Source organism: Prinia subflava, chromosome 6 (genome assembly GCF_021018805.1).
Source record: "Prinia subflava isolate CZ2003 ecotype Zambia chromosome 6, Cam_Psub_1.2, whole genome shotgun sequence".
Taxonomy (NCBI): domain Eukaryota; kingdom Metazoa; phylum Chordata; class Aves; order Passeriformes; family Cisticolidae; genus Prinia; species Prinia subflava.
Window position 1 is genome coordinate 17,770,113 of NC_086252.1, and position 106,685 is coordinate 17,876,797.

The following is a 106,685-nucleotide window of genomic DNA, read 5'->3' on the forward strand; positions in this document are numbered from 1 at the left end:
TATTAATAATGAACAACAGCAGCATCCAAAAGACAGGCTCAAATGGCTGTTCTGTCACCAAAGGGAGAAAGATTATCCAAACTGCTGGCAATGTGCAATGGCTGTTCTGGGTTTGGTAATAGGCTTGATGTTATATTCAAATAGCTGTCATCTACATAAATATTAATTATAACTAGCAAGCTGGCTGGTCAGCCTTCAAGCTTTTTATTGATGACTTTTAAATTAGCTAAAATAATTGAATTTATCTTACTGAAGAAGAGGTAGAAATCTGCCTTGCTGTTTTCCAAGGAATAAATGTTCCATTGAAAATACTGTGAACTCCAAATCTGCTTGGTAAGGCAGCCCTTGGCCACTTCCCTGCCTGCCCCACAAACTTTCAGCAATTACACATTAAAAGCTAAATTAAATTCTGCACATGACAAGGCTTCCACAAATGCTGTTTTCCTGCTGTCAAGGGGATCTGTACCAGGAAGACACTAACTGTGATAAGATGCTACCCCTGTTCATCAGGTAGCATCTCACCATGTCTTCACTTTTACTGCTTCCCATTAATACAGGACAGCTTTAATTTATGGTGGGTTGTTTTTTTTTTCCTTCACACAACATATTTACTAGCTAGGAACTTGTTTTTACAGTTATGTATAAATCTTTTAAAATGTCAGTGATTAATTTTAAAATCTCATTTATCACTATATGATTAGTGAATTAGTTAAGGTTTGAAGAATAAATGTCAAGTAATTAGAAGCAATTTTGTACCAGACTCTCAGACAAGGTGATGGATCACAGAAAAGCCACTGGAACTGGGCCACTGGTCCCATGGTGCCCAGCACCCAGAGCAAGACAGCAAAATGAGAGGAGCCAAAATCAAAAAAACCCTAAACAGTAGAAACCAACCCCAAACGCCAGTGGTGATATTTTACATGAATAATGAAGCTGTAGTAACTGACTGCAGTTTCTAAACAACTTTGAGGCAAGATGAGGCAAGAAACCTCTGAAGGACAATGAGAAGGCCAGAAAATAGCATGTTACACATGTATTTCTCCTCTGGAGCCTTTATCCTTTAGGGACACTTTGTGAATACACCCGCAAATATTCCTACCAGTGGCAAATACAATAGCACCTTTGCTGCACAGTGTGAAGCTAGCAAGGCAGTTTTGCAAGGGGGGGGGAGGCTTTTGGAGGGCTAAGGATCCAGGGGAACAAACCACCAAGCTCATCCTTGCTGCCATTCAAAGCGAGGCCGTGCACACCGGGGTTCCCTTTTGTTCTCCCCCCTGCGGAAGGGCAAACCTGTGAGCTGGGCTGTCCGGGAAGGAGCAGCCCCTGGGGCCGAGCGGGGCCGGCTGGGAGCGCTGTGCGGCCTGGGATCGGTGTGCGGGCTGGGATCGGTGTGCGGGCTGGGATCGGTGTGCGGGCTGGGAGCGCTGTGCGGGCTGGGAGAGCTGTGCGGGCTGGGAGAGCTGTGCGGGCTGGGATCGGTGTGCGGGCTGGGAGAGCTGTGCGGGCTGGGGGCGCTGTGCGGGCTGGGGGCGCTGTGCGGGCTGGGAGCGCTGTGCCGCCTGCCCCGGGCATCCGCATGTCCCCCTTCGCTCCCCGTGCGCGGTGCTCGCTGGTGCTCGTGGTGGGCGCTGGTGCTCGGGGAGCTCCGCTCTTTTCTAATGAAATTCCCGGAGTTGTAGTTAAGTCATTGTTATCGCTCGTGTATAAGATGTGCTGGCTTGATAAGGCATTACGTAATTTTAAGATAATGTTGTTATTAAAGAGAAATCTCCATGAGGATCTCAGGTCCATTCAAAAGCAGGATGTGGCGGCAGGGCCCTTCGCCTGGTGAATTTCGGGCTGATGTTTTTTTCTGCTTTGCACCTTTGACTTGTTCCCGCTGTGCTGAGGCTGTGAGCCCTTGTGAAGCCGGAGCTGCCATGGGAAGGGGGTACAGATGGGGACGGGCACACTCCGTGCTTGTCCCAAAGCCCTTCCCAAAGCTGCTGCTGTTCCCTGAAGGCTGCTGGAGCCAGGCCCGAAACATCCTCCTAGGCCAAGCAAAAATTGTAATCAGAAATAACGATTGAGCTCCGAAAACTGATCAGCTACTGTTCCAGGCACAGTAAAATACAGTACCTAACTGTGAGATGCCCACCACGCCTCCCTAGGTTTTAACTGCTGTAATAGCAAAGGCATTATTAGACAATTGAAATGACTGATCAAATCACTCAGGCTGATCTTGACTCTAGTATTGATACTGCCTATTACAAAAAACAGTTTTACACTCTGAACAGGAAAGCATTTTTAATGTAAACATGCAGTTGAATAGTTAGCAAAAAAAAAAAAAAAAAAAAAAAAAAAAAAAAAAAAGTTTGGGTGTAGTGAAAGAGTAAAAGCTGGCCATTTAATTGAAGGAAGTTGGAATGAAAGCTTGGGATTTAATTCCAGGAAATGTAAGGGGGAAAAAATACCTGAAGATCCAACTCATTTCCAAAAAGCTATGGAAAACACTCTGTGCACACAAAGGTCAAATCATGTAGGCAGAACTGCAAAGATTTTTTGCACTGCTTTTTTTTCCAAACCAGTTTTCATCTATTTTAACCTTCTTTTAACCCTGCAATTAAAATATTATTTGTTGGTAGTCCATCAGCTCAGTAAACGTTTGCACTTTATACATGCAAAATGAAAATATTTTGTGAAATCAGGTCCATCAGGTTGAATTTATTTGGGAAGGAATAAAAAGAAGGAAACAATCACTCTTGCATTTATTTTTTAAACTCTGCACACTAAGTGAGGTATATAAACAAAAACAACTGTGTTTTGAAATATATGGCAGATTAACAAATACCATGTTTTTGTCTTAAATAATATTTAGATATATTGAAAACTCCCCATGGTGTTTTCCCTTGGAAAAGATTAGGCAGAATGTCGCACATGAAAACCTGAGTGCAGCTGACCGCACAAACCACCTGTTTTTCAGACAGGCCTTTATGCTTTAGTTGCCTTGTGGAAGGAAGGGTGTTTTATTCACTTGCTGACCCTGAGCTGCATTCACAGAACCGAAACCATCAATTGCAGCCTATGTCCGTGCTTTTCCTCCCCCAGGCTCTTCTCTGCCGAAGCCTTGCCTCGCAGGCAGGCTTCCCGCTGTACTCCCGCCCCGCGGTCCGCAGGAGCGGCTGGGACAGGCTCCATGGGCTCCGTGAGAGCCCCTGCAGGGCCGGCTTGCCCCGCCTGAGCTCTGCGGAGCCTCTGCTGAGGGTGCTGCGTTCGCACAGCTCTGGCTCTGGATTAAACTTGCGTGGGCTGTGAGCGGCCGGATTTGAATTCTCAGCGCGCACAGCCCGCACCTGAGAGCAGCGCCAAGGCTGCGGCAGGGGAAGCGCGGATCGCCGGGAGACGGCGGGCCGGTCACCGCTCCTTGGCCGGGGCTGCCCAGCCTCGCCAGCCCCGCGGTGAGCGAGTGTCCGCTCCCAGGGGAATCGCGGGCGAGTGACACCGCGGGCTGCGTCGCCCTTTCGGTTAAGCGCTTTCAGGGCTGGAATTTACAGTCCTGGACAGCGAAAAACGGTGACAGCTGGGCTGGGTGAAATTTCTCGCACTGAAATATTTTGACGGGAGATCTGTGTGTTGGCTCTCTTCATGCTTGCTGGTGTATAAGTAGAGATTTTCACCTCGCTTTACAGAGTCACGTTTTTCACAGCACCGTTGGCTCTTCTGCCGGACCAGGCAGGCGCAGCCTTGTCAGGGCCGAGGAGGCACGGGCCGGGGGAGCGCTGTTTTCCCGGGGCGCCCCTCGGAGGCGGCGGTGCCCGGGACGGCGGCGGCGGTGCCCGGGGAGGGCCGGGCGCGGGCTCCCCGCGGGCCGTCCCGCCGGGACGCGCCTCCCTTTGTGCCCGGCGGCGGCGCGGCCGCGTTGCCATGGGAACGGTCCCGGCGGCCGCGGCGGGCGGGGGCGGGCCGTGCGCGGCGCAAGATGGCTCCCCGAGGCGGCGGGACGCGGCGTGAGCGCCGGGCGGGGGGCGGGCGCGGGCTGCCCCCGGTGCCGCGCGTCCCCGGCCGCCCTCCCCCGGCCCGGCCCTCCCCACCCCTTCCCCTTCCCGCCCCCTCCCCTTCCCTGCGGGCCGCGCCCGCCCCGCCCCGCGGCAGCAAGTGGCAGCGGCCGCCGGTGCCGCGGGGCGCGCTGACAGCCCCGCGCCCAACTTGTGTTTCAGGCGCGCCCCGCCGCTGATGCGAGAGCTGCCGCCGCGCCAATGCCAGCGCCGCGCCGCCCGGCCAGCCCCCGCCGCCCCCCGGGCCCGCCCCGCCGCCGCCGCGATGGCTCTGACCTTGTTCGGTGAGTGAAGCGCCGCCGCCTCGGCCCGCCGGGCGCGGGGCCGCCGCCCCCATTGTCTGCGCCGCGGCAGCGCCTGGGCGTGGGCGCCGCCCGCAGGGCCGGGCCCGGGGCCGCGGGAACGGCGCCCGGCGGGGCAGCCCCGCTGCCCGCCCGGAGGGGCTCGGCTGCGGCGGGCGGGGGAAAGTTGGGGAGCCCCGGGGAGCCCCGGCAGCCGAGGGCTGCGCGGGGGGGACCCCCGGGAGCGCCGGGGCACACGGGGCGCCGCTGCCCGCGGTCAGTCCGGGAAGGGCTTTGGGAGCGCTGCTCTGGCCGTGCTTCACAGCCTGGGACGGCGTGCTGGGAACCGGCTTGAGAAAACTCCAGTTTAAACTGTTGAACGTGTGCGTTCCGCTAAGTAACGTTATCAAACTAGGCTTGCTTATGCTTGACATGCGCAATTTCACAGCGGGCAAACAAACAAAAAGGCTTCAAACTGTGTCTGGAAACATTAGGGAAATGAAGCAGTTCAAAAGAAAACAGAAATTAATGTGACTGAGGTCAGTACAGAGGTAACAGGATAATCGGGATACTCGTTATTGAAAAAAGCTCGTGCGCCATAACTGATTCCTAGTGACTAGAGGATGCGAAGTGTGTTCATTGTGTGGATTTTATTTCATATGTAAACAAATGGCTTGCTTTCATTCATCTCCTGATTCTTGGACTGGTACAATTTCTTAAAAGACTAAAACAAATTTTGGGGGTTTTCTTAAAAATTGCCACCTGCTATATTATTCTGCATATTGAGCCCCATCTAAGAAGTTTAGCACATGTTGCAGGATAGCTCTCTGCAAATAAAATCTATGCTGTACTGGATTTAGCTACAGTGCTGTCTCCCATATTTATATTGCCTCTTCGAGTTTGTTATGATGTAAAATGTTCACAGGTCACAGTAAACTGTCTCTGGCATTACATGCCTGATCTTGTCACTGAGCTCCCAGGACTTCAGGAGGTGCAGGTAGGGGGGCCCTGCAGGTTGTCGGATGTAGAGTGAGGATCAAACTCTTCAGCTGAGAAGGGAAAGTGAACACAGAGATCAAATGGCAGATTGGATGGTTTAAAACAACCGTCGTGTATGTTACATTGTATCATTTTGAGTTAAATTGTTAGAAAATATATAGTTTGTTACACTGGCACTGGAGATAAATATTGTAGATTTCCCTAACAGAAAAAAAAAATAGGCTGAAATATACACATTCTCTATCCTGAGTGCCAATATAATCTTTGTCTGCAAAAATTGAGAATATTTTAATTTTAACCTTTCAAGAAAGTGGCATTCCTATATCCTATATCCCTTTTTTCTTAACTTACGTGATTCTTTTCCAATTTGCATGTGTTTGATCAATTGCATGACATATTCCGTTAATACAAATTTGTCTTACAAAGTGACTTGGTGGTTCTGTGTGTTGTCACATCTGTTGTTATAGTAAATGTCATTGATACATGTAAAAAATAACGAGTCAAGAAGAGACAGAGTGGGGTGCTCTGCTGTGTCTGTCTGGTTTTTAAACATTATCTTGCTGAGGGTAAAACCTCAGGATTGCACCCTTTTAAGAAAACAAAAACTGACAATAAAACAATGCAACAAATATGGTTCATATGCATCAACAAACGAACGTGGTGCCTTTCACAAATGTAAAAGCTTTACAGTATGTCTTAAACTATGAGTGCAAGAGTGTGAGTTGTGTAAATGCAGAAATGTATGTGAGTGCAATGTTTGCAGATGTGGTTGTTTTTAATTTATGGTTGAGCTAGCACAGCTTTCTGTGTTGCTGTGAGTCCTCTGGGCTGAGGTAGCTTGCCATACTTTGTCTCAGCACATAACAAAGACAGACTACAACATGTTTCCTTTAAGCTTCAGGAACAGTGTTCAGCCTTTATTTTAAATGTTGGCTGCTGGTGGATAGCTGCATTTTCAGTTAGTGCACTGAAGCTGACCCATAGTAAATCATTAAAAATATAACCCACAAAAGAGAGGGGTTTTGTTTATTTCAACATAACCCCCTACCAAAGCAATATTAGCAAATCTGAGAAAAGGCAAAATAAATGTCTGAATTAATATATCTGTTTTAAGGCATTAAGGAGCTGTAACTGTACTATTTTAAATTCACATCTTTCTGATACATACTAGTAAAATTGTCCTGAGCAAACAGGTCTCAGGGGAGTGGTTTCTTTGGTTCTGCTCACTCACATAAATTCTAGGCTCAGTATTGCATTTGTATTTTCCCTAGCCCATAATGATGTTTCACACTGAACCAAATTTCACCATTCTCAGGCTGCTTCTAATAAGTTGTGCTCCAGAAGCATGTAAAATTTGAGATAAATTGCCATGTCAAATTTGGTGGGGGAGAAAATTCCCCGAATGTCTTAGGTTCCTTTCAATCAGTGTGTACTTATGTGAGCACAGCAAGGGAGAGGACAGAGTTGGGAAATGTCATAATGTGCTTTCTCCACACTCTTGGGAGTGTTTTATGGTTTTTTAGGTGCATAGTCCAAAGACTCTGCTAGGAGGGGCCAGGTCCAGAGACCAGGCTGACGTTGTTGCAGAGCCTGGATTAGCAGGGACATGCACTTCCCAGGCGCTTGAGTCAGGTCCTGTTGGAGTTTGCCCTTTGCCATTGTCCTCAGAACATTGCCACAGGTGCACTGTCTGCAGTTTGCACCTTGGAGGTGGCAGCTTGAGACTCCTGGGAAAGTTTGTTGTGAAAAAAGTTTCTAGCACTAACAATGTATTAACAGCATTTTTCTAGAGAAAACCACATAAAGCCTAAGGGGTTCCGGATTTGCCCCTTTTCAGTTATAGCTCATTGGCAAGATTATGGTGCAACAATAAACTACAAAGGAGGAAAACATTAAGACTCTTCCCTTTATCAGTTTTAGTTGTTTTGAAATTCTTTTCTTCATCTTGTCATTGTCTCTCACTCATGACTTTCCAAGATCTGTGCTGACAGCTGGCTGTGTGGAAGATATATAGGGGGCTGCCCGTGTTCTCCTGGTGCAGTGGTACAGATGATGAGTCTGTTTGTGATGTGGGTTTTGGGAAAGAGAAGTTCAGCTGCTCCACAGATGGGAAGAGGCAGAGCAGCCCCTCTTGGAATTAGTCAGCAGTGGGAGAGCCTGGAAGCTGATAGCTGAAAACGTACCTCTGTTACCTCAATCACACTGGCTACTTCAGGCAAACTGGGTGTCATCCCAGCAGGGTTCATGGTTACTCAGAGTTAACACTCACAGACACATGCTGTGATTTTGGCCTGTTCAGGGCCAGAACTTGGGCTCCAAGATCCTTCTGGGATCCAACTCAGGATATCCAGGGACTGTGTGATAAAGTTACAGCGGCAGAAATAGCCTGTTGTAATTATAGGTGGTCACCCATACGTGCTGTACTTCTTCATGGTACCAGCCAAAGTAGGGTTTTGCTGGTACATTCAGTTTGTGTTCCAGGGGCCAAACACTTGAAATGCAACTTTGACCTAACACTGGAAAGCAGGTCCTGTGCAAGGACTGCATCAGCAAAAGACTGGAAGACAGTAACTTTCTCTGAGAAATAGAAAAAAACAACTGTCTGACCCTTTTGTTTGTTGCAAGTAATAGATGCAATAGGTTTGACATCTGTGTGAATTGCTTATTAAGAGCTGGTGGGGATTTTAAAAACATCTTAGTCCACACAAAGTGCGCATTTTCACGTGCAGTGTGTGTAAATGTCTGGAACTTGACCAGATGTCCAGTTCTGGTGCTGTTTTCCCTCCTACAGCACAGTCGTGTTGCCTTACAGGAGGCTGTGGTGATTACAGCCTCCTTTTTCTCTCTGTTTCTTGCTGCCTGCTGCAGCAGCTGCAGTGGTGTACAAGCTGTGTCCCTCTCTGCCATCTCAGCACAGTCTGGTGGCTGCACACCCAGCGGTCGGGAAGCTGGGCTGAAGCCACTTGCCTGGTGTAGCAGAGAGGTGGCTCAGGGGTACCACCAGTCCTGCTGTGCTGAATCCCTGCGGGGTAGCAGCTTCCCACTGACAGGAAGAGCAATCAGTCACATTTCTAAGGCTAGACTTCCGAAAGCCATCTGTTAATACCCTAAAATGTGAGATTGCACAGCGACACGGCTGAGGTGCACACTGTCATTCCACTTGGATGACTCAACTATTGGAAAGATAACAAACAATGTAGAGGGAAAAGGAGGGGAAGTATTAAGTTATCCCACTGTTTGCTTGTGTCTTTAAATATCCTGAAAAATGTTTAAAGAAAGTCAACATTGTACTTTGAAAGAAAAATAGTTTTGTTATGTTTAATGTTTGCGAGTTGTCTTTGTCTTTTATGAATTCCCTCCCTGTTCATTTATTTGCTCATCAACTCTCTTGCGTGAACAAAGGAAGACATTTCAAAAGAGCCAGGAGAGATCTTCATGGACATATTTGTCATTAGTTATTCATGCTCTTGGCTTCTTGCTCACGGCCTGCCACTGGATGAAAACTCATCCCTTAGTATTGGTGGTTAAGAAATGAGAAGCAAAGCAATTCTCTTTTAATCTTCAAAGTGCTTGCACTCTGATGAGTGGCTACAGATGAATGGGATTAGAGACAGAGCTGTAGTCAGCATGACAGATATGGTTTTATAAGGAGATGATGAACAAGGGCAGTTTTTAGAGAAATTTTAGAGAAATTTTGGAGAAATCTCTCATTTTAGAGAAATCTTTAGGGAAAATATCAGAATAAAAGAAAAACAAGAAATACACTGCTACAGGCAGAAAGGGCAGGGACAAAGAAGCCAATGATACCTCCATTTCAGGTATCCATGTGTTTCTGAAAGAGCATGTAAACAGTAATTTGCTCACTTAACAGAATTACTTCCCTGGCTGTGAGCTCTGATGTCATACTATCCAAAATTAATTTTCTATGACTATTTACTACTATGGGTATGAAGTGAACCTTTTGAAGTAAGTTCTTCCATAGTTGAGATACTAATTAACAAATTACTGTTTCAAGATCTATGCATCTGTGATTGCTGTTCTTCATGCAAACTGTGCTTACTGACTCATGGCTGTTCAAAAGGCAGGATATACTTATGTTGGTTCAAGCACATATTTTCTAATGTGTCAGTCTTAAAGAGAGAAAATTTTCTTGAAGTAAATGTTTTCTTTTCCTGGGAAAGGGCATTGAGTTTTAGAGTGCTTGGTTAGCACAGGTACAGAGAAAGTAAGTGTTCCTCTAAAAATGGCTCACAACAAGTAATAGTGCAGATTCTCTGCAGAATAGGAAATACTCAGAAATTAATCTGCTTATTTCTTGTCTTGTGTGCAGAGCCTTCTAAGAACAGGAAATAAACAGATCACCTACAATTCAAGTTCTTCTCTATATTTGTGTATGTGGCCCTGAGCTATGCTTAAAACTTGTGCTACCTGTGATTGCAAAGTTTACTGACAGAGCCCCTCAACTGAAGAGAGTCCAATTGTACCAGAAAGGTGTTCTCTGAATATGTTCCTTAACTGAAGTAGGTAATGGAAGCTTGTTCATGGAATTGGGACATTTACAGTAGGGCTTTTGACACTACAGGGAACATACACATAGAATGACAGGAATGGTACCTATCATGGATGCTTCTAGGAAAAAAAAAAAAAAAAGTAACTTTGAAAACTGTTTGAAGAGCATAAAGTGAGCAACAAAGTGAATACATATCCCATGTGGCACTGCCTGTGCTAGGTCTTTTTCACCAGGAAAGCAGTGAATTCAAAGTGATCTTTTTAACCTGGTTGCAGCAGATACTCTGGAAGTGGTTTGCCCATGCTTCAAGTACTTGGGTTTCATTCAATACTGACTGAGACCAAGCTAATTTTAGAGGACATTTAAGCAATTCAACATCTAGTCACAATGAGAACTACAAATAGCCTAATTAGCTGAAACAATTTAGAGATATTAGTACAATGTTTACTTTTGGGGTTTTATTAACATTTAAAAATGAAGGTGGTTTGTTAAAAATTGAAACCACTTTAGGAAGATGCTAGACCTTCCAGCTCCCCTTCATGCATCTGGAAGGAAAAGTGTCCAAGTGCTGAGAGTCGTAAGAATATTTTCTCCTAGGTGCTGTGCTAACCTTTCATGATTTATAGAACCCAATGAAACAAATAAGGACAGCAGGCTTGAAAAGGTTTTGCCAGCAATGCAGTCAAAAGAAAAACCTGTATAGGATCTATTAACTAGTAAATTGGTATAAATTGATCAAAATACCACAGAAGTAACACTAACAGTATAGACAAGGATGAAAAAATTTGAGTCATGGCTTCTCAGCTTAGTGCTTAGAAGTGTGCTTCACACGGTGGCTAGTATAAAATTGCATTTCCTTTCAGTTGTGAGTATTGTATAAGAACCTAAAGAAATCAGAATTTGGAGGACTGTTGCTGAAACTGGAAAGGACATGTCCAGTTGTGTGCTCAGGTAATGAATTAAGGGGAGATTTTTTAATTTTCTCCAAGGAGATTCCCTTATGCTATCATCAGCTCAGGCATATCATTGAACTATTGCATCCCTTTCCTCCTTGACACCTGCAGATCCACTGAGAATGGAGATGGTCTGTGTAACACAGACTGTCATCTGGTGATGTTGAAGTGAAAGACTCTGAATGTGAGGATCTAGAAAGCTTTCCTGGTGTACACTTCACATTGGCCAAGGGCTGATGTTTCAGGTGTAAATGTGGGGTTTCTTCTGTTTGTTTTGGACTCAGCTGATGTTTTTTGCTTTGTCAGTTTTTGGGGACTTTGTTCTCTCACCAATTCTCTCTGAGAGGTCTAAACTTTTAGGTTTTTTCAGGTGTACAAGAAGCTTTCCATTGACAGAAAGCAAAGCTCAGTGTCAAGAAAAGATTGTGTTTACTCACAGTGGCAATACTACAGTCATAATTTAAATACTGCTCTAATCAGTAAACTCAAAGTTCAAGCCTTTTGGAAGACTATACTATTTTTGTTGAATAAAGGCAGGTTAATTAGGATCCCCTAGGGGTGCAGACATAGGTAACTGCTCTGTGCAGTCTAAACTGAATGAGCATTGTTGGACAATTCTGTTTTTTCTGAACATGAGGTGATCCACAGCTCAGGCTACTGAGCTGCTCCACCCTGTGGACAGAGATTGTACAGTTCTGCACACAAATGTCTTCACAATGAAAGAAAACAGACCTGAGACCTTGCCCAAGGGCACTTTCATGCAGTTATTAGCAGAAGATGAGCTGCTTCCTCCTCTCTCATAAAATCATAAACTGGCTTGGTTATTCTTTCACTGTCATGGATTGTATGTGGCTTGTATACCTTCACAAATGGTGGCAGAAAATTAAAAACCCTCTAGGATGTTGCTTTTTTGAGTCTGTGTTGAAACAAGGAAAAGTGCCATTAAAGGTCCCTGAAATATTTGACCTTCTAAAGTATTTAACAATATAGCTAGGGCTTGGTAACTGCATGACATCTGAGCCTCGAGCAGCCTCGCTGGCCATGCCCAGGAAGATGCTGGGAAGAGGAGCTGCAGTTCTCCATGCTGTTCTGAGGGTTTGGCTGTGTGTGGAGTGAGTGATTGGTCATTGATTCTAGTCAGGGGAAGGGAGAAGGTTGCTCACACCCAGCTGGGATGCCAATAGCACAGCTGTGTGTGCAGCAGCCTCTTGAATGTGTAAGAATTGGTTGATATTTGACATTTACAGCACTCTGAATGAAAAAGGTATATAAAATGAAAATGATATATATGAAGTGATTTCAAAGTTACTGGAAATTGTGCTCATAAATTCTATTTATTCCTCTGTGAGTCTAATTTCCATTATATATTTTGATACGTTCATGCTTGAATTTATTTTCATGACTTTATTAGCTGTTCCATGATAAGCATCATAGAAGGCTGGTCATGTCAGGGCTGATTTACTTTTGGTTAAGATTTTGTTAATGCTTATAGGATGTGATAAAGTGGTCTTTTTTTCATGTGACTGAATCTTAGCCCCTTGGGAGAATGCATTAGGAAAACTGCATTGTCTGGTTGCAGACCTCTGAAGAAGTTGCAGGTCTCTCTCGGTTCTGTAAGGAAGCCCACTGTCACATCCAGCTTTGGTGCAGGTGCCTGCATCTGGCTCTGCTGAAAACATCTCGTGGTTGGCTCTGGATACTCAGAGTGGTGGTTTCCTCTCTGCTGCAGTCCTCCATGTCCTTCCTGCTTCCTTTGTTGCAAGAGCAGTCTTGCCATTAAAGAAGCTGAAATAATAATAATACATATTTTCTGATCCTGATCAGAAACTGAATGTCCCAGGACAGCTTGCTTGTGTGAAATTTCACTCCAAACATCAAGGTAAAACTCTGCTTCCTAAATACTAGAATTGTTTTGTTGCCCACTGCACTGTGGTGTGCTAGCACAGCTACAGAACCACAGTTGCAACCATTTAAATTACATAGCAAGTACAATAGAGCATCATAGAATCACAGAGGGGTTTCAGCTGGAAGGGACCTTGAAGGTTGTCTGATTCCTGCACCCCTTGCCATGGGCAGGGACACCTTCCACTGGAGCAGAGCCCTGTCCAACCCAGCCTTGAACACGTTCAGAGGTGGGGCAGCCATGGCTTCTCTGGGCAGCCTGTGCCAGTGCCTCAGCACCCTCACGGTAAAGTATTTTATGGAGGAAAGTTTTAGAGAACTGCTGCAGCAATGGATAAGAAGAGACTAAATTACTTCTTGTGCGGTATAAATAGGGGATTGTGGAAAAAGGAGAACAGTTCTGAAAAACAAACTCAGTGCCTTACTGCAGTACCAGCCCATTCCTTTTGCTCACATTGGCAGGGTACAAATCAATCTCCTCGATGCTGAATTAGTATGTGATACACATTCAGTCCAGAGCAGACTACAGACTGTAAAAGTTGCTGATAATTATTTGGTACCAGTCTTCTAGTGTTTTTCAGCTGTGTTTTATGGTTTCCATGTGAATCTGGACACAATGTTTCAGTGCAATCCTGGATCATTTTTCATTAAAAAAAAACAGCCCACAAAAAACCTCAAACAGGTTGTACTTCTTCCTCACCTCTCTGTTACAGTCAGAATGTGCATACATGTGTTCATCCTTCCAATAAAGGAAGCATGATTTTGACACAGCAATTAATTCTACTCATTTCCTTTTCAGGTTTTTTTTTTAAGAGGTATATTTATAAATGAGACTTAACAAATGCTGAGAAAAATCTTCAGTGGTTTAATAGAAACAGAGGGAGAGGAAAGTTGTCACAGCATTCGTTTCCAGTGGTGAGCTCATGTGCCTTTAGCTGTGCTGTTGCGTTATTGAGGTGCTTAGGTGCTCCTGGCTGACCCGTGTATGTGCCCAGTGCCACATCAGGACAAAGCAAGCTGTGGTCACAGTCCCCTCCCAGCACCCTTGTGTGCTCCTCCTCAGGGCCAGAGCAGCAAGCACAGCAGGAACTCAGTGGAGCATCTCATGTTCCTTAGATTTTATTGAAACTGTACTATGTAAGAAGATACACCCAATCCACCTCCAACTGCACTAGACCAAAGATGATAATTTAGTCTTGACTTGCTCCTTTGCAGGCTCAGAATTAGCAGGAGCTGAACTGGAGCCCTGTGTCCCAGTTGTCCCAAAGCATGGTGAGCCCCAGGGTGGGACAGAGCATGCTGCACTCCTGGGACAGAAATCCAAGCAGCCTCTGAGATGAGTGAGCTGCAGACTGCTCTGTCAGAGGGAGAGCTCACTCTGGCTAATCCAGCTCGTTAACTTCTTTTCTCACTTAGTAGAAAGGTCCATGAGAAGCAGAAAAAGCTTTTTTATTGCTTTTTTGCGGGGTGCTGTTGATGCTGCTGTTAGTCATGACTTTTAAATGTAAAAAACTGGCATCTTCCTTCTCCCACTGCTGTGCAAGAGCAGCTGTGGAAGACAGGCAGGGCTTGCAGTGTCTCAGAGCTGTCTTAGCATTTGCCCTTCTTTCTGTACAGAAATCCTGTGTATCACAGTCTCTGACAATTGCTTGCAACATTCTGCCTTACAGCAGTTTTCACCAAGTTGTGTCAGGCCAGGACCATTTTTAAATTATAAAATGTATTTTTGATCTGTCATATCCTATCACTATCCTTGTGGCTGTCTCTGTGTGTTTTTTCTGTGCTGTCAATTGCCATGATAGGGTTCTTTTTACAAAGTCAAAGTGAGGCTGAAGACACCAAAAAAGCTGTTATCCAGAGAGACAGTGCTGGCTGGGGGAATACCTTGTTAGCAAGACTTGGGAATAGAGATACTGATCTTTCTTCGGTGAACTCATCTACAAGGGCCTCTGCTTCTTTCACCAGCTACTGTTCCTATTTTCTGTATAGATGTCTTATTATGTAGGACTAAGTCTGCTTTTCACTTGTGGACATTTCCATGGGATCGTAGTTCCAGTAAGGATGCACTGATATCCTACAAATGAAGCTAATAATCGTTGGAAGCCTGTTTGATGTAGTGCCATGATAACATGAGAGGTAATAACCCAAATTTCCATTACTTGTGGACCAGTTTTTCTTTCTTCTAATTAGTAGAAAAAAAGGAGAAAGAAAACAGTTTCAAAACAGAGACAAGAAAACCATCTGAGTTCATCTCCTGTAGGGGAAAAGAAACATGGAGTTACCTGAAAAAGGACCTAGAGGTTATCTCTGAGCATCGATCATATCAAGCTTTCCAGCTTTCTCCCATTCCTTCAGGGCAGTACCAAACCTCTGTTCAGCTCTCCTTCCAGCAGCCTGTTCCAAGCTCCCCTGGTCCACATTTCTCCTCCCAAACCCAGAAGGAACTGAGGACAAAGGGAAAGCCCATGCAGAAAATCCCTGCTAAAGCACCTCTGAGACCGTTTGGCTGTTCCAGTCCCACGGTGTGCTGGGTGGTGCAGGAGTGCACCCAGAGCACAGCTTCTCCAGCCCTGCCTCTCCTTTGTCTGGTTGCTGCCTAGTGCAGGACATGAGCCTGCCAAGGAGGAAAGTCATTATGAAAAGGATGGATGTAATGCTATAAACAGGGAGGGGCTATTGGGTGAAAGCTTTCACCATACTTCTTTGGCTGCAGTTAGAATAGTGAGCCATTGGCATTCCCAAAATGAAATGTGAAGTTTTCAGCTTTTCTAGCTGGAGCATCCTGTTTCATTGCTTTGGAGGCCTCTTGAATGTTTCATATGAGAACCAGAAGAGGTAAGGAGTGGTACATCTCTCAGACTGACGCTCAGGAGAAGCTCACAGCAAACAGAGAAAGCCTTTTGGAACAAAAGCTGAAATTCCAGTTTAAAAAAAAAGGCATCCTACCACATTGCTTCCACTTCCTGTCTCAGACTCTGCCAATAATTTTTTAGGACTTTCCTTCATGACACTGTAAAAAACAATCATGATCCTGGGCAGGGGTACTTAACTTGGCAGTTGCATCTGTTCTGAAAATAAGGACGTAAATACAAACCATGTTTTTGCCTGAGCAATGGTGTGTGTTATTGACAACTGTTTTAGAAAATGAAAAATCTGTTTGTAATAGGAATCATAATAAGTTTGTTATAACTTGATGGACTAAGAGTTTAAATGGGTCAAGTTTGAGGAAGGAGAAGCTACATCTATTTGACCATCTGATACAGTAGGAGAGTTGCTTTGGAACACGTGAGTCTGTCTTGATGCCAGCTATAACAGCAGTCAGAAATCAGATCTGCTCTTAATTTTCTCTGGAAGGCTCTGATTTTGGCCTGGGTTGCTAATGGGTGGTTTGGTTTGGGGTTTTTTTTATGCCAGGAGGGCTAATGAATGCTCAGCAGCTATCCTGGTCTGAAATGCAAGGGTGGACAAGTTCTCAGCGGGTTTTTACCAAGGGCTGGGGTGGCAGAGTCAGTCTTGTGCTCTTTTATTGAGGTTTAGTTTCTGGTAAAGCCACAATACTCTACTTAAAGATGTATTTTACACTAGGAAAGTGAACTTACATTCATTATGTTGGTGGTGTGTGTGGAAAAACAAATCAAAGCAGCCAAGCAAACAGTGATAAAGCATGTCTCCCCATTCAGCAAACTAGGCCATTATGCAGTGGAGGGAGGGGCTGTATTTCAAACGTGCTTGTCTTTTTTTAGGGTCTCTTCTCCTCAGCTTTGACTGGACAGACATTTTATTCAGGGGAGAAGATTCATTTACAGCTAGAAGACATTTTTACACCATATCATGTTATTCTTTTTCACCAGTAGGGTAACTGTTCCGAATATTTATGTAATCAAAGTCCAATCAATATTCCCTGTTAAATGTGTTAGAGAAATGAAGACAAAAAAGTATTTCTGTGAATGCCTTGAGGCCATGGCTATAGCAGTTGTCACTGGCTTGAAGTTATGGTAAAACTGATGTGTCCTTGTTAGTATTATCAGTGTTTGGAAGAAGTGAAGCAAGTGATGGGAAATGAGCTTTGTCTCTGTGCAGGCAGACTTTTAAAATAGGAGACAAAGAGGGATTTTCTTAAGAAAAAATAGGAAAGGAAATGTCAAAGGGTAAATGTTTCTCCTGTATTATCCCTTGCTGTGCTTGCAATGAGAGAGTATAAGAGCAATAACCTCCACAGATATTTCTCCAGCCTTCCATGCAAACTTCACTGGCCACCAAAATGTCTACAAAGAAAACCTGTCGGGGTTTAAAAACAAAGAAGTTTGATTGCAGTATTCAAGCTTGTGCAATCTAAAAGATAATGGCAAAAATTTCCTGTTAAATCTAAAAGAGGCAATTCATCCAATAAAGGCCTATTTCTGAAAATTTTGACCTTGCAAAATTAGTCTGCAATAAACCTTTCAAATAACACATAGGGAGGATGGGAAACTGCCAAACTTATTGATCCATCTCTTCAGGGCTGCAGTCACACACGGTCAGTTTTGTCACAATGAATTAAAAAAAAAAAAAAAGGGGGCTGTTTTTCTTTAAATAGATACATTAGAGGGGCATATTTGATTTTGGCAACATCTTCAGTTGGAAGTCGTTTACTGTGTAAATTAGACATTTCAGGATACACGTGGGGATATAAATCAGAGGGTTACAAGGCAGCCTTTGGCCTGAGTGTGGTTTTACCTGCAGCTGACCTGCAGAGCCATGTCAGGAAGCAATTCCCATTGTATGTGTCTTTTCTTAGAGAGCAAAGGAGGTGTTCCCAGTAATACTGAAAATCAGCAGCAGCCTGTTGTCTGGAGATTGAGATAGCCCCCTGGAAACAGAAGGCAACATTAAATTCTGTTTTTATTAAATGCCCACAAGGTGGCACTTTTCATCTTTTTACCTCTCTGAGAGCCATATTTTTATACTTTCAGCAACACTAAGAAATAATACTAGATGTTTTGAAACTTAGCTTAAACAGTAAGCTACCTGTGGTTTCACGGGGTATTTCCCCACCCCTCCACTAAACTACTGTCAAGAGAAAGAGAAAAACAACTGTGTTTTGCTTGTCACCATTGCATATGTGAAAATTTCACATTGAAATTTAATTTTTTCTGTAAAGAATTTAAAATATTTTTATTTCTCATCACATGCAGTCATATGTCAGTATTTTATCTGGCAAAGTGGAGGACAAATGAATACTTGCTTCCCTTGCTTTGGTTAAATGAAAATCTAGAAATTAATGATTTGCAGCCTGGTCTAATCACTTAGAGGATGAGTTCATTTCACTGCAGCAGTGCTTGTGATGAGCAAAATATTAGTTCTTAGAATTTCCCATCATTCATAAAGAGGCAATAATAGTAGACCTGCTCATAAAAGGCATTGAACTCTGGCTGTTTTCAGTGGGTCTCTCATTCAACCCCATTAGAAGCATCCCCAAAGAATTTATTATTGCCAGATCAGACATTTGTAGGAACAGGATGGCAGTGTGATCCGTTTTTTCTTTCCCCCTCAACACTAAAGTAATTATCAGAGCATGCCCTTCTTTAGGCCTCTTCATTTTTGCTGAGTGTGCTTTCTTGTCTCCCCCTTGGTCACATCAGAGAAATGCCATTAGCCCTTGTAGCTTTCTGGGGCACTGTTCACACTGACTTTCTCTTAATCATTTTTTCTCCAGTAATTATTAGAAACCTACTTGTACTTTTTTTGGAGTGGTAAAAGCAAAAGCATGAGAGGATGAAAGAGCAAATAAAAATAAGTGTTGTCCTATTAAAAATTCCTGGGCCCAGTGTGTGTGATCTGGTGCCATCTTATAATTGAAGGGGTGATTTCATTATCAGTGCCTGTTTTCAGTGGTTTGCATCTTTCCCTTAGATTGTATTTTACTCTTGTTTTCCTCCCACATGGGAATGCCTCTGAAAAAGAGAAGAAAATACACTGAACTGTATTCTTGCTTAGGTAACTTGAACATAATTTAATTTTAAAAGTCCAAAGCTGACCACGTGCATTTGAATTTATGGGCATCGAGAAGTGTAGCTACCTGTGCTAAAGGGCAAGGTAAAGGAGTAAAACTTTGTATGAGAAGAGTTGTCACTGGTGACTGTCACCTCTGCCCACACGCCTGGGCACATCCCTGTGGGTGGATGGCTTTAGTGATGGCTCGAGTGCCTTTCTTGAGTGCCAGCTTTCCCAGGGCTGGCCTGGGAGCTGCCTGCCTGTGACCTCTGCCTGCAAAGTGCCATCCCCTGCAGACAAACCACATAAGCTGGCAAAAGCTCCTTTTTGGACCCAGAGGCAGCTTGTGTCTGTGGTCAGACTGGGGCTTAGTTGGCATTTAGCAGCTGCCTGACTCCAGCTGCCCACCGTGATGGGTTGTGTCTGCAGCAGGATGGGCTCAGAGCAGGGGGTGCTCTGCTGGGAGGGTTAGCTGTGTGCTCACCACTGAGGTGCATGCTGAGCTCTAACACCTGCCAGCATGTGGAACTGGATGCCTGTTTGATGTCTTTTCCCTACCTGGAGAAGGTGGAGAAAATAGATGGTGGTTTATTTGGAGACTTTTGTACTGAAGCTCCTTACAGCGTTGGTGTCTTAGGAAGAGCCTTGATGTGTCTAAAAGTTTTCAAAGCGTTTTTCTTTTTCTTAATTCAAAGGGAATTGTGTGCCAAAGATAACATTAAAGCATCAAAGGCTCAATAACATTGTAGAAGTATCAGTCATCCTTGCTGAGTGACATACAGAAATGTGGTGCTTATTGCCTGGGGTGTTCTCAGCCCTGTGGGGATCTTCCCATAAACAAAGGAAATTCTGTGATGTCCCCGGTTGTGAAACCCTAAGTGTTTTCCACATGGCCCCAGGCCACATGTGCCATCAGGTTCTTGTCATTAATGTCTTTGTTTTAAGTCACTATTACAGCAACATTACATTTGGGTTAGCATTATTTATTCAGTGACTTCTAAACCCTAACTATTTTGGTAAAATAACAGTATAAGAGGTTTTGTTTAAGAGAAAAGGAATATTCCAAAAAGTTGCATGTCATATCTTTTAAAATGTGCTGTAGGCCCATGCAGGATATTTTGGTCAGAAATAGTTTGTTGCCCCTTTGCTTTGGAAAGGTAAAGGCAAGACAGGATTGAGCCAGAGGATCAGTTACATTTTTGTATTCATGTGAAGGACTTAAATGCTGGAAAAAGTATTTGTTTCTAAGAAGACATTTCTTGCCAGGTAAGAAAGCCTGACCACAGCTTTCTGTCTCATTTATTGACCCTGACTGAAGTGCAGCCCCCTGCAGCCTTTGACAGCAGTGTGTGGCACCCTGAAACCAGGGTGGGCCAGGTTGGTTTCCTCGTGTCATGGGCAGCAGCCACATGTGAACTTGCTCTTTGCATCAAGGTCCTGCTTTGCCCACCACCCCATTGCAGACTGTCATCTCACTTACTGCTCCTGGTGGCAGAGGGGTGGAAAGAGGCTTTGTGCACAGAAAGAGGCATCCTAAGGTCTTGTCTAGGAGCAATGAAGGATGTTTGGTGTGTGCCCCTTACTTCTTCAGTACACATCCTACAGGCAGGGGTGGCTTGGTGATTTCTCCACCCTGCTGCCCCTCTCCAGAAGCTGCCTGGCATCATCTCCCCCTCCTGCTGCCAGCTACACAGGGACTTCTGCAAAACACTTCCAGTGCTGCTGCAGCCAAGGATCAGCTTCTCCTATTTACCCTGAAACCATGGAGTTGTAGCCCATCTGTTTTAGTGCTGCTGCCTAGGGCAGTGGCTGTATTCATCCTTCAATTAACTCAGTGCTGTTTGAGTTTTATTTTGGTTGGAGTGTGTAAAAGCCTTCACTGCTAGGGCCTGCTTGGCTGCTGCTGAAAACATTTTGTGATGGCTCAAGCTTAGTTTCTGAAATGCTGTTGGCACTTATACTCTGAAAAACAGAGATGAAATGACATTTTGTGTTCAACTGTGCTGTTTTTGTGGCTTGAGAATCTCACCAGCAAATAAGTTATGGCTTTGTTTCTCTAAGTCAAGTGATTTTTTAATGTGCATCCTTTGGGCATAGAGAAGGTGCTAATAAGGAAGATCTGGGGGCTGGAGATGAATTTTCTAGAAGTTGCTTTTCAGGCACAAAAAGGAATCTGTTTTATGGGTCAGCAAATGGCCACATCCACTGGGCTGGTTGTGAATCTCTCCAGGAATTAATTTTTGACACACTCTGCTGCCAAACAAAGCAAGATTAGCATCTTACAACACACGCTTTCTGGTTAGTGCCTAGCTGTAGTTTCTGGAAGAATGTTTATACTTTCTTGCATCTTTTCATATTTACACCATTCTTTGGTCTGAGACCAGTTCAGAGCATGAAATCAGATTTTTTTTTTCTCCTGATCATGTTGGTATTTGGTCCACATGGCCAAGAACTGGCTTCTTCCACAAAGTTCCCTATCGAGATTTCTCTCGATAACTCCGAGGGTCTAGCCAGCGGAGTAATGGCTTAATGAAATAGCAAGACGGCTTCCCAGGATATGCTTTGTAAAATAAAGGTTTTAATAACAGCAAAAATAACAAACATTACAAAATGAAAAGAGATAAGCCGAGCACAGTGTACCGAGCACAGTTACACAGGCTAGGGCACTCCCAAAAAGCCTCATGCACCCCCTATGCAGGCCCTTTAGTACTCGATGGTCTAGGTGGGATTATTTGGCCCCTTGCCCAATGAGATGGACTCTAGGCTTTTGAGGTGAACTTCCAAAGCCCTATCACTGTGTCTGTGCTAGTACTGAGCCAATTGCAACGAGCAGGCTATAGAAAATTCTAGCTTAACTTCCTTATATAGAAACACCTACTTGGGTACAGAAATGCACGACTACAGTTCCCCACCTGAGGCCTCACCTGTATTCAACAGAGATATTATCAAATTAAACCAAAGGTTGGGGTAAGAGCTTCTGTCTCAGCAGACAGATGATTATTTCCTCCCAGGCAGCATTAATCTCTGATGTTAGAGATGACCAAGGTGCAGGTGCTGCCATCCAGTAAAATAAAACTAAAGCTGAATTCTCTACAGGAAATCTCTCTGTAAGTCCTACATTGCTTTATGAGGTTACCATGCAGAGTTGAGCTGCTACTGCTCCTCTACCCTTGAACTGGCTGATCTCCAGTGGGGAGAGAAACAGCCATTTCAAGCAGAGGTAAACATTTTTATCCTTTCTTTAAAAGGAATACACAAAGACAAGCACTCTAAACAGTGTGAGGCAATGGTAACAGTTTTCATATCTGCAGTTAAAATGTACACTCTGAAAGTACTGCAGTTGTCCAAATTTATATAGTGAATAAAATAGGAGTGGGTAAGAAAGAAGCAAAATAATGTAAGGAGATGTGACATTGTAATGTCACAATTAGTCACGTTTGTGTTTATGGAAAATCTGAGATATTCTCCTTGTGTTTGTGTCTGCATATGAACTTCCAAATGGCTGTATGATTGTCTGTTGGCACCAGCCCATTTCTGTGGAAGTGAGTATTTCTGATAGTCAGTCTGTGCTTTTCAATTCCTAATTGCAGGTGAGTCATGCTCGAGATGCATAGTTTCCTTCTTTTTGATGAACTGGTGTGCTCAAAGGAGGGCATTCTGGACCCCGAGAGCAATGCACCTGCCCACTGTGACATTTCTGACTGTGGCCAGACACTGCCTTTTGGGCTCTTTCTGTCTCTGTTTTCTCTGCATTTAAGCAAACAGTAGGGAACCTTGGAGTAGAGATGGGAAGAGACAAGATGGCTTGAGAATGAGATGCTGAGCAGATGGAATGGGATGGATAGGTGAGTCCTAACAGGACGACATTGGGCAATAAACCAATGCTCAAGGATGAGGAGAGAGGTCTTGCATGCAGGTGGAGATTGCTAAGGCTGGGGGAAGGCGAAGTCCTGGAGAAGAGAGGGTTGTGAGTAAAGAAGATGATGGAAAGCAAGTGCTGAGTATCCAGAATTTCTCCTGTGATTAGAATATAAGGAAACCAAAGGTTTCAGGAAACATTGCACTTCTGAATGAAACAAAGTGATAAAGGATGATCCACTTGGATCATGTCATCCTCAGGATTCTACATATATGAACTGACGGCATTAGATATTGCTTGTACAAACTGCAAAGTATCTGTCAGCTTGAAACTGGTCTCAGTTTGAAATTGCAATTTATGTACTTGGACAGTGTCCCTGATCTAAAATGTCCTTGCTGTTGAGAGTGCCTTCATACTGGTAAAAATCTGACCAATGCTGGTAGGATCACATCTGGACAGAGCTGATAGCATCGGCTTGTGTATTTATGTTTTCTGCAATGCTCTAGGCCTTTGGAGAAGAGTAGCTTTAAGCTGAATTGCATCTCAGGGCAGAAAATGCAGTTAAGATAGAACCTGATGCACAGCTTGTAGAAAGTGATTTTATCCTGGAAACATTTAGCAGAGCTGAGTTACTGTGAAAAAAATCTGAGAACTGACAGCGTAGAGTTTATTGCGTTAATTAGAAAGTGCTGCAGCATTAGTGAGAAAATGTATTTTGGGTTCCACATTTTCTGTGAGTTTTTATCGTGCCTGTTAGAGGTTTTCAGCTGCCTAATTGGAGATGCCATACATGGAAGCCTGTACTATCTGAAAATCAAACACTATTCCTAATAATGAATTTCTAAATACTTTAGATGTTTTAAATGTGACCGCATCTGTTAACCTTTAAAAACAGGTAACTAACAGACAGGGCTGGTGTTTATGCTTACTCTAGTCCATCGTTGTGTAGTAGGATAGTTTTAGTAATAGAAACATTATTGCTCAGAAACAAACACTACAAACCCTCTGCTTCACTGTTTCATTGTGCTTGTGTTTTCTACTACACTTTTTAAAAAAAAATCACAATAGAAATGACCTTTTGTTTTTTCATTACCTCGTGTGGGATGGCTGGAGGGTATTCTCACACTGTAAAGGCAATAAAGCTCACCAACAGAATTTTTTTCTAACAAAATCCTTCTGCACAGCTGCATAACATAAATCATTCCTTCCCATTTCTGAATGTTAGATATTTCTTGTATGAAAGTAACTGCTGTTCTTGGCTAACTTTAACAAGGTTTGAGTTTTTTTGTTTGGCACAAATATTGTCATTTTTTAGTTTTATAACCATAGTGCCCTTAGCTGTAACAATTGCATGGCTTGAGTGTGATGAGTATAGGTTAGACTGCCAAGATGTTTGTATTTACATAACAGTCAGCTCATATTTTAAAAATATTGTGTGTGTTGTCCTTTACTTTTATTTGTGAATTAAACTCCATATTGCCAAAACTCAGAGAATATCAAAAGTAAATTCAGGTGGTGGGGTAGGAGTTGTCTTCTGGGACTAAAGCCATTATTTTTACTTTAAAAATTTGTCCCTTTTCCATGCGACATTGCATTGCTAAGGGATCATGTTACAATGCTTCTGGAAGGAATCAACTTGCACTGCCTTAATTAAAGGTATCAAAGTAGGAATGAATAACTCTGGCTGCATCTGTTGCTACTGATTTGCTTTTACTTCCACGGTGAAGCACGAGCTGCTGAAGGTCTCTGCAGATTCAAGGTGTTCTTGCTGATCTCCAGGACATGGTAGAGCATCTGCAGGACCTTCCAAAGATCAAACCCCATCACACTCAGGGGAATGGCAGTTTAACTGAATGCTGCCTTAATAACAAAGTCATAATGAATTGTATTTACAAAACCCACTGCCACCAAGGTGGTCTGCAAGGACTGCACCCTCTTCATGTGTAGAGCTAAAATATGGGGTAAAAATGGAACAAAATTACAGTGCAGTCAGGGCAGGGAGTGTTCTGGGAAGGTCTGGCAAAGTCTGTTCCAGTTAAACTGGAAAATATCTCTTTCCACTAAGCTCTGGTTTAGAGATTTTTGACATGACTATGTGTGAGGGATGGACTACAGCAAGCATCTGAAGAAGATATTGCTTACTCTAAGGGGAGGCAAGGCAAAATCTCAGCTTCAGGCTCACTTCTCTCAAGTGGAGAAGCCACTCAGGCTAAAATTCAAGCCACAAGTTCCTAGATTGCTTGATCTTTATGTAACCTTGTAATAAAAACTAGAAATTCCTATTTTGTTAGATGTATCAGGTTCCAGTTCCATTTTGTGAGATGTATCAGGTAGTTCCAGTGAGGCGATGATTGCAAACAGAACTCGGGCATGGATGCTGCAGTCAGAAGTGGCTTCAGAGAGCAGGGCTGGCTCTGTGGGTGGCTCAGCGTGTGACCCTGTGGTGTAATGAGGGTGGAATAATTCTCACCAGCTCCAAGGCAGATGAGCACAACATCTTGCTAAAAAGCCTTGGTGACATGTGGCATCAGAACTGAAGCTGGTCAGAGGAGCCAAACAGTGGATTGGAGTTGAAGTTTGCAGCATAGCCCTGAGCTCAAAATGTCACATCAGTTGTAAAACAAGTCATAAAGGTGACAGAACTTAGACATTAGGATTTTTTTTTTTTAATTTTTATTTGAGAATTAAAATCTTGGAGTAGAAATATATTGGTACTTTTAATATATACTCACTACTTCCAAAAAGAGCTTTTACTCAGTATGAAAATACCCCTTTCTTTTTCCAAAATATTTTGCCATCCTTGACTCTAATTTTATTTTAAGAGTTGTGAATTGCCATCCAGAAGGGTAAAAAGCTAATGGTAGGAATAAGTAGCATGGAAACTCATTTATTGGAATATAACTTGTGATTATAAAAATCTTACTGGCATAGTTGATAATGGAACTTAAAGATATATACATAGTAAAATAATATACATTCTCCTTCCTCCTCACAGTATGCTGGGTTCTGATCTGCATGTTTGCCATTCTTCATATTTGTTCCTGTAGTTTTTATTCTAACTGGATTAAGAAAATACCTTTTCACATTTTTAGTTTAAGTAAAAAGAGGGACATTTTAACAAGTTGTTCTATGATAGTAAAAAGTAAGTTTAGAACCTAGGTGCAATATTATTTCAATAATTCTGTAAGTGCTTCTGCAGGTTTTTTCTGTGTTAAAATGTTTCCTATGCAACATTAAGATTTTTTGTTTTCTTTCAGATACTGATGAATACAGACCACCTGTTTGGAAATCTTACTGTAAGTATCTCAGCATTTTGGGGTTTTTTCCAAGTCACAGCTGAAAAAGTTTCAGTTGGATGCTTTAAAAGATTAATTCCTCTTTTCATGAGAATGTGAGTTTAAGAAACATCAAAGGGGTTCACTTCTGTCTAGAGATAGATGCAGTTGAGCTACCACCAAGGACAAGTGAACATAGATTATTTAGTGGAGTAGATTCTCTGCCTCTTATTAACATGAATTGTCCCACTCCTGCTTGGTCTTGCTTGTCTGCCTAGACCAGGGCTTGCATAAACTCCATTCATGCCCTAAAGTTGGTATCCTTGCAAACTTCTAGGGCTTTTGTGATCTCATGCCTTGCATCACTAGAGCTGAGCTTGAACTGGTTAAGAAAACTCAAACCAAATTATTTTCTTCAGGAATTTGCTGCTGTAGTAAAACAAGAGCAATTGTTTGGCCTGGTGTGCCAAATGCCAAGCAGGTTTTTTGAAGTCCTTACAGGAAGGGCCTGTTTTGCCAGCAGGCTGCCTGTGCTCTGCAGCTCTTGGTGTGTGCATGGCCCAGGGGGAGCTGCCCTTGCAGGCTGCCCAGTCAGGGTGCAGGGCTGCAGCACAGGTGCCCTGAGATCAGAGTGCCACTCTCTTCACAACTTGCTGTTTTCATTTCAAAAAAACCAAACCCAAATCAAACCCACAAAAAAGTAAACAGTCATTTTTAAATGCAAAATAATTCCATGTAAAGGAATGACCTCTTATTTGGCTGTGCAAATGTAGGTTTAGGGACATCAAACAAGAACATGAGGAAAATGTAAAAGAGCATCGTAGCTTCCCACAGTGGCTCACCTATAAGTTCTAGTTCTTTGTAGATAGAAAAGCCAAGATGTGAGACATTTTATAACTCAGGGAAACCACAGCAAGAAAGAAGAGTCTTCTATGAAAAGCAGATTTTGAAAACAGAATGTTTGTGTGTATAACACACTAAACAGTTTAGGGATGTCAGACTTACATTTGCATTACTTTGGATATGTTCGGCTTGGTGTCTTCAGCCTGGATAAAGGGATTTGGGATTTGCCCAAGCAACATTTCACATTGTGAAAATGTTTGCTCTCTAAAGGTTGAGGAGATTTAGCACTTGAGAAAATGTAGTTACTTTAAAAGCTTTCCATTCTGCTCTGGGAAACTTTTTAATCAGAGGTGTGGAATGAAAGGCTAAGTGAAAACCATGGTTAGAAAGAGAGCAAGTGTAAGAGGGCAGATGTGATTATTTTTTTCAGCTCTGTACCTTCTGTGAACTCAGGGAACACTGCTTCCTTGTTCACTTTATTCCGTGCCATAATCTATAGCAGTGAGGTTGAACCTCTCTAATAGCAGATCTTCATTGGCAGAAGCTGAAAGCCTGGGCACGTGCAGATGTGTTTGCACCCACTTTCCAGCATGGTTTGCCTGCACCCACTGTCCTACAACATCATGGTTTGCCTGCCATGGTGAGCCTTCCCCTGGTTCAGAAGTAAGCTCTGAATCCAGGGGTTTCATTAGATTTCTGTCTCATGACAGACAAAGAGGAATGCGTTGTTTGACTTCCCTGGCAATAATTACAGCAAGGAAGCTGATGTTGAATAGTTTGAATTGCATATATCAGTTAGAGGAGGAGGGATAGGAATCTTGTTTTGTAACTTAGCTAGTCAGCCTGCTGTGTTTCTTACTGGAAGAGGAGAAAAGTATTGCCACTGGTGAAAAAGAATTTCCTTTCAGAAAATCTTTTCAGCCTGGCTTGAAGTAAGCTGGGAAATAGTTCTCAGTTTTCAGCCAGTTTCTGTGGAGCATGCTGGTTGTGGGTCTCCACTGCTTTTTTGTGAAATTCAGAAAAATATTAACTTGCTCTTTCATGTTACTTTTTTTCCTTTGAACTTGGCTCTGCAGTTCTCAGAATTAGATGTGGACAAGGTCGAGTGCCACCAAATACAGCTTTTACAATAGAAGTTAGGGAATCTATGTGCTGGCAATACAAGTGGTCATGCTATGCTAAAATGATAATTGTACTTTTATATACCAGTGTACTGTTCCTCATCACTTGCAAAACTCATTTTTGTATTACCAGCCCAGCATGGAAATGACTGATTTTAGTAGCAACAGGAAAAACCATTAGGTATTTTTATTTAGAACAAAGGAATGTTTATTTCCAGTTTCTTATCATTCAGTGATCATTGGGCATCTTGCCATTTTCTCCATTCCCATGTAGGTTGACACATAAATACAGAATTTGCCAGTGGAAAAGACTTGGGATCAAATGAGAATCGTAATGAAGTCAAATTGTATTGGTTAAATTAATGTATGGTCTTATTATCTAAAGAAGGTGACAGCACAGTGTGGACCTTGGTATTCCTACTAATGATTGAAACATAACTTAATTTTAAAAGATTGCAATTCCAAATGTGCATTTGCCATTTCTACTGTACTATTGAAATACTAACTTAGTGATGACAGCCTCGTTTTGAAGGTGACTTGCCAAACCAGATTCATTTGGCCTAGAAGTTGAAAGTCATTCCTTTGGGATTATACTAGAAAGTCTGCACATACTACTAGCATTAAATTTATATCTGGTTGCAACGATCTGTTCTGGCTTGATGAAGCTTATTTTAAAAATAGAGAAAAAGGAGGAGGGAAGATATAAATGTAAATGTATGTCATAATTTGGGCCTTAGCTGTTTACTACTCAACTCATTATGTCTTTAGATCTGCAAATACGAAGGCCATCAATCTCTTTCCTCAGAAGGGTCCTCACTGAGCAGTGGCAAAGGCAGAGGGTTATCACATATTAGTGCATATTAGTGCACAGTTCTGAGTGATTCTGGGAAAGCCTTCACATATTGCAGGTGACTGGGTGTGTGCCCAGCATTGTAGGTTTGGGCTCCATCTGCTTACTGAACAAAGTCTGACAGCAGCCTGATTTGACATATAATGAACTTTAATTTGTGTTTATCATGATTCTTTTTCTTATCTGTTTGTTGGAAACTTGTCTGATCTCACATAGTTATTCCGTATTACTTGATCAATTGTAAACAAAATCAATATCCCATTTTGGCTTGCAACATTCCCTTTTTCTGACCACTTATTAGTAAATTCCTATATCCTTGGTAACCTTGAGTTAAACTTTGCAGAAATTCTCCTTTATTTAAACCACCATGTCTAATGTTAAAATGCCTAACTTACACAATGATTCTGCATTAATTAGAATTTAACTTCTGCCTCCTCCCAGTGTATCAGTTGCAACAGGAAGCTCCCCATCCTAGAAGAATAACCTGCACTTGTGAGGTAGGTACCACACAGTTTGATACACTCTAGTAATTCTGTGTCTGTACTTAATTGTGTCCAGCCCAAAGAGGGGTTCTTTGGGATTCTTTGTGCTGAATTTAGATCACAAGCAGGATTATTTGACAGAATTAAACAGGCAGTTCTGTGTCGTTTTTTCAAAAGTCCAACTATGATTCTATGAAGTGGTCTGTCAATTTTCAAAATAAAATATAGAGATTTAACAGAAGTGAAATACTGCATTTAATGGAAGCACTTGTTTTCCTCTGTTAATCTGATATTTCTAAAAAAGTTATAGCTGTAGCTTACTGCACTTAAGCAAGATACAGCTATAGGAAAGAACAATACATGATTTTTACAAGAATTATAGCAAAAAGGTTTGTTTTGACAAGGATTTCTACTGTTAATGAGAGGTATCCAAGCAGAGGTATTCCAGTTTAAATTGTTTTGCAGATATCTTAGGTACATCAAATAAGGTTGGATGGAGATTTGAAGGAAAGATAGCTATAGAAGATAAGATCCAGGCTGTGAAAAAAATGGAAGTTTTTCCAGTTTTTTATTCCCATTGAAACATTATTAAGAAAGTTCTGTTCTATTCTGAGTATTCACTATGGTACATTTTTTCTTTACATTAATATACAAAATATCTGAAGTCTTGTAAAAGCTTCGTATTGCAATACAGGTTAACGATTCACAGTGCTCACCTGGATAGGATAAAGTATTTTATTCCTTGCCTCCAATGGATTGTGCTTGTTGTTGTAAAGTGCTGTTGGATAGTTGCTTTTTCCTTCCTCACCTCAGAAGTATTTCTACAAAAGGTGGGAGTGGTGCATGTGTGTGGTTATGTGTACACAGGCATATTGTAAAACCTTGAAGAGGTTTTTGGTAGCCCTCTGACACCTTGAGATGCTGACATCATGCCTGCACAATCACTGGAGCCTTTTATTTTCTGAGTCCTGCTATTGTTTATTCTCATAGTGACAGACTTACAGTGTAATGCTCATAAAGTTGCCTGACTTGTGGTGATGGGTGAAAATTTTTGTTTCTTCAGTTAATGCTTTGAGCATCTCATTTGTGAATGTTTTAATTCCCACAGTAGTAGAACCTTCATTTTTCTGTATATATTTTGATTTCTTTGAAAGAAAAAAAATAAAAACAACAAAGAAATGAATAAAAAAACCCCAAACCAAGCCATAATTGAAAGTACCAGCACAGTTAAGGAAACCATACAATGCTTAATATGACAATTGTAATTATTTTTGTAATTATTTGACTGCACAAAGTATATGTACTCTGTAGTCAGGGAGAAATTGTAAACTGATAAAAGAGTCTGGGATATTCAGTAAGATATGTTGGCATTATATCCCAGGCTGGTTTGGCTGCAGAGAAGGGCTTGGGGGTCCTTTGTGCTAGGTGGTAAGAGCTCACAAGCTAATCTCATACTAAGTTTTTCTTCATAGTATTTCTTAGAATGATCTTAGCTGATCCAGTCAAGCAGAGACATAAATATGTATTCAGTGTCTGAAAATTGAAACTTTTTCCTGCCTCTGAGGTGATGAAAATTGTTCAGCTACTGATCAGATACAAATTGTCCTCTTTTTAGGATAGAACAAGAAACTTGCCAGCCAAATATAAAAGCATCTGTCTAAGTCTTCAAATACAAATCTCACTATTACAACTTTCTCATCCTCATTTTCACTGAATTTAAATTCTGTTCATCAGAAAATTTTATTACCTCTAATAGAGATAGTAAATTAAAAAGTTGGGCTGATTTACATAGTAAATTAAAAAGTTGAACTGGTTTACAAAGGAAAACTTGCTATGGGTGAGTGGTGGCCTCTAGCCTGTTACAGTCAATGGGGGATTTGCAAAAGTATCACAAACAATCAAAACACTGCTAGATCCTGTCACCAGAGAAAGAAATGCAACACATTCGTGTCTGTAATGTCATATTTCTATGAATTTATTCTAAAACAAGATTATGACATATGACAAACTTTAAGTAAGTGTAGAACTATCCCTGTGTCAGAATGAACAAAAAAATGAGACATGTTTTAAAATGTTTTAAAATGTTTTAAAATGTTTTAAAATGTTTTAAAATGTTTTAAAATGTTTTAAAATAGCTTCCTGAACTCTGCACAGTAAACCTGTGTCTGCACCATGGACATTGTTGTAGAAACTGAGAAATAAAAGCTGCAAATTTAGAAACTAGTGAGAATAGAAGTAAACACAAAACTATGAAAGAATCAGTCAGGTATTTAGATGCAGAACAGAGCATATTAAATACACATTTTAGCATTGAAGAATTAGTTTATTAAAAAATAGTTCTTGGAAGCTAACTTTTAACTAATAAAGGTAAAATTGAAGAAGTACATTATCAGTGTGCATTTTCCTACTTCTGCATTAATTCTTTATATTCTTCAGATAACAGTTTTTCATTATAAGTGTCAAACAATTTATGCAGCTGAGCTTATTTGAAGTGAAAATATATTCAGCGAGCAGTAACTTGTTAACCTTTCTCTCTGGTCTCAGCCTCTCCTGCTTGTGTTGAGCTTTGTGATCTGTTCTTTCTCAGCTGGGTTTCTATTAGCAGCCATGCATGAGTCAGTGGGGAGCAGAATCTTTTCCTAAGTGGTTGAATTATTCAGCTGTATAAACAAATTCATAAATATTAGGAAGAGAATCTTGGTCCTGAGAACACCAATGAGGTCAGTGGGAATGAACAAAATGTAATTTGGTGAGGTATTAGCACATAAATTGCTCTTCTTGCCCTATTGTAATGCACTTGTTGACAAAAGCAGGGGTGATGATTAGGGGAAAAAGCACTTGTTAGAGAATAATTGGAAATCACACCATAAAAAACCCTCAACCCTTTACTTCATGTGCAAAGGCACACATTGTACAAGTGCTGATACTGAGAGCTGCATTCTGCTGAATGACCTACTTAACTTGAAATGGTTCTCAAATAAAAAGAATTCAAGTTTCTGCACTGCTACACCAGTTTCATATCAGAGCAACACACAGATCAGTGGAGAGACGCTGAAGTAAAAAGAGCATTGCATTCATTTGGGATTTTTATTGTGAAGGTGCAGCAGAGCCGAGTCTTTTAATACTCCCTGAGGTTAAAGTTGATGATTCCATAACATTCTAAGGTTATTTGACTTCTACATGAGGCTTGCATGCAAATTATAATATTATTTGTCCAATTAATACTGTATTTCTTACATGAAATTCATATTTGTCGTGTATATAATCTTATATACATGTGTGCATGCATAGGCATATTTAGGGCAGCCTTGACTGATACATGAAAGCATTCCATGAGCAATTTAAAGTGACTATATGAAAAAAAGGAAAGAATGGAGATAATTGAAATCACTGGCTTTTTCTGTCCTTTTAGGAGGCTTCATCCTAATTCAGTGCTAACATTTAACAAGCCTGTTAAACAGCAGCTCTGTGTAGTATTGTAAAAATAGTCAAGACAGACAGAATGAATGGGCATATATAATAAACATCCTTGTTAGAGCTGTTTGTAAAGGAGGCTTTATCTGCATGATATTTGACTTTTTAAATTTCATGATCGCTAAGTTCTTTTCCAAAGGAATGTCTACTGTAAGGTGCCTTCCAAATCTGTCTGATTTGTCTCTTTATAAATCTGGCTTCAGTGCCTTCACACCTCAGTTTGAAAAAATGATAAATTAGGCAATGGTAGATATCTTGTTGATCTTTGTGTTCCTTGATCATAGGGAGGAAACCTTGATTTTTTCCCGTGGCCTCTCCATTAGTGGTATACAGATAAACACATGGAAAACAAATATTTTTGCTAATGCTTTTATTTCCACCCCCCTTTTTTTTAAGTTAGAAGCAATTTTTAAAACCTTGCCAAGCAAACAGCAATAGGAAAATTTTCCCATAAGTAAAAATCCTGAGAAGTAATATGACAGTGTTTGGCTGATCTTTGCTGGATACAAAGGAAAAGTAACACCTGTGGCTGCCCATACTCACACTCAGCAATGCCTTGATCCAAAAATACTGCCAAATCAGGAAAAAATTCTGCAGAGGCTAATGACATTGTCTTTTCCACTATGAGCTTTAGCTAATAGGACCGATTTCTTGCTATCATCTTATTTTAAAATGTATTTCCTTTCTTAGGTCATTTTAGTTCCAGTTTTGGTTTTGTCTCCTTAACTTATGGATGGCAGACTGTGAAAGTTAGACTAATGAAGCTTCTGAACTGAACTGTTTTGCTTTCAGTGCTCATGTGCAAAGGGAGGATACGTGGGTGCCTGTCATTGTCATTTGTAGAAATAATTTTGTAGAATACAGTCTGGCAGGAACTTTTTAGAGTCCAAGGAAACACAAAAGACCAAGAAAGCTGCACTGGTTCCAGTGCAGTTAAGGATAAGAATAAACACTGTGTCTAAGTTGCAAGGGGCACAGTTGGTGTAACAACACCTGTCAGAAGCTTTGTAGAAAGCTTGAGAACAGTGTTTACTCTCTTGCATGGTAAATTTGGCATACAGGGAGTCTGTGTGGCTTTCTCACACACACTGCACTGTGGATGTAACCCACAGTCATTCTGAGTGAATTGGAAGGCCCTGCTGAGATCTGATGGAATTTTCTTAGTGTCTTAATGTATGTCAATACAGATGTCAAACCCTCCTAATATTATCATAAATGTAAAAAGTGATGAAAAAACCTCCAAAACACAAATAAACAGGCAATAAAGCTCAGTGACTTGAGGTTCCAGCTGCACTGAGTCTTATGCAAGCAGTAAGTGTTGCACATCAATATTTATACTGAAGTTATTGCAAGTTGGTAAAACTGATCAGTAGAGACAGTGTTAACAGAAGTGGTTATTTTCCTTTTTAACTCACCATCCACCAAAATTAACTGCAAGCCTAGCTACAAATGTCTGGAACTCCTGTGGAGTTTTTTTTTCAGATGTTTTGTTCCAGTCATTTGCCCGTTCACATTTTCAAGTGTTTGCAGCCTATACTATTAATTTTCTCAGGATTTGCAAGTACTCTGAAGATGCCCTGTCAAGTTACTAATGCATTGCTGAAAAAGAAAGGTTTTGCTCATATAAATTTTTGAGGCCTGTCTGATGAATTCAGTGAGATAAATATAAAATCTCACTAGACAGACAAAATCTTATTCATGACAGGATTCTTCTTTTAACAACTGCCCTAAACTAGTGTCTTGGCTTAAGGCTAGTTTAGAATTTTTACAAGTTTCTATAACAGCAACAATAAAATGCTTTCATTTTTTCTCTATGTTGCTATCTTCTTATTGAAGAAATACCCTACTTTCTTTCTTCTTTTTTGAAATGATCCAGTCTTTTCAGGCCCTTTGAAAACAGCTATCACACCAGTCAACTCTTGTTTGCTGTTATAAAGGAAAAGGAAATATTTTAGAACATGATAAATCTTTCCAGTGATGGAATGTTTTTTCCAAAGTGATGAATCGTTACAATAGCTTTTTATTTGCTGGGAATGTAGAAGAATTGTTATTAGACTGTATATCAGGATGTATGCTGTTTTTTGTTGTTTTGGATATCTGAAGCCTTTATACTCCACTGAAAAAATCTGGAGAGAAGCACTAATATTAGAAGGCTTTTTGTTGAGAAGATGGAAAAAAGAAACTGAAGTGGCATTCTGTGTTTCAGCTGGATTGTTTTATACTTTTGTAGTTCAGGTTGTATAATTGTTCACTTTTACTCCCCAAAGAGTTTCCCCCTTTAAATTTAGCAAGAAAGAATAACCTGGTGGTTTAGATTATTAGCTGATTTCTGTGAGATCTACTGTTCTTCACTCGACTCTAAACCTCCTGGACAAATGAAGATGCATTAAAATACTTATCAGGCAACTTGTACCCTGACACCCCTGCACGTTGTGTTTATTTACTAAGGTCTCTGGAGCACAGACAAGGTGGAGTTACACTACATAACACATGCACACTTGCCTTTGAAGTCTTTTAGGTGATAGTGCAGATCACACAGTTTAATGAAGTAAAGAGGAACAAGACTCAGGCACTTGGTGATTCACTCAACCATTTGCCCTCACTCTGAGGGGCTGTATGGTAGGGGCTTTATTGCAGCAGGGGCACCAACAGCTCTAAATTGAAGAGTTGTAGAGATGTTTCACTGTACTGGTGCACCGGCATGCATGAAATGCAAACTCATTTCCCCTTTCTGGCACTTTGTAAAAGTATATTTAATTAAATATTTAAAAATATTTAATGCCATCAGTGTGTATATGCAGAGTCCTGAGGATGACATGATCCAAGTGGCTCATCCTTTCTCACTCCATTTTAAGCCATTCACAGGTGCAATGTTTTATAAAGGTCTCCCTTTGATTTCCCTATGTTCTAATTGCAGGAGAAATTCTGTTGCAGATTATTTTTACCTGCACTTTGACATTATATCCCTTTCTGGTTTTAATACTATATTGTAGATAGTCCATTTATTGTATAGCTTCTCTTGTTATGAAACATTAAAATTTCTGTTGTTTCTTCTAGGTAGAGAACAGACCCAAATATTATGGAAGAGAGTAAGTAACAAACATCTAAGTTTATCCTGACATATTGGTTAATAAGAGTTACAGAAAAGGTGTCAGGTGTTCACTCTGTGCTCTTTGTTTCTTCTGCATGTTTTACAGCAGTGTGTCTCTCAGATCATTATTAAAGTGCCATCACTTTTGTCTGCCTAAAATTGCAGCTGCAATTTCTGATGGATGTGGTTATCACTGAGTGCTACTTTAAGTGAGAAAAACATACATACCTTTCTGTACTTTCAAGGGATTGTCTTCTTCTATCTCCCTCTCCAACTGGCTTTGCAAAAAAGGTGTTTCTGTTCAAGAAAAAAAGAAAGATATCTGGATCCCAAATGCAATATATGTTCAGTCTGTATGTGTCTTCTGTTTCAGTCTCCTAATGCAAAGATCGTCAGATTTACTGTGGAGAAACAAAGCAGAGCTTACTTATATTTATTTTAGCAAAAGATGTGGAGTGTTGCTGGGTTGTTATATCAGCAATTACTGAGATTATGGCAACTTGCTAAAATCTCAGGGATTGCATAAAATATCCTCAAATGCTTTAAAATGCTTGATTGCATGCCACTAGCACAAAATGTGTGAAGTCAGCAGCAAAAACCAGATTTATTTCTATATATTAAATTGATAGATGTAGATTTAAAAACAATGTACTTGTTTCATAGATATTCGTTCCTAGAAGCTTTTCTAAACCGTTTGAACTTCAAGTACAGACAGAAAGGGAAATTAATTTAAACTGTAGATTCCTGCAAATCCGTCATTTTTATGTTTGTTTCTTTTTTAATTACTATTGTTGGTGCTTTTTAAAAGAAGACCAAAAGGTGATTTAAAAGAGAATGGGCATGTGTTTCAAAACCACTTTTGTTCCTTAGATTCCATGGGATGATCTCAAGGGAGGAAGCTGACCAATTATTAAGTGTTGCAGAGGGAAGCTATCTCATTCGTGAAAGCCAAAGGCAACCTGGAACCTATACTTTGGCATTAAGGTCAGTAATTAATATTTCATTTTTACAGTTATAAAATATTCAGAAGATTTTACTGGGTTGCTGACCTCAGAACACAAAATTCTTTGTGATTGTTTTAATTTTTTTAATCATTATACTTTTTTACCCTTGTTATAGATTTGGTACCTTTAACCTTCACTGCCCCTTTTTGAAGTGTTAAAGTTCCTTATTGTTTGCACCATCAGGATAACAGCAATTGTGGGTTTGCTGGTGGGGCTGCATTTTGCCTTCTCCCACTGTGATACAGATGTGGCCCCATGCAGATGTTGAGAGAGCAGGTGATGAAGAAACAAAAGGCATCTGATGAGTTCCCCTGACTGCTCTGCCATGTACTGGGCAGCTGTGCTGAAGAACACTTGGTTCTCTCTGGTCTTTCCAGGGGGTGGCAACAAACCAGGAGGCCTCTTTGGCTGAGCACCTGTTAGCTAACAGTGCTTGCAGATCTGCTTCTTCATTCTGCAGAGTTCTGGCAAGTGGTCAGCTATAAATAAAAAACTCAAATGAAAAATAGTTGTAGGTTTTAAAGAGCTAAATTACTTTTAAGATGTTGGAGGTTATTTTGGCCCGTGCTGTACACCTAAGTACTCAGATGGGAGACGGTGATTATTAGCAATATTGTAAATCTAAGTAGGACAGAAAAACATTGAAGGAGAAGATGCAGTTATTGAAAGTTTTATATGGGTAAAATAAGATTATAATTAAAATAATCATGTATTGAAATAATAGGATGTGATGAATTAGTTTTTCAGGGAAAAATAAGTGCATTTTCATAGGATATTTGTTTCTGTAGCAATAAGATTTCAAAGAGAAACATTATTGACATTTACACTGACTTCCATTAACAGTGTAAATTTGGTATTTCTTATTAAAATAATACTTAATTTCATCATCTTCTGCTCTGGCAATATTCTTTTAAAGCTAAAAAGAAATCAGTTGTTGTAACACCTGGCTTGAAGGCAGAGCTCCCACCCCTGCTTCCAATGGTGCAGAAGGCACAGGGCCTATAGACTAAGATGAAGCTGTTGAGCATCTTGCAGGATGTATTGCTATAGGTGTTGTTTCAAATGCACCTCCAGTCCAGCAAGTCAAAAGATGGCTTTTTTCCTAGGTTTGGTGGTGTCTCTTTCACACTGTAAAACCCCTTTAAAAAAATAGTATCAATTTTGTACCAAATAGAAAAAAGCATGGATAGTTGTTAGTGATCACTTTGGGAAAAGGTTTCAAATGATAGCAAAGTTGTTATCATTGATTTATTTTGACAAAATTCAGTGTTTGGGAAAACACATCAAAAACTGAAACTGCAGCATCTTGCAGCTGTTTCATTATGTTTAAGTGCTAAATGCCTTGTCTATCAAGGGCAGTGGGTCTAGCTGGCTGGTTTGCTTCCCACAGCAGATAATGCTCTGTTGTCTCGCTGTTGGCCTTCAAAGTGTATGAATGAGAGTGCTAACTCTCATATCTTATGTGAGACTCCATGAACTGTGGATCTCTGTCTTCCACAGACTGGAATTTTACTACTAGGATTTCTTTTTTATCACTACTAGGCAGTGTAGCAGGAGTCTGTGTTTCCACTGACTGGAGGGAGAGTTTTGCTCAGTTTTTGTTTTTCCTCTCCCTGAAATAATAAATGCAGAATATAACCATTAGCCAAAATGCCCACTGACTGTGTTTCTGACATTGTAGCCTCTCTTCAAGACTAGGTCCTTTCTCCAGTGTCTCTGTGCATCCTGACTGTGAGAAGTTTGCTGTGATTGCCATGATGACTTTATGTAGTTCTGTCATTTTTTGAGAGCATCACTTGTGTTTGGGTCACTGCACTGCCAGATGGCAAAGATAGCCCCATCTGCAGTTTAGATAATCCCAGTAGGAATTTAAGAATGTAATTTCCATGGCCAAAACCGGAGCTTGTCAGTAGGATGGTATGTATGAGCAAAACTTTTCCACCTTCAACAGAAGGCTTTGACTGAGTTCAGGGTCACTAACTTCACCCTTTCTCTTCTAGCTCTATGAACCAATTTGGTATTTTTATACTAGGTTTAAGTGCCACTCTGAAGCAGTCATGTTAACTTTAGATATCTTCAGTATGATTTTTGCTTCTCCTTCTTTACCTTTGTTTTACCCCTCTAGAAGGTGTGGGAGGAAAGCAAACTTGGTCAACCATTACATAAAAAAACCAGACACAGAACAGATTCCAAGAATTTTATGAAGTTAACCCAACACTCTAGAGGTGCTCTAATTCTGCAATAACATAGTGACCAAACATAAAATAAAATATCCTTGTTTTCTGATTGGTTTGCAGGCACATTTTGGTAAAAAAGTGGAAAAAAGTTGAGTAACATTTAGATTCATGAAGGTACTATCAACTCTCGGCATAAATACTTGGTTCCCTCTGTATTTCTGTGCACCTGCTCAATCTCTCTCACTGTTTGTTGTGTGATGTGTCAGTCCTTGACAGTCTGTCAGTTGTGATTAGGGCAAATTGGAAACTGCCTATGAGGTGTGATTGCATCATGGCATCCCAGTTCATGGAGACATGAAAGTCTCGTGGTAGCTCTGGGTAGGAGCGGCTGATGTTGAGACTGAGACAGGTTTGTTTCCTGGCTTGTAGCTGCCGATGGTTCTGCTGGGGAGGCAGGCAATTCAGTGAGACACACGGCCCAGCACGTCCAGCTCTGGCAGATGTCTTCTCCCTGTGTTTATGTCAGCGTGCCTGGGAATCCTGAAAAACCCAGTGCATCCAGTCATGAAGAGCAGTGTAGTGAAACAGGATCATATCCCTTCCTGTGGCAAGGTATGATGTCTCTGTAATGAAATGTTTCCACTCATCTTTTCTGAAATGGAGAAGAACAAGCTTTTTGTGATTTGTCCTGAGGACCTAAGCCAAAGAATTCCTCAAATCATCATGGAACACTTTCAGTGTTACACTTGATTCCACCAGCTATTGTAGCTGATGTCCAAAGTCTCAGTGTCCCTACCAGCCAGGACTGCACATCCTGTTCAAGAGGAGCTGCAGCACGTGCTTTAGTTCTTTATTCTCTAAACCCTTCTAAATGAGGTTTTGACCACTGTGAAGCATTAGGCTGTGGTGCTTTTGTAGAACTAGCTTTAGTAGATTTAAAGATCTTGTTCCTGAGCTGCTATGGCTACAGACAAAGCCTAGCTCCACTTAAATGACCAAATATAGGACAGGCAAAATAATACATTTTGCAAGCTTAAGCTGTTCTTAGTGCAATACTGTGGAATTATTAATTGAGTTCAAAGTGAAGATTTTTAATTTTTTTTCTTAGTAAGGTAGAGAAAGTGATCTTACCCAAAAATCTTTCCAGTTTTAAAAGTTGCTATTGAGTTACTGTAAAATCTGCTTTCCACTTATATAACAAGCTGCATTTTGATCGTCTTATGATGAGCTATTTTTGTCTACTTTCATCCATTATTGTGCAATTTGCATCATGACTTTTTTAAAGGCAGACTACCTTTTAAATCTAAATTTGAAACAAAAGATGATGGGTTTTTTTCAGAAAATAAATTTTTCAGAATTTGTAACAGAGGTAGAAGTATGTTCTCAAAGAAAAAGAAAATTATAATCTAAATGTTTTAAGTATAGAAGTTTGACTAAGGATTCAGAGCTGTCTTTCAAATAAAATGGATGTTCAGAGCCCAAGAAGGCCTGTAAAATTGTGTCAGCTCAGATATCATATAAAGGAGAATGAAGCATAAACACGACTGAGAGCAGCAAATCAGCACCCTACTATATTTAATGCCTGTACTTAATCATGGATGCATTCACCAATCTTTACTAATTAATTAATCAGAGAATGCCACTGAAAATGTTTTGCAGTCTAGAGGTTTAAAAAAATTACTAACATGAGAAAACTCTCGTAGATCTATATCTGTGTCCATACATATCAGCAAGTCTCTGTTAGAATAAAAATATATAAAATACTTTGTAATGTTAATTCAATGTTCCAAACAGATTAAAAGAATGAAAATTCTGGAGCTATTAGATCTGCTTTTAAATTTTGCAAGAGAGTAGTACACTGCTTGATGTTAAGACCTGTAGCAAATGACAGTAACAATAGACATGGTTTGCAGTGTAGCCTTTTGTGGTGAAGAGCTTGTTTAATAATTAGGATGAGGATAAAGAGGAAATGGGTAGAGAGTGTACTAGTGGTAGGCGTTGAAGTGTGATGGTACTGCATGTTCTTTTGAGCAGATAGCTGCTGTAGCACATTTAATTGGTTACCATGGTTTCCCTTCCTGCAAATTCTATTGTTGTGATACTGAGAATGAATTGAAATTAGGTTCTGCAGCATGATTTTTTTTAAAAAAGAAGGTAATAATATGAGCCATGATTATGAGTCATGTTTTCTTTATGTTTGGGGATTTGGGCACATTGAGGACTATGTAGCACCAGGAAAGAATTCTTCAGGTGAAATGAATGTCAAAAATTAGTAATCTTTATTTTAGTCAACCAACTACATGTACTGTGCAAATTCATACATACATTCTCAATCCCTGAATTATGAAATTTTGTTAAGAAACTAGCCACTGGCATTTTAAAAGGAGACCTAATTGGTAGGCTATTAGAGCATAATGCTGCAAATGAACCTTTTAAGTTTCAGAGGATGACTGCTCTGGTGGCTGGATGCTGTTTATTTTCAGTGGGCTCTTTTGGGACACATGTGTAGTGCTGTTCCAGAACACATGTGGATTGCTGTGGGGTTAGTTACACGTGTAGAATTCAACATCTGCAAAAGGCTTCTTAAATTCAGAGATTAAAACTGTTGATCTGCATTCTGCTGAAAAGCCTCATTGTACATACTGGGACGTGGGAGAGCAACTGGGGAAAAAAGAATTGTTTGAAACTACTTTCTACACAATAATAGCTGAATTATGTTTTTTGAATTATGAATGTATCAAAATCTGGTCATAGTTTATCCTGCATCTACAGCTGAACTATAAGTAGTCAGAAGGAGCCTAGCAAAACCGTATCTAACTGTATCTCTTCACTTTAACCATGGTAACAGTATCCTGACATCATGCTAGTTGGTAGGAAAAAATCATGAAGACCATTTTAAAGACTAAACTTTGCATATCTTTCTGTGTATTTTTTTTACCTGATTTGCAAATGAAGTGATTGGCAGTAGCAAGGGTTGAATTCAGTTTCTAGAATCCTTTCTAAAATATTCATGCCATACTCCTTGGTTGCTAACTGGAAAAAAAAGCAGGGAAAAGGTGATTATAAATTCTGGAGCTTGCTTTTCTGCTTCAAGTAAAACAATTGGCCCTCTATTTAAATGATCTTTCATGTAAAAAGTTTCTTTCCCTACATAAAATTTCACACTAAATAATTTACCCTGTTAGTTTGTAAATAACATGAAAGGTTCAGCTATCAGTAAACAGCTGAAGTGTCTGCTTGTCATCTGCCTTATGTAAGTGCACCTGGACACTACTGAAATGGCTTCACTTAAGTATTTAGAATAATAATAAATAGCTACTAACCTTAATGAGTAATTAACTGGCTACCTAGGTCCTCCCACAGACTAGAATGCTTTTTTCCTTATGGTTCATGTCTTCTTGCTGTGTTCCTGTTCTCCTTCCCTCCTCTTCCCATCTGTTGTTGTTGTCAGCTCTGTTTTCTTTTGGCTAGAGTGTCTAATTTATCTTTGGCAATTCAGTTTACTGCAGTCTTTCTCCTGCTCTTGTAAGTTCAGCACTTCTCAGAGGAATACTCTCTGCTTCAGCGTGTTGTGAGATTTTGGGAGAACTTGTCCAGGAGATGCCTGTGCCCAGTGTGCACAGCTCGTGTTCATTTTGTGCCTGTCCTTCACCCTGGCTGTAGTTCCTGTGCACCACCAAGGTCTGCTGTGACCTGGGGACACAGAGGCACTGGGCTTCTGGTGAGCTACCGTGGTGAAGCTCAGAAGGTCTGGGCTCACCTCTTGGCTTCACATATCTTGGCTTTAGGCCCTGAAGTTGTGCAGGCTTCATTTCTCCATTAGAGAAGATGTTTTCTCTGTTGTCTCACATGCTCATTCAGTACAAAAGTCTAGACAGACTGCAAGTTGTACCCATCTCTCAGACTACCCCCAGCCACAGCTCCTGAGCAGGAATCTATGCTGAAATTAGCTGGTTTTATGCTGCATAATGTCTGCCTGGTTTGAAGCTTCTAGGCACTGTTGGAGTTGAAATAATAGTTGAAAAAATCAAATCGTAATGCAACAAGTTGATAATTAAAATGTGTATGCAAGTACATTGTGCTCTCCTCTCCTGCCAAAGCATACACATCTTTTCTGTCTTTTGCAAGGTCTACTGGAATGTCTCTTTTCTCTACTGCTTTTAGAAAATGCTAGGTAGAAATCCATCTTCAAGTTAGTCCTTTTGATTGGCCTTTTCTTTTGTATATTTTGGAATATGTATTTAGAAATTTTTGTATTTGGAGAAACACCTTTATTCATCTACACCTTTATTTATCTACACCTTCATCAGCTGTAGATACTGTAGGTGCTTTATAGACATGTTTTCAAGGTAATACACAATGGCCTTACATTGTTGTTTGATGTCATAATTGTTTCATCAAAACATTTTTTAATTATTCAAACACCAAAACAACTGACAGCAGTAAGTGTTATCTGGCCCAGTTTTCCTTTTCTTTCTCCCTCCCTCATACTTGGTGAAGCTCAGCTGATTTGGTATGGTTCCTCCTGATTTCATAGGTGCTAGAAAGAGCTTTGGGGGTTTTTCCCTTTTGTGTCTTGAGAAGAATAAATTAACTCTAACAGTTTCAGTAATAAATTGACATCTGCCCCATTTATTGCTGCACTTGCATGAAATAAGAAGCTGTATTCTAAAAAACCAGAATATAATAATAAAAAAGCTATTAATGTTCATTGATGAACTGTTAGTAGCCCCAAGAATCCTAACAATGTATGTTGTGTATGCAGAAACCATTTTATTTTATGTTATTATGCTTTCTTATTGTTAAGGAATGGAGCTTTGAGGAAAAACCACTTAGAGAGCAGGATAAGAATATTGGTGAATCTCACTGCTTGCAAAGAAGTGATGAGTGAGTACTAGAAGATTAGAGGTAGAATACACTGAGAAAACAAGTTAAGTGAATAGCAGATTCTGCAATACCTTTAAGTAAGTTAAGTAAACCTGCATTGTGAGATTCGAATAAGCAGTGGCTTAAGGCAAATCAGATTCGACAAAATCTTTCCGGAACAGAAATCTTACTATAGGGGTTTTTTTTTAAATCTTAAGTGAATTTGGGTTTTCTTGAGACCCTGAACAACAACCTGCTGTGTACCTTAGGAAAAAACCCAAACAAACACAAATAGCAAAACCAATGTTGCTCCACTGTGCTCTCCAAAAACCCTTTCTGGACTTGCAAAGCTATTTTACAGTAAGAACATTTCTTTGGGTTTTCACCTGATGTCTTCCACTCTGGTTTCCTTGATATACTAAATTAAAATATCCACATTGTTTTAGCAGGATAAATTAAGAGCAAGTTGCTTTTAGTGTGAGAAAGTCTATAGAAGCAAAAGAGAAATACAACAGTCATGAGTAACTTTTAAAATAAAAAGAGGCTTGATTTAAAGTAGATACAGAAGAAATTTTTTTATGATGAGGGTGATGAAACACTCAAGTGGGTTGCCCAGAGAAGTAGCAGATGTTCCATCCCTGGAAAAATTCATTGGGCAGGGCTCTGAGCATCCTGGTCACTGCTTATTGCAGGGGGATTGGACTGGACCACCTTTAAAGGTGCCTTTCCAACCATTCCTTGTCTCTGTGAACTTAAGCCCTTGTAGGAAAAGCTGCTCTAAGTGAAACAAAAATGCACATGTTTGAGCATTATGCCCTGGCAGTTTTCTCTCCATAGTACACAATTGCAGTGGAATTCCTGCTATGTTTCTGGTGTTGTTCTACTTCAAAATATACCAGAAAAACAATATCGTATATGAACTAAAATGAAAATGTTTTACATAGAGTAAAATTTGCATCCACCACTTGAAGTTTGCTGAGCAGACAGTGGTAGGGTTGATACCCTAATTTAGAGGAATTGAAACACAGTTCTATTTTAAAGTAATATGAAAGCTTTCTGGAGCACAAAGTGACATGGTAAAATTGACTCTTGAAGAACATTTCTTAAAATTTTGTGGTAAACATTATTTATGTATTAGGAAACTCTGAAAGTTAGTAACAATTCTGCTAGTAACATTTCCAGATGATCTTTATCCAGGCAAGCTGGTAGAGGTCTGCAAATATTGCTGTCATGTAAAGAGAAGGTCCCAGGCTTTTAATAGGTTCCCATATGCATGCAGAATTCCAATGTGTCTTAACCACTAACCACAGTGAGTCTGTTTCCAGGAAGCATGGAACTTTCATCAGGTAGAAAAGACAGTAAAACATTGCCAAAAAAATTGGTATTGATTCAGATTCAATCATCAAATCAATCAGCAATTTATGTAAGGTTAAATGGAATAAGGCATGCAAGCACACTACTAAGAAGAGGTAATGCATCTGTTCAAACCAAACAGATTATTTTCAAATGCTTACCATTGATCAAGAACAGTAACATTTACTTTAAGTATTAAGTGGTCGTACTGCATATTAGTAGCATACATAGTACTTGATCAGCTGACATTTTTTCAAAATTGTACGACGGTGAAAATCAGCTGTTAATGGTAAGATAATACACTGAAGCAAAGGAATTATTTTCTAATTTTGTTAGATTTATTTATTAAATGCTCTATTACAGGTACCAAGGGCTGATAACACCTTTTCTTTGTTTTCAGCAACTGTTGCCTACTGCTGATGCCCGAGGGCAGTTGGTTTGTCCCTGACAGTGCTTATGATCCACAGGGAAGTGCCTCTGCTCCGGTCCTCACTGCCTGCTGTTGGCACATTATTTATGCAGTATTGTTTTCCATCTTGGACAAGGAAATTTGGGCTATGATGTCTTCAGCCTCATTTGAGAGAGAAGCTGGGAAGCTGTTATCAGTGATACTGTACAAGCTCTGAACTTTGTTTGATCCAGATTAGACAGAGGGAGTCAATGTGTCTGCATTGGCAGGGAATAGACACGTTGCAGTTCCAGGTCCAAGATCTGTTTTCTCTTTTGAAGGATGCCATACTTTTTCCATGCTGAACTCTCAAGTATCATGCATTCAGCATGGGTGTTGCCAGGTTTTAGGGATAACTTCACACTAAATTAATGTTCATCAAGCAACAGTCAGCTAGCCAATACTGCCCTTCCAAATGGCTCTGGAAAACTATCCATAGTGCCTGTACTCTGCCACCCTTCCCAGCCATATCAGCGAGGACTGTTTGTCTCTGTTTGTATCAACCCCTAATGCATTTGATTTCTTTTATACATATTGTGTTCTTGTAAAATACTGCTCAGGTTTTGAAAAATATGTTATTTGTCAGGCAGGTATTCTTGGAAGTTGGCAAGTTCCACAGTTCCCTGGCCATCATCAGAAATGTTGTTGCCAATGAATATTAAAAAAAAAATAAATTAGCTGCTCTCAGGAGCTGGAGACCTTCAGGGATAATTGTGTAGAAGAGGTTTTGGCTGCATGCAAGGCTTGTCTTTCTCTGACAAGGAAATGGGCCAAAAGAGGATCTGTGGAATAATTTGTTTTCACTCCCAAGAACACAGCATGATTAAGAGACATTTGTGATTGCAAGATTCCTTATATTCCTGTGGCTTTTCATGGAGTGTCAAGACTCTAGTTGTAAGTGTTGCTTGAGAGTTTTCAGATGATAGAATTGAAATTCTGGCATCTAATTTTAAGAAAGACTTCTGTCTTCTGGCTGCAAAGCACCTTAAGACTCTTTCTCCAAGAGAAGGTTAAGTACAAGTGACCTTTAGGCTCAGACTTAAGTTTTCCCGGTTGAGTGTATGAAGTTGCTTGAAATTAAGGAGCACACAAGTAGTCCTGAGGGGTACCAATTTGTCATTTGATTGCAGCTACGCATTTTAACAATGCCTGTGTCTAGAAATTCTTCTCATCATAAAATAGCCTGTGAAAATGGTGAATAGCTACTGTACAGTTCTGTATGTGGACTATAAAATTCATCTTCTCAGTTAGAGAGTGTGTCTGTGCTCTCAATCCTTCATTTCCTCCTTTTGTTTCTTTACTGAAAGCTGCATACAGGTAGGTGGCTGATCCTGGGGCCTGCCTCTCATGGTGTGATACCTAATTCAACCCCTCAGTCCTTCATTGTCCTTTATTACCAGCCCCATTTGCTTTCCCATTTAATACATTTCCCCACGTTATCTACTCTGCCCCACTGGCAACCGAAGGAACTAGACAGTGATTGCTCTTCAGACAACTTGGAATAAAAAAGTCTTTTATCTGTAATCCTGCTGCTTGCAAACAAATGCACAGTGGACAAAATGAGACTGTTTGATATGTCAGAGGTCTAATTCTTTTTCCTGGAAAAACATCTAATGTTCGCCTGTATAAACCAAAAGAAAACACACTTTATCTGTGTCCCACTTTCTACTTATTAAACAAAAAACAGCTGGTACTAGTGCTTGCCTTTAGGAGGAGAGCATCAGGAAGTAGAAATATCAAATCTTGGCTCTACTTAGTTGCCACGGTGATGTATAATTAACTAGGCTGCAGGAATGTTGCAGAAAGTAAACATAAGGAAATAGTCTTGCTAATGGAAAAATTTAAACCATAGTTTCAAGCAAGACTGAAGATTGAAGCTTAAATCTTTATTAATAATTTTCAGTTGAACATGTACATTTGTTTTTATATTGTAATTTGATAAAAATAGTGTTGTTGTGTGGTCAGGAAAAAATTTAAATGAGTTTGAAAGAAATAATAAGGATTCTGAGACATGTTATTGACAGTACAGTGTTTGTAAAAGACTGGTGTTTCATAGATTCATGGAGATTTGGGGGGTTTATCTCCTTGTTACTAGTAGAACTACTGTTTGAAAACCAGTATGATTCTCCACAACAGATCCAATTAGAAAAGAATATAGAAAAAAAAATTATTTGGAACAAAGGGGAGATTAGATAAGGGCAAACCATTAATCTCTTGTAAACTCTATTCCTTATAGTATCTCTCAATGACAGACTTCATGGGCAGCACTCTGAACAGATCTACAGCATAGGGGCTGCTCAGTAAAACATGGCTGGAGTAGGAGGGTGCACCTTCTGACCCTGATGGAAAGACAACTGATCTTTTAAGAAGTTTCTGTTTGTTTTCTGCATTTGGTCGTCTTGTTCTTCAGAACAAGACTTCAGAACCAGACAAGAGTGGTTTTAGACTTTGAGGGATGTTGCTAAAATCAAGACACTATGTGTATTTAGTAATAAACCTTGCAATGTGTTTTTTTGCCTTATCCTCTCCTGATAAAATCAGTGTAATTTTCTTCTAGAAAATTACATTGATTTTATTAGGGAGGATATTTAGAATTTAGAAATTTTTTTCTAGAAAATCAGTGTCATTTTCTTTTAGAAAAACTTCTAGTTTTTCCTCTAGAAAACTAAGAGCAATAAGTAACCTCCAGCTTGCTTAAAACTCTAAGTAGTCAGAGCAGATGTTACCGATTAGAGCAGCAGTTCACCTGTATCTCTTAATATAAGTAATTCTAATGTATATTGTCATTTAAGGCCCATTCTTCTTCACCTTCAAACTTAGTTGGTTCTCCTGATGAAGTGAGAACCATCAAGGTGCTTGTACGTGCTAAATGTGCTTTATTCCTGTGACTGGAGCAGATGACAGTGAAGGTTGCTCCCTTTGGCACTGCAAAGTGCTGAGCACCCTTGGCTCGTGTGGCCTTCTCTGACAGCCAAGAGTGTATTAAGAGGACGTCTCGTGGTCAAAGCTTGTTTGCCATGCACTGGGTTGAGTATAAAGGTGCCCTGAAGAGTAAGCCTGAATATATCTACCCCTTCTGCTGTAACTTAGGACATTGTCTTTCTGCTCTCTGAATGACTTGTGTTCACTCAGAACTGCACCTTGTGATGAAATTAGCATTGGGTGAAAACTTATTTCTTTCTGTTATTTTGTAATTTCTCATATTTGAGTCAATGGACTTTTAGTTTGTGTGGCATAAAAAATGCATGGAAGTACCAGTTAATCAGCAAGAAAATGCCCACGTAGTTCCTACACATTGTGTCTTCTTTCCTTACTGAGCTGGATGCAGATTCCATTTACATTTGAGTGTTATGTAGAAATAGCAGCTTCTGAAGTTGCAGTCACTGTCAGACTATTGATAGGGCAATGAGAAGGTTTGGCGTTTTGATGTAGAACAGAGAAAAAAATACACACTCCAGAACCATGTCTTTTTTGTCCATATTTTCAAGAAGAATGCAGTATTTCACCTGAGGCAAGGTCTAAAATTATGCTTTCCCCTGTTTGGTGAGGCCACTCTGAGAAGAGGAGCCACTTCAGCAAAGTATCTTTATTTACTGTGTTCCTTAACATCTCCAATGAAGCATTGGATTGTAAAGTGAAACCAATCCATCCTTCCAAATTTAGTTCTAAATACTTATTTGGCACATCTGACCTCATAATGGGGCCAATACCCTTGCTGCTGTTTGACCAAGGAACAGCACTGGAGCGAGCCGTGAAAGCAGCTTCTTGCCCCCATCTTTTCTGCAGAAGATGTTGCCAAGTGCAAACGCTGGTGTGTTTTCACATGTTTAGACTGCTTTGAGGCAGAAAATGGATGCAAATTCTAAGTGCAGTTTTTAAAAATATGCTACTGTTTAAGTAAATTTGGCGTTCTTATGGTTGCTAAGAGCCTGTATCAAAATGCTGATCCATCCTGATGCAGGATGGCTGGTGTCGGATAGCTTTCGTGTTATAGATCCTGTATATTACAAAGATTTGCTTGAAGCTTGGGACTTAACCAGCATAACACAGAAGGACTTTTGTACAAAGCTCGAAGAGTTAGTCCTGGGCCTTTGGCCAGGAATAAAGAATGCTTGCCCTTGTGCCATTTTGTCCTGTGCTGCTCCGGTTCTGGCAGCAGCTCTGCCTCAGTGTAATTGTTGGCACTGGAGCTCAGCTGAACCTTGAATGGCCTCTTCCTGCAAGCAGGCAGGGGAGCAGAGGTCCGAGACAGCGTCAGAACTGCGCATTGATCGCCTGTAATAGAGGGCTCCAGTGTGAGGGCTCTTCATATCAGAGCCAAGCAAATTGACTGCAGTGATAAAGTAGTGAAGCACTAAAAAAAGCCATAAAGAGTGTGAAGTAATTTTTCAGTTTTTCCATAGATAATGGAAAGGCTAAAAGAATAGAAGAACAAACAGCTCCTTCTGGGACAGTAACTGTTTTGGCTATCTATCTGCAGTTGTTGTTGATCTCTCCTTCCTATCTGTGCTAAGTAGCAGTTCCCCAGCTCGGCTGCACCAGACACAGAGCATAGTCACAGCTTTAAGTGATAAAGTGTTTTAATTGTTTGCAAAGGCTTGCTTAGTCTTATTTATTCTGCTTGCTGTTCTTTAAAAAAAACAACTTTCCCATTTCATTGAGGCAGATTTGGAAGTCAAACCAGAAACTTCAGACTCTACTACGATGGAAAACACTTTGTTGGGGAGAAACGTTTTGAGTCCATCCATGACCTGGTGACAGATGGATTGATTACTCTTTATATTGAAACGAAGGCAGCTGAATACATTTCCAAGATGACAATTAATCCAATTTATGAACACATAGGATATACAACCTTAAACAGAGAGCCAGCACACAAAAAGCATATGCCAACCCTGAGAGATGAACATGATGGCAAAGAGTCTACAGGAGAGGATGAGGTAGCAGAAAAGAGGGTAAGCAATTGTTAACCCACTTTTTTTTTCTGTTAGACTTTTTGTTTTGTACTTTTAACCTTTCCCCTCTATTATAAGTACTAAAGGTCTCTGCAGCTATTTAGTCTACATAGTTATTTCCAGTGTTACATTAACAGTAATATTTAAACTGGTTATAGAGTTTTGTAATGGTAATTTTTGCATATTGCAAATTTTCATGATTTGGAGGTTACTTATTGGTCACTGTGATTCTTCAGGTGTTTTTGTAGTTGTGGATATAACCATTGAGCCACTCCTTTATTTCAAATGGGCAAAGAATATTTAATCTTAAAATTGTTTACAGTATATAAGACAATTGAGACAATTGCTTTTTATTTCTTAATATATTCAACTTTCCCCAAACAAATGCATTCCATAATCTATTTAGCAGTCTGCATATAATGACAATAAAGTTGTCCACATTATAAATAAGACTGTTCATTAAGTTGGTAAAATGTTAAAACATTTCACTTGGCTAAGTTCAGCCTGTAAGAAGCTGACAGAGCTATTTTTGGCCTCAGCCAGACTTACAGAGAGGGATTGCTCTCTTCAGAGAGTTGCAGTATCAGCTGAGAAGTAATTGCATCCTGGATTATAAAAGAAAAACGAAGAAGAAAGAAATCTTAGAACCAGTGAACGTAAAAATATTAAAGGAGGTTGGGAATGTACTGGGCAGACAAACAGCTGCCAGAAATTTCATTTCTATTTCAGAGACTAAACATTAAAGGAAACCATAATGTAAATTCTGTTATAATGTTAAAGGAAATACTTCGTTTATTGAAAATCTGACAAATGAAAATCTCTTGTAAAGTTATTTTTACACACCTGTAAGTGTTAATGCCTGTATAATAGTCTGATATGTTTCCCTATTTCACAAACTCAGAATGATACACATTAGGACTATCTAATATGCTTATGGAAGAAATGCTAACCCTAGTTGGAATATTTTGTCTCTCCAATCAGAAATATGTGTTTTTAGTTTTTGTGGATGTGGAGGAAAGGTCTGACTGACAATTTCCAATATACATGACTATTAACAGTGAAACTAAGCTCCATACAGAGTCCACAGAGAGAGAGGCTCACAGCTTTGGTCCTTCAAATCCTCCTGCAGCAGAATCTGTCATTCTGCACTGAATTTGCTGAGAGATGAAGCACCCAACTTACCCTAAAGTATGAATCTTCACTGTTATCAGATCATTTTGACAAAAGAAATACTGCTGGGATATTGAAGCTAGATGACCACATTTAATATCCAATTTCTTGCCTGTTAGGTACCAGTAGTAGAGGGGTGAGTTATCACTTACAGTTCTTGACAGCTGCAGCTTCCAGTGTGCTGTTTCAAAAGGATTTTTTTTTTTTTGCATATTATCCTGTAGAGTTTATTATAATGCAAAGCCTGGGTAAAAATCTTCTCTAAGTCTTCTGGAACCACTTTGGGTTTCTTTGGTAAAATTAACTCTTCCTGCATTTACAAACTTTTAAGTGCCAGCAGAACTCTGTTCTGTTACATATTTTAGATTGATGGAACAATGTTCATAGTAAAGGGATTTCAGTGATTAGTATTGAAAAATGCTGTTTTTTCCATGGATTACATTGTGTTGTATCACTTACCATTAAGGTATACATACTGTTTTGAAACATTTTTCATTAAATAGCTCAAGGACTATTGAATCTTTCTCAAAGATTGAAATTTTATGTGAAAAACCTTTAGACAGGTTAGACACAATCTCAGTGTCCCGCTCTCTTCATCTGGAACTTACAAGTGATTAAGGGGCTACAGCTACAAAACAGTTCAACAGTAGTGGTGTTTTCAGTCCTGAAGCCCAGGTTTTAATACTTTTCTTTATTTTGTCTTGGAACTATATTGATGTGAACTCACTGAGGCACACAGACATCACAGGATAATTAAATGTGGAGATTTCCATTTACTTCTTGAGTCACTGTCCAGTTGGAGTTGCTGTCTGTGGCTACATGGGGACAGTACAGTGTGATCTTTCTTGCTGTGGGGTGGCACAGAGGTGACACCTTGGCTGTCTTTGCACCTCTCAGGGTTTTGGTGGGAAGATGGCACAGATTTTCCTGCATGTCACTTCACCCAGCAAATCTCCAAAGAGAGTAAGGCATTCAGCCCCATGGCCAACATCTGATCCCACTAACAACTTCAACATTTGGAACAAGCCACCACTAATAAATAGGCCTAGTAGTTTTTCTTTTTTTTTGGTGGCAGGGGTGGCAGGTTGATTCTTGTTGTCCAATATGAAGAGAATAATACTGAATTGCCATGAACCAAAGAAAATTGTTCAGAGTTCAACATGAAAAAACATTGTCTTATGATCCAAGCAGCAAGATCTGTGTGCACATTAGCCCCATGGTGAGGATGAAAATTTCCTCAGTGTGTACAGCATTTGGCAATTAATGCATCCTAATCAGTTTTGTAATGTAGTCACACAGCTTCTCCCTGCACTGTGCGTTTCTTCCTCTGTAAAGAGAGAAAGAAGTCTGGGTCTTTAACATGATAATCCTGAGCCAAAATACATTCCCAGATTTGCAGACTCTGAGGCTGTTCAGATACGAATCTAAATTTTGTGCCTGTGACTGTTGCCCAGTCATGTGTGGGTGGTGTATGGAATATAAGTCCTTCAGAAGAAGGAAAGAAGAGACACAAAACCCCAGAGCCTGTGGAACAGCTGGTGGGAATGGAGTCTCACTTTCTGCCATGGAAACTGGGCAGCCAGAGAATACACCCCAAGCCTGAGAATGAAATATTAAAGAGCACTCACCCAGCCTTCAGTTTGGTGTGGGGCAGTAGCAGGAAATGCTGCGTTTTGTGTTAGATGCCTCCCAGCAGGCACTTGTAATACTTTATCTGTTCCCTGCACTTTTCTGTAATTAATGCATGGTAGAAGAATTCAGTATGTGTTGGATGACACTTTTCATTTGCAATATATTAAAGATGAGCCCTAGTAAAGGGGAAAGATTTAAAAACCATAAGAGATTAAAAGTCAAAACTTATGCAATCATTAGATAAGGATTGTAAGACAGATTGCAATACTCCTGAGTCCTGCAAGATACCATATTGTGGCATGATTTAAGATGCAATTTTTAATGGGAAAAGCAGAATATAATCCACTGCACAGCATGTGCTTTACTGATCATGAGAAAGAATATGACTGCATAGCATATACAAGTATACATTGAAGGTTAAAATTCCAGGTTAATGATTTAATGCCTTCCATAACCTATGAAGGAATTACTAAATAGTCAAGAGATAACTGGAGGAGGAGTGCTGGTCCTGCTTGAATGTCCCAAATAGACATTTTAGCTGTTATGCTAAAGGTGGTGCTGGTTATCAAAACAGTTTGCAAATTGTTCAGAACTCAATTGTGGGGCCATTGTGGTCTGTGTGTTAAGACAGGGCTAAGAATGATTTAAAAGAGGGTTTCCCACGTGGGTTCAATCTGTAGGACCTAGTCTGGAAAGGGAAATAATACCCAGTATCATAAGATTTAGTATTCCTCCTGTGCTTTGAATACTGATGGATCACTGGACATTCTCTATTCTCAAAGGCAAGTACGGCCTTAGAGCAGATGACTTGATTCAGTTAAACACCTTATAAAAATGATAGCTCTCAGAAATTAGTAAATATCTAGAAACATATCAAAGTCCTTCTTTAAGGCCCTGCAAAACATTTTTTTTTATTTTGACATGTTTTTGATTTCTTTATAATATTATAATGTGTAAGAAGTTTTATGAGTGATTGATTCAAGATTTAATATTTGTTATGAAAAAATGAAATCATTAGTTGTGAGTTATCCTGTCTTTCAAAATGAAATGCTGGGGTAAATGTTAGGATAGCAACTGAATCACATCTATTCATGTTTACTTCAGTGATATGTGCTTTCTTCAAGAAACATCAGTGGCTGCAAATCAATTTAAGACCCCTTCTAGGCTGGACTACATTCCATTCAATTCCTATAGATGGAGAGAATTGAGAGAAGGTTTGTGCCAGCAGTCAGCTAAAAAAGCAATCTTCTTTTTCTATTTTCAGTTACCTTAGCTTATGATACCATTTTTTCCTTGATAGTGAAGAAGGCTGATTTTCTGCAACTCTGTGCAAGGAGACCTGAAAATGTGAATCTGTATAATTTTATTAGGAAATATGCTTTTACACCTGCCTCCAAAGATAATCCAGATCACAAAGTTAAGCATGATCTGTGTACATTTCTAATTCATAATGGACTCCACATACAAAATCAAGGGTGATTCTTTCAGGTGTTTGCAGAGGGACCAGTCATACTTTCCAACCTTAAACTGACACTTATATTCCATTTATTGACACTACTACTTTTCTACTCTTGCTCTCAGTCAAATCTGTTAGTAAGGTCTGCTTAAACCTTTCCTTCAGCACAGATTATTTTATCTTCAGTGACAGCCCATGAGAAGCTGTAGCTGAGGAAGCTGCAGTAGCTGTCACAGAAGTACAGGCCCCCGTATCAAGGTCTGTGACAGAGGAAGCCAGCTTTGTTTGATGCGCAGTAAATGCCAATTCTGGAACTGATAGGGGCTAAAAAAAAGACCTGGTCTTAATGATCAGGGAGCAAAGTGTGCTTTGAGAGCTGAAGCAATCTTCATGCTGGAAGTTATTTGAAATATTTCCATTTACTTGAATTAACTTAAAGATGGGTGTATAATGTACACAACATCTAAACAAGCCATAGATGTAACAAGGGTAACAATGAAGCAATAATGTCTTTAGAAGTGCAGCTAATGAATGTTTACCTTAAAGTACATTTAAAGATGCAGGATACTAAGCACTGAAGAATCCCATGGGTTAACTTGAGATTGTCAACTCTTTCCTCACAAATGTTCCTTTCCAGTCCCTGCGCGGGTGTCCATGACAATCATTCTGTAACTTTAATGTAATTTATAAATAAAACATAACTCTGTGGAAGGCAGAAACTTCTATTTATTTCTTCTGGGTTTAGCCCATCTTTCAGCAGAGACTTCAAAGCACAGACAATTTTGTCAATTCCGAGAAAGTTCTTAGCATGAAAGACAAGCCTACTTTTTAGGTAGCTGCTCCAGCATATCAGCAACATCGTGCTCAGGACAGATTGCCCCAGCCTTCATCTTCCTCATCTTTCCTTTCTGTGCATTAGCATTTATACTGGTGGGGAACCAGTGTCAGGTATGGTATTATATGTGGCACATACAGTCCAGACTAAGCTTGCAAATGGTTACGATGCATTTTTACAAACACATATGGTTTTAACTTAACCCCGTGTTTATTCATACCCAGGAAAGGAGAGTTAAGTGCATGCTGCCCAGTGCACATCAGCATAAAGAAAATTCTTTCCTCCAAACTGCAGAGTGCTTTTTCTACTTATAATCACCAAGAGTAACCCAAGCCCTTATCTGTGTTCATTATGGCAGTAAAATTGATTCACTAGAAAAGCTTGTATAAACTAATTTTGTTTTAAGATTGAGAGCTTCCAAATGAAGCATGTACTTTGCTAATTTAAACCCCAGTTCACACACAGAATATCAAGTTTACTCTTATCAGTATCTCATGCTGATAAAAGATAATTTTGGAAGCAAAACTTCTTTAAGGGTCTCTAACTGGACTTTCAGTGTTAAACACTGTCACATAGTTCTCCTGTTTCTCCCAGGCCAAATTCTTTCTCCTGTTGGTGCCAGCTGTGGTTCGTGCTCAGTGCATTCCTGCAGGTTACAAATGTCCTCCTGGCTGACGGCAGTGAGCCCGCAGGACTGGCCTGCCTCTGTGTGTGTGTGTGTCTGCACCTCCAGAGCACATCAGTGTAGTGCTTACACCATAATGGGGGGATTAACACGAAGTAAAAGCTGTGTGCTTGTGTTGGCAGCCCGATTCCATGTTGTTTGTCCAGTATTGCAAGGGTCAGAACGAACAAGGCTCCACAGCCCGCAGGCAGTGAGGAGTGCCTTAGGTCAGCTGCATTTCAAGCAGACTGCACCTCCCATTGCTATGGCGCTCCTGTAGAGGTGTTTGTGACTTCTGAAGGTAAACACAGCTGAGGATCAGCATCCTGCTTCAGCCTTTTGTCATGGGTACAAGTCACTTCACTGCTTGCTGAGATGACCTTTCAAGTTACTTTCTGCTTTTCCAGCTAAGTGTGGCTCTTTTATGATCTGACATGTGAGTTGTGTACACAAAGATACAGTCTTCAGAAAGTTTGGTGTCAAATTATCCTGAGAGAGGCAGCTGCCATGTGAAATCGAGTGGGGCTAGTCTTTCAGACTCACACATCAGACCCTCAGCAGAAGTGTGGTGAGTAATTACCCTCAGCATATGCCCTGTGCCTGATTGAGCTTTTGTAAGATGAATAGTGTACAGAACTGTTAAAAAGGCTGTAAAGCAGAGCAGTTGCTGTGCAATTAATTCTAAAGTATAATGCTTGTGTGTTACTGATAAAATGAAACCATTAGCAGTGAAGAAACTGTTACTCTTTTCCTGTGTTTCTGGTGTTGTTAGGTCAGTCAGTGTGAAGCCCTCACCTCAGTCCTTTTCAGGGTTTCTAATGCTTGGTGGTTTGGATCTGGCTAAGTTTTTAATGCTCTTCAAAAAGTATTGTATAGCCCTAGCCTCTCTTACATGGAGTGGTAGAAGTTTCCTTTTGTAACTGCGACAGGCTAGTACAAGAAGATCCACAGGGAGGGAGGGAGGGAGGACTCTCCCTTTGCTCTTGAACAGCCAAAGAGCATAGCTTTCTTTGGGCACTCTTCAGGGTGAGAATGAGTTTTCACACCCTAGTGGACCTTAGTAGCTGGGACACAGAAATACAGAGGTCCAGCCCAACTCTGGATGAGCAATGGAGAGCTGTCCACACTTCAGTCCTAACATGCTGTAGGAGTCTGCTGCTGACCTTCCCCATGGGCCTTACACTTGGGGCTTCCAAAAAGGCCACCTAGAGGTACAGTGGGGAAGCCACATGGACACATATAAGTAAATTACAATCTTCTTTCCCGCTATTTTTAAAAACCTCCTGTAGCTACCCTTGACTTTTTATGCCTTCTTACAGCTGAATAATCCATGCAGTGGCCACAGGAAGGGAATAGGTGGGTCTCTCTCAGAGCAGCCTCTAAAGCAGGTGTGTGGTTCTGATTTATTGCTTGTGCAAAGGCCTTTCTGGATGGTGGGCTGCTAGCTGGCAGCTCCCTCGTTTGTTGTTCTCGTTCCTTAGCTGTGTGAGTTTGGGGTCTTTTTTTTTTAACTCCTCCTCCCATCTGGCATCTCCTAATTATTTTCTATTACTAATCACTTCTACAGGAAACAGACTGGACTGTTGAATTAAGAGCCCTATAAAAGGATAATTTTGTTATTTACAAGTTTCTTACCTCACTTAAACTTTATAACGTGACACTGTATAGCTGGTGATAATCACCTTGGGCTACAATTGTGTCCAGTCTCATAAACTGGGCAGGATCAGGTCTGGTCACTTGAAGAACATGAGAGGCTCAAGGAGAAGCTGGGGCAGTGCAGTTGGTAGCACCTTTGGTTGTGAACTAATATCTGAAATATCTTGTATTTTATGTCTCCTGCAGATCTGTGTAGCCAGTTCAAACCTGTGCTAGGAGTCTGACTAACAGGGATTTTCTCCAGTGATCTCTCTCTTTATTCAGATAAACTCCTTACTCTCCTTACTCTTTGTTCTGTGTGTGTCTAAATGGGAGTGGGGAAAGCATTTTACACTGGTCACTGTTCGCATGCTTCCAAGTACAAATACGTGTCTTTTGGCTTCTGTACAGAAATGGAAAGGATGTGGAGCTGTGGTGGTCTGATGTGTCACTCCCATCCAGTTAGAGAATGCTCTGATAGGCAGGCACATCTGCTCCACTGATAATTGCCCATTCATAAGTGGTTACCAGATGCTTAAGACCCAGAGTGAGTGAAATGCTGTCTTTAGAGGTGGTAGCAGAAAGAGAAATAGTTAGGTATGCCTAGAACAAGTATTAGACTGTGAAAGAAAAGAAGAACATTTTTCATGTGGTTAATGCCACAGAAGCTGATCTCGTTTCTTTCTTTTTAATCTTTCACAAGAAAAAAGATATTTTCAGCCAAAGTTTCTCATGCTTAATTTTAGTCTCTAGCTGAATGTTTTCTGACTGAATAAAGTAAGGAGAGCAGTTTTATTACTAAGCTCAACAAACTACTTGCTCCTATTATTTCAAACCTGTCACACTTGTCATCAGCAAAGACAGCAACTCTTGACAGTTTTGCAAAGACTTCCTTTGATCATTAACTTTTAGAACATTAAACTTTTCCATATTTAACCTTTTTTCTGCATGGCATCAGCAGTTAGAAAGAGTTTTCCTTCTGGCATTTAGTGTTCCTACAGTCCTAATGTTTCAGTAAGGTAAGAATCACCACACTGAAAATTCCGGTTCTCAGTTGTTGCTCTAATCTTCATCATGTTAGTATTGATATTCCTCAGTTTCAACTTCCATGCAATTTCCAAAATAAGTAAAGGATGATGTGTTTGTAATAGTGAAGTTCATATTATAATGCATTTCAATTATATTGCTGTGTAGTGGGGATTATTATTGCATTTTCTTAGAGCTTAAGCAGTTGGAAATAAGTTGCCTAAGTTACCTTAGAGCTAGTATCACAAAGTATAATGTCCTTTATTAAGCCTTAGTCAAATGTGATTTAATAAATTTTTTCATGTTTTCCAATTTGTGAATTAGATTAGCGGCACTTAGAGGCAAGCAGCTTTTATCCTTCCTGAGAGGAGATTGGAGGAATTCATGAAAATATGAAAAGGCTCTGTTCCCAATTTCCATTTTGCATGTAATGCTGAAACATTTTAAAAGCTCTCTGCTTTATTTCATGTGTCAAATAGTTTATTGATAGAAGATTTCTGATGATTTTACATTGCTGGAAAAGTCTTGAAGCCATTTCCTGAAGTTAATATGATAGTGAATTACATTTGCATTCAGGCATTTCTGTGAATTGAATGATGAATAGAGTAGCAGTATGTTTAATGCAAATGTACAAAAATTGCAGAAAGTTTCCTGTGTTGTTATGTTTCACAGAATTTCAAATGCTCAGTCTCTTGAGTGACAGCTTCTCATTCCCTCCAGCCTCCATCCAGATCCGTGCTAGGGCTGGGAGCTCCCAGTTCCCCCTACCACACTGCACTTCTCAAGGCAGACTCACTGCTCAGTGAGCTGATCGTGCTGAGAGCTTACTGGGCAACTTTTTACGGGCCTGATGGGTTAATTCTCTTGGGCTGTTTTTATTGTTGAAAATTCACACAACTTCAGCGTTAGAAATCTTATAAGCAGTGTCATTTTTAAATAGTTGATGGTGGCAGTACAAATGAAAAATAGCCCTGTACGGTAAAATGAAAAGCATGCTAAGAAATAAAAAAGAAGGTTGTGCTCGTTTAACATTTTGTTCATTTCCACTGTATTTAAATAATGCAAATATACCCTAAATTTAGTCTTTTAGGTTTGATGTGACCTGTACTCAAAAGCTGCTGGTCAGAGAACACACACATCTGAAATCCCAGGTGTAGACAGGGACTAGTGTATTTCAACTGAAAATAGACATCAACTAAACATTATGTTGTAAGAAACCACAGACTTGCTGGGGGGAAAATAAAAACCCCTAGAGTCTCTGCTGTGTAACAGAGGTTGTATGATCTGTCTACGTGCCAGTGCTTCTCCCTTGAAAGGTAAATATTCTCCATAGCCAAGATTTATGATGGGGAGTTACATTGCCAGTCCCGTTTTGAATCATTCAAAATCATTCAATTTTCAAATCAAGTGGTTATTTAAATTTGTTTCAAAGATGCTGTTTCAAAGATGATTTGAGATGATCATTTCTTAAGTGTCTGTCTCAAGAATTTTTAACAGTCATAGCTTTCTGTAGGGAAATGGGATGTTTACTGCCCTTATAGGAAAAATTTTCCTGACAGAAGCATTTTAAAATGTTAATTAGGAAACTTAGAGGGAATAAATAGGAAAGATGAACCATATGTGTAAAAGGAGAGAGGAGAAAATTGGAACACTGGTCAACAGAAGTGAAATGAGCCTTTTCTGAGAATGTGCTCAGGGATTAGAAGACTTTATGGGTGGAAATAAACTGATAATTCATTAATAATTGATAATATGACTTCGGGAGCAGACTAATTCTGCTGCCAATTCCATTCTGGTTTCATTCATTGTAGGTTTCAAAGCAGTCTTGATTTAAATAGAGATTTATGGAAGGAAGTGGGAGTCCACGTGAGACTCATTTGAAGGATGATCAGCCCATCTGATTCTCCAAGCGTGCCTAATTGCCCTGTATAAAGTGAACAGACCCTGTGCCCCTGGTGCAGCCATACCCATGGACACACATGGACCTACAGAACTGGTAATCAGGGCCCCTCAGGAGTGCTGGTGAGCACTGGGGGTTACCCCATTGTTTCATTTTTCTGCAGTGAGGTGGTCCATAAGAAGGTTTTCACCATTATAAATTTTGCAAGCACAATGCATATAGCCATTTGACAACTCCAGTATTCCTTCAGGTTAAACATTGTTTTCACCTTGACTCATCAGTTCAAATCAAATGGTAATTCAGGAAGGATTAGACTTTGCATTCTTACTCTTATTTATGCTAAATTAGTATGATTATGGACTGAAAGTATGATTAAGAAAGAAACTGTGACAGCACATGTACCATAGCAACACAGCTTATTCAGGAAGAAGTGGATGGATTCAAAATAGAGGCTGTGCCAAAGGAGCAGGTGTAGTCTGAAATACAAAGGGTGTTTAGAAATTAATGAGCTGCAGTCTTCAATTATAACATACATTGAATTAGTCTAAATTGAATTAGCATGTAGAACAAAAAGGGCTAATATTAGATGCATTAAACTGCCAGTCAAGACTAATGTGAAATGAGTATTATACATCAGGTAAGAAAATATTGATGAGACATAAAAAGAAATTTCCATACCATTTGCCCATGTTATACCAGTAGCCAAAACTCCTATTCCACAAGAAAAAAAATTAAAAACACCTAATAAATGTATGAATAGAAAGACCTTGTGGATTACACGATTTTCATTATCCCTAAGTGTATACATTTTCAGTTACAAAAGGATAACAGAGGTTGATTGTAGAAACTGCTTTTATCTGTAAGATTCTTAAATGGATATTATAAAGGAAATGTAGCATTTATTTCCTTGTCAAAGGGTATGGTTAAACTTTTTTGTCTTTTATTTTTATCTTTCCTTTTATTTGAGGAGATCCTTATAACAGTATGAGTCATTTGAGGAATAAAACCACCAATCCCTTGTGGTTTCAAATAATTAGTCTTAACAGCCTGTTTTCTCTTACAATACTTTAATTTACTATATCATTAATAAAGAGAATTTGCCAAAAGAGGAGCATTCATGCAGATGCCAATTTGCATTACATTTTAACTGCTATCACTCCTATAGAGCACATGGCATTTATAAATTACTTTTAAGGTCTTTTTAGAGTACAGCCTGCCTTGACATGTCATGAGTCAAGAGGCTTTTGCTGGAGTGACCCTTCACTGCAATGAATGTCAGTCAAGCCTCGGTCACAGAGGTCTCTGCAGACCAGCAGGGAGACAAAGGGATGGCAAGAAAATGCAGTGCTCTCAGCTGAAATAGGAAATGCTGACTCAATGAGAGCAAGATGGAGAAGCTGCTGAGGAGCAGTCTCTGTGTTGCTGACCATGGTGAGGATTGCTCCCCTAGGCACAGCTCCTTGTTTCATCAGCTCCTCTTCCTGAAAGCCTTATAGCTGCAAGACAGATCTCTCCAGCTCCAGTTTAGCAACATGTCATGATGTAATAATTAAACTTTGGGAGTAGTCCTCCCAGTCTCTCTGCTCCTGCCTTGCCCAGGCAGAGGAGTACCTGACCAAGGCATAAGCTTTAACTCATTGTTTAGCTGTTTTTAGCAGCTCCATGGCCCAGGCTTTTGGCAGGAGGGGAGGAAGACAGGATGGACCAAAACCAAAACTGTGAAGGAAGGAGGGTAGATGGAAGGACAGAAAGCAAGATTGTAAAGGACAGTCTTTGTCTGGAGGATTTACTGGAGACAAATTCCAGTGTTTAATGATGCTTCTCTTCTTTCTCACAAATTGTCTTGGGTGATTTGCCTGGGGAACAGTGATGCTGCCAGGCCCCTGTGGCAGGGAGGTGGTACCAAGGAGTTCTTGGTCTCCTTCTGTACTTTTCCAGATTTAGTTGTGGTTGGCCCCTTTTAATGCAGTTTGTTTTCAGGCAGAAGAATGGGACTGTGTTAAGGAGCTACTACAAAGCAAGGAGACAGTTTGAGGCTGATGCCTCATATTGCACTCATAGTCATGGGAACTTCTTTCCTTACCACAGAGCTAGAAGCTCATTTCTTAGCTTTTTGGGTAGCTTTTATCATGGTGTTTGATTGGCATCTCCTGCCTCAATGTCACACAGCTTGGTGGCAGCTCTCCTTTTGTCACACAGTCACATCCTGCTTCGTGCAAGCAGGCTGGTAGTCTCTGTCTTTAGGAAAAGGGCTGGAGCAGTAAGTTATTTTAACAGAGGCAGCTGGGGCTGTGGGGACATCCTGCACTGGTGTCTGCAGGAAAGAGCCCGGTGGCTCCTGCTTGTCCTGGGTTGAGGGCAGGACTGCATTTTTACATCCAAAATGCAACTCTGTGAAGACACATATCACTATTTATGCTGAATGAAGGAACTTGTAGCTATAGCTTGTAAGACCCAGTGAGTACCATTACTGATTGCAGCATCTCACCCTACCTGTGCACACCCTTACCATGTGCCCACATACACCCCTGTACTGGGATTTGTACCTATGGAGTGTGAGGAAACCCCTGGAATTTTCTGTACGTGGTGGGACAGTTGCTGACTTCCCTGAAAGCCAAGTCACTTGATATTAGCAAAGCCCTCCAGAACCAGATCAAAAGCAGAACTTCTTCCTTTATTTTTGCCATGTCTAGATCTGTAGTTATATACCAAAATATATCCCACCCCTCAGGAAAAGAATGGGTTGTGTTTGCCACTGAAAAGTGCCTTGCTTTTTGCCACTATCCAGAAAAGTCAGTGTTCACTGGTTTTGCCTTGCCAGTAACTAAAAGACAAGAATAGTCACATGGGTGATTTTTGCTGGTGCACAGTTTGGAATTTTCATTCCAAAGGCCCATATCAGTAATTGCCAGGAGCAAATCTACAACCTGTCAGCCATCAGGAACAAAATAAACCCAGATCCCAATCAGCTGCAGTGATCAGTAAGTTTTAGGAGTAAAGCTACAGAAAAACTTTTCTGTTGGCTTCCATAAGATCTCTCTGCTTTTTTATGAGTATGCTCTGCATGGTAGGCACACCACTGGGAACATACAGTCTGCTGAAATAATGCCAACACACTTTAATTGTATTGCACAATACAGTACTGAAGGAATTCACTTTTGATGTGGTAATTTCTAGAAGAATATCAGGCAACATTTTTTTCCATATTTTAAACTTTCAAATTGATTATTTATCTATTTATTTTATTTAACAGCCTTACTTTAAGTCAAGCCAGCATATTGGCTGAATTTGTTAATTAAATTCTTAATTAAACATTTTTTAAACCTTCTTTTAAAATTCTACATTTAAAAATGTTCATTACAAGCTATGGAAGTCATGTACACTTCTATCAAAAATATAAATAGCCATTTCTTTATATTTTGCCATAAGTATTTCACTTGAGGGGGTGGGGAAGGTCTGACTTAATTAGAAGTCAATCCATTTGGAAAATTTTGTTATAAACCCACAACTTTTCTCAGGAGTAAGATTTCATCATTTAACCATTACTTAAACCCAACTCCCCTGTGGGTAACTGAAAGCAGGGCTCTGTGTTGCCTGAGGATTCCATTCTGCTTGAGCACTGTGGGAGCCTGAAGGTGTCCATGTGCCAGGTAAATGTGGCTGTGCTGGAATGGCAGCAAGAGAAATCCCTGGTGGCTGAGACTGTCTGATGGTCCTTCCCATTCACCTTCTGAGATGTCATCTTTCAGGCTGAACTTTTCTTTTAACAGCATTCCTACCCTCTGCTCACACCATGTGGGCAGAGGCTGTGCCTGGCATTAGTGTTCTACAAGTGAAGAAAATTCACTGAAAGCACATTATCACCACTTATATTTAAAAAGTAAAATTTTGGGCTCCTCTTACCCCTTCAGAACAATTCTATGAAAGATCTGACTGGGAAAATTATATTTAGCTTGGAACAAACTTCCACTAAGAGCAGCACTGAGGAAATTGGGCTCAGTTTCACAATCCGACTGATTAGCTTTTGAAAATCATGTACTGAGGCCATAAAATATGCTCATAAAGTGTTCATACAAGCAAGGATTTTCTGAGTATATGCATTTGGCTAAGTTAGCTATACAGTGAAACAGAATACTGCAAAATGTACAGTGGCTCACTGTATAGTAAACCAAATGTCTTGTTTCTTGATATATGTACAATAGGGCATCATCTTTGATGTTTTTAAAAAATGCATGCAATATAACTGCTGGTTATTATTAAAATACAGGGAAGGGATCATATTATATATAAATTCTGAAACAATATAGGCATATTTTGTCATAACATGAAAATACCATTTGAGAATGAAAAGCCTGCCGTGTACTACACATGCATTCTGAAGAAAACATGATAATGTGTTTGAGAGTGGAGCCAGGTGCTCAGAGAACTAAACATTCCACTGTATTGGAAATGCACATGGGCTTCAGGATCAACTGATCAATTATAATCTGGTTATTCTAGGACCTGTGATCTTAACCTGACTTGAATTTTTCTGTTTTGGTTTGGGTTTGGTTTTTTTTGTTTTTTTTTTCACTGAAGTAATTTCACTTTATTACTCAACAAATGGAAATGCATTGATTTCCCTTTTTAGAAAGATAATTTGTACGATGTCGACTGAACTGTGTGACTGGAGTAAACTTACATAATGTGTCTTTCAGAGAGTGACTAATTGGAATTTACTGCAAGTCGTGGATGACTTTTAAATCAATTCTGTGAAGGCTTCATAATAAGACTTACTGATTGGGAGATTAGTACCAGAAAATAGGCATACATTATCCAGCTAACACTGAGGGCAAATAGTGCTCCAGAGAGCAGCTGTTCCTCCTGCACCCTGAAGGACTCCTCCAGGGACAAGTCAGGAAAGTGGAGTCCCAGAAGGACCTAAACTGAACCACTCTTACAGCTGAGATTTTATAACAAATGGGAAGACCTGAAATAGCACTGAATAGATATTGAATATCTGGAATAGTCTTTTTGTCCTTTTTTTTTTCCCCTTCAGTCCATATGTGCAATGTAGAACCTCTAAACAGATGTTGTGGTTTAAAGGCTGTTGTGTTGCTGGGTTTGGCTTTTTAGTGCTTAAATCACTAAAATGTACAGGACCGAGGCTGCTCTGGTTGCATGCTCTGCTGAGAAATTGCTCAGCTGTTGCTTCCAATCATTCCATTTTCAGTTCACCTCAGTCCTGTGAAATCATGTCCTGAAATTAAATTTAAGAATGACAGCCTGGCTGTTTCCTTCCTCATGGAGTCTGCACAGCATATTGCTCCCTGCACATGCAATTGTGATTGCAAATGTTTGTCACACACAATTACTAAAAAAAAAAATAAAATTAAGACTTAGGGAAGTGGAAAGAAAATTACTTCCCTCTTTAGATTTTTACCTCTTTCATCCAGTATGTAGCAGATAGTATCTTCAGGCAGAGCAAGTTATAAAGATAATTTGTTGGAAAAAGAAAGGGCTCTGGAGAGGAGACTTTGCTGGTGGGTGGGAGTGCAGGAGCCACTGGTGAAGAGGAGGCATTGAATCAAAAGCCAGCCAAAAATGTAAGAAAAGGAGCAGGACCTGCAGGCTACAGGCAATGGAGACAGCACAGAGAGCCTGGAGCAGGAGAGTGTCTTGGGAGTGGATAGCTTCCTGCAGGATTTAAGCCCCAAGTCCCTGACTTCACTTGTTTGCTCTCAGGGATGACTCATCTCTGCAGTGACTAGGGCTACCTGAGGACAGTGGCTTGCTCTCTCTTACTTTATTATCTCACATACTGAAAAGTTAAAGATCTGCACCTGCCTGATGACCCAAACTGCTGTCAGGAAGGTGTGTACGACAGAAATTCTTCAGTTTGGTTTTTGAAAGAAGGGATATGATCTGTGTAAAGGAAAGCATTACTTTGCAAAGCCAAACACCCAAAGTTAGGCAATGGCAGAAGAATGAGCATAAACATTATAACATTGTGTCATCTGAAAGCAGTTGTATAAATTTTAATTTTTCAGTTGCTAGCTCTGTGGCTTTAACTTCCTTTCAATCTCTGTTTCTGGTGTACACTGCTGCATATAGCCCAGGCGAATGGCTGGAAGGGTGGGTAGGTGGTGAGCACGGTACTCCCTGATTTGTAAACAGCAGAAAATGCTTCGCAATCAACAACAGGAAGCTGATTTATGTGAAACCAATAAGCAGTCTCTGTTAGAGTACTGTAACACAAAGCACTGTTAAAATTAAAATTCATAATCATATAACTACTTTCCAGATTATAACACATTTTCATAATTACAGCCATGAGATAGGACCTCTCCCTGTTGGGTAGTTTTGCACACCTTTTTATAAGCATTCTTAGATTTAATTTTCTGGGATCCAGAGATCTGTTTCTACTAGCGTGACTCTAAAGTGCCATTGAAAATAACTCAGTTCTTCAGAATTAGGAAAAGGGAAGCTGACAATTAAGGAGTAAGTATGCCAAAATGCAGATATGTGCTCTACTAGCTGTTGAAAGGGAAATTCAGCTTGCTTTACCTTGCTTCTTAAGTGGAATTACATAAAATAATAAGAGTTGATTCTGATAGTAAATTTATTGTTGAAAATCTCTGTGTTATTTCCAACAAATTTATTTCCAATATAAAGTTTTGGTGATGCATTTTTTCCCTTTAAAAAAATAAGAGGAATTTTAGGTTGCAGAGAAAAGTGTAATGAAATGTTTTTAGAATTCATTACTTATTTCCTGAGCCTGTTGTCACTCAAAGTTGTTTGGAGAGGATTACTCTGGTGCAGGTGTAGGTCCATCTTGTTCTATGAGGACTTTCACCTGACGTAGTTCTTGGGCAGTAAACCATGATGGGAGAGGAGAGGAGAGGAGAGGAGAGGAGAGGAGAGGAGAGGAGAGGAGAGGAGAGGAGAGGAGAGGAGAGGAGAGGAGAGGAGAGGAGAGGAGAGGAGAGGAGAGGAGAGGAGAGGAGAGGAGAGGAGAGGAGAGGAGAGGACCTCAAAAGCCTTCCTGCTTCCTCCTCCACTGAGTCCATGCTATTTTCACACTTTGTGTAGATGAAGTGGTCAGTTTTTGTCATCTCTTACTCATCATCTCAGTTTTCTTGATCTCCTGTTGCCATGGAGTGTTAATACACTTGCAAGGATGGACAGAAAAATGCCAGAGGAGCATTCACCTGCACCAGAAAGGAGTGATTAAAAGTAAGACAGGCAGATTGAGGTAGTTGTTGGAAACATATTTCTTGATAGAATGGATCAAGCAGCCTCCTGCCTGTATTGAAACTGGGAATTGAGTCAGACCCCTGTATGAGCCTGTAATGCCTGACAGCATCCTCCTGTGTAATCTGTAGCCAGTGTTTCAATTATTAGTTATATTGCAGATTAGTGTTTAATGAAGCACTGGCCTTGATCCTTAATCTCTGCACCATGACCCTTTGCTGAAACCCAGCAGATTTTTGAAACCTGTCGGGAAGGTGCTGGTGGCCACACAAGAGAACAGAAGAGGGGCTCCCAGTGAGCACTGTTCTCAGCTGGGTTGGCAGGACTGAGCTAAACTGGAACACTGTGATCCAGCTGCAAAGCACATACCAATTCCACCCAGAAGCTTGTGACAAACTGTGCTTGTCGTTGGTTTCTGACTCAGGAGAGATAAAAATACCTCTGCTGCAGCAGGGAGAGCGGTTGCAGTGCGGCAGGCTGTGCAGGGGGAGGGAGGCTGCGCGCCGGCTGTCTGCACAGGCGGGAAGGGTCCCCGGCACCCCGCAGCTCAGGAGGGTATCAGCCCCTCGCTGCAGAGCTTGGCTGTAGTCGGATCAAGGGTCCGTTTCTGCTCTCTGTGCCAAAGACTGTTCACAAATGCTCGGAGAACACCAGAAGGCAAGGGGCAGAGTGGCCATGGAGGTGAGCCCTCCCGGCTGTCAGTGCCCAGCCGGAGCTGGGCTGGGCTGCCCTGGAGGGCAGCTCCGGCTGGGTATGACACAGTCTGCCCGCTCCTTTGTGAGCGCCTTGATCCTGGCTCCTGTGGCAGTTAATTCAAGGCTTTAATGGTCGTGTGAAATAGTTTGTGTGAGGGCTGGCAGGGGCAGACTGCCCTGTGCACATTTCATCGTCAGCTGCATCCGTCCAAACTTCAGGTTTCGGTCCAGTAGGAGACTGTGGTCATTCACTTTCTGTTAGGATCTGTCGATTCCTAAAGAGTCACCAGCAGTTCGGGGTTCAGCTCTTTGCTGGATGGACTGCTGCAATGAACTTGGGGTGACATTTGTGTTCCCACCCCTACGAAGTGTGAGATTGCTGAGCATGTTTTCACACTGAAAGCACTGAAAAACGTAACTTTAAGGGAAGAGTGGTGCCCGTCAGCCGTCACTACCCGCTCCTGGCCGTACTCTGGTGCACAGGCCACGGCAGACGGGGGGTCGGGGAGAGGCGCTCCCCCTGGGGCTGGTGGTCGCTGCCCTGCCTTCCTCGGCACCCCCAGGAGCGCAGAGCTGCCGTTTTCTGGCGGTTCATGGCCCATGGCCCCGGTGCCTGTCCCGGGGCTCCGGGAGGTGCCGGGCCGCTCTGGGAGGGGCCGGGAGGGGCCGGGCCGCTCTGGGCGGGGCCGCTGTGGGCGGGGCCGCTGTGGGCGGGGCCGCTCCGCCCGCCTCGGCGGGATCTCATTGGCTGCGGCCGCAGGGGGCGGGGCCCCTCCGCGCGGGGCCGCGACGCCCCCCGCGCCGGGCAGCGGGCGGGAGCAGGGCGCGAGGCGTGCGCGTCCCCGCGCCCCCCGAGCCGGCCGCCGCCGATGGAGGGAGCGGCCGCGGGCTGCGCGTCCCCGCCGCCGGCTGCCGCCCGCCCCCGGCCCGCAGGCCGCCCGCCGGCAGCGCCGAGCCCCGCGCCCCGCCGAGCCCGTGCCCTCCATGGCCGCGCCGCCCGCCCCAGCAGCCTAGGCTGCGGCATGGTCCGCGCCGCCCCGCCAGCCCGAGTGTGACACAGCCGGCGCGGGCGGGCCGCCGCCTCCACGGCAGCATGCCGGCCAGGGAGCCCTGGGCAGCGCACCGAGCCGCCGGCAACGCGGGGCACCGCGCCGGGCACCAGGGCCGGCAGCGCGATCTGCTGCTCGCAGCCTTGGGCATGAAACTGGGCGCTCGCAAGGCGTCTGTGACAATCTGGCAACCTCTTAAACTCTTTGCTTATTCGCAGTTGACGTCGCTCGTCCGAAGGGCAACTCTGAAGGAAAATGAACATGTTCCAAAATACGAGAAGGTTCATAATTTCAAGGTAAGACGTTTTCCTACCTAATTTCTTCTTCAGGCACAGGGACTTTAGCTCGTGTTTTGAAATGGGTCTGGTATTGCAAGGAAGTCGATGTATGCACGCTGTGACTTTCTAGGAACTTAAACGCTGCAAGTAAACCTCATTGCCGGCTACATCAATTAGACACGTTTAGAACTGCAGCAGGGGAACTGGGATTTGGTTGTTGGCTGCTTGTGTGCACACATTTTTTCGATAATATTTTCCATATCCAGTTATCTCTTTTATTTAGAATTGGTTTATACAGAGAGAGATGCTAAAGATGAGAAAAACAGCAAAGTTTTCTTTCAACTCGAACGCACTCCAGTATTACTTTCAATGCCAAAAAATCTCTTAGATCTGTCGTTAGGTGATTAAATTGATTTTATCTCAATTTGCTGATGGTAAATATCTTTGGACGTAAGAAGTGTGTTCTGCTGCATCTGGATTGAGCAGATGGTCTGCATTTCCCTTAGTTTCTGGCATTTCTTCTGTGTCAATGAATTGAGTGTTGAAGCCAGCGAGACTTATACCACAAGGCTGTTGGACATGCTGATATCGACATCTACCTTGTGTTTTAATAAAATTTACTTTGTCTTCTGTGTAGCTTCTAGTTATTGTTTTAATTGCTTTGAATAACCAATGTTCTTTGGTAAGAGAGATACACGTCAATGCAACATATTCATGGTTTGTGTCTGTCTGTAATGGGTGTCCAGGACCCAGCAATGCAACCTTTTGGTGGTCAAATACATTTGATGATAAGCATAGTCTTAGTTTTAAGACTGTGTAAATTGATGTTTTATTGGATTCCTGTTGATGACAGTACAAACTTCTTATATATAATTTGAAGGCCAAATGTTGTCTTTAATGTAAAAAAAAACTCCAAAAACCTGCTTTTATTTAAGAGAAGAGCAGGTTGTTAATATAACACAGGCATCTGATGATATAAGCATCCGTTAAATATCTCCTGTTTTCAGTTTTGATTTCCATCACACACACATTTCAGAATGTTCACATGCATGCACATATAATAATTTACCTATCCTCCATATGATTTTATTTAAACCACCTTCTGGCTTTTGAGTGCAGATAACCACCAAAAGTGGAAATTTTATGTGACCAGGATGTTTTGTTTCATTTGAGTTCTTCCATTAAGCACAAATTTGAAAATCATGTACAAAATGGTATGCAAGAAGTGTTTAATATGAATGCTTGGCATAACATAATTGTGCTGGCTGACAGTTCAGTGCAGAGCATTTTTTCACAGGCTCCTGAGGTGTCCTAAATATCTGCAACGTCTTGCAATTCTCATTTGTTCCTTAGAGTTTGAAGATAATTCTTGCAGATGCCAGCAGATCGTGATTTTCCATGTACTACAGTGTATGTAGGATAATAAGTATTTAATTTTGCACATCTGTGTTCCCTAGTTGCTTTTGTCTATTAGCCTGAAACACATCTGTTTTGAAAATAATCTGATAACCTGGTTTTCATTCATTCAGGTTTGTTTGTTTCTTTTTCTTCCATAAACTCTTTATGGAAAGTTTCAGAGCTGTGAGTTTTCCAGTCTTTTCCAAAAACAGGCTGTATGTCTGCTCCAAGGTCATAGCCATGGCACAAACTTTCCACACCGATAGTTTTCTTTATAATAGTGATACTGTAGTTCCTTTATACATACTGTTGCCAGAAAAATATACCCTGAGAGGTAAGTCTATTCTCAAGTCAGTGGAATGGAATCGCCTTTCACAGATAATTTTTGCTATAAAAGACTAGAAGGGGACAAGTCCCTTACAGGGTGTGCTGCAACCAACCTTCCCACGGAAGGAATGCTGCTGGCGTTCATGAACTTTAAATGTGGCCACTCTCCCATCAGAATAAAAAGGAAAAACATAAGCTCTTAGTAAGTAGTACTCTGTTATGACTCTAAAATGAATGGCCACCATTAGCTTATGTGCTTTTCTCCTTTATCATTTCTTTGCATGTGTCAGATTTTTTCCTCACATGTGTAGGTGTCATCATTTAAAATGTCTGCGTGAGTCTCCTAGGCTGCCTGCCTAGCAGCGTATCTGCCACCCATGCGGGGAGGAAGGAGATGTCAGGCCCAGAGTCTTCAACCTAGATTTTTGAAACAAACCAAGAAAACAACTCAGAAATTAAATAAATTTATCCAGTTCAGCTAATGCACAGTGACTGCTGTCCCCAGGGGCTCCACAGCAAACAGGAGGGTGTTCGCTGCTTCGTACCTCTGTGGCTAATCTGCTTCTTGTGCTGCAGGCACAAGGCATCAGATAAGACCCCTAACCCTCTCCCAGCTGCTTCTTTGATAGTCACGTCACTGCTCACAGAAATGAAGGGGTCTCAAGAATCCTTTTACACTGGAAATGCTGCGGCATCCTAGCAGAGGGCAGAAATGGAGAGCTGCAAGTGCACAGCAAGCAGCAGTGTTTCCTTGGAGAAGGGAAGGTGGCAGCTGCAGCTGCTCCAGAGGCAGGCTGGGGTCAGCAAACGTCCCAGAGGCTTGACCACAGGCTAGGGGAGCTCAGTTCTCCCTGCACCTCCTGTCTCTGGGGTGGTAGGTGGGGACACAGGTGCAGTTGGAATGCTCAGACTCTGTTGCCTGCAGCAAAGCTCAGGTAGAGGAAGACGGTGGCAGAGGAGCAGTGTAGAGAATCGTCATTGCAGGAGTGCAGTGCCCAGAGGAGGGGTGGACATGAAAGCTGCTTTTAAATCATCAAGAGCTCTCCTGAATAAATCCATTAACCTGTGTTTTGCTCCAAGGGTTGTTTGAAAGAAGAATGTAAAGACAGTTTTACTAGGAGTGCTGACATGGCAGGGTTTTTGAGAGGATTTGATCTTACTTAAATCTCCTGGAATGTGAGTTGTCTCCTGCCTGAAGGGAACAGGCAGGGTAGCCAGGGTGACAGGGATCTGTGCAAGCAGAGCTGGTTGGTAATGATCTCTAACTCTGCAATATTCTCCTGGCTGGGGAAGGCTGGTCTCTTATGAGTACATCTCAAATGCAAATACAGAGTGCCTGAATTCTCTTAAATTAATCTCCATAAGTAAAGAAAGGGATGATTATTTATAAATGTCAGTTCTGACTGAGTTTTAAATGTATGTCCTTCAGGATGAAAGCTAGGTGTGAAAAGTATTCTACTTTTAAGCATAGTTTTGCCTTTTCCAATCTATAAAAAAAATTAAATTAATATTTCTGTGTTCTTCTCTATAAATCTAATATAAAAGACCCATTTTCTAATAATTAAAATATATCAAATTAATGAGGATTGCACTGTTTGATACAGCATTTTATTTAGCTCTAATTGAATAATGACATTTAATGTATTACTTGATTGGGTCTATCTTTTTGCATATTTGGATTACTTTTGCATTCCCTCTATTTACTGTACTTTTTTTGAAATCCAGCACACTGAATGAGATCTCTTGTAAAATGAGTCATTAGACCAAATGAGCACAGTCATTTCACCTGCCCATTATGGGGAATAAATCTCCCCAGTCTGTGGTACAAACATATCAATATGGACAGGACTGCGTGTGTGTGATGGATGTCAAGCTCATTGTTCTACCCCACATAGATGAACAAGAGCATCTTGTGTTTGGAAGCTCTGGGAGACCTGTGCTCTTTAAAGTGCTGACAAGGAGCATAGCTGAAGCCAATGGGGTTATTTTCTTACAAAAAGAACTTAATCATAGGGAAAGTTCTGTAACATAAGAGTTCCAAAGTTCTGTAACTTCACAGAAGTGGACAGAATAGATTCATACCAAATCATTCCCATAAATTTATTCTACCCCTGTATCCTACCAATAAGAATGCTTTTTTCTGTCCCTTACAATTCTCATAGTTGCTTATATTGTCCCCAAAAGGCAATAACTGTGATAGCTTGTAAATTAAAATAAGATTTCTTAGGTAGCTGACATATAATCTGTTCAATAGGTGTAGGAAGCAGCTGGGCACTTCTGGGCAAGCAGATGAAGGGGGAACTTAAGGCGATAGAGGAACTGCAAATCTGAGGGGAAAAGAGGCCTGTGACAAGGTGCCATGTGGATGGAAAATGAGAAGAGGACCAGGGAAGCTCTGGGTTGGAAGGTGTGAAGTGGGCTCTAGGCCAAAAGACTTAGACAGCAGGGTAATCCAAGTTGGATTTAAGATTTTGCCCATCTTCTCTCTGGAGAGGCAGTTGATTAGGGTAGTGAACACATAGGATTCCCCTTGCTCAGTCCTCTGCACTTTCCCACTCTTCATCTCCTCATCTCTCCATTTCTGCTATACATCTCGTAGTTTTTTGCTGATAAACAAGGAACATCTGATGAGGTACCTTCTGCCCTGAGTCCACCCTATCTGACATGGAATAGCTTCTGCATCTCCTCACCACCTGGTGCTGTGCTTTGGACTTGGGCACTGACCTCACCTCTTCGCCTGCTGTTTGTGTGGGGCTGCAGAGGCAGATAAAACTGTGCTTGAAAATGTTCATGATAAGGAGGGCAGTTGTGGAAGAGCAGCTGGGATTTATGGGATGATATCTTAAAAGGAAGAGGAAAGTGAAAATCTGAGATTAACAGCAGGAAATCTCCTGGGTTGTGAAATTTGTTAGTCAGTGCAATAACCTCCTCATCACTTGACGAATTTAAAATAAACCTGGACAAAACACCTTAAAGGTCTTCACTGCCCTCCAGCTTTTGTGACTCATGGGCCCTGGAGAAGTTTTATCTCCCTTGGCTGGTTACAGGTATCTCTTCAGACATCTCTGGCTCCTGATGACTGGAGCCAGCAGAACACCCTGAAGGTGTTTTCTTCCTGCCCATAGTCCAAGGCACAAACCCACTCTTCTGCCTAGATTAGTGCCATGGTGCATCACTGAAGCAAGAAGGTGTCTGTGCCTCTCAGGGCTGGACTGCAATCCGTGCTTCCATGCATCATTTTCCCCATGATATTGTCTTGTTTCTCTCTTGCACTTCAAAAACAGATCCATCTCCAGAAGACTTATTTTTTGCTATCTCTTTGTGCAGTGCTGGGTGCTCTCATGCTGTTTCCTAGTCACTATCTTGGTAGTGCTGACAGCACAGTCAGTTAATTGTAATAAATAACAGTTGCAAGGCTGCTTGCTAAATCAGTTAACATTAACAACATAATTCCCTTTCAAGCCACTTCTTACAGGGAGATGTTTTTCCATGGTGGCTTAAACTCAGTCAGCCAAGGTGCTGATGAGCCTTGTTTGTTGGGATTCCTCATCCCCCTCCTCCCCTCCTGGCTTTCCCTTTGAGGGTGACCCACCTGAAAGGCCAAAAGGGGAGCTCCAGAACAGAGACAACATGCTTTTCCAGAAGTAACTGGAGGTAGAATATAGCCTTAAATATGCACAAGGAGTGAAGGCTCAGGTGAGGACCAGTCCTGGAAAGACTTTGCTAGTATAGACAGACTCAAGCATCACTTTCGTGAAGAGACTGCTGATATTAACAAGAGTTATTCTGCCAATTAAATTTGTATCACATCTTGGAAACAAATAAACCCCCCTGGTCCTGGCCCAGATATTTTTGGGGGTAATTCCATCTGTGCTGGGTGCTTTGCTAATGTAAGAAGTCACAGCAAATCACTTCCATGCCTCATCTTATTCTAGAGGGCTTCTCAGTAGAGCCATGGCTAAACACTGGGAAACTGTGAGATGGAAAATGCAGAAGTGCTGCAAAAAGGCCAGAAACTATAACAAACTCTTACTATATTAAGCAGAGCCATTTTCTGTGACTTCTGACATGAACTCATTTCTATTTCTGATGTTCTGAAAACTGGGGCAGATGCTGATTTGGGGTAAATTGATCTAGTTCCACTGAAAAGAGGATGCTGGATTTTTTGATAGGAACAGAAACTGGCACTGGTCATATTTCTGAAATATCTTTAATTGAGGCACTGCACTAATATGAATATTCAAAGAGAGAGCTGGGTGCCTCTAGCATAGTCCCTGGAGAGAGTCAGTGTGTGTTCCCATGGATAAGAAAACCTCAGGAAATTTAATTTTTCTATTAGACTCCTAGGACTTGAGGTGAAAAAATGGTTCAAAGGCAGGGAAAATACCTGGAGAACATAACTGGTAAAAAACTTGCATGAAACTTCTGAAGAGATCTCCTCAGCTCTTGGTTGTTCCTTCTGAAACTCATGGTTACATTGTAAGACAGTTCAATCCAGAAAAGCTTTTAGACAGTGATGGATTTTAGTCTCCTAGAGTATTTATTTAATGTTACTTGCACTTTTTTACTTCTTTGAGGAAAGCCAGAGCTTTTCCAAAGCAGATTCCAAATAGCACAATATTACTTAAACCTTTCTGGTTTCCTAGTGCTAGTCCCTGAATTCAGGCTTTGCCACTGTTCAAAAAAAATGAGAGAGAGAGAAAGCCTTTTTTCTAAATCCTTACTTTATTTAGGCTGTAATTTCTTCCCCCACACTTCTATTAGTCCCCATGTGTGGATCCTGTGAGTTTGCCTCGTGCACAGCCCAAAGCCAGACCAGCTAATTTCTCTGGTAAGGCTAGGAAGCTCTCCTCTGGGAAGGACTGGGACTTTGCCTCTAGAAGTTTCTAATGCATCTTATGCTCGCTCCTCATCAACAGCTTTTCCTCCAAATTAGCCTTAGGATCATGACAAAAGCATTTATTTAGGAATCTCTCAGGGCTTTATATCCTATTTACATATAAGGTACGTATGTATTTACAATTTTAATTCTAAGGATTTTATTCAGTTTTCGCCTCTAGTTTCAGAATTTTTGTATGGAGGCATGTATCAAGTAAGTTGGACCTGGAATAAAATGCAAAATGTTCCTGTTTCCAGGTATCAGTTTAAAGAAAATCTGCTATTCCATCCTGAAAGAAAGATGGCCATTTTCACCCGATTTACAAGCAAAAAAGCCACCAACCTGCAATTCTCATTTTTTGCTTTGGTTCTTGTAGAGCACAAACTAACCTCAATTTCCAGCTGTTCCCATCTCTGCTGACACAGGCAGTGCAGACCAGAGAGTAAACAAGATCTGACAGCGCTTCTGGCTCCAAGTGGGTGAGGACATGCAGGGAGGTTGTCCTGCTCCACATTGCCAGTGCCCCACTGGCGAGAGCGATGCTATTTATACCCACGCTCTGGGCGAGGCAGCGCTCTGACAGCAGCTCTGCTCTCCAGAACGGCTGCACACAGTCACAGTCACTGGGGGTCCCAGCTGCCTCCCCATGGTTAACACCAGCTGGGCTAGGCAGAGTCAGTGTAGCTCTGGAGAGGGTCTGTTCCACTGCTCTCACGTTCATTTCTGTTACACCTTCACATGATAGCAATTCTCTTGCAGATAGCGCTCTGCGTGTGGGTTGTCATGGCAGTCTTCTTGCTTCTCAGATTACTTGTCAGCAGCAGTATTTTCCTCACAGGAGAGTTCCATGTGCTGGAATATTTGAAGTGCTTTGAGACCCTTGTTTTAGAGGCACTATCTAATCATCATAATATATACAAGGATGAATTGAAGCATTGCCCAAAAACTGATGGTTGAGTTTCTCACTCTTATCTCTTCTTTACTCTTCAAGTCCAGGCAATCTCTGTCTGGACCAGGGATGGATGAAAAGGGCATGCCTCTTGGATGCCAGCATGGGTTTGCTCAGTGCCTGATAAAATCAACTGTGACAGGGAAAACAGACGTTAATAATACAGGCTGAGTTCATCGTTTTAATTGAGACTTACAATGTCTCCTATATTCAATTAAAAGCTTGGTGAAGCCCCAATAGGCAGAATTCAGCTGATGGAATTGCAAATCAGTTAGGACCACTGAGCTGACAGTCTCCATCAGCAGTGTCTCATCATCCTTGGGAATGTGAAGGACGGTACAGCCAGCAGACCTGAACCTTTGGAGTACCATGTGGTGCAGATGCTGGGGGAGTGCCACGTGTTCAGTCCCTGGTGGTCTTGGTCTCCTCTCTGAGCACTGACAAGGCTTCTGCCTAAGGTCTAAGGCTCTGGTAGCCCAAGAGTATAGATCAGCAGTATTTCTTTCCATCCTTTTTTAAGGGGATGTATCCCATCCCACAGCAGACGGTAATGCCTGGATTATCCAGACCCGGTTCCTCTGACCAGCAGTTGGGTGTGGGCTGTGGAAGAGGCTCTGTAGGGAGCAGGGTCTGATGGAGCAAGCATTCAGTGAGACCATGGCAGCAGCAGCCTCTCAACAAAGGAAGCCCAAACACTTCTGTTGTATGTGCTCAGTGTTGGGTTTCTGTAACCACAGTTTCAAATCCAGCCCTGTTTTCTTCCTGTCAGTGCCTTTGCTAAAGCTCTGTTGATCCACCATCTTCCCTCATATAATGTTTGCACAGCATTTCACTGATATTTTCTCGTTCTCTTCCTCCCTGCCTTGACAAGTGATAAAATGTAAGTCTCCCAGTTAAGAATACAAATTATCTGCTGGCTCATTCCTGGTCTTCAGGTAGAGATCAAGGGTAGCTGAATAACTGCCTTGGAAAAACCAAAAGCATAAAAAATAAGTGGCGTAACAAGATGCATGGGTAACTAACTTCAACAGTGACCTTTATAGAGCCTGAGAAATAATGGGGAGAGATCTGCTTGAGGAGTTCACAGCTTGTGGTATAATCTGCTGTCAGAGCCACTGGGTCATTTTTTATTTGGTTCTCCTAAAATTCTGTCTTTTCTAAAAAATTTTAATTAAATGCAAAAGACAAATAAGTGAAATTTTCTAACACTCAGAGTTGTTAGTCACAAGAATTAAGCTATTTTTCGTTGTATATAAGGAAATACCTTTTAAGCCTGAGCAAAAAACTACATAGTTCATAGTAGTTATTTTAAATATTATATTTTGTTTATTATACCTTGTTGATAGTGCAGGAGAGTTCAAAATAGAAGTGTTTAGGCTGTAAACCTAACATGAGGCTCTCCTCTTACCTCAGATTTGTAGGACAGCTTAGTAATAGTATTTTATATAGTTTCTGAAGCAGATATTTCCCTTTAAAATTATCTAGACTTTTTTTTTACACTGATTTTCTTGTCCTGGAATTTTACAAATTAAGATTAAAACTGGTTTAATTTGCTCTCTCACTTACTCATTTTCCAGATTATTTTTTAAAATTACTCCCATTTGGAAAGAGTGTAAAGAAGATTTTTGGGTGGGAGTGAGAATGGAAGGATTGGGAGATGTAAAGCCACAGTTGGCAATCCTGCTCTCTCACATTTTATAAGACAGTAAAATCTGCATATGGCAGATGCTCTTTTTTATAAGGGTTAAGGAACACCTTGTAATTTAAGTCAGGATCTCTGGGACTCTGCTGGGTGTGTTTTTGGAAATTTTTCTGGAAAACATCTTACAGTTTTGAAAACAGACAAGTTGCTTGGCTAGTTTTTAGAATGGGGAATTAAATATAAAAATCAGAATGCTGTATTAAACAGTGTCATGTGATAAATGCAGTATTATTTGCAGGTGCTGGTTCTTAAACTAGCAAAGGGATTGCAAGGTGTTTCTTTTTAGCTGCCAGACCCCACCCATCCTCTAATTGGGATCTGAGGCTGTTCTAACTTGCCTCAGAAGACAAATTTTTCAGTATTTTCTGGCATCACTCGCTGTGTCTGATTTAATTCCCAGAGAGGGTGTGTGTTCAGACCAGTGCAGGATTAGGTGTCTGGTTCCACTCCATGGAATTGGGAGTATTGATGCTCTGGGAAAAGACAGCAGAAAAAAACCCTCAGAAACAGAGGCTTCAGAGCTGATCTTGGAGGGTTGCATACACCAGGGCTGGAAGGACACTGTGACCTCTGGGCCTCCTGTTTAATATTGCCAGGGAATCTCCCATCTCATATAAAGGATGAAGCAAGGCAGAGCATCGTGGGACACAGGAAAACCCACCCTCACCTTTTAATCTGCTTTGAGTTTGCAATCAGAATAATGGATAAGAAGCAGTAATTTGGATGGGGCAGCGTAAAGCAGAGCAGGTCTGGGTAAATCCAGCTGATGATGTGGAAAGGCATTTCAGTATTTGGATGAAGCCTGGCTGCATGGAGGAGACAGCAGTGCTAATGCTGCTGAGTGCTTCTGAAGGGCAGAGTCAGTCCTGGGGTGAGGGGTGAGCAGCACGCGCAGCGTTGGTAGGGAAGAGGAGAGTGCACCTTGTCCTTGTTGTTTTTAGGCTGATGATGAGTTGTGAACTCTTCTGAGGAGCAGGCTGAGAGCTAGGGTGATATCAGGGGAACTGGCTGTGGGAGAATCTAGGTGAATCATAGTTACTACACACAGGAGAAACTGAGCTCATTAGAAAAGTTCATAATATTAAAAATGGAGGCAAAAGGTTGGAGTGGCAGATTTGGGATGTCATGGACCCTGCAGAAGAGTTTCTAAGGAGAATCAGGAGGAGATGGAAACATGCAGACCGTGGTGGGGAGCAAGATACCAAGAAGGAAGAATGTTCACTGCTGAAACAGCCAGCTAGAGATCAGACATCTGAGGTTTAGTGAGTATCAGCACTGGGGATAGCTCTGGAGAAGCCAAGCTGGGACTCCAGCACCTAAGGACAGCATGGGAAATGCTTCAGCAAATAGCACATTCAGTGTTTTGATGTTTGATGAATTGAAATCAGCAGCCACAGAGGCACAGGATAGGATAGTATAATTCTTTATATTTAGAAAGAACTAATAATGTGTCAGTCAGTATTTTAAGAAGCAAAACAAAATTCCCCTCCTTTGTGCAATCAGAGATACTAAAACCAAAACAAATTAAAAATATTGTGAAAAGAAATTCTTCATTGTCCAGACTTTTGAAATGTCAATTTTGTTTCAATTTTCCTTGACAGGATTTTTGAGAAGTCTTTTAAAGAAGTATGTTTCAGGGGGAATTTGACCCAAAAAAAAAAAAAAAAAAAAAAGGTGACCGAAATGATACTTTCTTTTTTTCCCTGAAAAAATTCTATTAGACCTGCAGGCATTAAAGTGCAATGCTTTACTTGAGGATATTAGAATGTTCTTATTCTCTTATTCTGGAAAGGGAACACTGCCAAAAACGTGGGTAAAAACCAGTAGGCTGAGGAAGAAATTCAAAAGGTGTGGGTACTGCAGGTGGGTAACGGAGCAAATGGTGTGAAAAATCTCTTTGTGGTGAGAGGAAAAAAGAAAATGGAGAGTACAGCTGCTGACAGTCTTGTCATCATTCGCTTTGTGGAAGTCAGCCAGAGCTGCAGGGAGAAGAGGTCTTGCAAGCACATCTCACTTTCTGGAGGTGTGTGGGATGGTGGGGACACGACAGGCAGGGCTGGGGACAGGCAGGGCTGGGGACAGGCAGCCTAGGCTCACTTTGGACCAGGCAGTCAGGGGCCTCACTTAGCACAGACATGCATGTGAATTACTTGGTGAATCCAGGAGTCACTTTCCAGACTGTCTCAGCAATCTCCCTGCTGCTCCGAGGGTACCAAAAGCCCAGAGGCTGCAGAGCCTCCTTTAGCCAGAACTGAACTGTGGTCTGAACTGCCTTGTCACTTGTGGGGGTGTCAGCTGGAACCAGCTGCCTCTTGCATCCGTGACTTGGGGGACACTGCCACCCCGGTCAGGCCACTTTGCCTTTCAGTGTTCACAGCCAGAGCTGTGTGCAGGTGTCAGGAGCAAACATTTCCAGCAGCTCCTCTCCGACCGGCCCTGCACACACGGGAGGTTACTGCCTGCTCCCATACCCGCTCAGTCACTCTGGGCTACTGAGGAACTGAGTCACTTCAGCCTAAAGCATTTTTGCTATAGTTCTCTGCAAAATTCATTTCTTTATGATCATCAGCTACTAATTTTATTTTCAGCCTGTGTGTTCTGAATAGCAGCTCAAAGCCTTTTACACTGGCAAAGGAAGTAATGATTTTTTCTGTAAAGAATCCTGTGGTTTCCTACAGCAGGAGCTTTATCAGAATAAAATCTGAAGCAGTTAATGGTGGCTGCAGGATTTGTAACAAGCATGTGAGCCAGGAATGAAAGCAGCATTGGGTTTTTTTCTTCTTTCGCTTTGAATTCTTTTCTGGTTCAGTGGATTCTTTTTTTTCATTTTGGATTTTCAATATGTAGCATTAGTCTGAAGAAAATTAATTTCCTATTGGAGCTATTCTAAACTGTAGAGTCTCCAGGCAAATTTACAGTATTTCGGTGTGGCACTGGTATTTTTGCCTGGTAGGACTCCTTCCATGTGAGGTGGAATCTTGCATCTCCCTACCCATTTCACACAGTCCCTTATGAAGGGAAGGCCATAGCAGAAGGCATTTGAAATTGAATAGTCAACTCTTGCACAGTTGCTGCAAAAGCCTTGCCTTGTGGCCAGACTCTAGCCCACACAGAGGGATGCTAAGAGTTGGGAGAGGGGCTATGCCTGCTTCTCTGACCTGGTCTTAGAGCAGACCCCCCCCCAGACCCAGTTCTGTTCCTCTGGATGGTTCAGGATGGAGGACTCAGTTTTCCACATATCTGCAAGAGTTATTAAATCTTTCTTAGTTCTTTTCTTCCTTTCCTGCCATGGTAAAGGGAAACTTCCAGAAGCTGCGTGTGATACCTTCAAAGAAGAGGAATTCTGCACTGTTTACATGCATTGATGCTGATGTCTGTGAAATGGTTGGGTCATTTTCTGTAATTTTCCTTTCTGTGCTGTCTTGCAGGTGCACACGTTCAGGGGCCCGCACTGGTGTGAATACTGTGCCAACTTCATGTGGGGCCTCATTGCTCAGGGAGTGAAATGTGCAGGTAACAGTCATGCAGTGTTCTTCTCCTGGCTCATTCCTGGTGTTGTAACTCTGATGTGCAGCCTGTTCCCTGTGACCCTGCGGGGCCAGGGGCCGGTCTGCCCCTTATTCAAAGGATGGAGGAAATGTTTCCACTCTGCTGCTGATGGTTCCAGGTACTCACTGGGGTGATGCAGAGCACCCCTCAAGCACTCACAGACAGGAGAAAAGCATCACCATTAAGAGATTTTTTTCCCCACCCTTTTAAACTGGAGGAAATAGATGCATAGATAGCTTTATTTCTTTTATACCGCTCCATGTAGGTGTGAGTAAGTCATTGGGGATCTTGATGTGTGAGGTGGGCATCAGCAATTCCACCTTGCTTCTGTGAAACAGACATTCAGGGTAATTTTATATAGAAACCAGCTGACTCCCAGTGTGCCATAGACCCTAAATCACATCTCCTACTTGCAAACTGGAAAGAAAGTAAGAAAAGGGATGATGAATAAAGGATGTCTGCTGAAATGTTACATAAACATTCAGGTGCTGGTAAAAATGTATTACACGCATGGGTATCACTGCAGGCAGTTCTGGGATAAAGCCTCTCCAAAGGAAAACAGTTTGACAGTTTTATTGATAAGGCTCTTCTGAAAGGAGAGGACAGTCGGCTTTCTTTCAAAGGCAAAGAAAAGGATTAAAGTGATCAAAATAGTTTGCTGTATTTAAAAAGTATCTTGTGACATTCTAGCAGACCATATTTATAAAAATGGTGCAGAGAGATGTTGATGTATGAAGACCTGCTTACGTTGCCCTGGAAACTGAATTTTCAAGCTAATTTAAGAAAATCTGCTCTGTCTAAAGCTTTCTGAAGTCTTGTCTCAAGCAAATAAGAAGGCTTTTTATCACAGAACTGCAAAATAATGTAATATTTAAAATAATTTCTAGCCACGTAGGATTGAAATATTTTTAAATTCTTCACGCATGACTATTTGAATGCAATATTTTGTTGTTACCATTAGACTCTGCACTGTCTAGGATGCATTAGAGAGTGAAGTTCTGTTTTAAGACATGATTATGTAAAAATGTCATTTCCTTTCTCAGTATTTTTGCTCTACTAAGAATACAGGATTGCAGCCATGTCCTCCACTTGTGAGTGAAGATTGCTAGTACTTTTTACTGCCCTTGATTTTATACAGGGTGTTCAGTGCTAGGAGAGGAAGAGGAAGCTTGATTTTGATTTTCTGATTAGCATGTTTTTGATGGCAGTTCAATCAGTAGGCGTGCCATCTTTACCCCCTGCCTTAGATTCCTCCATTTGGGCACTTGGGAGAGACGTCAAGTATTTTTCAGATCGATGTTAGGTAACTTTGATCCAGAAAAACAATAAAAAGAAATTGTATGAAGGATTGCAATGCTGCATGGCACTGTGGAATTAATTGCTTTTACAATTAAATCCAAAGTGCTTTTTATTTTGTACTGCCTTTTTTTAAACTGAAATAGAGCTGATTTTCTGGATTTATATAGATGTTCTAAATTGTGGCTTTCCAAAAGCTTCCAAAATCAGGTTTTCTTTCCTCCTTACAAGGATGGTAATAAGTACTGCATGTATCCATTCTCCTCCTTGCAGTGTAAGGAACATATGTGTATTAGATGACTTCATAGCTTCAGAAACTATAATTAGGGCTTTCTGTCTTGTGTGAGGTTTTATGTCACTGTTGGTAGCTTCCAGTAGTTTTTTGATCTTATTTGTATTTTAAAATCCCATGTTGTACAACCATGCTTGCTGAAGTGTCAGCAGGGATTTGGGGTGGGGTGAGGCTGCAGCAGTGTCTGCCCATTCCCACAGCTGAGGCTGTGCAGCCAGCAGAGCCAGAGGTTGCACAGATCCGGGCATTTCAGGGGAATATTGGAGGTGCACAGACACAGAATGAGGGCTGCACAGCCAGTGCTGAGGTAGGGGAGCTCAGGCTTGAGTGGTGTGAGTTTGGCCAAGTTTATGTGGTCTTACAGTGCTTTTTTTTTAAAAAAAAAAAAAAGGTAGTAAATTTGCTTCTGAACTGAGTCATTTTAATATGGAAACAATGAGGCACAGTAAACCAGGAGCCACTTGAGGCCATTGCTTTTCAGAGTGGGTTTGTACTCAAAAAAAAAAAAATTACAGCTTTTAGCAGGATGCGGCCCACTTGAATTCAAGTGGGGTTCAATGCCACTTCAGGGAAATCCACAGAATCTGTTTGGTGATCTGTATAATCATTTTATTGAAAATACCTATGAGCAAAACTGAATGGATCATATGTAATTTTATACTTGTTAAAGCATTTGCTTTTTATAGCAAACAGTTGAGCATCTCAAGAGGACTCTATTTGCTGTACAGAAGTAATAAGTTGAACAAATAGAAATGGATTACTGCATGGGCTACTGTCAACCATTTTAAATCCTGTTCTGTGCAGAAGCACAAAAACATGCAAAAAGAGAAGTGTAGGACAGTCCAAGACCAGACAGCAAAGATAAATGTCTCCCATTTCAGAAAGGAGGAAGAGCCAGTGGAAAAAACAGAGCTTATTTCTGATGGCTGATAGTTTATGTTGCACAAAGTAAGCCAATCCTTTAAAAAATGATCAGCCAGAACTAAACATTCATAAGACTACACATGCCATAGCAACCAGCAATGATGCCTTAGCAAATTCAGCTGCAGTCGTGCTTTGTTTTAGTCCAGCATGGCTGAATGTGTCTGTCTGCCAAAAGACTCGAGTGTGTTCAGGATCTTGTCAGGTGCAGTCCTGTATTACTGGTTCCTGGAAGGGGAATTCCCCCTAACTTATCCTTGTTCAGGTTTTATGGTAGACAAAGAAGGAGAACCATGTCTTTTCCTTCCTTAAAGATGAGAGGTAAACATAGGCACCACATTGGACACCTGATGGATGGTTGTTGGTTGAAATGAGATATTGGATGTTATCTGGACTGCAAAGGTTTGGGAATTAATACAAACCACTGAACATGGGAAGAATTTCATTGTCTTCCAAAATTTGAACTTGAGGTGATGTCTGGGATTTGGATCCTGTAAGAAATTAATTGGTGGTTGCAGTATGTAGTCTCACTTCTGCTGAAGGTATCTTGCAAAACAGAAATAGTTTGTTTTTCTGTAAATTTCATTCTCTCAAATTTGGTCTTTATTTCATCAGCATCTTTAAAGACAGATTTAATTCCTTAGAGAGAATCCTTATAATAAGTATCTGCCCTACTGCCTCAGAGAGTCATACTTCCAACTTTTCCATCCAAGCTACAGGCCCTTAAATTTTTTGTGAGATGAAGGCACCTCTATGTACAAGGAATCTGTCTTTTCTGAAGACATGCTCCACCTCTAGCCTGCTTTCCTCCAGGCTTCTGCCATAAGTAGAAATGACTGAAGAAGTATTTGAAATTATAATGCTACCACTTTGTGTAAACACTGAAGGTCAGTCGAAGGTAATGAAGACTTGAGATTTTACCCCAGATGAAAATCCAATGCATGAACTTAGAAAAATGTATTCTTAGTTCATTCCTCCTATGTGAAGCTCTCCTTTGTTCACAGAGCTCATCCCACTGCCCAGAATGTGTTCAGAAGAGAAACTATAACAATATTCAAAGAAAATTTGCAGATGTGCAGCAGGGAGTTCTTTTTATGAATGATACAAATGCGTAACGAGAACACACAAGAACAGTGTGTTCTCAGAGACAGAGCATTGCTGGTACTGCTCGTGTTCTACCCAAGGGGACTGGTGGACTTGCAGATTAGTAGATTTGTCAGGCTGCCACATGTACCCAGCCCATCAGAGCTCTCCAAGTCCTTCCTCTGTACCCTTTGGCTTGTTCTTGATGAATAAGCAGTTTAATCAGAAGGTTTTTGTTATTTTAACAAAGCATTGTTACATATTACATGGTTACAAAGCATTAATTAGCTTATCTTAAAGATAATTTTTGATATATCTATTTCCCTGGATGCTTTTGGTGGTATTTTGGGCTGCTCCTAGTAACACCAGGAAGCACGACCCTCTGAGACTGTACACAAAGCACCATTTCTGCAGCCTTAATAGTTTTGCTCCAAACTATCTCTGCCTGCTACACATGTAGCGTTTCGTATCTTTGCTTTCCTTGGAGCAGGTAACTTTTCTCTGAAGAACTGATAGAAATTAACTTGGAGCTGAGCTATCAGCGTGCAGATAACCAGCTGCCACTGAGAGCCCGAGCAATATTGCTGCCAGCCCTGACCACAGTAAGATCTAGGAGTTCATCTAAAAGAGTTAAAGTACAGCCTCAAAGCAAGATTGTTTTGTGAATTACTCTTTAAGTGTTTAATTTCCCCGTTTCATCCATTTCCTTCTCCAGCAAATTGAAAGATGTACAGCTGCCCCTTTTCCTTGTTTGTTTTGCCTTGCTATGAAATCCTTTGTGTTGGACAGCCCTGTGTTGCTCCATTGGTGTGTAAGGATGAAGGAGAGCACAAAGGAGCCTGTCCATCCTCAGGCATTGATTGTGCAGGCAGAGTGCTCATGCTTTCTGTGCCTGGAAAAACAGCTGATGCTCTTGTGACTGAAGTCAGCAAAGGGAAAGGCAAGGTGTTCTCATCACGTTGCCCACACTCGAGGTATTTTGCGTGGCTCAGTCATGAAGAGCTTCCCTTCTGCCCACACTTGTGCCTTAAAAACACATTCAAGCTCCTTCTGAGATGAGCACCCAGACTGTGCTGGTTGTAGAATGCTGGGCACAGACAGTCAGCCCAGTAAAGGCCCAAAGAGCAGAGCAAAGCTGCAGAGGGCAGGGCTGTGGGAAGGGGACTGGACAACAGCCCTGCCCAGCACAGCGGGTGCTGGTGCTGTTGGAGACGTGTGCTGCCTGACAAGCTCTTCCACCTGGTCGGGATCTGGTGGCGTTGCTGCAAGGAACGGGCTCTGGAATTTTGAAATGCTAATCAGACAGCAGAGCCCTGCTTCAGAGCTGTTCCCGAGGGAAAGCTATTCTGGAGCTATGTATTCTTGAAACTGTAAGTCCTGAAAGCAGCTTTATCTCCAAGCCCACACAGACCTGGAAGCCTTGAGCAAGCCAGTGGCCCAGCCAGGGAGCTGGAGGAGGCAGGCACATGTCGTGGCAGGAAGCCTGGGGAGTTCTTGAACAAACTGACTCTAATCTTTCAAAACTTCCATAAAATGAAACCACTGTCACTGAGCGTTTTGGAGACACAAACGTAAGTATTCTTTTGCTTTTAGATAAGGGAATATTGACTGGTACAATGGACTTTTTTTCATTTCAGCAGCCCTGATTTTTCAGTAGCATTAGGTAATTTTGTTGCCAAGTAACTAGCTGCCCTCTTGAAATTCCTGTTTTAAAATAATGCATTTTAAGTAGTGCATGATACAGTGGTGTGGATGTAAGCAGATTTTAGGGAGTATACTCATATGTTTGGAAGCAATTTTTGCTGTGGGGCTGCTTAGTGAAGTGGCTTAAGGCTCTGGTGGGACCAGGGTTGCTTCCAGATGTGCATTGCAGATGAACACACAGCACATTTTGAGGCACTGTAGCAGCTCCAGTGTAGCCACCCAAGCTGCAGCCACACAGCTGAGGAGGAGGAAGAGGGCAGACCTTCACAGCACCCCGCTGGATTGTGTGTGGAAGCACAGAGTACAGCACATGGGGCCACTGGGGCTGCTTCCTTCGCTTGCCTGTTGGAACACGCTGCATCCAACGAAACAGAAAACATTGCTCCCTCTGCTACAGAAAGAGCGTTAAATTTTATAGAAAAGGTACAAGCTCATAAGTGATGTGTGAGAGCAAATGCCTTTCTAGCCTATTCACCCTTGCAAGAAGGAACAACACCGATGTGCCTGTGTAAAGCCCTCTGTCTTCCTGTGTCAGCTCAGGTGTGAGGGTGTTGCCCTGTCTGTGCTGCAATGGCCCAGCCCAAGGCAACACTCGCTGCCAGCACCGCAGCTCCACGCTTCCCACCCGCCTACACTTACCACAAACCTCAGAAGAGTCTTTCAAGACTTCTTGCAGATAATGTAAATCTACCCTTTAGCTCTTAAAGCTGCTCTCAGAGTGATAGAATGAATCAATTTTGGGGGGATAATTCGGACACATAATTAGAGTGATGTATGTAGCACATGGTGTTGTTCTGATGGAGCATGAGCAGCAGTCATGTTAGCCAGTAAATCATAAACCAAAGGAAATCTAAAACTGACTGAAGTCAAATCAACAGTATAACAAAAAACGACAGCTAAGTATATTTTAGTCTCTGCAAATATTTATAATGTGTGCTCGTGGGGCTGTAGTAACGTACATCTATCTTTTGGCTCTGCTCATGCATTTAATATGAACATGTTATTTGTTCTCTTAGCCCAGTGGACTAACATCAGTATTAGCTGTTTCTATAAAGTTTCCAAGGCTTGGTTGGAATTGTCAGGCTGGTTTTAAATTTATTGCTTCTCATAGAAGTAATGTCACAGCCCATCTGAACTCCTAGATCAATAAGCTGTTAAAGCCAGGGCAGCTTATCACCGACTTTCAAACCTGTCGTCTAAAATTACTTTCTGCGCACCCTCCTTAAATTTCCAAACTTCCTATAAACTCCTGAATTTATGACTGCATTGGTTTTGGTCCATGTGGTGTATTTGAAAGGTGGCCACAGTTTGATAGCACTGTAAAAGGAATAGTAAGAGTGACTTACAATTCTACTTCTAAGAAATCATCTCTGTGAGGTGAAACTGATTAACTGAAGTCAGCAGAAGTTTTACTATTGGCCTGCGAAAGCTCAAGACTACATCTTTTACATCTGTCCCATATTATTCTAGGATTTATCAGCAGATACAGTGTTTTAGGGGGATTTCTCTGAAGCTCCTCACCAGCCAGCAGGTTCTGTAAGAAATTTGTAAGGCTCCTGGTTCCCTTAGATCCAGAGTAAAGCTGCTATTCTGGATTTATTTTGACATTATGAAAAGTAAAGAGACCCTCAGTTTGAAATTAAATTAATCCCCTTGGTCTCAATGAACCCAGACAAATTATGAAGCTCATGTGCAAACAAGGCGAGCAGTCCTAAGACTTCACCCCACAGCAGCATGTGGGGAGATTCAGGACTTGGCTTTCCTCTTCCTTCCTACTTGATGGTAAAATAATGGCTTTTGAAGCTTTCAAAGGATCTGCAATGAGAACAGAGGACTTTCATATTTTTTTATTTATTAGTATTCAGTTTGCAGTACAATATGTGTCCTTTAGTACTAAAAAGTAAGTTGAGTATAGTTAAGTACAAAACTGGGACATTGCCAGTGCTCTGTAGAGAGGAGGACTGACCTCCTGCCATGGTGCTTTTTACCTTGGTGGAGTTAGCAAGACATCATCCTTAGTTATCAACTGAACCAGACATGAGTGAAGTGACTGAGACATGGATGTTCTGCCTTTTATGAGGGATTGTCAGCTGGGGTTACAGGCCCACTTGGTTCAGGAAGCACAGCACCGGTGAGTTTCAGGTTCTTCATTGGAAAAAAATACCGTTTTCTGATGCAAAATCACTGAAATCACCTTAGTATATTTACTGATATGAAATAAAGTAAGATGGTTTCCTGTGCTTACACAAGAGGCAAGCAGCCTGAGTTACTACAAGGACACCACTCAGCCCAGTAATACTGAACATAAGGCTCACACATTTTCTAAACATTAGGTATCTGAAATATTTCCACGTTTTAAATGTTTCTCTGGAGTGTTTATAAGCCCTTATGCAGTGAGTTGCTACATAAAATCTAATCAAAGGCAAAGGAAGAACAAAAGAGACAGGAGAAAAGTTGACTTCTGCATTTGTAATTATTATTCTGAGATTAATGAGGTCAAATTCAAAGCCTGTCTGACTCTATGGGATTAGCAATAACACAATTACCGTCAGAAGCAAGGTTTTCACAATAAAAAAATCTCTGTAAATTGAGATATTAATGAATTGAAACTTTGTTGTATATAAATATCATGAAGATAATTTCAGTCAAAGCACTAATTGGTTTAAGTCAAGTGTAAGATACTTGGGAGTATGTGGTTTTTTCTATTTTTTGTGTATTTCATTCTTAATGATTCTTGGGTTTCCAGAAACATGACTCTGAGCTATATTGCTCTCTGTGTGAAGCAGCTAATTTGCACTCACAGAGTCTTTCAGGAGTTCTCATGAGTGAGGTGCTGCCATTCCAGCATTGTAGACATAATTTTTGATAGACAGGTATTTCATGCTTGTCAGAAGAGGTGCTTCTTGAGGCAGTTTTAGGAATTGTATGTACAATAATTATATTTATATTTGTAAATACTATTATTGCAATGTTAAGGTTTATTCCTAAATAAAGGAAGTCAAGATTTAAGATTTCCTATGTGCTCTCAATTTGTTTCCCTTGTGTGTGTGTTAAGATTTTTCCTCTAATTATTTGACTATTTATTATTTTTACTTCTCAATTTTGTCTTTATTTTGAAAGCAGACTGCTTCAATAGCACCTATTCAGTATTGTGTCTCCTTGTTTTTGAAAGTGCCGGTCTTGGTAATGACACTATTCAAACCTTACACCAAAGAAGAGTAATTTTACCTGTGCATTTGCACAAACCTTTGTTGATTTGGTTCTACAAGATGTGGAGGAGGCAAGAACAGCTTCTCCTTGCCGTGTTACAGCTTCAGCAGTGATTCACTGAAGGGCTCAGGTCACACGTTTCTGTGAATGTGGGTTCCCTATTTAAAGCAGAGAGTCCTGATTTTTCAAAGTTCAGGCAAAATGTGGCACAGGGCACAGGTATTTAAAGCATGGGAGGTGCTCCCCTTGCCTGTGCTGGCTGGCAGGTTCAGAGTTTCTTTGTTCTGTGCCCAAAACCTACAGGTAGGGAGATGCTGGGTATGGGGTCACCTTGGGGTCTTGGAGCACTTGGCTAAATGTGGGATTTAAGTAAATGCTCAGGTGAAAGCAAGGCTGCCACTGTTCCTCTGTGCCAGGAACGAGATGCCTTTGCCCACACTGAGGAGTGACCACAGCTCTTCTCCCCAGGGGAGGGGCAGCAGGGGGGTGTGCCCTGCCTGGGGTCCCGCAGCTACTGGGGAGAGCCCTGGGCAGGCAGCCCAGGCTGGCCCTGGGCACCGCGCCTGGCTGTGCCCACGGCGGGCTCACAGCACAGAATCACATCCAGGAGGGAAACTCAGCACCACAGCTCCCTGCCCGTGCTCCTCACGAGCAAGGGAGTCACTCCTGCACAGAAATACCTCACAAGAATTCTAATCAGCCATTTCATCTGGATCAGGATCTGTGCAAGTTGTGATGGATTGAAGGTGACATGCCAAACTTTAATTGTAAGTGACAAATCTGGTTGCTTTCTAGGCCTTTTTAAGTAAACAAAGTGCTTTTAGCAGCAGACTGCAGCTGACTTAGTGGAAATTAAATTTAGCCATGAATTCTGGGGTTTACTGTTTCAGAAAGAGCTAAGTCAAATAACTTGGAGCTTTCATTAAAGTACAAGTATTGGCAAAATCAGGAACAAAATACAAAGGGATTCTCAGTAGATAGATACCCAGTCCTGCAGTGAGAAGAAAGTTCAGATTTTTATCAGGGCATTGATCCTCCAAGCTCCTACATCTCTTAATCCTGTGACAGTGCAGGGCACTGTGGCTGGCAGCGCAGTGAGGTGCAGACGCTTGCAGGAGTCCCTGTGCCTTCCACGTGCACAGCAGAGCGTGGCAGCCGCCCTCCCTGGGGTGTGGTGGGCTCTGCTGCTTCCTGACAAGCACCTGGGAGTCTGCGAGGCAGAACAGGAGAGGTGGCACTGAAAGCAGAGTCCCAGGGGCAGTGCCAGGGGTCAGCTCCCCTCCAGGCAGGGCAGGGCTGCCACCCCCAGCCAGAGCCCTGAAGTGGCTCAGGGTTTGGCACTGCCTCGCCAGCTCACTGCAGAGGGGTTGTAGCCTGTTTGTAACCCAGACCCTACCTTCATCTCCCCCAGGAGATGTCTAAAGTGCCAGATCCAGGACTACATTGAAGATGGAGGTGTTAGGAAATCCCCAGTAACCTGGGAGAAAAGTCTTTATTGTGACAGCAGTGTATGTAATAGTGGTGGGGAACAGAATTGACCCCGAGCTCCTGATTTGAAAAGACATAGGGAAAGCTTGTCACTCTGTGTTAGACCTTCTAGAAAAAGAAAAAATATCTTGGGTAAGAAATCCTTCCCATTTCAGGGCTGTCCCTGCCTCAGGTATTTGATGGTAAAGGTCCCTGAAGAGAAGTTACTGTTGTGAGCTGAGGTCAGATCCTGCCGAGCCATTTGTACTCCACAGTACTGATCTCAGAATACATTTTCAGCAAACACCAGCCTAATCATGTTTTCATTTTTCCCCCTCAGATTGTGGTTTAAATGTGCACAAGCAATGTTCCAAGATGGTCCCAAATGACTGCAAACCAGACCTGAAGCATGTCAAAAAGGTGTACAGCTGTGACCTTACCACACTAGTAAAAGCACACTTCACCAAGAGACCAATGGTGGTAGATATGTGCATTAGGGAAATTGAATCTAGAGGTAAGGCATCCTTAATGGACTTTTGTTGCTTTACTGATAATCCATTTAGATTGATCTGGGTCATCTGGGTTTCTGCTGAATGTATGATTGCTCAAAACAGATTTGCACAAGACATTTTATGACTGCCAATTACCCTGCACAGCTAATATTATACTGTGCATTATTTCATGGTTCATACCACTTATAATTTTTATAGATTCTGCTAAAAATTGCTTAATGGGCAGTTACTGCTTTGTAGTTACATGTTAGTGTCTATCTTTCCAATAATATATTTATTTTAAAAATGAAGTGAACATGGCAAAACAAAGGGGGTTAATATTAAGATGTTCACTCTTGCTAGTTCCCCTAGCCCACACTGAGTATCGTTTTCTAGCATTAGGGTATTTGTTTTCATTCTAAAATAATGACTGATCATCAAGTATGTTAATCTGAGTTATTTTTAAATGAGTTGTAATTGGTTTAATATGTTCCTTCAGCCCTGAAGTCACTTGTGTAAATACAGTTCAGTGCTGATAGAACAAGGCATTTACTGCAATGGTCAGGGTTAAAAACCCAGGATAAGGTTTCATTCTGGAAGAAAAACCTGATAAGGCTTATAAAGCATGTCTTCTTTTTCTTCCTTAAATGAAAAACCTGCCAAGGGAAGAACCAAGAAGGCAACTGTAAAAATATGGACTAATTTTAATCTTGTTAAAATGTTCATTGCAGGTCTTAATTCTGAAGGACTGTACAGAGTCTCAGGATTTAGTGATCTTATTGAAGATGTCAAAATGGCATTTGACAGAGGTACAGTCTTTCCTGCATGCTGGAACTTGGTGCTGATGTATAAAATATACAGAGTTTTTGTGCAGAGCCTCTGTCTCATGCTCCACTGCACCGGTGGTCTGAAGGAGTCCGACGGCCGTGCTGGCAGGAGGGGAGACGCCCCATCAGAAAAGCATATCAGCTTCACTTTGGCCTTTATTACAAAAATCTGCTTTTCTCCTTCCATCAGTATCTGTGCTCCAGTAGCCATGTGTGTAGGAAAGGACAAAGCTTTGTGAACTACTGCCCTAGTTTGCAAGTCAAACTGCGCTCGGAGGGGTGGGGGAGGGATAGAGGGAAAGTGGTGAAGTGTCTTAAGAGAGCTGTGCAACTTAAATCCATCTTTCTGGATGAAAGCTCCAAAATAATAAGATGAATGCAATAGTGCAAACAAAGTTTGAATCATTGCAAACTAAAAGAAGGTCACTGAGAACAAACTCTTCTCTCTGAGAAAAGACAGTGGGAAAATGAAAGGCTTTCCAGCTGCAGTCCCTCTATCCCAGTAGAAATCAAGGCCAGAATCCATGCTGGAAACTCTCTTTCCTGTTTGTGTGGAGAACTGGACTGATTCAGGCAACATCTGCAGTGTTAGCAGGGTGGGGATGTGCTGGAGAAGCCAACTTCTGGATCTGTGTCCGCTGCAGTTTGGAGTAGGTAGTATGTTGTAGTTAAATGGTGAACACATGTTTTTCCTATAAAACAGGGGGGCTATGGACAAAGCTGGTTTTCTGCCTTTTGCTTTTTTCACAGACTCCCTGATTTCTCATTCAGTGCTGATGAATGTGTTGTTTTGCAATGCAGTGTGTTCAGAAATAGCTAAACGTCCACACCTTAATACAACACAGATACTGCAAGATCAGGCAGGCAGGTTTTGAAAAAAAAGCCAAACTGTATTTTTTAGTAATTATTTGAAACAAAGAAAAGATATGTTCCTTTATAAAATGCTTAAGGTTTTGACCCTGAAACCATGAACGTCACAGTCTGGTAACTGTTTTACTTACAAAAGCCAAAATCTGTAGTTGTTTCCTTTTCAATAATGTTTGCTTAAGCAAGTTATTATTTTTCTTTTGAATGCTGCTCTACATCTGTTTACTTTTCCCATGTTTCCAAGGCTTTAATATCACTACCTTCTCCACACAGATGGGGAAAAAGCTGATATTTCTGTGAATATGTATGAAGATATCAATATTATCACTGGTGCACTTAAACTGTACTTCAGGGATTTGCCAATTCCACTCATCACGTATGATGCCTACCCAAAGTTTATAGAGTCTGCAAGTAAGTATAACACAGTTTGTGTCTGCTTTTCATTCTTAGCCTTTTCTCCTTTTTGTGCAGGACTGTCCTATTCATTTTATAGCTGTCCCATCAGCTCTTACACTGCATGCCCAATTTAGTAAGAATTGCAGGACTAAACATGCAGGGCACATTGTGGCCTGACCACATGATGCTCCATGAGCATGGTTACATTTTCCTTTGCCTTTGTCACCAGGAATGTTTCCTTTTCAGCACACATGGATTACATCACGTATGTATCTTTCATGAATCCTGGGTATTTGACAGTGATCATTTAAAGTCTGTTGGGCTTATGGTGCCAGAAAGAAGGTAATTTATGGAAATGTTTGGAAATAAGATGTCATTTGTTTCTGGAGCTGTCCATTAGGAATGCTTTCACAAGCTGATAACCACTCATCCCAAAGCCACCTTTGGGTGGGTCTACAAGCACAGCAGTAAGCCCAGCTGACACATCTCTCCCAAAATCCTGGCTGCCTGAAGCATTTCTGTGATATGTTCACACCAGCCACACCTGGAAAGGTGTGAGGTAGCCGTGGGTAGAAAACAAGGACTGCATGCTGGCCTTACAGCTCCTTTGGAGAAGGCTTTTTCCAAGTCCTGTGGAGGCAGCCAAAGGCACTGATGGCAAAGTTCCCAGTACCTTCTGCTCCCTTAGAGTTGCACCTGTAGATTATTTGTGCAAAACCACTCCAGCCAGCAAGGATTGCCAGAGGATTTTTTTTAGTAGGCTGTAGGGAATCTTTCAGTGGAGTGCAGTTTGCTTTGGGGAGTTTTCTCTGTCCAAAACCAGTCACATCCTTATGGTTCTCTGAGCACCTCTTTGGACAGACAAAGAGTAAGTCTCCATGAGTAATGCAGCAATCCCGTAATCCAGAGCTGTGAGAGCCAATCTCCTGTGCAGGCCACCAGTTGTTGCCTGTGTGTGTGTGAATTGTGGCTGTCCGTGTGGTGGCAGCTGAACATCTGTGTTTCAGAAACCACGGATCCGGATGAACAGCTGGAAATTCTCCACGAGGCGCTGAAGCTGCTGCCGCCTGCACACTGTGAAACACTGCGGTATCTCATGGCACATCTGAAGAGGTGGGTGGAAAAGCTGCAAAGAACTCTGAGCCACACTCATTTTTAGCAAAAGTCCATGTTTGCACCTGCAGAAAAGTGTGGTCAAGGCCCACCAAATCCTGGAGAGGGGCTGTGGCAGGAGTGGTACTGTGCACAACAGCAAAACTCAGACACAGGGGATTATCCCTTGCAGAGCAAAACCGAGGTGGCATGTGGGGGTGTCCATTTGAGTTTCTCAAGTAACATGAACTTACTGTCAATATGTAAGAATCATTCACTTTCCTTAGGAAAACTACTTTATTTTAAGCTCTTTTCTGCCTTTTTTCATTTTGTAGTTCTTCTACAAGGAGAAGACTTGTGTTGACTCTGCTGAGTGCCTCAGGCAAAATTCAGTTAGAGTTTCTGCCTGATTTGTCCCTTTATTTCAATGACATTTCTAAAACGGACAAAGGGATGAGAGAGATAGGAACAAAAAGTCCACCTTACAGCTTGTGAAGTGTGAAGTTAATTTTTCCTTATCGTGTTCAAGATTAGCTGTTGCTGCTCTACCTAGCAAGTTAATTTTGCCCATCATATTTCTGGTATAGGTGAATGATAAGGTAGAAAGGTGACAAAATTCACTATTTTTAAACTTCTGTTTAATGCTTTGCTAAAACGAGTTGTGCTGCTCAACAGGCCATTGTTTTGCTGCTGAATTCCAGTAATCAAACACAGCTCCTTTATTTGGAATACTTACAAACTGAAGACACAGCTACTTGGTAGCATCAGTCTGACGTGTTTTCAAATAAAAACTAAGGCAGAAAAGGAAAAACGGAATAAAAGCCTTGAGTTTGTAGTTTTTGTATAGCAAAGGACTTGCTCATGCAGTGCAAGTGGGCACAGTCTGTGTGCCCTGAGGAGGACAGACACTGACTCACCACAAACCCACACAGCATTTGCTTTCCCTCACTCCCGTGTTTCACCTGACACTCCCCTGTGTGACCTGCTGGGAACAGTGGCCTCTCTTTGGGGAAAGGCACACATTTTTGTCCAGTTTCCCTGATTTCCAAGCATATGCAGGCATGGTCTGGCACAGAAGGAATGTGAGAATCACTGGGTTTTTTTACAGAGTAACGCTCCATGAGAAGGAGAACCTGATGAGTGCAGAAAACCTGGGCATAGTTTTCGGACCAACTCTGATGAGAGCGCCGGAGCTGGATGCGATGGCCGCGCTGAACGACATCCGCTATCAGAGACTTGTGGTGGAGATGCTTATAAAAAATGAAGACATTTTATTTTGAATATTTTTGGGGTTTTGTAATAAAAAAGGAAGCAACAGTGTTCTATGGATGAAGGAATATTTTAAAGTAATTTAATGGCTCTTGTCACTGAATTCCATATTTGCTAGAGCTTTCGATGTATTCAGGATAAAAATGAAGGAACTCTTTGTCGTTTCTGTAGTGCCATTCAGCTGATGTTGAAAAAGGTTAACACATACTTTCCAGTACTAGTAATCCTGGGTGTTTATCATGTTAAAATAAAAAACAAAATGCCTAAAGCTATTGCATGATTTGCTCCCTGTTCTCCCTGTTCTGGTGAGACTCATTCCATGAAGAAAACAACTGAACTGGTGCAGCATCTTTGTTCTGGATAGTTTGTGATTGTAATTCAGCATGTTTCTCCGTGTAAACCTGTTGTGAATTTGCTTTTTTGTTCTATGTAATTGGTTTCTGATACTAAAAAGAAGGCAGACTTATGTGAAATGGAGCCTCTGGCCATTTATTGACATTTCATATTCTTCTCTTCCACTTTTGGGGCTGATTTCTTCTTGGGTTTCTTTCCATTTTTCATCATATAGTAATTTGTTTTTAACAGAAACAAAATTGTACTTTAAATGTTACTTTAAGTAATTCTTCATGATGTTTATGGTGGTTGCAGTGAAATCTGCAATACTGAACAGTGTTCCTTTATTATTATTGCTATTTCAATTGTAATTTTGTATTTTTATCTGGCATGCATATATTAATTTATTAAATTTTGCTTTTAGAACTCTAACATTACGCTCTTTATTTTTACTTACTGAACTTATTTCAAAAATACTGATTGTTTTATTTCTTACATCGGCACTTTAATGCCAAACAACCTCTGACTTAAAGAAATGAGTTAGAGTTTTACCAGTTTTGACATGACTATTCTAAGTATTTTGGATCCTGACACTTTGCTAAGGTTCCCACAAATTCCAGTCTACTTTGAAAACTCCTTTCTTCTTTGTCCAAAATGCCTCTCAAGAAGGCTTCGGAACTCTTTAACAAAAAAAAAGTATTGTCAAGCCATCTGCTACTTCATAAAATATACCAATTGTTATAATTGCCTATCTGTGAACTGGAATGGCAGTTTGCAGTTACACAACTGTAGCTGCCCACAGTAGATGGATACACAACCAAATTTCAAATGCAGACACATCCCAGAACATTCCTCTTGCACTTCAAATGTTCAGCTCTGGTGCAAGCGCTTCAGTCTGCCCTGCAAACACCACCTGGAGCAGGAGGAGAACAAGGAGAGTAATCAATCCCCTGGTGATCAGAAGCAGTTGTGCTGTCGGCACAGCTGACAACACTAAGGTGCCTCACTGCATCCCACCCTGCCTTGCATGCCTGGAGAGGAGAGGGAGAGGGAGAGATGATGGTTCTTCTGCAGCTCCTGAACTGGGAATTGAAGGATCCCAGGAAGGAAAGGTGAAGCTGGGGATGTACACTGGTAAGCATGTCGGGAATGGTGATCTGAGCTGGGGGCTGCGGGCAAGGCACAGTGGGGAAGTTTTGAAGCAATCTAAAGTATGGTTTGGGTGAGGGTTTTTTCAGTCATCTGTAGTACTAAAAGTGGCTTGCTGTTACAATTCCTGTACTAATCAGTGCACATTATCACTTTATTTATGGCAATGAATTGCAACAGATGGAAAACTGTCTCTGACCGTAGCCTTCCCTCCCCGCAGCCCAAAAGGAGTGGCCCATGTGCTGCTCAGTCACATCTGCCTTGCACTCCAGCAGCCACACGTTCACCACTACCGTGCTCCAACCAGATCCTAAACACGCCATCTCCTGCTGCTGCTGACACTTTGTGATGCATTTCCTCACTCAGCCCTGTGTTCTGGATGGCTCCTCAGGCCATCCATCACTCCAGCTTCCCTTGCGGATCCCTTGCAGTGGCTCAGGCTGGCCCTTTGCAGTGTCCCGTCACTGCACTCAGCCCCTGGCCGTGGCAGCACTCGTCCCCGGCTCTGGGATCAGGAGAAGGGATGTTTTCCCGGGTGATGCTGCTGGGGTGTTGCGCTGCAGTGCTGCAGTGCCCGTTCTGTGCTGGGCACAGCCGGCCGTAGCAGCAGCAGCAGCGGCAGCAGCAGCGGCAGCAGCAGCGGCATCCTCTTCGCGGGGCGGGGCCGTGCCGGGGCAGGAGCTGGCGCAGGGCGGGGCCGGGGCGGTGCCAGGGCGGTGCCGGGGCCGTGCCGGGGCCGTGCCGGGGCCGTGCCGGGGCCGTGCCGGGGCCGTGCCGGGGCAGCTCCGTGTCCTCGGGAGGCGGAGGAGCCCTGGGCTGGCCGGAGCGAAAGGCAGGGCTGTTCCCCGGCTGTGCACGTAAACCTGAACCGGGCAGTTGTAGTTCCCCTTTCCACAGCGCATAGCAGGAAGCACGGAGTACAGAGCAGTAATTAGGATAATTACCTTTTCCTCTGGTGTGAAGTAGCCAGCTCCTCGGTGCAGCAGCAGGCGGGTGCTGCTGACACAGCTGCTCCCCTGCTCTGCTGCAGGTGCTTCCAGCTGCTTTTGGAAGCCGTGGTGGCCAGCGAGAGGTGCATCGGTGAAAGACCGGCGAAAACAGAGCCTAGATTTGCTCTGGGGATGGTCCATGCACACGGGCAAACAAGGGTTGTTACTAGAGAGCACCAGCCTCCCGCTGGAGATGCCCCCTCTCAAGCACAGTTAACAAGTGATTATTATAAGGAAGTTTCTGCAGGAAAGGAGGAGAAAGTAAATGGGGAGCCACTGCTGAAAGAAAAAACAAACAAAACACCCAAACATACATACACACAAAAACGCAAAGCCAGAGCAAGCAAAGGCCCTACAAGCCCCCACACCCAGCAGTAAATAAAACCACCCTCCAAAAGCCCATGTCAAGAAATGCAGCTTTTCCCTGATGCCCACGGCGTGCTGCCCCGAGCAGTGACAGCAGCTGCAGCACAGCAGCTCGGGTCAGGCCCTGCTGGCACCAGCACCCTCTGCTCCCCCCAGCTCTCACATCGTGGTGGCCTGTAAGGGCTGCATGCCAAGGGATGATGCAGCTTCAGAATGTGTTTAACAGCAGACAACATCAATATTCAGCTAATTAAGGCTGACACTGCCAACCAGCCTGCTCACCCCACATGGACAGAGCTGCCCCTACACAGTGCACATCTCTTGGATTTGAGTATGTGGCTCAAGTGTGGTGTTAGGGTCAGGAATGTGGGATGGAGGATCTCAACAGCCAACGAAGTGCTTTCTTGACTTGGAATCCTAGGAATCTGTATGCAGTGACTTTTCTTTTTTCTCTTTAATTACAATTTTTTATGAAGTGTGTAGGCAAAAGCCTCCATTTTAACCTTGTTTTTATTACTATTGTAATGAAACTCTGATCTTTCCTGAGTGGTATTCATTTAAACAGGTAGTGCAGAAAAAACATCATCTTTGCAGTGAATTTGATATTTCTTTTTGCTAACCAGGAAGATGCTCTGCATGGGCATACAAGCAATTGCATGATTTAAGTTTCATTTATTCAATTTTTTAATTCAACATAGAAAGCAGGTATTTTTATAATTAGTATTAGTTAAGTGACAATAGAATAAATACTCTAGGTCTATGAGAAGGGCTATCACCAAGTTGATTTGTTCTGTGAAGAAATTGATTTCCATGAGGAGTAAGTGCTGTCTCCGGTTCAGCTGACCTTGTCTCCAGTGATGTGGGACATGTCTGGACAGCTCGGCGGAGACACTGCAGCCAGCTCACTGGCAATACCTTATCAAAGGGCAGCTGGACACAGAAAAAGATGGGAAAAAAGGGATTAAACTACAGCTCCCCACCAGAGGGATGAGTGGGCATCCCCATTTCAGACTGCAGAGCTCAGGGAAAGCAGCGTGTGCAGAGGCCGTAGGCAGGGAACCTCTGGCGAGGCTTTAGGAGAGTTCTGTGGTGAGGAAGGCAAGCTGCCTTCTGAAACAAGAACATGAGCTTCTGCTAATGCCAGATTAGCTGACAGGTTGGGAAAACCTGTTATTTATGATTAGATGCAATAACAAACTTCTTTGGTTCTTCCCGCTCCAATGGCAAAGGAAGGAAAAAAGGCTTCTGAAAGACATATGTGATATACTGACTTTGTTCCTGACCTAATTTTTGCATGCTAATGAATGTTCTGCAATGTTTTTATTATAGCTATAATCATATTGCAGTTGGGGGAAAAAACATTAAGTGAACCTAGCAATCATGGGTTTCTTTTTTAGTCGTGCAAAATTACTGCTTAGCAACTACACCTCAGCCCTGGGAAGCTTATGTAATGTGCGAGGAGGAGGGCCAGGACATCCGTGGTGGATCAAAGGGGTTGCTGAGCAAACCAAGGCAAGAGGAGAGCCCTGTGCTCTGACCCCGTGCTGGCAGGACTGCAAGCAAAGGGCAAGCCCTGTGCCTGGCAGTGGGGTGTGAGGGGCTCCCTGCAGCACAGCACGGCCCTGGTTGGCACCCTGAGCTCTGCCTCTAGCTGATTCCAAGGACCCCAGGCTGAGTTTCTGAGAGGGGGAAGCCTTACCTGAGCATGGAGGGGTCCAGCTCCTCTCAGTTTTTCAGCACATTCTTCCCCAGCCTTAGTCATGGACATTTGGAGTTATGGTCTTCAGCAGAGCCCTTGCATAATCTGATCATTTCTTCATGCTGGCCTGATTGTCTCTCTCTGTGATCTGGCCCATACCACAGAGATACTCTTCTTGATGCTTCCTTCTAAATCTCAATTTGGACAGCATGATTCCGTGATTATTGATTGTCTCTTGCTGATTTCATGGTCAGAGTAACATTTTTCTTTGATATCTCCCAAGAGTGACATCAGTAAGCTGCTCAACTTGTTTAAGAGCTTTTATTTAGATGTCCTTTCTATTTCTCGTGTTTTGTCTCAAGGGCATGTATAGCTCCTTACTTTACTCAGGTGTTTATCAGTACTCTGCCTTGGTCAATTGGAGCAAATGGTTCTCAGGCCTCTGGGAGCCTTAGATTAATGTATTTCCTGAGGCAATAAGCACTATTGTGAAATATATTTGGGAGCCAACCAGGATTTATTTTCAAGCATTATGTTGCCTGTAACTTTTCTTTCTTGTTACCAAACCTAGAAATTGAATGCTAAGCTTTTTATCTTTGCCTCTTTTATTTATGTCTCATTACTAACTCTGTCACTAATGCAAATAGGATTGTATAAACTATTAAAATTACTCATTTTGTAGATTAGTATTCATAAGGTAGAGTATCCTAAGGCTTGCTTGAAGGATCACTCACTAAACTCAAAAGAACTTAGCACAATGCTGTTGCTCACTGCTCAAATCCAGCACCTACCCTGTTCTCAGAAAAGCAAAGGGGAGAGATTCCTCTGATTTGTTATCTGTTCTTTTATCCCCTTTCATGTTTTTTAGCATCATGATGCTGAACATATGTTGTTTATACCATGCAACAACTCTCATATGACATCTTCCTCTAAACTACTGGAATTCAGGTACACTGAGATTGCTGCAAGGTGAATTAGACACCACCACTATGGTGCACGACAAGACACCTCACAAAAAAGGAGATTTCAAGTCCAGCTGAGGACTTTTATTTAAAGTAGGCAGAGGCAAATAATTAAATACATGTGGAGGAGGTGGAACATCTGTTACAAGCTGCTGCAAGGTCTGTAGCACTGACATTTCCAAATCCCTTCTTCCTAGAAAACTGTGGGCTTCTCCTGGAAGTACTTCTCCTTGCCATTCAGAGAAAAGGCATCATTTCTAAATGCATTGCACGACAGTGGGTACATTGGGTTTCAGTTTTGTTCAGAAAACTCCCAACCCCCTGCAGTCCATGTTCAGCAATCCAAATGCTCACTCTTCTCAATCATTTCAAATACAGTGCAAGGCTGAGTACAGCTCCTTCATGCCCTCTTGCTGGATGAAGAGTTGTGGTCTGCTTACAGCTGATTTTGAGTTCTCTCTCTGTAGCCTAAATCAAGAAGGGTTGGGCTGAAGCTGCAGCAAAGAAGCGACTTGGCATTGACTGGTGAGGATACTGCAGTGGAGGAAGCTAAAGGAGAGTCACAGGTACTGCCATGGAAAGTGTGGACTGGCTTGTTCAGTGGTCTGTGTCCATCCCTGGTTTGGAAATCTCCCCAGCATTAGGAGGAATCTGACTTTCTCTGGCACTGGTGGGAGGAACCCCCCTGATGTTCCCTTTCTGACCTGCAGCTCTGATGTGAGGTTTAGCCTCACACCTAAACTGTTCTCAGTTTGCTAATGGTGTTAGTTAAGGGTGAGGCTCCTGCTGCTGTCACTACCTTCCTGGAGAGCCAGCAGCCAGCACAGCAGCCTTCCCAAAACCCATCCCAGCACATCACCAGGGATCTGCAAGTGCAGGGGGCACAGAAAGGGAAAGAAGGGAAGATAAAAAGTCTTCAGAATTGGTTACCTAAAGTAGCCAGGAAAAGTGACCAAGGAAATTGGTCACATGGAATATTCTTTTTAGTGAAGGCAGTATGGTTGGATGGATGTTGTGTGGAATGATGTCTATCATGTGAACACTGCTAAGCTGCTCACACCACAAAGCCACTTGCTGTGCTGCACCTCACTGCTGAAACCTTTTATGTGTGAGCACAGGCTGTGTGCAAACTCCAGGGCTGTGTAGATGTAGCCTTTGTTTGCTAGGAGGATGAACTTCACAATCAGGCCAACCCAAAGCTAGATTTTGTTAAGAATCATTAAACTGGAACTCTCTGTTTCAGTGCCAGTTTCTCTTATGGGGCTGCTCCTCAGGCTCCTGCACAGCTTGGGTTACGCTCACACTGCTCCCCTTGCTGTGGAGTGTGTTTACCAAGATATTCCCCCAGCTGCCTTGAGTATGGTGTTTTGAACCCCTGTCAAATCCCAAATATTGGTGAGCAGGGAAATCTGGAATTTGTCTTCATGTGGAACGCTGAGTAAAAGTCCATGGACCTGTCAGAGGAGTGGGAGCCACCCCTGACTGCTGCCTGGTGTTCAGTGGCTCATCCATTTCTGCCTCATCATTGTCAGCCCCCACCCTCCTGCAGGGACCCAGTTATCGCTCTGAAGGTCTTTCTGGAGTTTGGGGGTATATCTTTGTTTTTCTGTTTTATCAATTGTAAACACAAACTTGTGAGTTCCCTGTTGTCTAACACAGCCAAGATCTTGCAGACTGCCAAGGAGGAAAAATAAATTTTGTGTGATAGGTGAGAGCTACACACCAGGAGTCACAGAAGTCAGTATTTTCCACTAATTACCAAGAAAATCCTGTGTGTGTTGGCAAAGATCCCAACATTAGCAATAAAAGTGAGTACTTGGCATGAGGTCAGTCCTGGGTAAAGCACATATCAACAATTCCAAGTGTGTTGCGTGCAGGAGTAGAATTCTGTCCCTGGGAGCATGGCTAGAGGGTGGTATTTCCTGCTTTAAAACACTCTGAAGGCTCAGGTAGCACAGTGAGGTGGATGTTGGCTTTTTAAAGGCAAACACTGCAGCCCCAGGTGAGAGGGATGCTTTGCAGAGATCTGTGGGGTTTTCTAGGATCAGCTAGGGCTTATGGAGGGGAAGCACCATGTGGGGAGGGAGAGAGCATTGCCATCAGCCTACTGGCAGAATCAAAAATAAAACAAACTTGTTCCTATGCCTTTATCCAGATCATGCCAGCAACAAGAGAACCTGCACCCCAAAGGTTGGCCCCCTGATGCCCTCACAGGGTTACAGAGGTGTTCTCAGGATCACAGAAGTTGATGCTAGCTGCACTCACTGCAGGTGTGATGTGGGGTGATTTAGCACATCTGCCTTTCACCAGGGCACAGGAGCCCTGTGGGAAGCAGGTGACATCCAGAGGGATATTTATGCTCTCATCCCTTAGCTGGGGTTATATGGGGAATGTGCTGTGATGTGCTCCGTGTTTCAGGATTTATTTTGTATTTGGGAGTGGTGACATTGCAAAAGGGTTGTCATCAATTATATCCTTGTGGGCAGCAATCAGAGAAGGGCCTGTGCCAGTTAATCTGTGCAGCAGCTTTGAGTATTAAAACAATCCTACATTGCCACCCCTTCTTTCCACTGGCTGTTTAGTGGAGCACCCCTCAAGATGCCTTTGGCAAAACTCTGAACTCTGGAATACTGGCCAAAATGTGTCAGACCTCGTGGGAGCTGAACAAGCAGCTTTTATGTGAGGCTAAACGTGAACAGTCTGCTCTGCAGTTACTCCAGTGGAGAATCAGCTGCCTTTAGAAACAGACAGATGTGTTTAAGCAGGTAAATGTGAGCATCCAGAGAAGTACTTCAGGCTAAATGCTCCTGTGTCCCACTCATGAAGGTCACTGCATGGAAGGGGGTAGGGAATATGATACATATTGGCAGAAGTCAGGTAGTGCTGAGCTCCACTTTCTGCACTGGTAGTAACTCAGTTATATACTTACAAATGGCATCTGAATATGCACTTAAAATACAATAATGTCACCTCCAGAGGCAGACACTTCTAGGAGAGTACTCCAGTGCCTAACACTCATTTAAACTTTGCTTTGGATATCTCCACTGTCAGGATGCAGAACTGGTAGTGGAACTGGTTCCCAGCTTTGACATCCAGGCCACTCTTTCTGCCCAGTTTTACTATCAGCCACCAGACTCTTTTGTTTTGTGGAGTTTTTTTGCAGCTGCAGAGAGAAAACTCATGGCTGGTGATTACAGACAAAGTTCAGAACAGGTAGCAGCAGTGGTCTGTGCCAGGTGAGTGCATTTTTCAGCTTGTGCTGCTGAGGAAGGGCAGAGCCTTTAATAAATACAGGTGTCACCTAGCTGCATCTGAGAATTAGTGAGGTTTTTCTGATCACAGAAGCAGAGTAGCTCAGGAGTCCTGTGGAGCAGGAAATTCTTCCTGAGGGGTTGGACCAGCAAAGCTGCTCCTTTGCAGTCCCCACCACTCTGGCATGGTTCAC

The 106,685-nt window shown here is 41.8% G+C and overlaps 1 protein-coding gene across 1 annotated transcript; it reads left to right on the forward strand.

Moving 5' to 3' along the window:
• The first annotated feature begins 3,654 nt into the window (after positions 1-3,654).
• CHN1 (chimerin 1) lies at positions 3,655-98,507 on the forward strand. Its single transcript, XM_063400485.1, has 14 exons — positions 3,655-3,986; positions 4,197-4,318; positions 25,769-25,807; positions 29,042-29,097; positions 35,614-35,645; positions 36,518-36,631; positions 50,162-50,450; positions 69,964-70,041; positions 82,707-82,791; positions 93,141-93,314; positions 94,023-94,100; positions 95,259-95,396; positions 96,389-96,494; positions 97,582-98,507. The coding sequence occupies exons 1-14, from the start codon at positions 3,904-3,906 to the stop codon at positions 97,751-97,753; spliced, it is 1,566 nt and encodes a 521-aa protein (XP_063256555.1). The 5' UTR covers positions 3,655-3,903; the 3' UTR covers positions 97,754-98,507.
• The last annotated feature ends 8,178 nt before the right edge of the window (positions 98,508-106,685 follow it).

Excerpts from the sequence above, each read along its gene's own strand:
- CHN1 (XM_063400485.1), top strand. The coding sequence starts at position 3,904 with ATGGGAACGGTCCCGGCGGCCGCGGCGGGCGGGGGCGGGCCGTGCGCG. Across the intron at positions 25,808-29,041 it reads ACCTGTTTGGAAATCTTACT|TGTATCAGTTGCAACAGGAA; the intron begins GTAAGTATCTCA and ends GCCTCCTCCCAG. Across the intron at positions 50,451-69,963 it reads ATGAGGTAGCAGAAAAGAGG|TTGACGTCGCTCGTCCGAAG; the intron begins GTAAGCAATTGT and ends GCTTATTCGCAG.